The sequence below is a fragment of the Lacerta agilis genome, chromosome 16 (assembly GCF_009819535.1).
Source record: "Lacerta agilis isolate rLacAgi1 chromosome 16, rLacAgi1.pri, whole genome shotgun sequence".
Taxonomy (NCBI): domain Eukaryota; kingdom Metazoa; phylum Chordata; class Lepidosauria; order Squamata; family Lacertidae; genus Lacerta; species Lacerta agilis.
Genome location: NC_046327.1, coordinates 39,308,242 through 39,433,495, shown reverse-complemented (window position 1 = coordinate 39,433,495; position 125,254 = coordinate 39,308,242). Strand labels below are relative to the sequence as shown.

The 125,254-nt window shown below is 48.3% G+C and overlaps 3 protein-coding genes across 5 annotated transcripts; 1 reads left to right on the top strand and 2 right to left on the bottom strand.

The window, feature by feature from the left end:
* The first annotated feature begins 16,787 nt into the window (after positions 1 to 16,787).
* On the top strand, positions 16,788 to 101,294 carry SYN1 (synapsin I). 3 transcript variants are annotated; one of them, XM_033172960.1, is made up of 13 exons: positions 16,788 to 17,137; positions 39,965 to 40,022; positions 42,983 to 43,074; positions 50,891 to 51,047; positions 52,158 to 52,247; positions 91,745 to 91,807; positions 93,586 to 93,728; positions 94,109 to 94,183; positions 94,770 to 94,872; positions 96,506 to 96,655; positions 98,732 to 98,795; positions 99,124 to 99,796; positions 101,110 to 101,294. In XM_033172960.1, exons 1-13 carry the CDS (start codon positions 16,788 to 16,790, stop codon positions 101,243 to 101,245), a joined length of 2,154 nt encoding a protein of 717 aa, XP_033028851.1. In that variant the 3' UTR covers positions 101,246 to 101,294. The 3 variants fall into 3 exon arrangements, with proteins under 3 accessions (XP_033028851.1, XP_033028852.1, XP_033028853.1); XM_033172961.1 differs by having other exon boundaries at positions 101,148 to 101,277; XM_033172962.1 differs by lacking the exon at positions 16,788 to 17,137 and adding an exon at positions 35,505 to 35,560 and having other exon boundaries at positions 101,110 to 101,245.
* On the bottom strand, positions 54,456 to 64,852 carry TIMP1 (TIMP metallopeptidase inhibitor 1). Its single transcript, XM_033172963.1, has 6 exons — positions 64,788 to 64,852; positions 63,811 to 63,975; positions 59,640 to 59,737; positions 58,622 to 58,739; positions 56,019 to 56,140; positions 54,456 to 54,733 (listed from the first exon to the last, which is right to left on the bottom strand). The coding sequence occupies exons 2-6, from the start codon at positions 63,938 to 63,940 to the stop codon at positions 54,527 to 54,529; spliced, it is 675 nt and encodes a 224-aa protein (XP_033028854.1). The 5' UTR covers positions 63,941 to 63,975; positions 64,788 to 64,852; the 3' UTR covers positions 54,456 to 54,526.
* Positions 101,295 to 104,209: 2,915 nt separating the features above from the next.
* Positions 104,210 to 123,277, bottom strand: ARAF (A-Raf proto-oncogene, serine/threonine kinase). Its single transcript, XM_033173009.1, has 16 exons — positions 123,206 to 123,277; positions 118,557 to 118,789; positions 116,781 to 116,887; positions 114,637 to 114,739; positions 113,944 to 114,098; positions 113,732 to 113,836; positions 112,886 to 113,036; positions 111,494 to 111,521; positions 110,576 to 110,730; positions 109,496 to 109,698; positions 109,235 to 109,411; positions 108,627 to 108,673; positions 108,212 to 108,330; positions 107,900 to 108,031; positions 107,543 to 107,677; positions 104,210 to 106,497 (listed from the first exon to the last, which is right to left on the bottom strand). Exons 2-16 carry the CDS (start codon positions 118,779 to 118,781, stop codon positions 106,357 to 106,359), a joined length of 1,983 nt encoding a protein of 660 aa, XP_033028900.1. The 5' UTR covers positions 118,782 to 118,789; positions 123,206 to 123,277; the 3' UTR covers positions 104,210 to 106,356.
* Positions 123,278 to 125,254: the final 1,977 nt, after the last annotated feature.

Genomic DNA, 125,254 nt, shown 5'->3' with positions numbered 1-125,254 from the left:
ATGCTTTCTTCGCTGCTTTGTACATCATACGGTTGATCTCAAAACAACAATTTACGGCAGAAATATGGCTCACACTTTTTAAAGCCTATATCAGTTTTCATTTCTATATTGGTATTAATTGATCAGTCAAACAAACACATAAAAGGGACGGATGGCAGGAAAGGGTTTCAAAGGTCCACCCTTTGAATGCATCAAGAATGGGGAGTGGGCATGGGTGTAGCCAGGATTTTTGTTGGGGGGTGGCAGAACCTCAGTTAGCTATGTACTTCAATTGATTTTTATTGATGGGGGGGCAGCTGCCCCTCCCTGCCCCCCTTGGCTACGCCCATGGGAGTGGGTATGGCATTGAAGCCTGGGAGAAATGTTCGAGATGTGTGCCTCTGAGAATGCAGGGGGGGGGTCAGAGCAAGGAGGAGGCGCGAGGATTGTGTCAAATCAAAATTCAAAACCCCCGTAATCTGCTCTGAGATAAGGCATGTGCTGTGTGTGTGTGTCGTCCCCCCCCCACACACACAGGGGGTGATGAGGTGATGGGAATGTATGTAATGAGGTGGAGGCAGGGTTAAATTCTGGGTGGAAATCTGGGGTGCTACTGCACTGGGGGAACAGAGGTGGGTGTGATAGAAAGAGAAGAGTTCGGAGGAGAGAATAGAAGTTGGCTTACACTCTGTGGGAAGCTTGTGGGGTAACTATATTTTGGAAACTGGTTTTTTCTTTTTTTACTGTACTGCAGAATGTTCAAGCGGCTTCCCTTGCATTATCTGGTTGCATTCTTCCCAACAACCCTGTAAGGCAGGACACTGCACCCATACGGCAGCTGGAGGACAGAGGCCGAGAGGGAGCAGCTTACCTGAGGCCTAGTGAATTCATGGCAGCAGACAGGTTCCAAGCAGGGGCAGGGGGCTCCCTGTTTCTTAGCTCAGGGAAGTTTGTGGAAACCGCCCAGGAAAGGGTGGCAGGCTCTGGCAACGGAGAGGTTAACGGGAGGGGGCCCCACCCAGTGCTGGCGTGAGGGAAGCCACGAGCCAAGCCAGCCCGATGACTTGGGGCGCGTGTCAGGGCTGGCTGCCCCCACACCCTTGGAAGCAGTCGGGCTGCATTCCACCAGCCTTCTCCACCCCGGCTTGCCTGAGGGAGGGAAGATGGCAGGCCTGGGTTGGACCAGCAGCCTCCCCCAGTGCCTGGCACGCCCCATCCTGCCCCAGAGGCAGCTGTTTTGTTAGGAAGGAGTGGAGTCTAGTGGGTGAGGGCGAGGAGTCTGGAAGTCTGGACTTCTGAGTGGACTGGGAAGGAGGTGGGGAAGGGAACCAGCAAGTTTAAATCAGCAGGCTGCGGGGCAGGATTCCTGGACTTGCCCGGGTTTGCCCCAGAGGCACAGATCCAGAGATTTTCTTCTTCATCTAGCTTCGCTCCACCTGCATGGCAGTTTCCTTTTTGAGAACAAAATCTCCCTCCAGACATGCATGAGGAGGACTAGCGAAGAAGTTCTGTGTGTCTGAATGCACAACAAGGGGAGGCAGAGAAAAATAGCAGTGACATTCTACCTCCTGGCCAGCACTTAAATACACGTTGTTTCTGCTCCAAGCCTGGAGACTTGCCCTTTAAAAACAAGAAGCAAAAGTGCCCCTGCCTCCCAGCGCCTTTAGCAGCAGCAAGATCTCAAGACCTTAGTTGGGGGGGGGGGGAGGCTGCATCACACAATCTCTCTCCCCATTTGGCCCATGATGTGCGAAGGGGAGCGAGGCTGTGCCTGCCCCACTCTTGATGCCCCAGGGGCCACACAAGCATGTAACATTCGCATACAACATGTGTAGGCATATTCCAACATATTTAGGATTTCTCTCTTTCTCTTTTTGGTAGAGTGGATTTTCTGAATAAAATATGGTAATCTAGCAATCATCTGGGCCTATTTGTTTTTGGATTTTATGTGCATTTTGAAAACCACACCACTTACATAGTCAGGAACACTGGGAGCTTTCCATACTATGGGCTGAATCCCAGAGGTTTGTTGTCTGAGCCTGGGGTTCCCCTTTCATTTTGGTAGTAAAGGTAAAGGGACCCCTGGCCATTAGGTCCAGTCGAGGGCGACTCTGGGGTTGCGGCACTCACCTCGCATTACTGGCCGAGGGAGCTGGCATACAGCTTCCAGGTAATGTGGCCAGCATGACAAAGCCGCTTCTTGTGAACCAGAGCAGCACATGGAAACACCGTTTACCTTCCCGCCAGAGCGGTACCTATTGATCTACTTGCATTTTAACGTGCTTTCAAACTGCTAGGTGGGCAGGAGCAGGGACCGAGCAACGGGAGCTCACCCCGTCATTGCGGGGATTCAAACCGCTGACCTTCTGATCAGCAAGCCCTAGGCTCTGTGGTTTAACCCACAGTGCCACCTGCGTCCATTTTTGTAAGTGCAGTGAAATAATGGGCAGGTGAGCTATGGGAAGAACTCCAAAATAAGGGACACTCAGAGAGACCATAAGAAAATGACTTTTTAAATGTGTCAGAAAACTAACAGTACTTGTCTTAGGGGAAGAGACTACAACTCCCATTTTCCCAATTAACTTGAAAGGAATGCTGCATTGTCACAAGACACTGTACCTAGAAAGAAAGAACAACAGATAAGCCTAGCCTACAAAACTACGTTGAGTGCCTCCAGACTGTCAGTGCGTACCAGAACATTAGGTTTGCAAGATTAAAGTAGATGGCAGGGCTGTGTCATCCTGGTGCAACAAATCCACTTAAAACAAACATAGAAGTGTGGGACTAAGGAATTACTAATGAGAACATGTGTAAACATCCTGCAAACAGATCAGGATGAATGCAGGCTGAATGCTCACCGCCATATAACTGCCCAGGAAACAAATCAGAGCAAATGCTCAATGAATATTGGATAGAATTATGTAAGAACCACATAAGCTTTGTGTAGATAAATCAGGATGCATGAATATACAAGCCATATGTTAAAACTCTTAGGCACACCTTCACTATTGACCAGGGCTGCCAAATACCTGGAATTTCAAAGGTGGGGGGAATTTGCGAAAAAAAGCTCAACAATTTTGGGGGTGTCCAGATATACCAACCCTACTGTTGACACAATGGTGCCATTTTACTGGGGCTTTTTCTTCAAGCTTTTAAAACACCTTTTGCCATTTTTTTTTTTAAAAATGAAATATTCACAGAATAGTGTTTAGGTGAAAAGGCATTGTGGTACAAATTATGTATTGCCTTCTGAAAGCACACTTCCTTTTCTAGTCTTAACAGCCAGTGCTGTTTTGTTTGCCCTTTCTCCATCCATAGAGCTCTGTCAAGCCACAAGTGTGTTACCCTTTAAAAGGGTGTTACGGTGAAATAACGATCGAGCAAGCAAGCAAGTGAGCACACACACGGTGTGCTACCCCACCCAAAGTGTGGAAAGTCAGTTGCAATTCCACACTCAGCTTACAGCTGGAAAGTAGGAACAAAGTAACTCTGGGAGACACCAGTTCGGACGGATCCTGAGAGTGCTCTGGAATCACATGAGTGAAAAGGAAGAAGAAGGCATCGTTAATGGTTTTTTGAGTGGCACATTTTGGCATCATGATGGAGACTCAAGAACAGATGTTGAAAGGCAAAACTGGGCTGCCTTCTGCTTGTCCTCCCCTCTCTTTAAGTGAAACTGCCTCTTCCCTTCCTTCTGCCGATGTCTCCCTTTCCCGAGAGGAAATCCCCCTCTAACACACCTTCAACAATCCCTGCCCAGAGGCAGCTGCATTTTTGTGCTCCAGCTGGCGCTGCCTGGGCCTCTGAAGCATCTGGGAGGCCTGTGGTGCATCTGGGCCAGGAGTTCACACCAGGCTTGTTGCAACTAGCCGGGAGTGTGCTGCAGTGGTCTGCGTTCAGGCCTGCCTTACTCCTCCCTGGTGGCGCTACAGGTGGAAACACGAAAAACAGTGGGGAGCTGAGCTGCTCAAGGAAAGGGTTTAGCGCCACAACAGAAGTCACCGCACAGAAGGAATGCATTAGGATTGCTTTGGGTGTTCCTGCCTCTGCCACCATCTGGAATTATGTCCCTTTAAAGACCTTTAAAAATATATATATCCCACCACAGCACACATTAACAGGGTAGGAAAAGCTTCACTTTCTGAATTTCCGCTTGTCACACATTGCCCTTTAAGTCGTCAAAACAAAACAAAAAATAAAAAATTCCTTCCAGTAGCACCCAGTAGCATGCACACGAAAGCTCATACCAAGAACAAACTTAGTTGGTCTCTAAGGTGCTACTGGAAGGAATTTTTTATTTTGTTTTGACTATGGCAGACCAACACGGCTACCCCCCTGTAATTGCCCTTTAAGGGCTCACAAGCAAAGCCAGAAATCAACCTAGCAATCCTAAATCCTGCATCGCTCCAAAACTGCTTATGTCCCAGACTGTCTGGGGTACGGCATTTGTTTCTGAGAAATCTCATCCCACTTGGAAGGTAAGTTAGGGACGGAATTTTAAGATTGTGAATTCCCATACATGCCAGCTAAGAAGTAAGTCCTTCAAGTTCAATGGGACTTAACTCCCAATTAAGTGAATTTAGGGTATTTATTTATTTATGCCCTGAGTGCTCACTAGAAGGACAGATCCTGAAGTTGAGGCTCCAGTACTTTGGCCGCCTCATGAGAAGAGAAGACTCCCTGGAAAAGACCCTGATGTTGGGAAAGATGGAGGGCACAAGGAGAAGGGGATGACAGAGGATGAGATGCTTGGACAGTGTTCTCGAAGCTACTAACATGAGTTTGGCCAAATTGCGAGAGGCAGTGGAGGATAGGCGTGCCTGGCGTGCTCTGGTCCATGGGGTCACGAAGAGTCGGATACGACTGAACGACTGAACAACATTTATTTATGCAAAAGGGTTTTAGATCACTGGACCTCAACATATCCATGCTGTGCACAATTTTAGAATATATGTAATATACATAATGAAACAGCGTAATAAAGCAGCTTTCAGCAGCGGCAGAGCAAACCGATCAGGCGCCTGGGGCGGGGTGTGTGCCCTGTGCCCGGGGCAGTGCCAGCCACCCATGGGGGCGGTGCCAGCTGGGGCAGGACGCTCCGCGGGGCCTCTGAGGAGTCTGCCTGCCTCCTCCCACTCAGCCACCCTACAACTGGGGGGAGGCAGCGGGCAGACCATTTGGGCAGGAGAGACGTGTGGCTTGGGCGTGCTGCAGGCCCCGCGGTGAGTGCCGCCCGGCATTTTGTCACCCCCCCCTCAGTGGTGACACTCAGGGCGCCCACCCCTACCACACATCCCTTCCCCCGCCCCTGGCTTTCAGCAGTGGTTATGGACAAATTAACAACATTAAACCAAAGAAGCCTGAGTGAAGAAAAATGCCTTCAGCATCCGTCAAAAGCACAAATGGTAGGATCCTGGCATATATCAAGAGGGAAAGAGTTCCAAAGATCTGGTCCCACAACTCTGAAGGCCCAGTTCTTTGCAGAGGTCAGCTGGGTCTCTTCAGCAACCCGTGACAGAGGGGCCACGTTGGAGCTGGAGGGTTGGTCTGTTGGGTAACAGAGTGCCTTGCATGTGCATGGAATCAATGTTAACAAACTTTGAGTCACTCAGAAAGGACACAATGAACATTTCGGGGTAGGTTTTCTTCATTGCCTTCACAGACACATGGTAGGCAGAATAATGTGCTCTAACACATGTTCAATCAGGTTTGCAGTGACTTTTGCACCATCTGAGTTTTCATTGCACACAGTTCCATACCCTCCAACAGATAAAAATAGGGACATTTCTCACGCCCCCAATTGACCCTTCTCACCCCCCATTCCCCCCACCTGCAAAGCATTTCCTATCAGAAGAAGGGCAAGTGCCGCCACCACTACCCCAACGAGACACAGTACCCATGCCCTCCCCTGTCCTGAGAAAACAACTCCTTAATCCCAATTTTATTTTATTCTTTGGTAGATTTACAACACACACACACACACACACACACAAATTTTAGAAAGGGGCAAGACTGGATGTGGATGCACAAAGCATTTTTTTAATTAAAAAAGCAAGACTCCTTGCGCTCTGCTCTGCTTCGCCTTTCTCCCTGCCGAAGGTGGCCTTGCCCTCTGCCTACTCCTCGGAGCCGGCATGTCCGCCTCCTCACCCGCAGCCCAGCAGCGGCCATGAGCTACCCAAGTGAGGAAACTGGCAGCAGTGGCCATGGGATGCCCCCTCACAACTGCCACTGCCCCCACCATCGCTTGGGCCAAGCACCAACTCATCCTCCTCCCTGAGCTCGGTGCTGGTGGGTGAAATTGGGACATTCTCGGATCAAATCAGAAAGCAGGGTGGCTTTCATAATTCTGGGACTATCCCTGGAAAATCGGGGCACTTGGAGCATATGCAGTTCCTAGGGCCTATCGGAGGGGGGGCAATTTGAATAAAATATTGGGGGGTCAAGTAAGCCCTCCCCTGCACAATTCACCACATGATGCAATGCATGGATACCATGCCCCCTCAAATATTTTACTAGGGCGCCAAAGAGCCTTTGACCCCTAGAGGATGGTTCCTATAGGGTCTATGATAAGCTGCACAGTAACACAGGATCTCAACAGGATCGCCAGTTCTCTCCACAGTTAGAAAATCTCTCAGAGCATACAAGGATCCATCAGATTCTATTAGGTCACATCAACACCATATGTTTAAAGGGCATGGCAGTCCGCCACCCAAGAATCCTGGGAACCTTAGTTTGGTTAAAGTTGCTGGGAATTGTAGCTCTGCGAAGGGCAAGCTACAGTTCCCAGGAATCTTTGCAGAAAATCTGTTTGTTTTAATTGTGCTTTAAATGTAAGGTGTGGAGGTGACTTTAGTCTTCAGGGTGGGATTGCAGCCTTGCTGTACACATGCACACACACAAGTCCTTCTCTTTTCAGCCCACCTTGAAATGAAAATGCATCTTGGTTTGGGTGCGCACATTTTCAGTGCATGGCTTCCTTTCCTCTAAAACGATGGCATTCCTTCTCTGGAGAGATCTATTGGGATCTCTCTCTTCCTGTGCTTAGACAGGCACTTAAAGCACATTTATTGAATCAGGCTGTGCTGATGCTTAGCAGGTTCCCCCCCCACCCCACCAATGTTTAACCTGGTTGCCTGTCGCTGTGTCTTTGTACATTATAAACCTTTTGCACTGTATACGTCTATGTTTTCATTGCAGCTTGAATGATTTGATGTTTATACTTTTTGGGGGGTTTTGTAAACCATTCTGAATAGAATTATTTTGTAGAGCAGCACAGGATCTCTATCTTTATTTCTCTCGCTGTCTATGAAAAACTCCCACCCGCAACTGCCATCAACTTGTCATGTAACAAATGCTTGGAAACTATTCTGAAAGTACAACTAGATCCACTGTGACCTGAAATGGTCTACTATACTGTATACTATTTGGCTTCAATCCTATACCCACCTACCAGGGAGGAAGAGCCACTGAACTGAATTGGCTTGCTTCTGAGTAGACATATATGGGATTATGCTTCTCTCTGGCGGGGAGAAGAATATGAGTGATTTATTGAAGCAGCCAGTGCAGAACAGGACTAAGGCAGATTCAATTAATATTAATTTATTTACATGTATTGCATACCTCTCTGGGTTTCCAGAGCTGCTAACACAATCAGTTTAAAGCAACAAATCACCACATTAAAACATGCCCCCTGCGATGAAGTGCCTTTAGCAACATTTGATGTGGGAGGGTGTCTTTGGTGTGGGTCTAGCGATGTTGCAAGCATGCACAAGTGTCCCTATTTTCATCAGTGAGAACCTGGAGGCTGTGCAACTGTATGCAGGCAGACTATATCTTTCTTTGGATGATTTGGATGATTAGATTTGGGAAGGTGTTGCAGTTTGGGTGGGGAGGGAGCAGGAAGCCAGCATAGGAAGCCTGGAAAGAGGGCTTAGTTAGTGTTGAGGGTGGGTGCCAGTAAATGAAATATGACAGATAGAGATGGGCAGGTCAGGCCTCTTTTTCCTTCCCCACTCACCACGTCAGCGAATCTTTAACCCCAGCACAGCAGACTGAAAGTCAACCAGATAATTTCCCATGCTCTGGGCTGGAAATGTTGACACGTGCTTCATTTCTGTCTATCTCCAAGGCATTCTGGCACCTCCCCCAACCAGGGAAGAAGGAATGAGTGAAGATCTACATTAGGAACAAGGGGGGAAGAAATATCATCATTGGGAAGAAGGGGGTGAGAAGACTAGCAGCACCTCCTATTTCTCAAGAGGCCCCTATACAGGTGGCATGGGGGGCAGGCTGCCAAGGAGGAAGAAGCAGATCTGGCCTCCAAGGGGTGTACCACAGCTGTTCTTGCCACTGTGGCAGCAGCAGGTGGTGCAGTCCATGGAGACCAGCTCTGCTGCCTCTGTGGATCCTGCCACCTGAGGCAGTCACTGCACCTTGCCTCACTGGCAGAACGGCCCTACCTCTGGGGCAGCTGGGAAAAGATAATAGTAATGATAATAATTTATTACATATACCCCGCCCATCTGGCCGGGGTGGGGAACCTGTGGTGTTGGAATCCAGCTCCCATCAGGCCCAGTCAGCATGGCCAGTGGTCAGGCCTGATGGGAGTTAGATTAGTCTGGCGACATCTTCATGGTTACAGGCTTCCCACCCCTGGGTTAAGGGAAATAGTCAATGGGATATCTTGCCCCTTTCTGAGTGGAATGAAATCAAGACGGCAGCGACACCTAGTGGCACATCCTAGCGAAATTGGGCCCCAGCTGATGCTCAGGCTAATAGGGGGAAATCTACCCTCCTACCTCCTAGCTTTGTCCTAGACATCCCCATAGCGACTGGAGTGGTCAAGAGCTTTCCTTTAGCTGCTGTTCTGTCTCTGTACCCCCCATCACTCCCCCCCCCCGCTCTCAGCACTGGGAAAGGCCAGGATTGGCCTAGATGAGAGAATGGGATTTCTAGGGTTCTTTCAGTGCGGTTGTCATGGTGATGCAAGAGCAGAAAATCCTCTAACCTCTCTCCATCTCTCCCTCGCCCCTGCACTACTGCAGCAGCAGAAGTCCTCACAGTTTCTGAGGCTGCCTTGTTTAGTCATAACCCCCCATGAGAAAATGTGAGGGGGGAAGTCAAGGGGCCACAAAAACAAGCAAGCAGACAAGCACACAGGCAGGCCATTCTGCATTGGTGCAAATTGTTGCAGAAATATAGGTAAAGGTAAAGGGGCCCCTGACCATCAGGTCCAGTCGTGTCCGACTCTGGGGTTGCGGCGCTCATCTCACTCTATAGGCCGAGGGAGCCGGCGTTTGTCCGCAGACAGCTTCCGGGTCATGTGGCCAGCATGACAAAGCCGCTTCTGGCGAACCAGAGCAGCGCACGGAAACGCCGTTTACCTTCCCGCTGGAGCGGTCCCTATTCATCTACTTGCACTTTGACGTGCTTTCAAACTGCTAGGTGGGCAGGAGCTGGAACCGAGCAATGGGAGCTCATCCTGTCATGGGGATTTGAACCGCTGACCTTCTGATCGGCCAGCCCTAGTCTCTGTGGTTTAACCCACAGCACCACCTATATACTATATATGCAGAAATATGTTGTTGTTGTTCAGTCGTTCAGTCGTGTCCGACTCTTCGTGACCCCATGGACCAGAGCACGCCAGGCACGCCTATCCTTCACTGCCTCCCGCAGTTTGGCCAAACTCATGTTAGTAGCTTCGAGAATACTGTCCAACCATCTCATCCTTTGTCGTCCCCTTCTCCTTGTGCCCTCCATCTTTCCCAACATCAGGGTCTTTTCCAGGGAGTCTTCTCTTCTCATGAGGTGGCCAAAGTACTGGAGCCTCAACTTCAGGATCTGTCCTTCTAGTGAGCACTCAGGGCCAATTTCCTTGAGAATGGATAGGTTTGATCTTCTTGCAGTCCATGGGACTCTCAAGAGTCTCCTCCAGCACCATAATTCAAAAGCATCAATTCTTCGGCGATCAGCCTTCTTTATGGTCCAGCTCTCACTTCCGTACATTACTACTGGGAAAACCATAGCTTTAACTATACGGACCTTTGTTGGCAAGGTGATGTCTTTGCTTTTTAAGATGCTGTCTAGGTTTGTCATTGCTTTTCTCCCAAGAAGCAGGTATCTTCTAATTTCGTGACTGCTTGCAGAAATATACTAAGACTCAAATATGCAGGGACACATACCGAAATGCACCTTTCATGCAGGTAAATATGACAACCCCAGCTTTATTTATTTGTTGAATTTAGGACCTTGTAGAATGCCCAAGGCAGCAAAACCACAAAATATACAAAAACATGCACATTAAATCATTAAAACAGAAACCATCATACCAAGTCATGCATGTTTGCAATTTCTCATGTAGCCTGAAACAGGCCTGCCAAATGAAATGCTGACATGTCCTTGCAGACTTAGTACACATGAGCAATGTATATGTCATATTCAGTACTTTATCAGGGATTTCCACAAACATCTATATGCAGATACATGTACATTTGCTTTTCCACATGCAGAAGTAGGAATTGGATGGTACACACACTTCCAATAGGTCTTTTCCTGCCCCCTCCTCTTCAAAGCAGTACAATTATGTTCAGCGAGACTGGAGCAGCATGACAAGGTGTAATTTAGAATGCAGCCAGGCCCTGCAGATATGCAACCAGGCGAGTGTGTTATTAACACCTAAAGAACCCCTGGCAGGTCTGGAACTGAGACGTGCAATTACAGCACTTAGCAAAGAAAGAGGAGACAATGCCAGAACAAGAGACTATTTCCACCAGGCCTGTGGGAGATGCAGTTCAATTTACCATCAACATTTACTTTCTTTTAGAATCAAAACCACAGCAAGTTCAGACCCTTTTTGTCTTGGCACCATGCTTTAAGAAAAAGGAAGAAGGAAAGACACACAAAATTCTGTGCTGAGAAATTCATTGCAAAGAACACCATGGGGAAAGTTTATCCTCAGCAGGCACACATGCGCCAAGTGGGCAGCCAAAAGGGGAGCACAAATCAGTGACTATTCAGAATCTGGTGTGAACAGTATGAATTGTCCCAGATACATCCTGAAAAACAAGCTGGTGGTATGCCTACACCCTGAGGGCTGAGAGGGTGGAGACCCTCTGTAATAGTTCTAGCTAAAAAGAGAAAATAAGATGTAATCCTCCCTCCCTCCAAATTATTTGGGTAGAGAATGTTTGACACCTAGGGCTTTGATTTATATTTGATGTATTTGAGCTTAATCCACTTTCAGCAAATGTTGAAAAGGAGATGTGAGTCATCATGGCTAGATGCACAGGCATGTGTTCATCTTTGCTACATATTACCATCACCAGTGTCACATTAACCGGCCTTCTTTGGTGGGAGAGGGATATGTTAAATTTATATGTGAATCCTGGCCATTTCCCTGTACTTCAGATCCAATAATAATTTGAAGTGGGGGCTAAAGCAGTCAATGCCCCCAATCCTCTATTCTCTTTCTGTAAAGATTTACAGATCTCAAAGTTGCACAGGTGAACCTGGGATCTGGATGCTGAGAGGAAACAACTGGCTAGGATACTAATCTGCTATCTTGGCAACTCAATATTTAGACCCCCTCTGAACATGCAAAGAGCACCAGCCTCACCTTGGTTCATTACATTAGTCATGAGGCTTATTTGGAGAAAAAGCATAGTATCTATTGAGTCAAAGAGCAGCGGATCATCATAGATGCGGGGGAATTCAGAGTGTCTTTGCACCTGCTGTTTTGAGAAGGAGCTAGGAAGTTGTTGGCATCTGTCTGTCTTAAGAGACAATGAAGAGTGCCTCCAGAGGTGAAGTCAAACTACTGTGTTAGCAGCACTGAAGTGACCTCCCCGGGGCACAAGCCTTGGCTGCCCATATGACAAGACTCACTTCTCAGCCTTGTTGATGTGGCTCAAAGGAAAGCACCACTCAACTGCGGGAGTTTCCAAAAGGAGGCATGCAAGGTGCCACCCAACCTTCTTAGGGACTCTGCTCTGGATTTGTGTAGGGGTTACTCCTTGGAGTTTCCTTCTCTTGAAGATATCCCACAAAGCAGCAGGGGTTTAGGGCCAGAGTTTTCCTCCTTCTAGATGGGCTACCTTCCCAGGTCGAGGAGCCCCATCTGCCCCTCACTTCCCTCCACAGCATATGCAGAGCATAACTGTTAAGATTCAATCAGCACCATGGACAAAGGCACAGCATCTTCAGCACTATGGACAGCACATCCATCATGATAAATATTGTCTGGTCAAACCTTATGCCGCTGTCCTGCCTCCAGTGCTGAGTGGTGGCTGGTGCCCATTGGAACTGGTAAAGTGGAAGGCTGGGAGGCCAACAGCGGGTGGAGCCGGCTGAGTCAACTAGTTCTAGTTTCTCCCCCAACCTCCTCCTACAAGGGCAGCTGAGACTAAGGAGGAGGAAGCCGGCAGGAAGTGTCAACCCTTAGACTGGTTAGTGAGTAGGAAGGTTGGGAATGGCTGAGGGCAGGCTGAGGTTAGTGGAGCAGTGCTCTAGTTGCTCTCTGCCCGCCCGCATTTATGGCATTATGGGTTCCAGGGACGTTATGGGCTTGTTTAAGCCCTTTCATTCACCCCCCCTCCCCATTTCTGGCACTCAGGAGAGGAGGGGCAGCTTTAGTATCAAGTTATCTCCAGTGGGAATTTTGTCTAATGATACAGCCAAGCCACAGGGGAAGGTTTATAAAGCATTCACTTTTTCAGCATTCTATACTTACAAAGACTGAAACTTCTAGTCATTATAACATCAAGATGCTTTTTCCTGAAATTTGATCTACCTGGAAAGGGGTAAAATCTGGACACATTTCAGAAGCTGTTGATAAACAATGGCTGTGTTGCAGTTTCAAATATTGTTTTCTGGTGTAGCTGTCCCGTGCTTCCTACCATTTTTGGGCACCCCCAAACTATGGTGCCATACCAGACCTTTAAAGTACTATGATACCACTTCAAAAAGTCATGGCTCCCTCCTCCCAGTTATGAGAGCTGTCATTTGTTAAGGGTGCTGAAAATTATTCAGAGGCACCTATTCCTTTTTATTTATTTATTTTTCATAAGAATTTATTAGTTTTTAACAATAATAACAAATACAAAATACAAAATAAACAAACCACTGACAGTTAGGTCCAGTCGCAGATGACTCTGGGGTTGCAGCGCTCATCTTGCTTTACTGGCCGAGGGAGCCGGCGTACAGCTTCTGGGTCATGTGGTCAGCATGACTAAGCCACATCTGGCGAACCAGAGCAGCGCACAGAAATGCCGTTTACCTTCCCACCAGAGCAGTACCTATTTATCTACTTGCACTTGACGTGCTTTTGAACTGCTAGGTGGGCAGGAGCAGGGACCAAGCAACGGGAGCTCACCCCGTCACGGGGATTCGAACCACCGACCTTCTGATCAGCAAGCCCTAGGCTCTGTGGTTTAACCCACAGCTCTCCTAACAACTCTCAGCACCCTTAACAAACTATAGAATGCTTTGGAGGAAGCCTTGACTTTTAAAAGTGATATCATAGTGCTTTAAACATATGGTGTGAATGTGGCCTAAATCTTAATTTTCTCCTTTTAGTAGATTGGAGTTGCCAGGTTCAAGGGTATTGCATAGGTTCTCTTTGTGTTGGCTTGGTGAACATCTGTGTGTATTCTTAATATTATAAAGTCTCAAAGGTTTTATTTGCAATAGGTTATCTACATAAAGGCACATTTATTTATATTCTTGCTATGTTCAAGTTGTTCAGCACATGGTCACTGCCAGATTAAAGCTTCCCAGATGGAGCCGGATTCCCAAAAGAAAAATGGCCAGAGTGAGCAGGCAGCAGCTGCAGAAGACAGAAGATGTGGGAAGGGAAGCTGTTGCAGATGGGTGTGTGTTTGTGAAATGCTGCTTTGTGTGTGTTTTCCTGTGAATTGCTGCTGCAGGTATTCATATGTGAAGTGGTTTTGACAATGTTTGTGTCACCATTTTTTACTTTTTTCATTGAGGCTCTTAAGCTGCAACCCTAATCCTGTTTATCTGGGAGTGTACCCCTTAAATTCAATAGGATTTACTTCTGAGTAAATAGCATTATCCTGTAAAGCACTATACACACACACACACACACACACACAGGCAAAGCTTAATGCCCTGGCTGCTACTTTAACAGGCCAGTTCTTGACATGTTTACTTAGAAGTAACCCCATCTATATTCAGTGGGGCTTACTCTCAGGTGAAGTACATGGCAGGATGCATTTTATTTGTTATCTGCTCAGGATCATTCAGCTTCCTCAAGAAAATTCTCAGGCTACAGCTGTGTGCTTGTGTATTTTCATATGAAGTGATGCTGCATGTATTTTCCTGCATGTTAGGCGCTTCTGCTTGTGTGTTTTATTTACTTTTTTTTAATTTTTAAAATGTATACCCCAGCTCATTTTAAAATAAAAAATAACTAATAAAATCTATAACAATTTCCCCACTCCTATCAAAATTCTCAGCAACAAATCTCAAAATAGACCCCCAAAACTAAAATATTAGAGGTAAACCAGCAGAAGCAGGGGGGAACTCAGTTAGTCAAAAACCTTTTAAAACATTTTTACTAACAATACAGTGATGGGGCCTGAGGCTTCTCATTCCCCTACAGAAAAAATTCTGGCCATGTTTACTATCAGCCATGCTTTATGGCTGTGTTATGCATTCATTTTCCTTACACATTTGCTCTTTTAAAAAATATTTAAATATATGCAGTTTTAACCCTGCAGACTTAACCTCTTAAGTTTGTGTTGGGAAGCCATGGAGAGAAACCATCTGAATGCCTCATGACCATCTTCTTGCCTGAAGAGTGTGTCGGCATCTGCTTTTGCAGCAGCATGGGGCCATGCTGGAAAGCCCCTGCCAATCACAGTTCCCTCTTGTTCTGTGAGCCTGAGATAAACTAGATACCTGTACAGTCTTCAAGGTTAAGAGCACCATTATTTCTTTTTCTTTTTCCTTTTTCCTAATGTTGGTCTGTAAAGCCCTGATAGTGCCATGTAAGCAACATACAAACAAATAAGCAAGCCATGTCCAGGGCCACGAACCTTTTTTCCTTCTACCCCTGTGGACCAGGCAGAGGGCCTTCTCGGTGGTGGCACCCTCCCATCAGATGTCAAGAAAATAAACAACTACCTGACTTTTAGAAAACACCTGAAGGCAAACAGTTTAGGGAAGTTTTTAATGTTTGATGTTTTATCGTGTTTTTAATATTTTATTGGGATCTGCCCAGATGGACAGGGTATACATTATTATTATTATTATTATTATTATTATTATTATTATTATTATTGGTTTGGGTTTTTCTTTTTGCTTGGTGGTGTGCACCTTTCCCTTCTCTACTTATTTTCATATCTCTGTAGCTAAATTGTTGTTTATTTATTTATTTTACAGATTGATAAACTGCTTAAGAACATAAGATGAGTCTTCTGGATCAGGCCAATGGCCCAGTCATTCCATGGCATCCTGTTCTCACAGGGAAGCCTGCAAGCTGGGCATGGGGGCAGCAGCAGCACTTGGCTCACTGATGCTCCCCAGGAATTGGTATTTGGTGACAGAATGCCAGAAGCTCTTGGAGTGGCATTTGATAAGCTAAAATAAGATTAAATGCAAACAATTAAACTAACTCTAGAAACAACCAATGCCATTTCTACAGTTCTACAATTAAAAGACCACATAATGGCCAAGCAGGTAGGAAACAGACCTCCCATTTCTCTTCTTTCTCAGAGTCCTGGGTGGTGGTTGGCTGTCTGTCTCCGGCCCATTCATTGAAGGATCAAAATATGGGCAAGAGGGAAGTTCCTGCCTCTCCTTGTGACTGTATCCCCGTTCCCTGCTGCCCTCAAGGGAGGCTTTCCACTTATTCCGATATCCATTGATACATCCTACAGTGCAGTGGAACCAGTGGGAATATAAATCAGCTTTGGGATTTCTTTGCCACCAGCTTCGTGACATCATCGAGACACTGGCACCATGACGTCAACCTCAGCATTAAGGGCAGTGGCACCACAGCATCAATTCCACCGGAGCGCACAGCATCATCAGCATCCTTCTGCCTCTGTCCCTGCATCTCCGCTGTTGGGTACCGGGCCGTACCATTCACACTCGCCAGGGAGGGGGGCTGAGGAGAGAGCAGCCGAGCTCCTCCCCTTCTCCCGTTGGCTAATGGTTCACCCCGGGATTCGCTTCGCAGAGACAAGGTGCCTACCACTGCAGCCGCAGAGGGGGGAAGGGAAGCATTTGGGCGAGTCCACGCGCAGGAGAGCTGCTTAACTGGGCAGGGCTGGTTGCTGAGGCTCACAGAAGGACTTGGGAGGAGCCGCGCTGGGCTGGCTTTTCCTTTCTCTCGAGCGATCTCCCGCTCCCAAAGCGCAGGGGAACAAGGGCACCCATCTTTTCCTGTAGATCCTCTCCCCAGGAGGCAGGAGCGCCGAGAAAGCGCTTTGGAGGACCCTTTCCCGGCTAGAGATAGGGAGATTTCCTCCTGTAAATCCCTTCAGAAGCAAAAGATCCCAGAGGGCTGAAAGAAAAGAAAAAGAGCAGTCTCATCTTCCCTACAGGAGATAGGTCTGCTGCCTCTCCCCGTTAGACGACCCCCCTAGAGAAGTCCCTGGCAGGCTGGCCGTTCTCTGGATCCTCCTTTAGGTGGGCAACCCCTGAGATCTCCGCGCAGCAGTCATCTGGGGGTGGGGGTGGTGGGGATCCCACCTGGAAGGCTTAGCAAACCCCACCCCACCCAGAGACGCATCGCTCGAGGGGGTTCCCTCCTTAGGAGTCCCCCTGCCCCCGGCGCCAACATGAATTACCTACGCAGGCGTCTCTCAGACAGCAACTTCATGGCCAACCTGCCCAACGGCTACATGACGGACCTGCAGCGCCCGCAGCCCCCTCCGCCGCCCCCCAGCGCCACCTCACCGTCGCCAGGCAGCGTCTCGCCCGCCGAAAGGCCGCCGTCGGCCCCCAGCCCGGGCGCGGGCAGCAGCGGCGGGGCCGGGGGCTTCTTCTCCTCCCTCTCCAACGCCGTGAAGCAGACGACCGCGGCGGCGGCGGCCACCTTCAGCGAGCAGGTCGTGGGGGGCGCCGGCTCCGGAGGGTCGTCGGGGCGCAGCAAAGTGCTGCTGGTGGTGGATGAGCCAGGGACAGACTGGTAAGGAGCTGGCAAGGGGAGATGGGGAAGAAGCCATCCCTCCCGCCCCGCTTTTCCCTCCATCTCTCCATCCATCCATCCTCCCTTCCTTCCTCCTTCCGCCTGAAGGAGACAAAGGATTATCTATCCCACCCCCTCCCCATCACCGCTCCCAGTTCTCCAGAGGGGGCCAACGGGATGGTGATAAAAACCATCTCTATCATTTCTCCCCTCCCCAAGCCTTGGCCACTTTGAGTGTCGTGGCACCAAGTTGTGGCAAATGTTTCCTCAGAGGCAGGCTTCCCCCCACCCAACTGTTTCCACACTGAGTGGCACCTTTGTGTCAAGCACACCGTGGTGCCAGGCAAGCTGGCAAAATGGTAGATGCTCTTTAGCCCAGCCCTGGCTAACCTGGTGCCCTCCAGGTGTTTCAGGCTGCAGCTTCCATTGGCCCCAGCCAGCACTGCCCAAACATCTGGAGGGCACCAGGTTGCAAAGTTTCTTTAACCCTGCCGTTCCCCCCCCCCGTCCTTTTGTCACAGCGCACAACAAGGCAGGCAGCCCCTTATCATGCACGCACTGCAGTGCATGTCTTCATTCCTGGCAGTGTTCTCACTTTTGCATGCTCCCACCTTCATTTAGAGTTCACCCATCCATCCCTCTTCCACCTCTTCATCCGACCTGTCATTCCACCCCAAAATCCACCCCCCTCTCAGCTATTGCATCACCCCCTCACTTTCTCTTCTTATTTTCCCTTTGCACTTTTCTGTTGCCGCATGCCCCATCTGTGTCTGTGCTGAGTATCTGTTGCCCGTCTGGCAGGGCGGCAAGAGGTAACAAAGAAAGGGTTAGAGGGAGGAAGGTGTGAGACAGCAGGTGGACGTTGATGGCCTCCAGGTGATATACCCTTTGGTCTGCACCAGAGGTGAACTCAGCTCAGGGTCATTGTAGACCATGTTTTCATTAAGAGGAGGAAAGGGGAGAGATTTCCAGGTGAAACAGGTTGGTGTGTGTTAAAGCTGTGGGAAAGAAATGGTGCTTAGTTCTTCTAACACAAACGGCTTACCAAAAGAAAAGAAAAGAAAGGGGGGGGCAACCAGCATTTGTCTTGCAGCCCCAACCTGTATCAGGCTGAGAAGTCAAAATGCCAGCTGGGTGGTGGTGAGTGCCAATTTGGCTGCCCTCCCAGCCTGCATCTTGGGTTGGCTGGCCTTGCTAAGGTATGGAGGAGTTCTGAATAATTGAACAGGAATTTCAGGGAGTTATCTGGGCAAAATGGAAGATGCTTCTCTCTGTGTCTGCCTTTCCCCCTCCCCAGGCTCATGGAAGATGAAGGGGAAGGGGAACTGTCTGGCTTCATCCTTAAGCTTTTTGGTGAAACAATGATCACAACCAAAGCCAGTATTGTTCTTAAGGCTGCACTGCATGGTCTAATTTTGTTCCACGTCTCCAGAGAATGTGACTCTCTGGTTTGACACACCAGTCTGACCCATTCCCTCCAGACTCACCTTCCTGCCCCCACCATGCCTTAACCCAGATTCCCTTCCCTTCAGAGGCTACAGCACAGGCGTCAGTTCTCTCCTGGCTCTTCCAGAGCCTACACTTGCCTTCTGCCTTCTTTTCCCTCAACCTTCCGGCTTCCTTGGCTGGGTGACCTTCTCTAGCCCCAGCTGTTGGGCCACTCTGGCCTTTAAGTGGCGTGGCTGTCCAGTTTTCCAGAAGCCAACATGAAGAGAAGGCTCCATTTATCCATGGTTTCTATACAGGGACTCTGAGACCCACCAGTCAGGGAGCACAAGCCTATGAAGGCATCAGTCCCTTGAGCATTGCTTCCAGTGCTAAAATCCCAGGGTGGACGTCAGTTGGGGCAGGCCTTCTCTCGCCTTCCCCTGATTTCTCTGTCAGAGCAACCTTATGGGGTGAGAAATGGACTCTGTGAACTCTCCCAAGGGAATCATGATTTTGAGAGGTTTTGATAACCAAGAAGGGCTAGTTGAACAAGACTGATGGGTAAGAGGATGGAGAACACAATGCTTCCATTATGAATGGGATCAGTCCTTGTGCATGGAATTGGATCAGATGAAATGAGCACATGCGCACATAATTTAAAATAAATAGGGACTTTTAACTAGAAAATACAGCACTACTGCTGAGCTTTGGAATTGAATGCCCCAGAATATGCTAATGGTCAACTGTATAACTGGATTAGAAAATGAGCTAGACAAATTGATGGCAGGCAGGAATATTAGGAGAGCACCAGTTTGCACAATTGTGTTTTGTTTTTGTTTTAATGTGGGGAAATCAACGTAAGTGGGCTGAGTCAGGACCTGCAAGCTCAGTCCATCTCAGAGAATTCAGGAGGATTGCCAATGCGCCATAATCCCCTGGAGGGAGGAAAGGAAAAAGCCAATTCATTGTGACTTCGCCATTAGTTAAACAATAGTTTTGTGAATCAGCCCCGAGGTGATCTAATTAACCTGTAGAATGGGTGTAAACTGAAGGAGTGCAAGCTGTTTTATATACCTCCTTTATAACACCTGATACTGTCCACTGTCCATAACAGGATGCTGGCTAAAATAGATGATTGGTTGTCATGACATAGTAAGCCTTAGGATACAGCAGTAACTATGTAATACTAAAGCAGGGGTGCCCAAACTTTTTTCAAAGAGGGCCAGATTTGATGAAGTGAACATGCGTGAGGGCCGACCAAAGTTGTTGAGCTGCCACGGGGGCCGGATTAATTCAACTGGCGGGTCGGATTGGGCCCCCAAAACAGACTTTGGACATGCCTGTACTCAAGCAATTACACACACACAAGTTCCTGTTTTGCAGGGGCTTGGACTAGATGGCCTTTGAGTCAGGGTCTTTTCCAACCCTACACTTCTATGATTCTATGAATTCTACAAGTTTCTCATGCAGCATATTTATGTCCCAGTGGCACACAGGAAGCTGCATTTCCCAAGATCATTCAAGGTTTCCCTTTCATGCCTTTGAGTTATACATTGGGCGTTATTCATAAACAGAGGAACATCTCTTGGAAAAGAAAAATACATTGGACGCTCAGGTTGTGAACGCGATCCGTGCGGGAGGCGCGTTCGCAACCCACAGCATTCGCAACCTGCACCGCTGTGTCTGTGCATGCGTGTGATGCAATTCGGCGCTTCTGCGCATGTGCGAGTGCTGAAACCTGTTCCGGTACTTCTGGGTTCGGCGCGGAATGCAACCCGCAGCGAGCGCAACCCAAGGTATGCCTGTATATATTTCTGGCAGCTGTGGGGCCACTCTGGTCTGCAACCTCAATGGTTTTCAGTCCTCCATTATCCATGCAGTTGCCAGACAGAGCAGATACTGGCCTTGCTGCCTCTTTGTAATTTTTATGGACTGCTCATGTTTCAAGAGCTCTGCCTGTAATTAATAGGCAGAGTTATGGGCAGAGTTTGCTCCTGTTCTGTGTGTGTTTGTGTGAAGGCAGAATTGGATGTGCAGATTAACTCAAAACAGTCCTTCACTTTCAAACACTTGAGGGCAAAGGGGGCAACAAAGAGTGGCAGCCTTACCAAAAGAAAGAAAGAAAGAAAGAAATGAATAAGGAAAGCTGTGTTGTTGTTGTTGTTGTTGTTGTTAGCGCCTCCCGTTGCCAAAAGGCTCCTAAGCACCTTAAAAAAACTAACATAAAGTATGAAAAACTAGTTACACAGAAAATTAAAATGTAAAGAACCATAATTTAAAGCAGTGCCTGTTTTGGTTAAAAACAAAACAAAATCATAATGTGCTGGTACTCATATTTTGATAAACATGCAGTGGGTTCCAACACACAATGGTTGTCGTGAACAGCAAAAGGAAAAAAGAAAAGAAAAGACAAAAAAAGAGGCGACTGAAATTCAGATCAGTGAGTACTATCATACATAAAAATAATTGATTAAAATACAAAACAAAACAATCCTGTTAAAACATTAAGCTATAGATTCGTAAATCCATAAATTAAAATAAATTAAAATTAAAGCATACCCGTTAAAAAAATACAGCAATTGAAACAGGAGACTTGGGTTGAGACATCAAAGGAATGCCTGTGTAAACCGGTGTGTCTTCAAAGGCCGGCAGAATGCCAATACAGATGGCGGTTAGCTCTAATAACTATTGGCCAATGGAGACCTACCTGGTTCCAGCTTGATCAATCTCTGCCACGTTTTAGTCACCTCACCATCATGGCTATGGCACAGCCCTATTTCCTTCTGTGTCGGACGAGGGCACTGTGGCTTGGGCACACACACATTCCTAGGTGGTTCACTAGGCAAGCTCCCAATCTCAGGCCATGTGGTTTCTCTGTTCAAGCTCTACATCCCAGGCACAGGCAAAGGAAGTCTTGCTAGAAAAAACATTGGTGACCTTAGGGAAGTTGTGGTGCATCCCTGCAGAGCTGATTGCAGGGGGCTCCTTAATTCACATGTCTTTTTAGTGGATTGGGCTTTACCAGTATGTCTTTCTCTGGTGGGGCACCATGACACAGAGTATGTTGATAAGATTGTTCTGGGTGCAATTCTGAAGTAACCAGGCTTACTGTTAGTGTACATTTGGTCTATATGCAGGTGCTTCCTTGACTCTTTGAATTTATACCTGCAGGCCCTTGTGGAATGACATTAAAACCATGGTTTATGTGAACCCTGCCCAGTGGCTTAATCATTTTCTGAAGCTATCCTTTTGTTGTTGGTTCATAACCTTGGCTTGTTTTAACTATGGCTTGGCATTATCTGTGAACCCAGCACCAACCCACCCTAGGCCCTCACCAGACTACAAAGGCATGAAGCAGAAGCAGTGGGAAAAGAAAAGAAATGTTGGAGATACAAGCCATGGTTTGTTTGATCATCTGTGTGGGACAACTTGTGGTTAAGGCAAGGCTGAAATAAACCCAGTGAAACCATTGACAAGATTCTATGCAAACACAATGTACAAACCACTTTAAAATCTTGGCTTCAGTGGGAGTGTTTTTAAGCATATTTTTAACCATTTGACTTCCAAGAAGAAGGATTTAGTATCCTGCTTGTTGTTTAGTCGTTTAGTTGTGTCTGACTCTTCGTGACTCCATGGACCAGAGTCTTCCACTGCCTCCCGCAGTTTGGTTAGACTTATGTTGGTAGCTTCGAGAATCCTGCTACAAGTCCCTTAAACAAAAATGTCGATTTATATATAACCAGACTGGATGGATCATCCTTTTATTAATAGCCTCTAGTAGCCATTTAATTTCCTGCCTGGCTCTATCTCACTTATGACCGGCTTTCACTCACCTGTGATATATCAGGTTTGGGTATCTGTGTTTTGTGATTGCCTATGCGTGGCAGGATATGCTGCTATACTCAGCTACCCCCTTTCCTCTCATGGTATAGTCCCTCCCACTTGCTCTTTCACTCCACCCCTGCTCCTTCTGTTCCCAATTGGCACAGGCCCCCCAAAGCCATCACTCCAGCATTGCATGGTCCATGTGCCAGTTGCCATCCGGAGGTTTTTGGCATGGAGATGCCAGCCCTTGTGCACAACTGTCAACCTTTCCCTTTTTTGCAGAAAATTCCCTTATTATAGCAGTGGGGAACAGCAGGGAGGGTTGACAGCTAAGCCCTTGTGTGGTTGCAGTTGCTGTTGTTAGTATGTGTGAAGGTGCATGAGATTTGAGGAACCTCACTTAGACAGAGGTCAGGATACTCAATAGGGAAGAATGTTAAGTTTATTATGTGAATTAGCAAGATGTGATTTCTGCAGCCTGAATGTGTCAAATCCCAGGCTGCCAATGTTGAGGATTGTCACAGTAGGGCAATTGGCCATCTGTTGTGAATTTGCAACTCTCTCTCTCTCTCTCATCTATTTCTATATCTATCTATCTATCTATCTATCTATCTATCTATCTATCTATCATCATCATCTATCCTGCAAGCAAATAGCATAGAAATTCCAAACTTCTGAGTAGTTAATCAGTTACCTCCTTTATACAAATGTAACCTACTGAATTCAGTGCTGCAAGATGGAGTGGACAATGGCATTTGGCTCAACAAAAGGATGAGACAGGTCCATGGGGTTGGGTGGGAATCCACAGCAACTAGCCATGGTCAGGAAATGGATACCCCATGTACAGAGGCAGTATACCTGTATAATATCAGGTAACAGTGATCAAGAACAGGAGAAGGCTTTAACTCCTGCCTATGAGGCTCTCAGATACAGATTGCTGGCTGTTATTGGAAAACAAAATGCTGGCCAAAATATTCTAATATTCCTAATGACATACATATCACATTTCCCCCCATTTGACATGATTGAATTTGGTAGACAATTGCACAAATACTTCTTAAGGTAAGAAGCCCTCAATAAAAGGAAAGATAAAAAGCACAGAGTAGCATTCTCTCTTGTTGGAATGACTGGTTCCTGTAGAGGCTCTCTGGGTCTCTGAGGCCGGCTGGTTAACAGGGTGACTCAGAAACACCCCAATGGCACCACCAGGGTTATTATAATAGCACAGCAAGTTAAGTGCATAGGCTTACATTCAGCTCCCAGCTGGATTGAGGCTGGCTAATGTGGTAGATGTGCATGCTGGGAAAATGAGCTACAAATATATTTCCCTTCTAGGGACATCTTATGCAAGCTAGGAAGGGGGCTGAGGAATGACTGTATCTGGCTGAAGCAGGGGCAATGGGGGTGCTAGGTGGTCTGCCCTACTTGCTCCACTTGACTTGCTCTGCATCACACCCCCAACTGTAATGCATGCTTTGGGCATCCTGCATTGTCCTAGAGATTGCAGCTTCAGGATGTGTGCACCATAGGGAGCATGGATTGGTGATGTACACAGGCGGCTCTGGATCCCTGCTGGGGATGATGTGTCAGGATGCAAAGGCTGTTGTTTCACGGCAGGGCAAGATAGAGGGTGTCAGTGCCTTGAAGGCTGCGGCAGACACACAGCAGCCCTAAGCAGCTGCAGCCAAAGCCCTGCTCCCCAGCTGTCTCCCACTGGGTGTGCAGCACCATGCTGAACAGAAGATCAAAAGGCTGCCTTGTATATGCTGCCATCTCTTGCACCCTTCCCTGAGCTCATTGTCCTAAGCCACAGCCTCTGAGCATTGCTTGAATCACCCGGGTCCATGTGCTCTGGGCATCACTTTCAATGGAATGGCCTGCTGGTTTGCAAGGATACTTGCCACCCAACTTGACTTTTACTGAACCACTGCATAGTTCTCCTTTCTGGCTGCTTACTTTAATTGTTAGCCAAGGAGGCAGCCATGCTAGTCTCTTGCAGCAGCAAAACCAACAAACACTTTGCGTCAGCTTAATGCAGAGATGGGGAACCTTTGCCTACCCCCACCCCCCACATGCTGTTGACCTCTCATCAGCCCCATTCAACATGGTCAGTGCTCAGGGATGAAGGGAACTGTAGACCAGAGACATATGGAGAGAACAAGGTTCCCTAATCCTTGCGCTGAATGTTACCGGTAACTTATTCGTTCTAGCATAACCTAGCCTTTGCCAACATGCTGGCAGGGCAGAGGGGAGATGTAGGTACCAGTTTGGCAAAAGTGGGTGCAAAGGGTCACTGTGTTTGCTTGCCAAACCTTTCAGCTTGAATTTTATTGTCACAAAATGCCCTTTTTTGCATTTCTTTCCCCTTTAACCCCAGCCATTATGTTTCCTCCCCACCCACTTTTATACTCACATGGATATATTTGTGCCTACTGAGGATTACACTTCATCCATCTATGGACTCAGCTTGTGCCATGGTAGAGTTGTTAGTCTTTCAGAAGCCACAAGGCGTTTCCACGCTTCTACTGCAATTGAAGGCATGCATGAGCACGTGTGCTCTGATTCCACAGTGTTGTGAATGAGTGGCTGGGAGGAGGGATGGGGTACAAATCCATTTTTATTGTAAGATGTTCCTAATTGATTTTGAAAATTATATTAAGAGTCTTTTATCTTGTCTCTAGTGCACATGCAGTGGCATGTGCATGCAAGAACACTAAGTCACCATACACCACACAGCCTGCTGCTCCATCCACTGCACCTGCTGAAGTCTATTTTGAACTGCCAATGACCTACTACAGAACAAACATGTTTCTTTCTTTCTTTTTCTACTGTATTTGTAAAACCAAAAGAACAAACACCATCTTGGCTTTTAAGTCGGTGCAGAGCAAATGGATACAGCAGGCAGCAGGCAGAGAAAAGCCTTTGGCAGTGTGGAATGACGGGTGCAGGGAGGTAATGATGCATGTTATGAAAAAACGGGATGTGAGGGGAGAAGATTGCAAGCCTGTCCTTGCTTTCTTTTGTGAACTGGCGGAGAGTATACTGGCACCATTTCTGCAGGGGCAAAAAGGCAACAGGGAGCATTGTTTCACCAAGGATGTGCAGGTAGCTGAAAGAAGACCCTGAGATTCTTCCCTCACAGCCATCTTGGCCACCTGCTGTCTTCTGCCAGGGCAGCTTCACAGGCAGTGCAGCAGTTTGGGTACCAAACTCCCTTGAGAGCAGGATGCCAGACACCAGATTCCCCAGCACACCCAGGCAGTTGTTGGGCAGGCAGCAGGGTATTCTGCTCACAAGTGACACTCTGCTCATGCCAAGAGGGGCAGTGGAAGAAACTCTGCAGGTGTTCAGAAGCACTCACCACTCCCATATGCTAAAATAGTTATAGGCAAAATGTGACAACTCTACTGCTGAGCACTGAAGCAGGGAAGTGGGGGCTGTCAGAGTAGAAGATGTTTCTGGAGGTATTTGTCTGTAATTATTACTGTATTCCAAGGAACCTCTGATAAACACGGAAGATATTCTACAGTTCCAAGAAAGACTGCTTGAAATCCGCAGAGCTAACAACCTGCAGTCTAAGGGCCTATTCCTGTAACAACCATTTGGTTGTGCCACAATTGTGTGCGAAAGTTTATTATTCCTAGTGTGAGGTCACATTCCTGCCTTACAAGCATTGCACAGGTCTTTCCCCGCTAGCTGTTCACATCAGCATGGCTTCTTTAGGGTCAGATTTGTTGCTGCCGCTTGTGTACACTCCAGGGCACCAATGTGTTTACACAAAGGTGTTCACACCTTGGCTATCAACAAATCAGGATCAGCTAAGGACCTCAATTAGCATGAAGCTGGTTTGAGAAACAACACATCAAACAGCAATATTTCATAACCGTTTGGGATACAGATGCAGTTTGTTGTGTGAACAGGAATTAAATCCCCAGAACTGGAAATGTAACGAGGGCACAGTAAACAGGAGTGTGAACACAACCATGGCCTGTAAAAACCACTGGCTGACACGGGCAGAGTTTGCTTTCCAAGCACTCATTGGGAAGTGCTTGCCTGGGAAATGAATCTTCCCAGCACGTGGTTAAGAAGACAAGTCCTGCATATGTTGGCGGATGCACATGGGGCTGGTTTTCCATAGGCAGGAAGTCCACACTGCTTTTCAGGCAGTGGTGGTGTGCTGAAGTGGTAGTGAGAACAGGCCTTGGCTCTGAAGACTACAATTCCCAGGATGCTCCAGGAGAGGAAGCAGCAATGTGGGGTGGGGAGAGAAAATGTAAGGTTAAAAAGGCTGTGGAAAGAAAATAATAATTGGGACTAGAGTCTCCTGTGCTCTGCTCTGTCTGGAAGACATAAAAGGCTTCTGTAATCCAACTCTGTGGTTAAGGCTGCTTGCAAACCATATATTTAATGTAGATGGGCCCCCACTGCAAATAATAATGGGAACTGTAGTTTACCATCACAGATCTACAAACACCCTTAACAAACTATGGTTCCCAGGACTCTTGGAGGGAAGCCATGGGCCTTAAATGCATGACACGTAGGCAGCCTATGCCTGCCAAGGTTAGAGTGGCCATTTTTATTTTAAAAATAATGATACTTGGGTAGGGAAGGGGGTAAGCCTCATGCACAACAGCAGAAGCAGCAAAGATATAATAATAATAATAATAATAATAATAATAATAATAATAATAATAATAATAATAGAAAGACTCCTATGTCTGGTGCTGGTAAATAAAGTGGATTCAGTTGGTCTATCTAGCTTGGTACTGTCAACACTGACTGGCAGCAACAAAGGACATGGGGGTGCTGGGGATTGAGGCTGGGACCTTGGACATGCAAAGCAGCTGCTCCAGTGTTGCAGCCATTGTTGCGTTCCTGCATAGAATTTGTTGCAGGGTGAATGAGCTGTGCAAAGAGATGGAGGTTAAAGTAACCCCACAGCTGCCCAGAGCTCTCTTGCTCTGTCACCCACTCATCTTACCTTGGCCTTAACAGAGCCTGTGGAGGGTTATTATTATAGGATGCTGAGGGACCATGCTCATGCACCCCCATGTCTTTCGTGTAGCCAGAGGCGGCTCTACTATTAGGCAGAGTGAGGCTGACAACTCTGGCAGCAGATGGGGAGGGAAACAGGCAAAATGTTGACGCCAGAGCTGCACATGCCCTGAAGAGCAAGCTTGCTTCCGCTCTGGTGCAGAGGAGGGTGCTGTCCCCTCGCCAGTGCTGAAGTAAAATTCAGCTGCCCTTCCAGTTTAAATGCGGGTGGACTGAAGGATCTTGTCTTCAGCCTCTGGCAGCAAAATGTCTTGGGCTGCTCTGCATGCAACCATTTGTGAAATGGTCTGTTGGGGCTGAGCACAACAATGTGGATCAATCTTCTAAGCCCACATAATATGAGCCTTTACTCTGACTCTGTCTGTCTTAATCTGCCCCCCCTTCTTCTTCAAAAAGTCCCATCTTCCCTGACCTTTGGCCATGCTGACTAAGGCTGATGGGATCTGGAGTCCAGCAACATATCAGAGGGCCACAGGTTCCCCTCTCCCTGCTCTAGGCCAAATGGATGTGATGCAAGAGATCCATGATTGGATCTCCTGATGTTTTTCTGTTGTTGTTTTTACTTTACTGCAGCCACAGGAGGGATCTAATTTTGATGGTGTCTTAGACTGTTACATCCTGTACCATTTCCCTCACCAAACTCATGCACACCTGAAGCTGTGCTAATTCCACCAAAGTATAGCAGGGGTGGGAGCATCTAGGGCAGAGAAACACCACTGTGGGGATGCAGGGGTTAAACAGCTCCACTCATAGTGCTGCTGCACTGATCAAAATGGGAGCTTCTCTGTGGCTATTTTAAAATACAAGTGAAAAACAATGCACTGAGCACCTGTGTCACTTTCCCTGCTTCTCTTTATCCACCTTGCTCCTCTCCTTTCTTAGGAAACCAATTAAATATTTTTAGTTGGCTAATCACCTGCCTTTTAAGCAATTGAACAATTAATTAGTTCAATTGTAATAATTTCAGTGGTGAAAACTGCTATTTAAGGGTCTTTCTGAGATATTGAGGGAAGTGCAAGAATGAATGAAACTCCGTTTTACTGTTTCCTTTTGGAAGGCAATATTTGCTTTTTGCCATGCCTGATTACAGAAGCATCCCAGAATCAAAGGTAAAGGTAAAGGGACCCCTGCCCATTAGGTCCAGTCGTGGACGACTCTGGGGTTGTGGCGCTCATCTCGCTTTACTGGCCGAGGGAGCCAGCATACAGCTTCTGGGTCATGTCGCCAGCATGACTAAGCCGCTTCTGGAGAACCAGAGCAGCACATGGAAATGCTGTTTACCTTCCTGCCGGAGCAGTACCTATTTATCTACTTGCACTTTGATGTGCTTTCGAACTGCTAGGTGGACAGGAGCAGGGACCGAGCAAAGGGAGCTCACCCCGTTGCAGGGATTGAAACCGCCGACCTTCTGATCAGCAAGCCCCAGGCCCAAAACTGCCTCTTAAAAGAAATATGTGCCTTCAGCTCTCAGTCCTAACTAAATTTGAGCCCCCACCACCCCGGGGAGGGGGTGGCAACCTGTGTCACTTCATATATATTGCTGGGCTGTAGCCTCCATCGTCCCTGACCATTGGGCATGCTGGCTGGGACTGGTGGGACTTGGAGTCCAACAGCATCTGGAGGAGACCACGTCCCCCATTTTTGCTTTATTTGATATGTCTGCTGATTAAATTTGCCTTCTCTTTCCGAAAGATGGCTGTGGTAGCACAGTTCTTGTAATCCTCCCTTGGGGCAGGCTTTGTGACTCACCAGTAAAAACCAGAGCTCAGCTCACTCTCTGCTGTTATTTCAAAGGCACACTCCCTTCCCACCCTGGTCATTTTACCTGGCCTGATAATAGCTAAAGCATTGCTTCACTTTGTTTATTGCTTGCCAGTTGCACCTGTTGAATTTCTGTCTTGCAGAAACAGAGGTCCTATCTACACATGCTACAGAATGAGATGATGGAGGTGATGGAGCAAATTTATGAATGGTCTCTTAACGCTCTGCATATACAGTGATTGCCAACCTTTAGGTCTATGGGTGTAGATGTGTATTTGAGTGAGTGCCTTGGGTGCCACCCCCTCTCTAGTCACTGCTCCCTACCCAGTGAGCCCTCTGCAGAGAGACAGAAAGTACATGCATCCTCACATCACTTTTCCAAGGGATCTCTGTAAAACTTGGATCCAGTAGAATTAATCTGCTTGAAAAGCCCATAGAGTTGAAAGAGGAAGTGGGAAAGAGCACCACTCTCCCAAGTTCCTCCTTCTAGGGAGAAAAAGGTAACCAACCTCACCCCACATGACCAAGGGGACAGTGAATTGGGAGGGCTCAGAGGTTCTTAAGCAGGCATCCCCAAACTCGGCCCTCCAGATGTTTTGGGACTACAATTCCCATCATCCCTGACCATTGGTCCTGTTAGCTAGGGATGATGGGAGTTGTAGTCCCAAAATGTCTGGAGGGCCAAGTGTGGGATGTCTTTTCTAAGGGGTACTATCTTGGCAATGCCTAAAGTAGCACCTCTGCCTTTTCCTGGAAGGGATAATCTGTATTTAAAAGGTGTGACAGGAAGAAATTCAACAGGCAAAACCTTTTCTAGTAGAGGAAAAGCTCTTCTTGTGGCAACATACCTGTTGCATTTCTGTCTATCACAGAGTTGTTATAGGCAAATAAGCCCCGCCCCCGTAACCAATTTTGCAGGATAGTGAGATTCTTGCAGTGTAATATGGGTGGATATGTGTGCTTTTTCTCAAAAAGTGAAGAGGGCATTTTCACGTTAGAGTCAGGCATTGAATAATAATGCATGTGGCAGCCAAACACTGACACGACACTCAATTTCTATTAAGTAAAGTGTCACATCTTCTAGCATGGAATATGTTCATTCTAATTCAAAAAATAGACAATTTCGCTGATAGGTGATATTTGATGTGGAGGGAAATGTACTCTGCACATGCTCAGAAGTACTTTATTATTGTTCCCTATGTTTCAGGTCTGAGCTGGGGCATTTAAACAGGTGCCAGTTTTGAGTCCAGGGTAAAGCTCTGATCAGCAGCGCTGCTCTATGCTAGGGTTGCCAGATGCCGGGGAGGACAGAGCTCCTGCATCTTTAACACCTCCTGAAATTTCCTCTTCTGCACAATTATTAGAAATTTTGGAAGGCCCTGCCCTCCCTACTGTATCTGCAGGAGAGACTCTGCTAGTCTCCCTTCTCTGAAGACAGTAAAATGCAGCTAAATGTGGTTGTAGATATGAACTGAAGAGAATGTTACTTGTGAGGCACGTTGACAGAAGAGGAGGCAGCATGTGGCAATCCAGGAGGTGTTGATGTGCTGTCTTCTCCCTGAGGGTGGTGCCTAATGCTTCCATAATGTGTTAGAAGGTATAAAACTCCCCGCAGTGAAGACTCTTTAGAGCAGGAGATTGGGTTGCAATTTGATAATGGTGTTTCGGTTAGAGGGTGGGGTTGCCAACTGACCTGGCCTGCTTCTCTGCCTTTAAAAGCAGATTGATCTGGAGGAAATGGTAGGTCTTGCAATTCATAACATGGAGCTAAACATCACTGCTGGCTAATGCCTCACATTAAGCTGCTGTTTGATGGTGTAATTACCATGGCAGTTTGAAAAACTGGCAACTCCAGTTGAGACAGCATATTGAAAAAACGTTATAGTGACTGTCTTGACGTCTTTGCTGCAGGGAGAAAACGTAATGAAGATGGACAAGGGTAGGCTACAACATCTTGTTTCATTGCATGGGATTGTTGCTTGCAGTTGTCACACAGATGAAGCATCATAGAACATTGTTATATTTAGAGGTGTGGCTTGGACAATTCAGAGAGGTGGTGCTCTGTATTTCAGGAGAGTTCCTCTTCAAAGGCAACCCATTCAATTAAGCAGAACTACATAGTAAAAACTTTTTCTGGACTGTACCACATTACACTGCAGCTGGGGTGTGTGTGTGTGTGTGTGTGTGTGTGTGTGTATTTTGAATGCACCCCTGTTCAAAAGAAACCAGGCTCTCTGCAGGGGTTAAACTGAACAGTTATAAGAGGGTGGTTTTCTATGCACAGGGAGGTTCACCCAGGGAGAGATCATTCAGATATTTGACCCCATCTGTATCTTGAAGTGCTGCAGTCCTGGAAATACACCACTTGATTCTGCAGCATGTAAAAGCATTGGTTGTGTTGGACAGGTGTGAAGTGTTGTGTGGTTGGCAGCAATGTTGCACAGAGGTTGTGCTTTGCCAAAGTGTTCCACCTGGAGTCGCCAGGTGTTTTGGGGCTCAGTGGGAAATGAAAGGGTGGTCCTGAGAGTTCAGCAGGTTGATCCCCACAGGTTGTACCTGGAGCTTCAGGTGTGGAAACTGATGGGCATAGAGCCAAGCAGAAAATGCCATGTCCCCTTGATTCTGGCCTCTCTCTCTCTGCTGCTTCCCTCCTTCCCTTGGAGATCCTGAGAAGAAGGTTTGAATCCTGCAGGTTCAGATCCAACCCTAAGACCCAGCAGACAGTCACTTAGCACTTGGCTTCTTCCCCACAAAATACTGTGAAATGTGCTAAGGGGTGCTGGGAATTGTAGCTCTGTGAGGGGTAAACTACACTTCCCTGCTTTGGGGGAAGCCATGTGCTCTGACTGTATGGTGTCAATGTGACACTAGCAAAAGGAAGCTACCTCAGATATGTAACGGATGCTTCACCTCAAGAGGACACCCGTCTATCTATATGTCTAAATGCTCCCTTAGGGAGTGTCATTATAGGAGATGCTGATGCACCGCCTCCTTCCTGGATGGGATGAATTTCTGGCCAGGATGTGGGGAATTAGTGGAGCACCGAGATGTGCTCCTCCGTTGTGTGGGCAGCAGGCACACCAAGGTGCAGCAGAGCCGAGAGGAAATCTGGTTTGCAGCAATGCAGAGACAAGGTCCAGTCTACGGGAAAGCAGATCAGTGCTAGCACGGTGGATTTGAGTACCCGTACAAGACTGCAGGGACAGTGTGGTGCATTGCAGAGGGCAATGGTTTTAGCAAGCACAAGTCAAAAGCAAAAGGCAGCTGTATTATCAGGTTTGGTGCAGTAAAACTCTATCAAGGTAGATGCTGGGGGAGTTGCTTTGCAGTCTTATTCTTCCTCTGTTTTTGCTGCAGAATTGCAAGATGCGCATCCAATGACTGTTTCATGATAAGCAGTGCTGCTTGCTAGCAGTGTAGAATGCAGTGCCCTGCAGTAAGAAATATATTTTCTTATCAGAGAACTAGGAGTTGTTAGCCAAAACGAACTTTACAGGCGCAACCAGAAATTCCTGCTTTGTGAACATTTGTTGGAACAGGTGGATAACAAGCCAGGGAGGGGAGGAACAAAGCAGAAGGCTGGAGAAGGTGTGGTGAGCATTTTCACTGTTTTCCTATTCTCATTTGCAGTATTGTGATCATCTTAAACAACCATCTTAAGGTGATACAAAGAGAAATATTTATTTATTTATAAACCACCCTTCATCCATAGATCACAACATAAAAATGCAATATAAAACCACAAATTACATAATAAAAACAAGAACAACCCCCCCCCCAATCAATAAACCCCTTCCCCACACCCTCACAAACACATTTAGAAAGGGTATAAGATATTAATCAGGCAAAGGCCTGGTTGAAGAGGATTGTTTTCATCTGGCTCCTAAAGGTACATAATGAAGACGTCAGCTGAACCTCCTTGGGGAGATCATTCCACAAATGGGGGCCACCGCAGAAAAGGCCCCTTCTCATGTTGCTCCTCTCGTGGAGGAGGCGCAGGAAGAAGGCCTCGGAGGATGATCTCAGCGTCTGGGTCAGTTCATATGGGGAGAGGCGGTCCTTGAGGTATTGCAGTCCTGAGCTGTTTAGGGCTTTATAGGTCAAAACCAGCACTTTGAATTGGACCCAGAAACTACTTGGCAGCTAGTGCGGTCAGGCTAGCATTGGTGATGTATATATATACTCTAACCATCTTCCCCCAGTGGGCAACCTGGCCACCAAATTCTGCACCATCTGAAGTTTCTGAACCATCTTCAAAAGGTTTTTAAAGATAATTAAAAGTAGTTAATTTTAAAGTGCCTTTACATCTTCTTCTTAAAGAAGTCCACTTTGTTCCTTTCAGTGATAGGTGCATGTGTGGTTACACTCTGCACATGTTCAGAAACACTCAGCCTGAGAAACCATTTTTTTCTAAACTGAAGTAGGCATTCATTGGAAGACTAGGGCTACAACATGGATGTTGTCTGCACATGGCCCTTGGGACTGTGCCCAGGCCGCACCTCATACTGGTCCTGCTTTCCCTCCTTATTTAATGGTTTTGCCTGCCTGGAATAGATCCTTGGAAGTCTCTGATCATGCATTTTGCTTCCCCTGTGGGAGGACAGAAAGATGTGTGGGTAGAAACCAGACTACTGTACAAAGGTAAAATTCACATGACTTTCTCTTCCAACTTTTGCCTCTAGCCCCACCCCCACTGGAATGTGGCTTCCAGAAGAAAATGTGGCCCTTGGGATGAAAAGTCCCCCCACCTCTGGGCAACTAGTAAGCATGTTCCAGTGTAGTTTTCCCTGCACATTTAGCAGGCAAATGTTGCTGTGTTGCCAGGCCTCAAAACAGGCTCCATTCACACAACTTGAGTTAGAGGCAGTGTGCAATGGAATGGCTGTAACCCAAGCAGCATAGAATCATGGAATTGTAGAATTGGAAGGTACCTCCTGCAATGAAGGAATCTTTTGGCCCATTTTTGCTTGACCACATGACCTTGAGATTAATAATTTAATGCTCTACCAATTTAATGCTCTACCTACACATTTTGGGGGCTTTTGAGGGTTTGAGTTGGGTAATACAGAATAGGAGCCTGTAAGAACATGCTGCAGTCATACAGCAGAAGCTGTCCATGTTGCAATGCAGATGATATGCATGTTTGCAAGGTGACTGCTGCGCAGAAGATATAGCGCTGTGTAACAAAGCAGTCTGCTATGTTCTGTAAGTAAATAGCATTCTATCCAGGAGGGTGTGCATGCTGTAGCAGAAGAATAGGGTCCTGCCTCCTGGAGGGTAAACCCAAAATTTCAAGGCAGGGCTTTGCATAAATCGAAGGCGTCAGAAACGCAGTGCAGGCTACCATAGGATTTTGCAGTTTTCTTGAGGAGTGTGGAAACAGGTGTTTTGGAATGGTGCAGGATTTTGCAGCCTACCTGAGAAATGCTTTTTCAGAAAGTTGTTGCCATCTGCCCTCCTGAGAGGCCCATTAACTTTCTAAAAATTGCAGCAAAAACAGCTCACGTTCCCTTGCCAGCTGTTTTCGCTGCAGTTTTTAGCAAGAGACTCTCCGTCGAGCAGATTTCAGTAGCTTTCGGGGGGAGTGATTTATAGGTCGGCTGAAAAATCGTGAAGGGGCACGAGGTCGCGTATTGTACAGGAAAGTGCATCTACGGAAGAAACACGCATCCGTAGCACCGCAGGATGCAGTCTCCCGAAGGTTCACACGTTCTCTCTCCCTAAGCGCAGTTGTCTATAGCTGCGGAGAGACCGGAGAAGGGAATGCGGATTTATTTAGCAGAGACCGCTGCAATCTTCGACACGCAGCTGTTGCAATGCGTACGTGTGTGTGTATGCTTCAGTATGGATGACTTTGGGGTGGTGGTGGTGGTTGTTTTGCAATGCGGAAAAGTCTCAGTTTTCGGATGCAACCATCTTTGGCCGGGGGAGAGAAAGGGATTTTGGTGCAGAGTTCGATGCTAAGAAGGGACCATTGTTGCGCGCTGCCGCAGCGGACCCTCGCTTTCCTTTCCACCGATTGCTGACCTTTAGCTTTGAAGTTCTGCAGCCGCTCGGGCTCCAGGATAGCTCTCGAGGGAGATGGTCTCACACCGCGGGGGGAGGGAGGGAATAGGCAGGATGTTCTGATCCGCAGAAAGGAAGCGCTCAGGCACTCGTCAGCTCCTCTCGCGGTGCGCACGGCTGAAGCATCCTCGTCGTCTCTCTCTCCTCCCTCTCTCATCCGACTGAGTCAGGAGGTTGCGGGGGCGCCTCAGTGATGCTCCAGCTACAGAATGGAGCGGGGGGGGGGAACTGTCCGGGATCGGAGACTGGAGAAGGGCACGCCGTAGCATCGCAGCCCGGTCGAGAGGGGTAGCCTAATCTCTCTTCCCCCCCTCCAAATAGCCGCTTCATGGGATTTAAACATAATCTTTGCGCCTAGGGGATCCCGGAAGGGGAGCGAGGAATAGTTCACTTCGCTGCCCCTCGGCTCAGAGAAGCCTAGGGAACAATTGTTGGCTGTGAAAGCACTACGGGAGTTGTAGCTCTTTGAGGGGAATAGGGTGGGGTGGTCTCCCCACTCTCGTCGCTTCTAACACTACAGTCGCCGGGACTCTTTGGCGGAAGCCCAGGCTGTTTAGAAATTGCCTGGCGCTGCTTTAAACATGCAGTGCGGAAGCAGAACCATATCTAGGCTCCCTTGCGCCCTTGGCAAGGAGATGTGGGGCGCACAGGCCTCTAGCCACTCCGAGACAGAGTGGAGAGGGTTTTTTATGCCCCCCGGCCTGTGCCCTTGGTGGGGGCCAGTATAGCCAACCCCTAGGTCTGCCCCTGTGCGGGAAGTTAGGAGTCAGAGGAGAAAGGTGCAAAGGGTGATGTGGGTGCAGGAGTCGTCTCCTCTCCTTGTGAAGAGAAAAGGGCCTAAAGGCTGGGGGGGGAGGGCAGGGGCACTTGAGAAACCACCTTGCTCAGGTAGGTTATTTTTCTCCAGCAATGCCCTGTGATCAGGAAGGGGGGTGTCTCCTAGGTTGTCCCTAGCTCTAATTGCAGAGTAGGGTGTTACTGAGCCAGAAAAAAGAGGCATTTATCGGGGCAGAATTCAGCCAGAAAGAGGGAGGTCAAATAGGACTGACTGGAACATGCCTCCCCCTGCCAAAAAAAGAGAGAAAAAGGTGATGGGTGGGAGCCCAATCAATGTGTGCCCTAGAAAGCAGCCCAGAATCATGTGCCGGGTGTCTGAGTCTAGTTGTAAAGGGAGGCAGTTTGAGAACCTCTGGTCTCATGATTTGAGAGGAAGAAGGGTCTTGTTCATGAGACGAGACTCCTGGATTCTCAGCCCAATTCTGTTAGGAATGATGCCTGGGCAATTTGATGGGCTACCGGTTCCCAAACTGGAAAGGCGAAGCTTGCTTTGGTGAACTGAGGGAGTCAGGGACTCCTGGGTTCCCCTCTAACTGTGCTGGAAATATGGGGTTTAGGGCAGCCTTTGCCAACATGGTGCCCTCCAGCCATTTGGGGCTAAACCCCCCATCTGCCATAGCCATGGGCACGCTGACTGATGAGCAGCTGCAAGTGGGCAAAGGTTGGTCTGTGGGGAGACCATTCATTCTGACACTGCTGGGCACCGGAGCTGTACATACGTTGCTGGATATCCCTGGGGATGGCAAACACCAGCAGCATTGTCAGGGAATGCTTTCAGGTGCGCTCATGCTTGGACGATGTGCAAGCCCCTCTGCTGGGCCCTGGCTTCCCCCTTCTAAGCTGTATGTCTGCAGCCGGGCTCCCTCTCTCGCGGCTGCTGCTGCTTCCTGCTGCTGCGTCTTTCAGTTTGTGCCGTCCTGTCCCTGCTGGGCATTTGGTTGCTGAGAGGAGAGTGAGCTGTAAACGGAGGAAAAAGCTTCTTATTTTTAGCTGCTGTGTGTCTAGACTCCCTCAGAGCTGGAAGCAAAATCCCAAAGGTCTTGCCTGCCCTTTTCCCACGGACCTGAATGTTTGTGTGTGGGCACGAGGGGGCGCCATGTTACAAGAACTGGATTTGCTGAAAGGGGATTAGAATGGGCTGCAAAATGGACCCCAAAGCCCTGGCCCTGACCAGCTGTGATTGTGCCTTTGCAGCCACTGATGGCCTTCCAGGAGAGACAAAAGGAAATATTGCTTCACAGAACATGTAACTAGCCTATGGAATTCACTGCCACTAGGTGTGGTGGATTTCACTACCACAAGCCTCTAGGTTAGGTGGCTGTAAAATAAGATTTAACAGAGTCCTGGTTTTAAAATATGCACACTGCAAAGTCCTGTAGTACCTTAAAGACCAACCCACTATGGCACCAGTTTTTGCGGACTAAAGGACACCGCCAGTGGATTTAGTCACCCCAGCTGATAAGAACATAGGAGAGAGTCCAGCACCCTGTTCTCACAGTGGCCAGCCAGGTGCCTGTGGGAAGCCTGCAAGCAGGACTGGAGTTCTCTCCTGACACTCAGTTCTCAGCAGCCAGGGGCGCAGGAAGCCGCTTCGCCACTCGGGGCGGCAAACCTGGGGGCGGAGTCACTTTGTAGCGCGCATGCACATCGTCGCTACATTTGATGCATGCATAGTGACGCTGTGCATGCACACTACCGAGCGGAGGTGAGCCAGGGAGGGGCGTCAGCAGCCCAAGAGAAGCCCATCCCTCCCCTCTGTTCCTTCCCACTCGGGCTGCGGGTGGAGGGGAGGGGCGGGATTCTCTTGGGCTGCTGACTCCCCTCCCTGGCTCACCTCCGCCTGCAGCCCAAGCAGCAAAGTGTGCACCAATGGCTAACCTGCTTGTTGCGCACTTTGCTATTTCCGGCTCGGGCAGAGGTGAGGAGCGGGTCCACCCCTCGCCTTCGCCCGAGCCGGAAATAACAAAGCACGTGTCAAGCAGGTTTGCAAGCCCCGCGGCTGAGCGTGGCTTTTTCCCAGCGTCTGCGGGGCTCGGCTTGGGTGTCGCGCGGGGGGGGGGGCACCCAGAGTGTCACCCCCTCCAGCCTGGAACCCGGGACACCCCTCCCCCTTTGCCCCCCTTCCTACGCCACTGTCAGCAGCTGGTATATAGCGGTAGACTGTCTCTGCACGGGTAGAAAATTGCCTTTGTGGCTCTTCATGATTCCAAATTAAAGACATTTGTGATGGCTAACTCTGGAAACAGTTGCAATGGAAGGTGCATCAGTGGCTATTTACCTTGATAGTTGCATGGACCTTCCATGTACACAGGCAGTCTACCCTTGAGAATGAACCTCCGTTTCATGCATTGTTTGTGAAAATCCAGTGGCATCTCTGACTGCTTTTGGAAACAGAAGGGTTGTGTGGCTCCCATGCAGTTCTGAGAGGCTTCTGTGGATGCCCTGGTGGATTCATGAGCCCCATGTTAATGAGTGGAAGGCGGACCACCATTTTAAAATTACTATTATTATCATTCGATTTATTATCCACCAGCAGGCCCCAGGTCACAGCAACAGAAAACACAGTATTAAAACCAGCTTGAAACAAATTATAACCATGACTAGAGTTGGTGCTAACAATATATGTACCTAGAGTGTCAATTTTTGATTTTCCGCCACAGGCAGCAAAATGCCAAGAGTTGTGGGGAGATTGGAGCCTGCCATAATTTGAACAACCACACTTTACACAGCAGTTCAATAAATAAATAAACAACAGCAATATGGGAAGTGGGAGGAGGGGAGAGTGTCATTTCCCCAGGAACAAAATACTGAGCTTTGATGATGTGACTTCCCCATGCCAGAAGTGCTCCTTGGAGGGAATATGTCTGGTTCCTGGGCGACAAATGACTAAGTACTGCACCCTCTTTACATTCTGGAAGGCCTTGATGCTTTTTGGAAGAGATGGAGGCCGTGTTCCATAGGTTTCTTTGGGTAGGAACCGATCTAGAAGATAGATGGATTCTGTTTTAAATGTCAGTAATACAATAAAGCAGCGCAGAGCAGGCAGGAATGATTGTGCTCAGAAAAGATGTTGACCAAGGCTGGAATATTCTTTAGCAGCAGATTCCATGTTCCATCCTTGCTCAAATTCAGTTTCCAGGGGCAGGATTGTACTAAGTCATCCTTTCAGCACAAGGATTACCACTGGGGCAGCAGGATTTCCCCTCCCTTTACAGCCTTGAGCCCACTCCAAATCTGCTCTAGAGGGTTGGAGGGAACCCCTAGACTAGATTTAGGATGTGTGTGAAGGGGGGGGACTTCCATTGTGCTGCAGAAATCCTTTTGCTGACAGAACTACTTCACATTGCATATCACCCCAGGACTTCTGTTCCCTCCAGTTCAAGGCAGGGAGAAACCTGTGGTTCTGCAGAGGCTTTTGGTCTCCAGCCTCCGCCATCCCAGACCATTGGGCATGCTGACTGATGGGTGTTGGGAATCTAGCAGCATCTGGAGGACCACAGATGCCCCACCTCCGCTCTAGTTCAACTGAGGAAGCGGGTCTTGTGCTTTGAATTGGATTGATACTTTTTGGCTTCATAGGCCTAGCTCAGATCCAGCCCTGTTGTACTGTGGCTGTGGTGTGATCAGGCAAATGAGTTGCTTGTGTTTGTGCTGCTGGATCCAGTTGGGGTCATTATAAGCTTAGAGATGAGAATTGCAGAATCGTAGAGTTGGAAGGGACCACGAGGATTGTCTAGTCCAACCAGTGGGACTTGAACCCATGACCCCAAGATTAAGTCTCCTGCTTTACCAACTGAGCTAAATGTGGTGTTTGGTTTACTGCCAGAGACATTAACAATGCCTTTCTTCTTCTAGGGCAAAATATTTCAAGGGGAAGAAGCTTCATGGGGAGATGGACATCAAAGTTGAGCAGGTAAGCCAGTGTCCAGTGTGGGGGACTCAAGAACCAAGAGCCTTATGGGCTCAGGCTGGAACCTAGTGAGGACTGTGGGCACTCTCCACAGGCTCTGACAAGAATAGGGATGTCAGCACCATGTTGGCACCTGGGACTGGCAGGCGAAGTGGAGCGGTTGACTTGGCTTCGATTGCTATCAGTGGCCTGGGCTTGGCTCCATCTTGAGCTGCAAAGCACATTGTCTAGACCCAGAAGCAGAACCCACCTTTGGGTACCTATGGCAGCCCTCGACCTGCAGCCAGGTCCACTGCTGGCTCCTGCTTTACCAGCTCCACCCCAGCTGGTGCTTCAGTCAGTGATGGGTGGCTCGGTGCGGGAGCTGCCATTTCAAATCTCCACAATGTCCTCAAGGTAGCATCTCTTTGTGGCATTGTGGGAAATATAAATGTCTGCCTCTTGGTGCTGCAGCTGATCCAGAGCACTCCTTGGGGCCAACTTGAATGATATATGGATGGGCCAGCTAAGCCCCACCCTGCATAATTGTTCATGCAATGTGCACATAGATCATTTGAATGGCAATGCACATCAAATTTGGGCCTCCTCCAGCCCCCTATGGGGCCAACTGGTCTAAGAGCAGAATTCCTCAAACCTGTGCTCCTGTTTGTCACCCCAGACTGACCATGACACTAGTTGCCTGCACGCACATAGCCAAAGTTTGTCACTGAGGAAGCTCACATTTTAAACCCTGAAGACGCAATGTGTGTCTGCAGTTGGCAATAAGTGAGCACGCTGCACGTTTATGAAAGAAGCCTCGGCCTCAGCCTGACCCTCTCTGTGCACCCTGGGGGAGGTAAAAGTTGCCATTCATTGTTCACTCACTTCCCCCCGGGGCAAGGTCATGAGGTGGCTTTTGTGGTTGAGCCACTGGCGCAAACCGCTGCCTGACTCAGAAAGGGGATTCTGGGTAACTTTGGAAATAATGGACGGAACAACCGCAGTGAGAGCAGGAAGTGAAACTCAAGGCTAATGGCTTAGGTCAGCAGTTTCCAAGAAGTCTTACTTTCTGAGAATCCTTTTAATGTTACTTTGTCTTCCCTTTTTTATTTCAAAGGGGAAACAAACAAGCAGACTTACACATACAAAAACACACAACATGTAACTGAAAGCAGACGTATGTAAACCCATATAAGAAAATTGTTCAGCTCAAACAATTGTGCATTATATTCTGAATCTCTTCTGAAGATTGATAGATGCATTGGCATTTAATTGTTGGTTTGTTGTTGGAGGAACCTCTGTGCATTATGAAGGACTCTGTTATGTTTTGGGTGCAGACTGAGTTCATGCAGGGTGGCTGCTTCGGTCTTGGTTTGCCCATGTGAACTGAGAATGAGCCTTCCAATGGGGTAGGCAGAATGCAGGCTGGTTGGAGCTGGTTTCTTCTTTTACTTGAACCCCAGAGTCTACTGGCCTTGTGCAAAATACACATGCAGCATTTATTCATTAATTTTATTTATTATTAAATTTGCACACCACCCTATACCTGCACATTTCAGGGCAGTTACGATATAAAATCACAATATAAAAACAAAAAATACTTAATAAAAACAAAAAACAAATCAAGAAAATCTTTAATAAAAAATATTTTTTTAAAAAACAAAAACAAAAAAACCCAATTAACCTCCCCCTCCCCAACACATTTTAAAAAGGCTCAAGGCCTGGTTAAAAATGGGCTTCTTTTAACTGCTGTGATGTGAAATTTTGCTTTTTTCCCTTGGACCAGGCATGATTTTTTAAAAGCTAATACCCAAGACCGTCTTTAGCAGATGTGGCGCAGGGGTGCAAATATCCGCCCAGCGTGCCCAAATTACCACGGGTGGTGGGGGGGGGGTCGAAGCTGCGCACTGCCAGCCATTGGGGGGCGCAACTCTCCCCTATGCCGCTGCAGGAGAGCAATCCCCACAGAGGCTTGGAAGGGAAGCTGCGCACCCGCCAGCCATATGGGCGTGCAGGGAAAAGGGAGGCCGCCGGCAAAGCTGCGCAGCTCCCCCACTCGCTGGGGCGCCCCTGAGAGGCCGGCACCCTGGCATGACACCCCACTAAGCCTTATGGGAAAGACGGCTCTGCTAACACCGGTCCAATGCCCTTGAGTGAAGGGTGTGGTAGCTTTTTGCTTCTATATATTCTGTTGTAGCTGCATTGGATGAGTGTACACAGAAAGGCAGCCTAAAAACATTTATAAATAAATAAAATTCCTGATTGTCTTACTGAAGAGATTCTTGAAAGGATCAGGCCCGTCTTAGAGGGATCGCCCGCCCTGGCGCAGCGATCCCTCGGCGCCCCCAGCCTGCCGCCTCTCCGCCCATCTCCCTCCCGCGCTGGCCGCCCCTCGGGATGGGGGGTGGGCGAGCGGGGGATGAGGGGCGTGGCGTTGGAGCAGGCGCTCGCGCGCCGGCGGGCAGAGGATGAGGCGCGGGCGGACGGGCGCGGGCGGATGGGCGCTCGCGCACCGGCAGGCGGGCGGGCTGAAGCTGGCCGCCCTCGCCTCCCAGAGCCCCAGCTGGAGTGCTGGAAGGTCGCGCAAAGCCCCGCGCCGCTTCAGCGCTCCAGCTGGGGCTCCGGGAGGCGAGGGCGGGTGGCTTACAGCCCGCCCGCCGGCGCGCGAGTGCCCTCCTGCCCGTGGGGGCGGGGGCAGGTTGGGGAGGGGGAGCCCGGTATGCTGGCGGGCTCGCGGGGGCGCCCCTGGGGCGCCGCGCCACCGGCCTCTATGGATGAGACGGCTCTGGAAAGGATCATGGGGTTTCCTGGGACTTAAGTCAACACACGAAACCATTCCAGTTGCGACCCTGCGAACTGTCCTGCCTATGTTTTTCAGGCTTTCTGTGTATCCCGGGTCCCTCCCCAGAGTCAGGAGGGGGGCTGCTGACTGTACTGTGTGTGCTGCTTGGTCCATGACTAGGTCTTGTGGGTGTCTCCTGCAGGCAGAGTTCTCCGACCTCAACTTGGTGGCTCATGCCAATGGCAACTTCTCCGTTGACATGGAGGTTTTACGCAACGGCGTTAAGGTAGTCCGGTAAGTGGCAGTGCTTGTCCATCGGTGGCTCATTCAGCTTCTTCTGACTCAGGTGTGCATGTGTTTTCTCTGCTCATGTTTCAAGGCACTTCCACACAGTGGGTATTTTAGAGTGGGATCCAATCCCACATAGCAAATAAAGGTCATCTAATCTCCATGTAAACAAAGCAGGATGAATGCTTAAAAATCAGGTCATCTGGAAGCACCCTTGGAAGCGCTTTCCTTTCTAAGATGAGGCAAAGTTTTTCAGCCTTTATGCAGAGAGAGAATCATAGAATTGTAGAGTTGGGAGGGACCGTGAGGGTCATCTAGACCAACCCCCAGCAGGGCAGGAATCTTTGCCCAACATGGGACTCGAACCCATGACCCTGAGATTAAGAGTCTCATGATCAACCAACTGAGTCATTTTATAAATGTTGTTGGACTCCCAACTCCCATCGGCCTCAGCCAGCATGACCAATGGTCAGAGATGGTGGGAGTCACAGTCCAGCAGTCAGTGCAGGGCCACAAATTCCCCACCTCCTGAGTTAGAACATTGGTCCAACTAACCCAGTGCTACCTACCCTGTCTTTGGAAGGTATTTCCAATCAGCTGCTGCCTGAAATCTTTTTGTTTTTTTTAATTTATTAAAATAAACTTTATTGGGTTTAAAGAATTACACAATTTATACAAATTATCATTTGACAAAAGAGAGAAAAGAAAAGGAAATAAAGAAGAAAAAACATGAAATATCTTTGACATACAAAACTTAAATATAGACAAAAAATATAAAAAATATAGACAAAAAAGGAATACTACATTTTTTCACCCCCCATTCCCCAGTGTTGACTTCCAGCGTAATCTGTTATTGCGGTTTCTATAACTACATTTATTTATTTATTTTGTATACCTAAAACTATTGTTTCTCCTTTTTTCTATTCGTCTTGAGCCCTCTCATATGTTGGATAAGAGATTGGCCCTTTCCACAGAGTTCCCTATATAATCTTTAAAGGCTTTCCAATCTTCTTCTATTTTTTGTTCTGTTATTCCCCTAGCTTCTCCTACCTTCCTTGCCATATTTTGATATGATAACTTGCCAATCTTCCATATTTGGTACCGATGTCCTCTTCCAATTTTTTGCAATTAGGAGCCTTACCGCCGTAGTTGCATACATTAGCACACATCTGTCTTTTTCCTTGATTTCATCGCCTAGCATTCATAACAGAAAGATCTCGGGGTCTTTTTTAAAAGAGTACTTAGTTATCTTTTTCAATTCATTATGATGCCTTCCTGGAACAGATGACCAAGCATTCAAAAGGAAGTGAGATAGTAGTAATGGGGGATTTCAACTATCCTGATATTTGTTGGATGTCAAACTCAGCCAAGAGCACAAGGTCGAACAGATTCCTCACTGGCCTTGCAGACAATTTCATTGTCCAGAAAGTGGGAGAAGCAACAAGAGGATCAGCCATTTTAGATCTGGTCTTAACCAATAGTGATGACTTGGTAAGTGGGGTAGAAGTGGCAGGATCATAAGGTGGGAGTGATCATGCGCTTCTGGAGTTTATTATATAGCGGAAAGAAGCAACCAAGCATACTAAGACTCAAATTCTAGACTTTAAGAAAGCCGATTTCAGAAAACTTAGGGAAACGCTGGGTGTGATCCCATGGTCAGTAATACTAAAAGGGAAGGGAGTTCATGATGGATGGGAGTTTGTTAAATGGGAGATATTAAAAGCACAACTTCAAGCAGTACCAATGAGACGAAAACATGGAAGGTGCCTAAAGAAGCCAGGGTGGCTATCTAAAGAACTTTTAACTGATTTAAGATTTAAAAGGGATATGTACAAAAAATGGAAAAAGGGGGAAAGCACCAGAGAGGAATTCAAACAAATAGCCAGCACGTGTAGAGACAAAGTCAGAAAAGCTAAAGCACAGAATGAATTCCGGCTTGCTAGAGGTTAAAAGCGATAAAAAGGGCTTTCATGGGTATGTCCGTAGCAAAAGGAAGAACAATGAAACAGTGGGGTCACCTAGAGGAGAAGATGGTGAAATGCGAACAGGGGACAGAGAAAGGGCAGAACTCCTCAATGCCTTCTTTGCCTCAGTCTTCTCCAAAAAAGAAAACAATGCCCAACCTGAAGAATATGGGGCAGATGATTCAGCAGGGGGAAAACAGCCCAGAATAAGTAAGGAGGTAGTACAAGAATACTTGGCTAGTTTAGATGTATTCAAGTCTCCAGGACCAGATGAACTACATCCAAGAGTATTAAAAGAACTGGCAGAGGTGATTTCAGAACCACTGGCAGTAATCTTTGAGAATTCCTGGAGAACAGGCGAAGTCCCAGCAGACTGGAGGAGGGCAAATGTTGTCCCTATTTTCAAAAAGGGGGAAAGAGAAGACCCAAACAATTACCGCCCAGTCAGCCTGACATCAATACCAGGAAAGATTCTAGAGCAGATCATTAAGCAAACGGTCTGTGAGCACCTAGAAAGGAACACTGTGATCACTAAAAGTCAGCATGGGTTTCTGAAAAATAAGTCATGTCAGACCAATCTGATCTCATTTTTTGACAGAATTACAAGCCTGGTAGATGAAGGGAACGCTGTGGGTGTAGCCTATCTTGATTTCAGCAAGGCCTTTGACAAGGTGCTCCATGATATTCTTGTAAAGAAGCTGGTAAAATGCGGGCTAGACAATGCTACCATTCAGTGGATTTGTAACTGGCTGACTGACCGAGCCCAAAGGGTACTCATTAACGGCTCCTCTTCATCCTGGAGAGAAGTGACTAGTGGGGTGCCACAGGGTTCTGTCTTGGGCCCAGTCTTATTCAACATCTTTATCAATGACTTGGATGATGGGCTTGAGGGCATCCTGATCAAGTTTGCAGATGACACCAAACTGGGAGGGGTGGCTAATACCCCAGAGGACAGGATCACACTTCAAAATGACCTTAACAGATTAGAGAACTGGGCCAAAGTAAACAAGATGAATTTTAACAGGGAGAAATCTAAAGTATTACACCTGGGCAAAAAAAAAAAATGAAAGGCACAAATACAGGATGGGTGACACCTGGCTTGAGAGCAGTACATGTGAAAAGGATCTAGGAGTCTTGGTAGGCCATAAACTTGATGCAGCAGCTAAAAAAGCCAATGCTATTCTGCGCTGCATCAATAGGAGTATAGCATCTAGATCAAGGGAAGTAATAGTACCACTGTATTCCGCTCTGGTCAGACCTCACCTGGAATACTGTGTCCAGTTCTGGGCACCACAGTTCAAGAAGGATACTGACAAGCTGGAACAGAGGAGGGCAACCAAAATGGTCAAAGGCCTGGAAACGATGCCTTATGAGGAATGGCTTAGGGAGCTGGGTATGTTTAGCCTGGAGAAGAGAAGGTTGAGGGGTGATATGATAGCCATGTTCAAATATATAAAAGGATGTCATATGGAGGAGGGAGAAAGGTTGTTTTCTGCTGCTCCAGAGAAGCAGACATGGGGCAATGGATTCAAACTACAAGAAAGAAGATTCCACCTAAACATTAGGAAGAACTTCCTGACAGTGAGAGCTGTTCGGCAGTGGAATTTGCTGCCAAGGAGTGTGGTGGAGTCTCCTTCTTTGGAGGTCTTTAAGCGGAGGCTTGACAGCCATCTGTCAGGAATGCTTTGATGGTGTTTCCTGCTTGGCAGGGGGTTGGACTGGATGGCCCTTGGGGGTCTCTTCCAACTCTATGATTCTATGATTCTATGAATAGTCCTTTTTATATCCAAAATGTGAAGAAGCTCCAGAATCAACAATCCATTTGTTCGATTTATTTTCACAACTCTGAACAATTAAACTCTTTTCTTGCCAAAGTAAGGTGCATTCAAATTTTCCCTTCTTTTCCTTTTCTTGTTTAAAAGGAAGGTGTTTCTGTGCCTTTGGATCCTTACAGTTCCTTGCAATGTGGCCCTCTTTGTTACAATTAAAGCACACAACCTTCTTGGGTGTGTCTTTGGCCTTTGTAAACTGTCTAGATGCACAATTAGTGTCCTTACTCCTCACATTTCTGACTGGAGACTCTGCTCTTACTTTGCATTCCTGTCTCAAATATGCAGTCAGATCTTTAAAAGTTAAACCTTCTTTATGATCCATTATGGAAGCAAATGCATCAAATTTGGATCCTAATGATGCTAGGAAGAAAGAAGTTTTCATATCTTCACTGAGTGGACTTTCAGTGAGTTGAACCTTTTGTACTATAGCAGTAAACTCATTTATATGCTTTGAGAATTCTGCTTTATGGTTCATCCTCAGTTTAAAAAGCTAACGCAACAGCACCCCATGAGAATATTTCATGGTATCTCCATACATGCTCTCTAAAACCTTTAAAATTTGAGACGCATCATCTCTGAAGTCAACCTGTGATAACTGATCATCTTTATGTCTATCAAAAATAATAGTCTTGGCTTTGCTATTTTGTAGCTTCCATAATCTAATTTTTGCTAAGTCCTCTTCACTCGAGCCACTAGGCTTAGGACTTTCAATAGCATCCAAAATCTCTCTTGATTCTAGGAGTACTATCAAATGTTGCTTCTAGTGAACAAAATTATGTTCATTCAGCTTAGGCATTCTTGGCCCTGCATCTTTGTCAAAAGCCACACTAGCCATCTTAAAAATCAAAAAAATCAAAAATATTCAAAATTTCAAAATTAAAATCTCAAAAATCTCAAAAGTAAAAACAGCTCTTTACTGCCTTAGGTACTGTGAACTCCGAGGGAAGGGGGTGTGCTTAATCCCCTCACACAATGGAACAACAGACCATGTGCTTACCAGGAAATAGACAAAGAAAAATACTCTTCAGTTTAGGATCTCAATCCTTTGCAATCCTTCAAAAATACTCAAAAATACGCAATGCTGGGGCCAATAACCCTTTGTGGGAATGTTGAGGGTAACAGGAAAGGATATATTGATTAATATTATCCTTCCTAACTCGCGCTAGCAAGTCTCTTCATACAGCAGAGTGAGTAATAATAATAATAATAATAATAATAATAATAATAATTTATTATGGTCAGAGACCAGCTTGTAAAACACATAATGGGACTGCACTCCCAAAAGCAAAGCAGACATTTAAAACAATATACAGCAATGGCTTACATGTTTAAAAACCCGTAAACACATAAAATCTTTGGGGAAAACTACCATAGAAAATTGACCCAGAGTCACCCATGGGTCCAAGTATGGGGATTTTCTTGACTGACTTATTTGTATTGGGGGATGGTTTGCACCTACAGATCTGTAGACAGAATCTGGCGATCATCCAGGTCATCTTATGATCTTTACCTAAAAGGAGAAGATCGAATTTGCCTCTTCACAAGTGGTCAATAGTATCTCTACGTGCCTCATTATAGAAAGGACATCTAAAAAATAGATGTTCGGGGCTTCCTGTATCCCCCAATGGGCAGGCACAAAGTCTCTGGGCATATGGGACTTTTTTTGAAGGCTCCTTCCAGGACCAGGGAGGGCAGAGCCAAGCTTCTGGCAAGTGTAAAGACCCTTCTTGCATTTTTGGATACAAGAAAATAGAGATATGCTGCTGGTGCAGCAACATATCTCTCAGTTTCTAGAATTTTGTAGTCGGGGCACCTTAGGCAGTCCTGTTGTCTCTCAGTGTGTATACCATAATTCTTTGCCTGATCGTAGCTTTTGCTTGACCCAAGCCCAGGGTTAGAAGGGCTTGGGGGGGCAAAGCCCAGTTTCTGAAAAATGTTCAGGACTGCTGTCTGTCAGCCTGACTGGAACTGGTCACAAAGGATCAGTGGAGCTATACCACGGGGGAGCAGTTTCAGTGTCAGCCATTTATATATTGACGTTAGGCTGATATGAGCCTCAACACTCATCATCCCCGTTTCTAGTCTGACCCATGCGTTTGAGGCACATCTGGGGACTTGTCGAAGGGCTCTAAGAAGTTTGGATTGAACTATCTCGAGGGGGAAGAAAGCAGAGGATGGTGGGTCCAGAAAGGATCCGTAAAGGAGCTGTGCCAACGTTTCGGCCTTATATAATTTTAATGCTGCGGGGACGAAAAAGCCTCCTTGAGTTCTGAAAAATTTAAGGATACAATTTGCAGTCCCCCCCCCCGGAGCTCCCGAGGGAGTTTATGTGAAGTTTGTTGGATCCTGAAGCCTGGACCACCATGCCTAAATACTTAGAATTCGAGACTTGTTCCAGTTTATGGCCTTGGAGTTCCCAGCTTCTAAGCTTTGGTTTTCCCCCCAAAGCGAGGATCTTGGTCTTTTGGTAGTTAATTTTAAGACATTCCGTTTCACAGTAGGCTGCAAGCTTTCTTAATGCTCTTTTGAGCCCAATAGGGGTTCTAGATAGAATTACCGCATCATCAGTATATAGCAAAACCGTAATATGCCGATTTGCTGTCTTTGGGGGGTGGAATTCTAGGTTATTGAGAGCTGTTACTATGTTATTAAAATAGAAATTAAATAGAAGCGGGGCCAAAAGGCACCCTTGCCTGACTCCCTTAAAGGTGTTAGTGGGGTCTGTTAGGTGTCCTAGGCGGCTACACCTAAGAGCCGTATTTGCGGGAACTTCCTGGATTAAAAACAGGAGCCTTCTGCCTATGGTGGTACCCTGAAGTCTATCCCAGAGTCTAGTTACGGGGACTGTGTCAAAGGCTGCTTTTAGATCTACGAAGGCGGCATAGAGTGAGGCCTGCCCTCCTGATTTATATTTTTCTATGAGTTGTTGTAGTGTTAGGCAGTGTTCTATCATGGACCTTCCGGGTCTAAAGCCTGCTTGTTCTATTGCCAGAATGTCTTCATTTTCTAACCATTCTGTAAACTTTTTCAGTAGGTGCTTTGTGTAAAGTTTACTAATCACACTTAGTAAGCTAATCAGCCTATAGTTCGATGGGCCCCCTCTATTGCCCTTTGGAACTATTATGGCTGTTCCCCATTCCCTTGGGATGTGGCCAGTCTCGTCTATGTACAGCAGAGTGCATTCCCCCTTTACACAACAGGAAGCTAGTTGCAGACCTGTTAGAATCTCTTAAGTTCTATTACTTCTGGTAAGACCCCTTTTATCCCTCCTAAAAGAATAAAGACACAACAGTCTTATTAAACAAAAGGAAGTTTGCTCACAATCAGGCAGAGCACAGTGTGATCCCTGAAGGCAGGCTTCAGGCTTGAGGTTACAAATAAGTACAAATAGGTTTACCCCATATGGCTGAGAGCAGCAGTGCAGTCCAGGTGAAGCAGGAAGCAGGCAGGGCGAAAAAGAAGGGAGGGAGGTGGCTACGTGACTTGGCCTTTTACCAGGTCTGGAAAGGTCACGCCCACCTACTGGTCACATGCAAAGGAAGGCTGCTCCAGCCAGGTGTAACAGGAAGTTTGACTGGCTGAACCAACATTCCCTGCATGTCCACTCTAGCAGAACAAGTAATGTTGTACTTGACTGCTCCAGTGGATTACATCCCATAGAAAGGAGACAGGAGGGCTGTAGGATAAAAGAGAATCTGAGCGACTCGTTGTGCTAGACAACACCAATGTATGGACTCAGCAGATACATTGTGGTTGATTTAGCCCTGGAAAGGAATCTGTGGCTCCTTCAGTGGTCAAAGGACAGCAAGTACATGGTCCAAGAGAACACCTGGTCTCATCTTTAAGATGCAGCAGATTGGAGATTACAGACCTGGGAGCTGAGATTCTGGGATCCTGGTCTCTAGGAAGCAGGCCTTATGAGCAAGGATGGGGGAGAGTGGTTTTCCTGGCCACCATTGTTCTTCATTATCATGCTTCTTCTTCTTCTTCTTCTTCTTCTTCTTCTTCTTCTTCTTCTTCTTCTAGGAGCCTGAAGCCCGACTTTGTGCTGGTCCGTCAGCACGCCTTCAGCATGGCCCGTGGAGGAGACCATCGCGGCATCGTGATAGGACTGCAGTACGCAGGAGTGCCCAGCGTCAACTCCCTGCACTCTGTGTACAACTTTTGTGACAAGCCCTGGGTGGTGAGTGGTGGGGGCCGATGTTTGGGGGAAGGACCAGACCTACATGACTGTAGGCTTTGGACTAGGTGGCAAAAACGAGTGCAGTGTTTATTGGCATACCCACAAGTGGAAGGACATGGGGTGTGTACACACAATATCTTTAAAGCATACTCTTCCCCTTACAGAATTGTGAGCACTGTTGTTTACCCCTTAGAGAATTATAATTATCCAATGAATGAATGAAGGACCCCAGAATTCCTGGAGGGACCGAATGTGTTTTGAATGTGCTTTACAGGTATCATGTGTACACAGGGCTCATTTGCTCATTCTCTTCCCATGGAACCATCACTAAATTAAAAATAAATTGACATAAAGCTGAGACACTAAAACTTGAATGGCCAGTGAAAACCAGTTAAAATCCTTGGATTAAACTGGAGAAGTGTTAACTAAATTGTGGGCAACAGACAGTCATATTGCTTGGCAGGATGCAAGCAGAGAGGCTGTTCTAGAACATAGATGACACCATTCTTGGAGGATAAGGCTTCTGGGGCTACTAGGCACGAGGGTTATATTGCCTCCAGTATTGGAGGAACTAGGCCTCTAAATCCCAGTGGGTGGAGAACCTGTGAGGAGAGTGCTGTGCTTGCAGGATTCCCATGTGCTTCTGGTTGGTTGCTGTGGGAACTGGAGGTTGGACTAGAGGCACCTAATCACCAGATCCAGTCAAGGATAGAGCAGCCACTGTGGGAGCAGGATGGTAGAGTACCTGTTGGCCTGACCCAGCAGGCTTCTTCTTATGTTCTTGCTTCATAAATGGAAGGGAAACAGAGAAGAAGGTCATAAGAAGGAAGGCTAAGGTAGGGACCACCACTTTGATTTTGGCCTGCAGCTGATGGGCAGCTGGTGCAGCTATGCCCAAAGGGGACTTGTGGTGGTGGCTGGGCAACAGCATCCTGCATCAAGTGGAGTTTCGAATGTCTGCCTGTGAAGGCAGCAGCAGCTCCCAGAGGGGAAATGGGGTTCAGGGAAGCAGTAGAGGCAAATGGGAGAGTTAGAACGGAAGCCAGCTAAGAACAGATTTAGAAGGTCTCTTTCTTGTTCTGTCTCTTACCTGTGGTGTCCTCCTGACAGTTTGCCCAGATGGTTCGCCTCTTCCGCAAACTTGGACCAGAAGAATTCCCACTCATTGACCAGACCTTCTACCCCAATCACAAGGAGATGGTAAGTTGGGCTGGAGTGTGGTGGGAGGGCTAGAGATACCATATTTCTTCTTCCCTTTTTGTGCTAGATCAGTGATCAGAGAGGCTTGAATAACAGATTTGTAGAGTTGGAAGGGATCCTGAGGGTTATCTAGTCCACCCCCTTGCAATGCAGTAATCTCAACTAAAGCATCCATGACAGATGGCCAACCTCTGGTTTAAAATCTCCAGGGAAGGACAGTCCACAACCCCCAGAGGGAGACCATTCCACTGCCAAACAGCTCTTACTGTTCTTCCTAATGTTTTCTTGGAATCTCATTTCTTGTAACTTGAAGCCATTGATTTGAGTCCTACCTTCCAGAGCAGAAGAAAACAAGCTTGCTCCCTCTTCCATGTGACAGCCCTTAATATATTTGAAGATGGCTATCATATCTCCTCTCAGTCTCCTCTTTTCCAGGCTAAATGTACCCAGCTCCTTCAAGCATTCCTCATAAGACTTAGTTTCCAGACCCTGGTTCATCCTGGTTGCCCTCCTCTGCACACGTTTCAGCTTGTCAACATCCTTCTTAAATTGTGCCAGAATTGGACACTGGACTCCAGGTGTTTGTCTGACCATGGCAGAATAGAGTGGTACTATTACTTCCCTTGATCTGGACACTAGACGTCTGTTGATGCAGCCTAGAATAGCATTAGCCTTTTTTGCTGCTGCATCACCCTGTTCCCCTAGATCCTTTTTCACATGTACTGCTAGTAAGCCAGGTGTCCCCTATCTTATATTTATGCATCTGGTTCTTCCTGCCTAAGTGAAGGACCTTACATTTGTCCCTATTGACATTCATTTTGATGGTTTTGGCCCATTGCCATTATCAAATGGGGCTGTCATGGGCTTAAATGTTGGCTGGCTCTCATTGTGCACTGGATTTAAATGACATGGGGTGAGATCCCACAGCTTTCAGATTCGAAATATGTCACATGCTTCCTTATATGGTATTCCCATGGACACACCTTGCTGGCCAAGAGACTGCGGCTGGGACTATGAATAAGGGCTTGGATTGGGGTTTCCCAACCCATGGTTTGTGTTTGCTGTTACTGGAACTAGGGTCATGACTGCTGGCCACAATGGCTTTGTGCTACTCTCACAGTCAGAGGTAGCGCACCTCTGAACACCAAAAGCTTATCTTTTTTCTTGCTTTGCTTTGCTTCAGTCTTTCTTCTTTCCTTAGCATCTGCTATCATCATCGAGCAGCCCTCCTCTTTGCCAATCGCCCTTTCCTCCTGTTTCCTCCTTGCCTTTAAAACAATGTTGTACAGAGCTGCAGACAGACAGGGAGTTTCTATTTTAAACTCTTCTTACAACGCCTAGTATAATTGTTAGGCACAGTGGTGGTGGTGGTGGTGGTCCATTGCTCCATTCCTTCCTCTTCAAGCTGAGCCACTGTCTGCAGGGAACAGTCCCCCACTGCCCGTGCTTGAGACCCTGCGGAGCGGCCTTATTGCCTTGGTTTCCTCCTCCCCCCCCCAAGGTTCTCTTGAGTGCACTGCATGGTTGGAGATGGAGGAGGGACAAGGGCAAGCCCCTTAGCTACCTCTCCAGCATTAGGAGCTGCATTTGAACAGCTTGGAAGCCACATGGGGCTAATGATTAATATTGAAAGCAGATGCTTTGGCGGGGGGCAGCATTTCAGGTTCATGGGGAAGGGCCAGGAGTCAGAGGGCAGTTCCAGACTGTCTCTATCTTCTAGTGGGATTCAAATACACGATGGCCCGTTCAGGTTCTGCAGTTAGGGTTGACGGGGAGGTCTTGCGTGACAAACCTACTCCCGCCAAATACTGGGCTTTTTGCAAGAAGGAAAGGTGACAGGGAAATGCACTGAAAAGTGGTATAACATTTGATTTGGTGCAACGTCACCTAACCTGCCCCCAAACAACTCCTTCAATAGCTAGGGTCAGCTCACCTCCCTGCAAACAAATGAGGATGGATGCTCATCTGGAAGGGCCTGCAGAAAATGCCAAGGTGGGAAGGGCTCTATGGCTCATTTTGAAGAAGATTCTCTCCCTGGCCACTGAAGAACAACATCTACAACTTCTCTTGGCTCTATGCCTTTTGCAGAAAACGTTTTGGCTCTTCTGGTTTTTCTTCCAGAAAAAGAAATAGAGGCTTGCTCTTAACGGAAGCTTCAGATTTTCCAGGCAAAGAATGAACAAGGAAGAACAGGCAGGGGCAGAGATGGTGGTTTGGAACTGACGTTTATTTTAAAAAGAGACAATCCAGAGATAGGAAGGGAAGGGTCCACAAAGATATCACTGCCTCAGGAGAACTTTGCGAAGGGAGCCAGGCCCTTGGGTGCTCAGCGACTGCCAAGTGCAGAGGCCGGTGCTTTCACCCCGGGGCAGGCAAGCCAAGCGTTTGGCCTGGAAGCCTTCCCATATCCTGGACATGATCCCATCTGTCCACAGGCACTGGTTGTCAGAGGTGATGGAGCACGGCATGGAATTGCAGGGCACAACCTTTTTGTGAAGGAAGAGTGACACACAGAAACATGAGTGGACAGGTCCCCCTCACACATCGTAGCAACATCCCATCCCCCACCTCTGTTGACCAGTGGAAGCTGGTCCATGGGGATAAGACCAGCCCAAGACATTTTGGCACCTGAGGGGAGCCAGAAAATGGTACCCCCTCCCCACCAGGGAAGAAGTGTGTGTGGGGGGGATCTACATCAGGAACAAGTGAGGTGGGATAAGATCCATATCTGGATCTGCTGCCTCTGTGAATCGTCTTGCCTGAGGCAGTGACCTCACCTTGCCTCACGGGTGGGCCGGTCCTGCAGGAGGGCAAATGGGGCACTGCTCCACCAACCTCATTCTGCCCTCAGCCAGCCCCCACCTGCCTGGCTTCTTACTTGCATTTTGGAAAAATGAAGATCTGGATCCTGCCTCCATCCATTCTTCTTTGATTGATAATGAACTATAAAATTTAACATCCTATTGGGGGTATCTGTGCCTGTCATAATCATTGGCGCCACCTACATAGCTGTCAACTTTTTCCTTTTTTAAAGGGCAATTCCCTTATTCCGAATAGGATTCCTCACAAGAAAAGGGTTGGTCTCCCTGCCTTTTGCGCTACCAGTTCCATTGCACCCCAGCCATCACTGCTGGTGATGTGCTAGCTCTGCCTTGCCCTAATCGTGAGGACCAGCCACCAGTGACCTGAGGACTCACTCTGGCCCCACAGTCCCCAACAATTCACAATCATTTTCTTCCACTGAAGGAGACCATATGGGGGAGAGTTGTGCCAATGACTCCCTTGCTCTCCACACTGGAGAAAAGGGGGCGAAGGAGCCCTCGGACTTGTGCACCTGAGGCATGTCAGAGAGGCTGAATGGGTGGAGTCAGTGCTGCTGACCCCTCAATCCTTGCTGAGTTTAAAATACGGTTCCTGTTAAAAAATAAATTCGGGTCCAAATAGGGTTGCCATATTTCAAAAAATAAAAACCAAGACACCCCAGGACAAAGCGCCACCTTTTGGAACCCCCCCCCCAGACATCAATTCTTCCTCTGAAATCCTGGTAATCCCAGACGTATGGCAGCCCATACGTATAACAGATAAGGAAGCACGTTTTCATTAGACCCTTTGCAGCTAATGTCAAATGACATTGGCTTTTGAGCTAGACAGAGCTCTTCAGAGGGTGCATGCTTTCTCCTGGAGGGCCCTGCCCCATCTGCAAGCATATGGCCTCCTCTTAGCAACTACATCTGTCTCTGAAAGGGTCTGCTGGGGGGGGCAGGTACTCACTGTGCAGTTGCAGCCCTTGCTGTAGTCTGAACTCAGGCCTCGCTTCTGTGCAAAGGACAGCTGAGACCACGGCTCGATGAAGGAGCAGGCCGTGATCATGGCACGGTCACCTTCCAGCATGCCTGTTGGGAGGTGAAAAAACAGGTAAGAGAGAAAAGTTAAGTGTAAATATGGAGGAGGAGGAGAATATAGAGGACTTGTTCACAAGGCTTTGTCACCCCCAGACCTTGCTTTCATAACTAAAATTGTAACCTGATGAGAGGTTTGAAGGTTTATCAATAACGCCACGCATCTTTGCAACCATAAGCAGGGTTGTGCATAACTTGCCCTTTGGTAATAACAAATCTTTTCCTGGACAAATGCAGATTCCATGCTCCCCCAAAATTGAATTGTGTGACCTGAGCACGAAATTCATATGAGGCCATTTTGCAAGTCGTTTTTCTTTTTCTTTTCATCATTTGTTCACTTTTGCATGATTTATTCTGACTTTGGTAGTCATGGCTCAGGTTAGGAAGCCGTGTGAGGTACGGAACCCCCTGTCCCTGAGCATCTCATTCAGCATTCCCTCTGCTTTTTGAGATTTCTGCTGTCATAACAGATCTTTAAAAACACAAGGGCTAGAAACCTGCTGCCTCTGCTTCTTCTTAATTAAATGAAACCTGATATTCTCAGTCGGTAGAATTTCATGCCCCAAACGACATTATGTGTTTTCTTGTGTTTCTTTGGAATCATGACCCATAGCTAAAGTATCCCTGGGAAGAAAAGAGATTTCACTAGTTTCCTAGGCAATCTACTCTGTTATTAAGCTGCCCTTTCAAAAAGACATGCTGTGTTTATTTGTTTTGGAGGGGTTTTTTTGGCCATTAGAGCAGAAAACATATTGTTCACATTCTTTTGTTACAAGCAGCTTTGAGGCCAGCCTAGACAAGGCGCTCACTGTGAGATAAAACTATTCCTGGGCAGTGTCATCTTTGACTGTAGGGGTGCTCACATTCTTGAATACTCATCCATTTAAAAGAACAACTCAATTGGCTGTTGGTGGGGGGAGGCATTCTGGCCTGCCCTAAAACTATCCATGAGATGCTGGCATCCTTTGTGTAGCAACTATTCCACCTGCCTCCATGGGAGAGCATTCAGTTGACCAGTCCCACTCCTGTATCCTGAAGAGGTGCTGTCCACATAGGAGTGCTCACTATGCATTAAGCCAGGCATGTCCAAAGTCCGTTTTGGGGGCCTAATCCGGCCCACTGGTTGATTTAATCCGGTCCCCGCGGCAATATATGTCCTGGGGTAAAATCCTAAAAAAAGGTGCAACAACGTTGGTCGGCCCTCACGCATGTTCACTTCATCAAATCTCGCCCTCTTTGGAAAAAGTTTGGGCACCTCTGCATTAAGCTGTTGGTCTAGATCAGGCCTGAGCTCTCCGACAAAAGCTGGGGTTAAAATGTTGAAAATGTACAGTATAAGGGCTACTCTGGATGCCCTTTTCGTTGGGTATTCATGATGTTTTGTGCTCATGATGGTATCGGGGAGGTTACACAGGATTTCAATACGATTTGCTTTGTTTCTTACTGGTGATTCTCCGTCGCTTCCTCCTGAAATCTTGTAACTTCATAGCCTTCCATTGAAAAACCTCCCCCAACCCTTTTTTGTGTGCTCATGATGTCCAGAACACAGTGCTCCCAAGGAGGTCTTGCGTAATGCTGACTTGTTCTTCCTCTCTTCTGAGAGGGAAGCTTTGTGAGTGACACAGTCCTGGGTGTCATGAAGGCCCTGGGCTGGTTGTGGCTGGTCCAGAAAGAGGAGCAGATTCAGAGCGGGTGTCAAAGCAACAGCACAGCAAAACCATCGCTGAACCCTTACACTGGTTGGCACTTTCTAAGAACATAAGTGGAGCCCTGCAGGATCAGGCCAATGACCCATCTAGTCTAGCATCCTGTTCTCACAGTGGCCAACCAGATGCCCGGGGAGCAGCAGCTGAGCAGAAGAGCATTCTCCCCTCCTGCACTTTCCTGCATTCCAGGGGTCTGACCATAGCCATCATGGTTAGTAGCCACTAATGATTTTATTCTCCATGAGTTTGTATAATTCTCCTTTAAAGCCACCCAACTTGGTGGCCAGCACAGCCTCCTCACCCCATGAAGTTCCTGTATTTTCCTATTCTCTCATTCGTGTTGCTTCAAAACATTTAGTCACCTGAGAGAGAAAATTCATTGGTGCCTGCTCCAGTAAAACAGCATGAAAGCGACAATTTGCTACTTCTTAGTGGGAACTTCAAACCTGCTGCCAAAGGCTTTCGTTCCTGTGACGGGGCTGGCCCTGATCCTGGAAGGGCCCTAGAACTGTCTATCCTTTCTTGTGCAGTTTGGCAGGAGGATGCCTCTGAGCGTGTGCAAAGGGCATTTCCCTTGCTCTCTGGTACCATAGCCACTCCCCACATATCTAGGCCTCAGTGACATGGCGCTCCTCTTGACAAATCCACACCACCCTCAAATGGCTGTGAGCAGAGGGCACATAGGCCTGCCTGCCTTCTTTCACTCAGGGTTATTTGTGAGTTTCAATTTGCCCCAAGTGCTTCCTGGCAAAAAGATGGCACACCATACCTGCAATGACATATTCTTCTCCTTTGAGAGGGCCCTTGTGTTCATAGCCGCAGAGGCTTTCCATGGCAGGCGTGTGGAGAAAACGGACATCTTGCATCTCCTCAGGGCCCTTGTACACCTGTGGAGAGGGGGGGGGAAGGTAGTTCAGTGACCAGGAAGGGGCCAAGAGAGGGACAGGTGCAGGGACAGGGCTCTTCCCGGCTCTTACAGAAGTAGGGAAGAGGTTGTAGCTCAGGGGGGAGCACATGTCTTGCATTCATGCTTGTTCAAGCCCCATAAATTTAACTGATGATGGTGATGATGATAATCATCATCATCATAATGCTGAGAAGGCTCAATCTTTTGCCACCGCCCCCTCCAGAAGGGTCTGCTCATGTGAGCATCTGCCAAGGGAGTGCCTGTCAGTGTGTTGCGGAGGCCTTGGGGGTGTAGAAAACCTTCAGAGGCAGGGAACCTGAGGGCTGCATTCCCTTCCAGGCAACCTCCTGAGGGCTGCATGGCACTAGTGGTGGGGCCAGAGGCAAAAGCATCCTTAGCAATGTACATTTTGCCTTTGTGCTGCAGGCTGGTTTCCCGCCAGACAAGCAAGAGGCATCCTCAGATCTCAAGGGCACCTTGCAGCCCCCCCCCCCCCGGTCTAGAAGTGAGAATGAAAACAAAGGAAAGGAAAGGAAAGGGGGAGAAACCAGCTGTTCTGAGAATGTGTAGTGGGTGGCAGCGCAGAGCCTGGATAGCCCTATCTCTCTGCAAAAACTTGCAAGGAAGGGAGGCAAAGTGCTCACTTTCCATGGGAAGTTTTCAGGCTCAGCAAATGCAGCATCTTCCGGGAAGAGGGAAGGAGCTACTGAGGATGAGGAACGCTTGGCTGCTGCGTTGCATTGCTGCATGGATCCAAGCAGGCTCACTGGCTGTGGAATGGGATCTCCACCAGCTTGTCCTGCCCACCAGCAAAATGGTGGCTTTAGGGGGTCCCATTGGTGAGTCTCTGGGTTACATTATAGTAGCAGGAGAAGCTCACCTTGGTGGTTTTGATCTCGTGTTGCATCCACCACACTGGTTCCCCTACGGAGATGTTCACCTGCTGCTTGCTGACTCCCACAAATTTACCCCGGATCACTGCAGAGGGAAAAATGGTATTGCGTCACAACTTTTCTTCCACTCTTCCCAGCTCTCCTGGCTTTTGACCTTGACTTTGATATCCCTCTCTCTCATTACGTTACACCCTAAGGAGGGATGGTGCAGGATGCTTGGGAATCTTGTCACCTCGGCTTCGGTTTCTTCTGCAATTTGTCTGCTCTGCAGCCTCAGAGTTACACCCAGACTTGCTGTTCTCACAAGGCCTGCAGCAGGGAACCTCTGGCCCTCCAGATGTTGCTGCACTACAACTCCCATCTCCCCGAAGTCTTAGCTCTGCTGGCTGAGGTGGATGGGCTTCGGAGCCTGACTCCAAAGGCTCCCCATCCTCGCACTTGATTTCCCTATAAAACTACACTCTCTTTCTCTTGTAAGGGTCAGAATTCTGAAGTACAACTTCTAACAGGGATGCCTCCCCTTGGAGTTAAGTCAGTGATACCCTCCATATGGACTACCTCCCATCATTTCACCTCTGACTCTGCTGGCCATCTGATATGAAAAGCCCCCTGAATACAGAAAGTGGAGAGCGGGCTGTGACCGCCTGGTTTTTTTTATGCAGACATTTAGATTCTGCTATTTCAGTGCAAAATGTGCCACTCTGAGCAGCGTACAACAATAAACTGCATTACAAACAACAATACAAAGGCTCAATGAAGAAGGAGGCAAATTCAGCCATTGAAACCAAATTATAAAAACAAAACAAAAGCTTGCTGGAACAAGGAAGTCTTCAGTAGTTTGGCGGGGGTGAGGTGGGGAGCCTGGTGATGCTTTTCAGAGTTCCTAAAAAGCCACTGGACAGATTTTCCTGCAACTATGTTCATGTACTGGAGTTGTTGAAACACCACTTGCATTTTAACACTCGGCTGAAGATTATTCTTCTGTCATTCACATTTTGGTCATAGATCCGCTAGGAAATGCAAAGTGAGATGTAATCCTCTTTGTAGGCTCTCCCATAATCTCCCTCCAAGAAGGCTTTTGGAGGAAACTGAGCAGCAGGAGGGAGGGGTGTGTGTGTGTGCGCGCGCGCACGCGTGTTGATTGGACTGCAAGTGGAAATCCCACTCTGAGCTTCTCCCCCTAGTCCAGCCAGGGAAGCTGCTTTCTCTGTGCTGTGTTGTGAGTCTGCAACCAAAGAGGACTCAAATTACTACAGCTTTGTGATGGGCTTGGCCTTTAGGCATAGCTAGTGCTCTCCTCTGATTAGGTCCTTGGAGGGACTGTAGCTCGGGGCAGGGCATCTGCTCTGCATGCAGAAGGTTCCAGGTTTAATCCCCAGCATCTCCAGGTAGGGCTGGGAATGCCCCGTCTCTGGAACCCCATAGAGCTGCTGCCAGTCAGTGTGTAGGCAATGGTGAGCTAGATAGTGCAGTAGTCTGACTTGGTATAAGACAGCTTCCTGTGTTTATATGCAGGAGGTCCCAAGGTCAGTCTCTGGCACCTACAGTTTAAAAGGATCAGGGAGCAGGTGATGGGGAAAAACCCTCCCTTTATGACCAAGACCCTGGAGAGTTGCTGCCAATCAGAATAGACAATACTAGGCAAGGTTGACAAATAGTCTGACCCAGTGCTTTCTTCTAGAAAAATAGGTGCTGGTATTCACCATGCCACACTTTTTAACAACAACAAAAGGGGCCAGTACTGTGTCCCCTTGAGTACACCCTGGAAAAAGCACTGGTCTGACTTGATTTAAGGCAGGTACCTATGATTGCAATTTTTGTTACTAGTGGCATAATAATATATTGATAACAGCTGAGATCAGGGTTTATAACATGTAAACCAAATGAGTTCAGTTGTATTCAGTCACACCGGTGAGATTTGTCTGCAATTCCCCTCCTGCTCCCCACCTCAGTGCTTTATGATTCCTGAGCCTCTTTCAATCCCAACCACTTTCTTTTAGTCAAAGAAAGAACAGAAATCTTAAAAATTCAAAGGGTGAATCACCCAAGGAGCCCCTTCAGAGGAAGCCCTGTGTAAGGACTTCTGCTTGGACAAAAGAGCTCCCCCACTTCTCCTTGAAATTGGCTTGGGGCAGGGAGGCTGGGGGGAGGACCTGCAGAAAAGCAGATGGAAGGGACCGGGGGGGGGGGGGAATCATTCCATCTGGCTGAAGTGCTTGTGCAGATGGAACAGTTGTAACAGTGGGGCATTGCATCCCACCCCAAATTTAGAATGTAGAATAAAATAAAACGGCCCAGAATCATTTTATGTTAAAAATCTTTTTTAAAAAGAGACAAGAAAAGAAAGAGGCACATTTTTTAAATCAGACTCAAGCCTACCAGTTAAACATGCCCATTTGCCTAATTTATTTCAGTGACAGGGTAAACGTTTCCTAGTGACAGGTGGGGGGGGCGAAATTAATTGCCTGATTCTATACTGAATGTAGCTGAGGTACATCTAAGGGAATACGCATAGATTGTATACTATAATGCCAGCAGGGGGCAGTGCAGGGCATATTTACTTATTATCAAGTGCGTACTATTGCAGGACTTAAAAATGCTTCTGAAGCACTTTTAAGGGGGTGTTAGCAAGCGTAAGTACTGAAACAGTTCCAGGAGTGTTTAGAGGGGATAAAACCTCAGCATACCATGATATATGACCAAGTTTCCATTTGCACTGTCAACCTTCGGTTTGTGTAGTGTTTGGGTTCCTGCGCTTCTAACAACTGCCTGGTTTGCAGAAATTTCGCATGTGAAGCTTTTTCTGGGATGGAGATGAACTGTTGGGGGAAGGTTCACTTGCCAAACTTATCCAGGTTAGGTAGTTGAAGATGAGGAAGACCCAAGAGCCCTGCTAGAACCATCATCCTCAACATCCTCATCACCATCTTGGGGCACTTCCAGATAACCTGTTTATTGACTCTGTGTCCTGATTGGTTTGCACGGAGTTTAGATGACATTGGCTATTTAATGAGCAATTATTCAGAGGGTTCCGTGAGGATGTTAGATGACATTGCACCAAAGTGAGGTGGTTCTGCTCTTTCCAGTGCATTTCCTCCTCACTTTCCTTACTACGAACTTTCAACTACAACTGTTGCCGGTCTCCCACCTGAAAATAATGAGAGTCTGGAAGCCCCCCTCAATCCGATTGCCATAGGCATGCTGAGATGATGGGCGGTTCTTCTGGGTCTAAGCACTCACCACTGGGAAGTAATCCAGAGTGAAAGCATTTCTAGTGACTTCAAAACACACTCCTAAAGTCTGACTACTCAAGTGGCATTAGTATGCCATCAAACCCTTTAAATGACTGGTTAGGAACACACAGGCTGTTGGTACAGGAAGGGGGGAATGTGTAGATTTGCCAACTTAGTTACTAGCCTGTTTATGCACCTATATAGTTTGTGGCCTGCCTACAGCCTAATGTAGCCTGAGACATGTTAGAGAACAATTGTATTCCCTTTTATAAAAATACCTTTCTTTAGGTCCACCAGGCAAGTGGCTATTTGCAACCCTGGGGCATGGTGGTGAATTTCAGTTTATGGGAGTGATGGATGGAATCAAAGAATTATAGAGCTGGAAGGGACTCCAACCCACAGCAATGCAGGAAACTCAACTAAATCATACATGGCAGATGACCATTCCACCTCTGCTTAAAAACCTCCCAGGAAGGAGAGTCCACCACCTCTTGTGGGAATCTGTTCCACTGTCAAACATCTAGGACAGGGGCAGAGGACCACATTCCCCCATGGACAACCTTCTAGGGGGCTGCATGACCTAGTGGTAGGAGGGACTAGAGGTAAAAGTGGGCGGGGCTTGCCTTTTTACAGCAGGTTGCATTCCAGCCACATCTACACATGCACACACTTCTAGCCAGGCAAGCAAGAGGCATTGCAACTGTTTAAGGACAACCAAAAACATGTGGGGAGTATGTGGAGCAGGACAAATGAGGGAATTGTCCTGAGTGCTGGCAAGGGCCACACTCGGCGCCTGAGCATGAGGCTCCCCACCACAATGCAGGGACAGGAGTCCGTAGGGGAAGCTGTGCCCCAAAGGGCGGAGGAAGTCAGACAGTGCCGGAGAAAGGCAGTGCGTGGACTTCAGCAGCGTCCAGAGACTCACCAACATCAGCATAGCAGTATGCAGATTGGGGGTGCCGGGGGGCACAGGAGCAGGCTGCAGTTGGATCCCACAGCAGAACCAGAAGGAGGAAGCTGGCCATCAGGAACCCACACACTTTAGAGGAGTCCATTTTTAACCCAAGGAGAGAAGCGACTCAGTCGTGACCTGGAAGACACAAACACACACAGAGAGAGTTGTTTCAGGAGAGGGACCTTCAGGAAAAGGGGTGGGAACATCATCCACAGAGTAGCACCTGCAAGGGAGTTCTCTAACCCTGGCTGAACAAAGCTCTTTGTCTCCCAGTTTTGTGGGTTGGGCAGGATTGAGAATAAGGGACGGGTGGCATAGTGGCAGGCGGGAAGGACCACAGGGGCAGCTCCCTCCACCCTCGGTGTGTGCCACCCAAGCTGTGCGGTGGATTCCTGTCCCTATGGGGACACCCCACCCAGGCTGAGACAGTGGGTTGAAAGGGGGAAGCCTTAGCAGGTATGGGGGAATCCTAGGAAGGAAAGTCAAGCGCCTGAGATTTCTGTGCCAGCGTAGAAAACTGCTGGGAGGAACAAGGACAGGCAGAAGAGGGAGCCTTTGTTGACATTTCGCTGGGTGAACAGGGCTGGGAATCTGCAGGCGGGATTACGGCTTCCTCTACAGCAGGCACGTCCAACAGGTAGATCGTGATCTACCGGTAGATCACTGGACGGCTGTGGTAGATCACTGTTAGAGCACTGGCTCCCCCCAAAGAAGCTCAACAACTTTGGCTCCCCTAAAAAAAGCTCAACATTATTTCCCTACACCCCAAAGAAGCGGGGCTTTCCGCCCCCCTAAAAAAAATCCTACAACTTTGACATGAACTGCTAAAAAAGGGCCTCCCTCCTTCCTAAAAAAGCTCACAATTTTGACTCTCTTGGGAGTCCCCCCCCCCCGGTCTACAGGGTCTGAGGGCTGAGAGATCTTTCTGACTGAGGCCATTTGCTCACCTTGTTCCCTGCCGCTGCCAGTTCAGCCTGCAGCTCCTGGGCTTTCTGGCTGGTATTTAAAGCTCGCCCCACTTTCCCCTCGCCTCTCCTCCCCCTGCTTTTCCTGTCTTGGCTGCCAAGTGGGCGTGGAAGGCGGCGGCAGCAGCAGCCTGCGGTTTTGAGCTAGCCATGCCAGGGTGGAGTGCCTCTTGCCTCAAGAATCTTTCTTAAGGGAGGGACGGGGAGGGGGCAGCTGCAGCCCCCACCCCCCTAAAAGGTTTAGCGGGAGTTTGGGATTACTCGGTTAGTTGAAAGAAAGCGATGGTGGTTGTTTTGACGGCTGGCTTCGAAGACACACATCCTTCTGGAGCTCCCAGAGTGTTATTCTTGTACTCTGGGCGAGACTCTTTCCTTCTCGGTTTGGTCACTGAAATTTCCTCCTTTGCTCTTCCAGTTTAACTACCTTCGTGTCACAGAAACTGGCATACTGAATAAGTGAGATAGAATCATAGAATTGTAGAGTTGAAAGGGACCCTGAGGATCATCTAGTCCATCCCCTTGAATATGCTACTGTCCCATGCAAGGATCAGCACCCTGCTCTAACCAACTGAGCTATCCATGCAGCTGGTATTTCTTACTGAACGAATCAGTCTGTGATTTTTAAGTCTGGGCAAGCTTCTGAGTTTCACAGAACTTCTCTTTTGGTAAAATAAGCATTCTGATGACAGGAGATTGCAGGAAGCAATCTGTAAGCGAGCAAGACAGCTTTCTGCACCTCTTGGAGACTCTGAAAACTCCGTTTGCTGCCTCCTCCTCTTCCTCTTAATTGACTGCCTTTCACATATATGTCTCAAGGTGATGTACATAGTATAGCAAAAACAGCAGAGAAAATAACTGCAGATGAACTGAAATACAAGAAAAGGAGACAACCATGGCAGAATCCTGTTCACCCAGTTGGGAAAGCTAGTCAGAACAGGAATGGGGTAGTTTGGAAAATAACTTGGCTACAAGATGAGCTTTTGCACTGAAACAAGCCAGGAGCTCCAGATGCAAGTTTGGCAACATGCCAACGGGCTTTTCAGTGGTGGTTCCTTTCCTTGCTTGTGGAATGCTTTCCCCAGGGAGGCTCGCCTGCTGCCACCTTTATTGTTAGTTGCCAGGCCCTTCAGGATTTCAAGTCCTTGTGGCCTCCTTTAGTGGGGCAGGCTCTCTTTTAATTGTTTAGTTGTGGGGTTCTTTGAGGTTTACGTTGGGGTTTTTTGTAAGTAGTTTTAGAGTTTATATTGTGTTTGTAAGTTGCTTTAGGTCACTTGTGGGAAGAGTGACTACTAAATATTATTATTATTAGTAATAATAAGTCTTCCGGAAATTGCAGAAGAGTGTTGAAAATAGTTTTGTGAAAACACAAAAACTTCCGCCTCCTTTCTTTGAGCTCCTAGCTTTCTTCAGGGCCAAAGGTCACATTGACAGCTAAGTTCATTTCCAAACCAGCCCATGACGTCTCCTCACCTCTGCTACTCCTCTTCTGCTGTCTCTCAGGATGAGCCCCAAGACTATCCCTTATCAAGCTGGAATGTGTGTGCAACTTCTGTGCCATTCACAGAACCTCACAAGCATGTCTTTTCAAGTTAGCTAAGGTCACAGCTACACCTACCTTTGAATCCCTCTTATACCACTTTAGCAATCGTGGCTTCCCTCAAAGAATGCTGGGAACTGTAGTTTGTTAAGGGTGCTGGAAATTGTAGCCTCGTGGGGGGTCTCATAACAACTCTCAGCGCCCTTAACAAACTACAGTTCCCAGCATTCTTTGAGGGAAGCCATGACACATGTGTGTGTGTGTGTGTGTGTGTGTGTTCATTGCAGGTGTATTCTGCGACACGTAATTGACTCAATATTAGTGCATTAATGGCTTTATGACTGCACATCATTCTGCTCTATTATTTGTTCTATGATGTTCTCCAATGTTACTGTGTTATTGCTATCTGGAGGGGCCCTCTTAGTGCAGCAAAAGGGGGACAAAAAATAAACCGGCATTTTTATGGTATAAAAAGTGACAGGATTTTAGCAGAAAGTGACATGGCATGCACCAAACAGCAATGAAGCGGTGTGATCACCTGAAACTTTTGCAGGTGTAAATGATAATGGAAATGTGATTGTGTGTAACCTCCCCAATAATGTTTTGAGATGTGAAATTAAAAGGACATCTGGAGGGGCCTGCAGTTTGCATTGTTTTGTAAGCCACCTTGGGAATCCTGTTGGAACCTGAAAGTGCAGGAAATGATATGGAAAAGCGGTGCTTGCATAGCTATCCCTGACCTTGGTTTGGCCTCAGTGATGGCACAAGACTAAGCCCCTCTACAGCAGGCTTCCTCAACCTCGGCCCTTCAGATGTTTTGAGACTACAATTCCCATCATCCCTGACCACTGGTCCTGCTAGTTAAGGATCATGGGAGTTGTAGGCCAAAAACATCTAGAGGGCTGAGTTTGAGGAAGCCTGCTCTACAGCACATGTTGCTGCTACTGACTTTCTTGTCCCCCCACTGCTGGTGCTCAGCTCAAGGTCACAAGGTGGCTCATACAATTGTACACTGGTGTATGACTCAGGAAAGGGGATCCTAGGTCTTTTCTTCACTACTGCTCAGGAAGTAAAGGTAAAGGGACCCCTGACCATTAGGTCCAGTCGTGACCGACTCTGGGGTTGTGACGCTCATCTCACGTTACTGGCCGAGGGAGCCGGCGTACAGCTTCCGGGTTATGTGGCCAGCATGACAAAGCCAGAGCAGCACACGGAAATGCCGTTTACCTTCCCACCGGAGTGGTACCTATTTATCTACTTGCACTTTGACATGCTTTCGAACTGCTAGGTGGGCAGGAGCTGGGACCGAGCAATGGGAGCTCACCCCATCACAGGGATTCAAACCGCCGACCTTCTGATCAGCAAGCCCTAGGCTCTGTGGTTTAAACCACAGCGCCACCCGCGTCCCCTTGCTCAGGAAGTACAACTCAGCAAATAAATAATCCTGAATGTTACTCCATCAGAGTGTGGGGATTTTGGGGTCACGTTTCCTATCTTGTCTCCGAAGTTGAGTGCAAACCTTCACCTGCTTTCCAAGACTGGGACCAGAAGATCTGGTTGCAGGAAATGGGCAGGCCTGGGCAAATGAACTTGGCAAGAGTTCTCCTTGAATATGCAGACATTTCTGCTGCAAACACGGAGGCTCAGTATGGATACTGCCCAATCTTCTAACCAGTTAGGAAAGTGAGATCACCCTGAGGGCATTGGTACTACTCCTGCTTCCAACTCTCCCTCCAATTTTCAGAGCTACCCATGGGTAGCATTGCTGGGGGTTTTTTCTAACTGTGGTTTGTTCCAAACTACAACAAGAAGGTTAAGCGTGGTTCTCAAGCTGCAGTGCAAACCTAGCAATAACCACTGTTTGCACCAAAAATAAATAAAGAGTGTGGAATTAATTTGCAAGAGTGAAGGGTGCATGAGAAGTGTGAAGGTCCCCAATGTTCTAATTTCATGGTTTTAAGAGATTGGGCAGCAGACACTGAGATCTTGCTCCAAGGGCCTTCTGGCGGTTCCCTCACTGACAGAAGTGAGGTTACAAGGGTTACAAGAACAACCTCTTCATCCATGGACTATGCAGAGGACACAGCCTAAGGTGCACTCCATCCTGCCTTGAGTTTGTGGTGCTTCCAATTGGATGAAGTGGGTAATGGCACAGAATGTTCTGCTCAAGGAACAAAGCAAACAGACTGTTTGCAGTCCAGCTTGTGTGAAGGGAGGAAGATCTGTCCTCTTGGCTGGGATTCAAACTCACCAGCCGGTTCTTTGGATTGTAGGTATCTACTAGTCACAAATTTTCCAGCATGTCTGTGGGATCTAATGGGCCAAAGCAGATTGGGTTTGGAAAAAGAGCCACCCGAGTTCTATTTCTATCCTGTGTGTCTCCTTGGTTTGAGGGAAGAAAGGTCAGGAGGAAGGCTGTGGTCAAAGGAACGGCTGAATGAAAAGGGAAAGTGAGATTTTCCATTCATCACCAGCAGGAAATTAGGCAGTGTTTTTGTTTATGTTTGATTTGCAGTGTTTAAGGATGAGTAAAAGTTATTGGGAAAGTGAGATAGGCAGGGGAGGCCCCTAGTGATGGAGAGCCCCGTGCATCACCAGCTCCCTCCTGCTTCCTCACTCCCCATCCCTCCAGGGCTTCTGTCTCCTGCCTGGTCTGCCTCCATTTCTCTCTTGCAAAACCCCCTCAGGGCATCAGGAGTCAGGGAGGAGCTGTGACATAAGGGGAACAGAATGGGAACCAAAAGGTGAAGGTCAGGAAGGAGGAGGAGGAGAATGGGCCCACACAGTCACTGCTGAATGGGTGGGGCAGAAGCTGAGTGACGTGTGTCGTGCCTCAGCCCATACGACATATTTTCGCAATTCTCATCCTCTCACCCTGCTCTGGTCTTACATCATAGTTATCATTAATAATGAGGAGATACTTTGCATCTATACAACATTTTAAGTGGATTGACAACACCTACACCCACAAACTTGGTAGGCTTAACAGCTATTTTTTTAAGGAAGATTAGTATCATCTCTATATTGCAGGTGCAGGAAATGGAGGCCAGGAGAGGAGCCTTAAGGCTGGTAGCTACCATGGTCGTGGTGAGTTCATGTCTGCCGTGAGATTTGGGAGCAGTTAAGGACCTCCCCTGCGGATGAAGACAGGCTCTGGCAGTTTGGGCAGACAGGACCAGTCAAGAAGGTGGTTTCTGCCCAGGCTGTGGAGGGAAGTGAGGGGCAGGTGGGGCTCATCCATCTAAGAAGGAAGCCCATCTAGGAGAAGAAAAACTCTGACCTTAGACCTCTGCTGCCTTGTGAGATATCTTTGGGGTAAGAAAATGCTAAGAAGTAAACCTTACACAAATCTGGAGTCCCTGAGATGGTGGGATTGTGCTTTGTACGCCTCCTTTCAGCAACTCCTGCAGCCAAAGCAAGTGCCAAACGTCTTGCTTTAGCCCAATGAGAGGGGGGGGGGTCGGTCTTGTTGTCTAGCCAGCCCAGAACCTCCAGACACATTTCTTCTCAGGCTTGCACCCTAGGAAGGTCACACCAGTGCTGCGAATAAAGTGGTTTGACTTCACCCCCAAAGACGCACTCCATTCTCTCTCTCGAGAAAGACGGATACCAACAATATATTAATATTAATTAGTATTTATTTATACATACATACATACATACATACATACCCGACCCATGTGGCTGGATTTCTCCAGCCACTCTGGGCGGCTTCCAACAGAATATTAAAATACAATATATATTGTATAACTATGCAAGTATATACATGTGACATATACATTGTACACAAATGTTCTCTGTAGCATGCTCATTGGCCTATTCTTCCAGAGTGTTTTCAAAAATGTCAGTTTGCAGCCAGACGCCTGTCAGTTTGAGGGGCTTTGCCAGTGATTGCCATGACAACCAACAGAGGCCCTGCAGGGAAGGGGTTGAGTTCCCTCCCCTCGTCCCCCCCCCCGTGTCCCTCCCTGCCTGTGGGGTCGCTGCTGCTGCTGCCACCAGGGAGGAGGAGGTTTCTCTGTGGTGGCCCCAGGCCCACGGAGATGCTGCTCCCTCCAACATTACATGTTTTTAAGTGTGTTTTGAAAAACATCATTCATTGGAACTACCTTTTCTTGAACAAAGTCTCTCAGGGCCACAGACTGAGCTGTTTTGAAAACAGTGCTGCTTCCACGCTGCTGCTTTGTTTTATTTTTAGGTAAATAGACTTAGATATTCACAAACTGTATGGTGTTTCATTATGTGTGTGTGTTTTTAAAATAATAATAATAATAATTCATTATTCTCTTGAGTTGCCTTGTGAGGGATATGGATGCTAATGCTAATAATTCTAATTCATAGGCCACCTGGTTCTGGGAGGCACCTGCTGTTCTAGGCTACTTGGTAGTGCAGAAGTCTAGTGGTTCCAACCTCTGCTTTCCACATTCAGCCCCAACAGGCTCACTAGTTCCTGCCCTCTGCTGACCTTGGGGTGCCATCCCTTGAAATCTCAGCTGGAGCAACAGCTGGCTCACAAGTGGCCATCAAGGCTTTTGGATGCCTGTTGAGTGAGATGTCTGCACTCCTCCTTTAGCTACGTCCCATCATGTTATGCTCTGTCTCCATCCATATAATGTGCGGTGTAGTGGTTAGAGTGTTGGACTAGGACCTGGGTTCAAATCCCACTCAGTCATGAAATGGGCTAGGTGACCTTGGGTGAGTTACCAGCCTGCCTCACAGGGTTGTTGTGAAGATAAAACGGGGAGCGGGGAAACCATGTGTACCATCTGAACTCCTTTGTGGAAAGGAGATAGAATCATCATCATCATCATTCATGGCAGTAAAAGAACATAACAGCAGGTGAAGAGCCCTGCTGGGTCAGACTAGTTCCCTACTTCTCACCAGATGTACTGGGGAAGCCCCAAGGCAGGACATGAATGCAAAATCCCTCCTCTCCCTGCTGTTTCTTCTCCAATGACGTACTGCCTTTGATCTAGGAGGCAGCCTGCTGTAGCCATCATGACTAGTAGCCTTTTGTAAGAGCAAGTCTCCTTCCTCCATGAGTTGTCGGATCTCCCTGTAAAGCCATCTAAGCTTGTGGCCATCACCGCTTCCTCTGGGCACCAAATCCCACAAGCTGGTTAATGCCTTATTTGGAGGGGTGATTACATTCATGCCTCCCAAATCTGTTGTCAGATCAGTTTCTAGTATTATGGGAGAGAGACCATTCTATCTCTGCCTGCTTCCTTCACATATCATGTTTATCATATCTCCCCACCTCATTGCACACACACCCATAAACTAAAAAGCCCCAAACCCTTTCACATGCAGAAAATTCTCTTCCAACCCTGTGGATTATTCTGTTTGCCATTTGCTGTACCTTTCACTTCTCTTTGCTATCCTTTCTGAAGCAGGACAGGCGAACAGAATTAAAAATGGAGCTGCTCCTTAGATCTCTGTAAGGGCATTATAACACGTTACACATGTTATGAATGTACATTTCAGGAAATGCAATGCCTCTGCGTTCCCCTGCATGGATGCTTTTGCTGACGCAGTGCTGCAACCCACACCCACGGATGGTGCAGGCAGTGACCTTGTGTCATTGCAGCAGTCAGTGCTGCTTCTCTGGACTGTGGCCAAGAGAGAACTGTGCAGTTATCCCTCTATGTCCAGTGGGACCTGTGATTCTTTAGCATCAACCCCATTGCACACCAACATGCTTTTGAAAACTGTGTGTGTGTGCGCACGCGCAAAAGCAGCATGTGATGTGCACGAATGCTCATGCATCTGTTGTTCAAGGGGGTAGGCAGAAGTGGCGTGTCTCACTGAGCATGCCCAGACTCTTGACCAAAGCTGTTTTCTATATATATTTTTAAAAAAATTAAATTTCTTTATTAGTTTTAAAAAGAAAAAACAGTCAACAAACGAAAAACCAAAAGATAATACAAATTACAAAAAGTAAATGTGGGGTACCATTAGGAACATGAGAAGAGCCCAGCTGGATCAGGCCAATGGCCCACCTGCTCCAGGATTCTGGTCCTCACAGTGGCTGGCCAGATGCCCGTGGGAAGCCTGCAGGCAGGATCTAAGCACTTGCTGGATTTGATGCAACATCATCTAAGCTCCCTGCAAACAAATCACAAGGGATGGTCATTAAATAGGCAACACCTTCCATTCTCCCTGCAAAACAAATTAGTATGTATGCGCAGTAAACAAGTGGCCTGGAAGTGTTGTTAAAATACATTAGTGTGGGGTGGTTGTTGTTTTTCTGCAATTTAAGCCCTGATTTGAGCCATGCTGTGAATTCCTCCTGCTCCCAAAATATCCAGATTTCTTCCCCCCTCCCTGTCCTGCTTTTTTAGCATTGGGTCGGCAATTGCTTGAATACTTGACCTAGATTTTCTGGAAAACCTGAGTAGAATGAACTGCATTGATTCCTGGAGAAAATAGCTAATATGGACTAGTGGGATTGGAGGCGCTCACCGGGCAGGGGGCTCAGGTCTGGAGAATGCTGTCTTAGGACCAGTGATGGTGAGCAGCCCTTGCCAGTCTAGGATGAATGGATTGCCTCCTGGGGTCATTTATTTATTTAGGCATGAGCAGCTGCTCATTATTATATGACAAAAGTGAAATAATTATAGTTTTACTTCCAGTGTGATGTAGTGGTTAGTTTGTTGGACTAGGATACTGGTGGTAGGTGAGTTTTGGATTTGATACCCCGCCTTATCGCTACCCGAAGGAGTCTCAAAGCGGCTAACAATCTCCTTTCCCTTCCTCCCCCCCCCCAACAAACACTCTGTGAGGTGAGTGGGGCTGAGAGACTTCAGAAAAGTGTGACTAGCCCAAGGTCACCCAGCAGCTGCATGTGGAGGAGCAGAGACGCGAACCCGGTTCCCCAGATTACGAGTCTACCGCTCTTAACCACTACACCACACTGGCTCTGGTGCAAGAAAACACTGGTGCAAGAAAACAATAGCAGCAGTAGGCAAATTAAACTACTACTGTACTGCTCTAGTAGTAGTAGTTTACCATACTTAAAAATATATATTTTAGTGTAACAATTACTGCTATTGCTACTAATCCTACTTAATAGCTGTTGTACAGAGTTGCACCTCATCACTGGATGAGCCATCGCTGTGTGGTGCATTTTTGTGTGGGTGTTCTGCTGCTCCACCCTAGAGCTGGCTGCAGGTTTTGTTCTGGGCAAAAGAAGAATTGGCCCTTAGCCATTGGACTGTGTCGTTTCCGATGCAGCTCTAGGACTTTGAGCAGGAAGCTGCCTGCCCCTGGTTCTTCCAGAAACAATGGGTTCGTGCTCTAAGATGTAAACCTTGCTTTGTCCTTCATGATCTTGTTAATTAAGGCGTATAAACCTTTTCTAAGGAGTTGTGAAAGCCAAAGCTTGGCCTGCTATCCAGTTGCAACAGTGCATCACGAAACTCATATAAATGACTCTGAGTACCCGGGGAATACCATTTTGGATTGCGTCAAGTTTGGTGTTGTGTTGACGTAAAAGTGTAATTTGTTTCTGCAAGTGTCATTTGACATCTAGGGCCTGGTGTCCCATCCCCCATTCATATTTATTGGTTTTTAACAACAGAAATGCTTTCTTAATGTAAGATCACACTATAAAGTTTCAGTTTCTTGTTGATGTACACGTGTTTCTAAATCATAATAAAGAAAAACAAATATATATTCTTAATCATTTGACTCATTAATATTCTAATTACTTCTGACTTCCCTCCCCTTCTTACTTGGGTCCTTTAGAGTTCTTGGAATGCATATCATAATAAATCTAGTTTATTGGTAACCAATTTTTCACTGTTTTGATGTTTCTCATTACAAGAGTTAATCTAAACCAGTGAAAAAATTAATTCTCCACAGTTGTCCACTGAAGTATAGTTTAAATATATTCCAGTCTTTACTAAATTTTTGTTTCACTTGATCCCTTCTCTGTCCTGTCACTTTATCCATCTCAGTGTATTCCATCAGTCTAATCAGTCACCTTTTTGGATGGCATCATCTCACTTTTCCAATTCTGTGCAATCTAAACTCTCACTGCCATGGTAGCGTACATAAATAATTTCTTTAAATTTCTTGGAATCTCCCTCCCAATAATCCCTAAAAGAAATGCTTCAGTTTTGGGGGGAAATGAAATTTTGAATATCTTTTTCAACTCGTTATAGACGGAATCCCAAAATCCCCTCATTCTTTTACAGGTCCACCAGACATGGTACATCCCACCGCCTCCTTATATTTCCCGCATTGGTCTGAATTATTTTTGTACATTATCGCTAATTTCCTCGGTGTTATATGCCAGCGATAGAAGACATTCATGTAGTTTTCCTTAATAGAATAACATGCTGTGAACTTAAGATGTTCCCTCCACAATTTTTGCCATTCTGAGAGTTGTTTGTTATGACATAAATCTCTTGCCCACTTTACCATGGCTGATTTTAACTCCTCGTCCTTTACTGACCATTCTAATAAGATTTTATACATTTTGGACAATGTTTTCTCATCGTTATATATCAAATTTCTTTCAAACCTTGAAAGTTCTTTGTTAAAGCCCTTTTTTGTCTTGTTTTTAATGGTACTGTAACCAATTGTTGACTCTACTTTTTATTTCTTCAATTTTTTGAGTTTTAGTTGGTTGCCTTCTTCACAAAGAATGTCTTTATATGTAACCCAATCATTCTTTTTATCTCCTTCCAAGTTGGTATATAGTTCTTTATATAGATTAATGTTCTTTGCCGAAATCCAAATTCCTAAATATTTTATTCTCTTACTAATTGTCAGTCCTGTAAGGTGTTGTAGTTCTCTTCTAACCTCTTCTCTCATATTTTTGACTAACATTTTTGTTTTTTCTTTATTAAATTTAAAGCCTGCAACTAGCCAAATTCCGTAATCTTTTCTACCACTATTGGCACACTTTCTTTTGGGTTTTTCATAGTTATAGTCAGGTCGTTGGCAAAGGCTTTTACTTTGAAAGTCTTATTTCCGACAACTATACCCCTTATGTTCTTTTCTTTTCTAATGTTCGTATTCCAACACCAGTATGAATAACAGTGAGGATAAGGGACACCCCTGTCTTGTACCTCTCTTAATATTACAGTTTTCTGTTAGGTTATTATTTATAACTAATTTAGCTCCTTGTTGCGAGTATATTGCATTTATACCTTTATAGAAATTTTCTCCCACTCCTATCATCTCTAATGTTCCCCCCCCCCATAAACTTCCAGGAGACATTGTCAAATGCCTTCTCTGCATCTATAAACAGCAACACTGCCTGTTTTTCATTTCTGACTTCCAGATACTTTAGAGTATCTATTACATACCGTATATTATTTATCATATGACGTCCTGGGAGAAATCCTGCTTGGTCCTCGTGAATATAGTCTTTGAGTATGCATTCCAATCTATTTGCTAGAATATCTGCAAACATTTTATAGTCATTATTAAGAAGAGATTTAGGTTGGTAGTTCTTTACTGATGTTGGATCTGTTCCCTTAGGAATCAGGGTTATGTAGGCCTCCTCCCATGATTCTGGTAGTTTGCCTGTATTTAGAATGTTATTCTCTACTGCTTGGGTGTTTGGGGGTGCACGTAGCCTTCAGGTCACCCCCTCTCAAAGCCTGTTGATGCTTGAGTCTCTCACTGGAGCTCAGACCCACTCCATGATCCTTCCTGTGGCAAATCGGAAGTCCCGCTGATTGAGATTCAGGGCCTGTTTTTGAGATGCTTTGTTTTGGGAAAGTTTATGCATTGCAATGGTTCACAAACAGCCAGTCTAATGGGAAAAGGGGGTGTAGGCAAGCTGCATGTGAAGGATCTGACTTGCTTGCACCCCAGGCCACCTGGGAAGCCCCAAACCTCTCAGATTCTGCAGCTGCTAATTTGACCAGGAGTGGGAGAAATGTTTTCCTAACCCCCATATATATATACATCTAGGTAAAGGTAAAAGGCAAAGGATCCCCGGACGCTTAAGTCTAGCCAAAAGGTGACTATGGGGTTGTGGTGCTCATCTCATTTTTCAGGCCAAGGAAGCCGGCGTTTGTCCACAGACAGCTTTCCAGGTCATGTGGCCAGCAGGACTAAACAGCTTCTGGCGCACCGTGATGAGTGTCAGAGCACACAGAAATGCTGTTTATCTTCCTGCCATGGCAGTACCTATTTATCTACTTGCACTGGTATGTTTTCAAACTGCTAGGTTGGCAGGAGCTGGGGCAGAGCAATGGGAGCTCACCCTGTTGTGCATATTTAAAGTGCTGACTCTCCGATCGGCAAACCCAAGAGGCTCAGTGGTTTGGATCACAGCGCCACCTGCGTCCCATCTACAGGGGTGCCAACAGGATCTTCAGTGTAATAATTTTTATAAGTCTTCAGTTACAATAATCCAATAAAAGCTGCATTGTCAATACCAAATTATAATACATTGTCAATTGTTAAAATATCAAATGATATTATTTTGTTGGCCCCCCTGCATGCTAGAATTGATTATTTAATAATTTACTTTGCAAAAAAGCTGCAAAACTGAGCTGATCCTCAAAAAAACGGGGCTTTTCCCTTTGCAAAAAAACTGCACAAATCTGAGCTGATCCTTAAAAAAAACAGGGCTTTTAGAGGAGGAAAACCAGAAAAATGTTTTTTTCCTTGTTTCCTCCTCTAAAAACAAGGTGCGCCTTATGGTCCAGTGCGCCCTATGGAGCAAAAAATACGGTAATTTACAGTCCTACAGGCAAAGCCTTCAAACTCTCTCTTTGTTCTTCTTGTGTGTGGCTATTTTTCTGTCCATACTGTTTCTTCCTATCCTTGTACTGTATTTTGTCTATCTTTTGTCACTTGTTGCTGTTCTCCATCATACCTTGGGCAGAGCTAGTATTCCGCTGTTGTTTCATAAGTTCTCCATTGCACCGTTCCAAGCCTCATTGTTTTGCAACTCAAGCATCAACTGCAAAAATATACTGTTTTCTCTCAGCCTGGGGAGGAGAGGAGAGCCAGCTATCAAATTTCAAGTAACTCAGTAATCAACCTTCTTTGGCAAGCTCGCAGCCCCCTCTTATCTCTCCATTCAGCTGATAAGTAGTTACAGATCCAATTAAATTCAATTCCAAAACATTTTATCATTAACAGTTCAGTCCGAGGATGATGAAAAGCAGGGGAAAGTCCGCTCTGAGTTTCCCTCATAAACCTTTGAAAAATAAAGCTTCTCTCCCTTTCCCCCCTTTTTTTCTTTACACACACAGTTCCATTTGATTTTATATTTCATATCTGCAATCAATTTTTCACCATTGTCACCTGCACCTCCATAATTTCAACTTCCAACTTAGCAAAGTAAATGTACATCCATAATTTAAACAAGTATTTCAGAGGAGGGTTGCCGAATCATAAATATAAAAAATTAAACTTAGTATAAAGAAGCCAAAGGCTTCCCTCCTCCCCACCATTTTTTACACTGAATGAAATCATTTTTCCAAGTTCAAAACTTAACAACTTGCAGCTGTTTTGATTGTGCAGTTTTTGATATCATCTTTTCCAGCACGTGCCTGTACATTAGTCCAAATTAAAGTCTAATGAATAGAAGAACCTCTGCTTCTTAATGGCGACGTAGGAGGGTTACCAACAGCCGAAGTGCTTTTGCACTCAGCGCCTCCCTGCCTCTTGCATTCCATGTCAGAGCGAGAGCCAGGTACCGAGGCGATCTGCAAGTGAAGCCCGTTCCCCTCATCCCTGGGGGGAATTTTCAAGGATAATTACCTTCAATCATCTTTGTTTTTTCTTCGCCAATGATCTCCCGCTGTCATAGGAGGTGCCTCCATTAAGGCAGACAGGAACCAGAAGCCCTGGTATAGTGATGAGCACAGCTGCCTTCCAACAGGATCTTCTGGATCCAGTACACTGTAGACTGAGCCTTCTGACTCACTTGTGAAAGAGGACTCAGATTTGCATAAAATGTATACTGATTTTTTTCTGCCTGCTGCACAGCTGTTAAAGGCACAACAATCCTGTTTCCCTCCAGCGATAACCCTAAACCAAAGTCTAGGCTGAAATCCTGTGTTCACTTACCTGGGAGTAAGCCCCATTAAGACAAAGAGACTTATGCCATTGTATACCATTGTATTTTCAGTTAATAGGTGCCTGGTGTTTAGCTCCTGCACAGCAAGAGATGTGCTTAAGCTTCTTTGCAAAGTTTTCACACTTTTTATTTGCACTTTTTTCTGCAGGGTGGATTCTTGAAGCCCTCTAGCACACTTATTGTCTAGTAGTATTTGCATAAAATAACTTCTAGAGAATTCCTGAACTCAAATGAACTTGCCACAGGAAAGATGCATCATGGTTGTTCGTAAAAATATTATTCATTCATTCATTCATTCATTCATTCATTCTCTGCCCATCTGGCTGGGTTTCCCCAGCCATTCTGTAGAAGGTTAAGCTGTGTGGATTCCAAGGATTAGAAAATGAGACCAAAGCAGTAAAAGTGCACCTAGGGGGAGGGGAATACAGCAGCTCTTTAGGACCCAGGGCTTCCTATTGCCTGGTGTTGAAACAACTCACTTATCACTCGTTGGCTAAAAACATAAAAACACTGGTAGGCGGGAGCAGCCAGGCTGTCTTATCTCACAGAAAGTTGCCTGCACATTTTGCTTCATAACACTTAGAAAGTTGCCTGCACATTTTGCTTCATAACTTTCATTCTTGGTGGGCTGGAGACTCCCACTCCCCCATGAAAGCTCAGCGTAGGGACCCTCATTCTCTGTGAGCCTGGCATACCAATGCCTCCTGTACTGCCCTCTCAAGTGGACCTGCACATCAGTCACATCCTGAGCATCAGTAAAAAACACCTTCAGAGGGTTAGCTTGTACAGTGGTTACAGATGCTTCAGGTTACAGACTCCGCTAACCCAGAAATAGTACCTCGGGTTAAGAACTTTGCTTCAGGGTGAGAACAGAAATCGCGTGGTGGCGGCACAGCGGCAGTGGGAGGCCCCATTAGCTAAAGTGGTACCTCAGGTGAAGAACAGTTTCAGGTTAAGAATGGACCTCCAGAACGAATTAAGTTCTTAACCCGAGGTACCACTGTACATTTGATAGGATTAAGTGGGAAAACTTTTCTGGGATTGTATCACCTCAGGAAAATGGTGGATGGGGGTTGAATATTGGAAAGTTCTCCCACTCCAATCAACTTCCCAATCTTTCTCTGTTTGCTTGTAGAAAAATAGCATGTCAGCAAGAAAGCATTGCTCATTTCCCTGGTGTAGTACTTTTCTTCATGGAGGAAGCTTCCTTCCTCCCCATAGGGAAGTTTCAAACATTCAGGCCTCTGCCCACCTTCAGCTTGATGTGATCCAGTCCCAGCATATGATTGATTCTACTGACAGCAGAGACTCGATTCCGCTGGCAGTATAAACTAGCCCTCTGTGTCTTTTGCTAGACGGGCAACCTGCATCTTGAGGGGGGGGGTTGCCTTCTGGGGAGGTGCATCGATGCAAAACCATGTGTAGTCAAGCTGCCATTGGAACTGCCCCAGTGCAAGCAATCTGACCTTCTGGAGCTGGTGTGCTGAATGGGTCTTAGCTCTCCCTACCAAGCAAAGCAGAGAACTTTTAAGCTCTCCACCTTGTTTACTGGGAGGATCTTGCGGGGCTTTGGTGAGATCTCACAGGAACTCAGATGGCTTTGTGAGATCTTGCAAGAGCCTCCCAGAGCCTAGTAAGCTCAGGGTCCATAAGGAGACACCAAGGGATTCCTTCAGCCCTGATGTGCCTAGGATGCACGAGAGGATGCATGGTGTTGGGGGAGCCCAGCCTGGCTGAATCCTGTGGCTCCTCTATTCTCTTGCCTCTGGAAGCACCCCTGGGATCAGAACCTCCCCCAAGTGCAACCTGAGCCTGGTCTGGAAAAGCGGGTCTCCTGGCTGCAGCAGCGACCCCGAGAGAGTAGGAGGAGGAAGCAGCGACTGGAGCTGCACCCGTCCAACCATGAGGCTGCCTCTTCCACACTGCCCCAAATCCGGCGCTGAGCTATACTATTCAGAATCTGCGTTGAAATGTCTGCTCTGCTATCCTGGATGGTGGGGGGAGAGCTCAGCAAATGCAATGTGAAGGCTTTGCTCTTAAGCCCTATCCTTTGAATGACTACATAATTGCAGTGGCTCATAGAGTCAGGCCATTAACCATTGCCTGCACATTTCCAAACATTTCTCAATAACTAATGAAGGCTAAAAACTTGATTTGAAAATAAATGTCAGGACACAATAAGTTTCTCAAACTTGCTGGTCCGTGGAATAGACTTAGCTCTTATTTTGACTGTTCGGGGTGTATGTTGGCTTAAGTCTCCAATCCAGCATGTGCGTAAGCAAGGCATTTCCACTGAACTCACCAGGGTGTACTTCTGAGTAAGTGTGTCATATAGTAAGTTCAATCAGTACACGATGGTGCTGGGAACCAAGGTTAGAGTGTTCTCTTCCAGCTCTGTGAATGAAAAGCAGATAGAGCAGACTGTTAGTTAATCTGGGACATCAGTGCCACCTCTGATGAAAGGGGCTGTCAGGCACAGAAAGGGTCTTTCCCATCACCTGCTTCCTAATATTTATAATATTTATAAGCAGGATCATACCACTTCTAACAGTCATGATTTCCACCAAAGAATCCTGAGAAATTTAGTTTGTTAAGGGTGCTGAGAGTTGTTATGAGACCCCGTTGTTGTTGTTGTTGTTGTTGTTGTTGTTGTTGTTGTTGTTGTTTTATACCCAGCCTTTTTCCCCTGGCAGGGACTCCAGGTGGCTGACAGATAAAATAACAGCTAAGTCATAGAAAAAATATGGTAATACTTTACACACACACACACACACACACACACACACACACACTGGCACCCGTCTGTCTCGAAAGACAATGGGAGTGAAATCAAACCAGAGTGTTAGCAAAACCACAGTGATCTCCCCCGGGGTCCAAGCCCTGGCAGTGTGCCTGGAGGTTCTGGGCTGCTCAGAGGATAATACTCCCCTCTTGGCCTCCACAGGAAAGCAGAGCAAGACGTCGGGCACCAGCCTGGCTGCAGGGGTTGCCAGAAGGAGGAGTGCAAGGTGCCTTACAAGCATCTTAGGGATTCCACTCCGGATTTCTGTAGGGTTTACTCCTTAGCCTTTTCTTCTCCCGAAGATATCCCACAAGGCAGCAGAGGTTTTGGATCAGAGTTGTCCTTCTCCTTCTCAGGTGGATGAGCCTCATCAGCCCCTCATTTCCCTCTACAGCACATGCAGAAACCGCCTTCTTGGACATTGGACCCACCCTTGGTCTCGTCCGTCCAATCTGTTAGAGCCTGTCTTTGCATGCAGGGGAAGTCTCTAAGTCACCGAGGGTTTGAGACCCATCGGCTACCCTCCCTGGTTTAGCCAGCCAGTTGAGCCACAGGTAAGAGCTGGGTGCAGGGTGGGGATCAAAGGTGGACTAATTACCCCAGAAGGAGCACAGCATGTCTCCCATCAGAGGTACTACCCATATATAATGTATTAAAAACACAGAATAAAAACAGCATGGCACCATCCCTTTCATTAAAAACCTCAGTTCCCCCAAACCTGTTGGAACAATACCAGGCGCGTGTTGAGCACACTGCTTTATGGAAGTGAGTTGTGGGCAACTTACAACCACCAGGAGCGACGCCTCAATGCCTTCCACATGCGCTGCGTCAGGAAGATTTTGGGCATCACATGGAAGGGTAGAGTTTGAAACAAAGATCTGCTCTCTGAAGTCCACATTCCCAGCGTGTTTGCACTCCTGTCTCAGCAATGTCTACACTGGCTTGGTCATGTTCACAGAATGGAAGGTGGCAGGATCCCAAAGGATATGCTTTTTGGGGAGCTGGCTTCAGGCACCAGGCCTTTTGGCAGACTAACCCTGTGTTATAAAGATGTCTGCAAATGTGACACAAAGGCTGGCAACATTAACCCTGCCATATGGGAATTCTTTGCAGAGGACCACAGTGTCTGGAAACAGTCTGGTTGTGCATCCACAGCAGTGACCAGAGAATGAATGACCGCTGGGAGGAGTGCTGAGAGATGAAATGCCATGGTGCATCTGTAACAGCATGATAGGGGACTCCTAACACTTCTTACCACACTTAATAGACTACAGTTCCCAGAATTCTTTGGGGAAAGCCACGACTGTTTAAAGTGGTGTAATACTACTTTAAGCGTAGTTTGAGGATGGGGCCTCGGGGGGCCAGGGATTGAATCCAGTACCTTTTGCACACAGCGCATGCCATTCTAATGCTGAGCCTTCCCCCTTGTGAGTAGGGACAGGGTTAAAAAGCAGGATAGAAATCCCAAATACATAGCAAAAGCAGTTGGTCACAGGGTGGGACTGGAGTTTCAGAGCTCCTCCAGATTTCTATTCTTGCCTTCCGCGTGGGCTGGACCTGGCTGGGTCCAAACCCAGGAATCCTAGGTCCTAATCTTGGCTACCGGTGGGCAGTGAGGTTAGAGGGAAGAAAGCAGAGGTGGCTGTTTGCAGCCCTGTGGAGTGTCAAATAAACCCCTACCATTTTGGTGGAGGGATGGGGGAGCAGCTGTCCTTGGGGAAACAGAGTGAAACAGTCTGTGAGTGTGTTTATTGTATGGGGGTGATCCACTTTCCCTTTCCCTGAATGCTCCATTATTCCTGGAAACTGTTGCCCAGGATTGGTGGGGGAGTGAAGAGCCAGAGCTCTGGCTAAGTGGGAAAACCAGGCTGGGCTGAGAGCCAGGCCTTAGTTGGAACCACATGTCTCTCTCACCCTCAGAGAGGGGGGGGGGGAGAGCCAGAGAGCCTGCCTTTGCTCCTGTGTGTGTGTGCGTATTGGGGTGGGAAGGTCAGAGTTGCAACAGAGAGGCTGAGACAAGGGAAGTACGGGGGCTGGGATTAGGAGATGGGGTGATCCACCAGAGGATGGCGTCACTTTGGGAATGGGGCCAGGGATGCCAAGTATGGGATAATGGCACAGAGGGGAAGATAATCAGTGGGGCCTTGTGTGTATGTGTGTGTGTTTCTGCTTGTGTGGGCTCCTCTCTGGTCTGCTTGCTTGGGTCAGGGAGATGGGATGTTGTGACACAGCAACCCAAGTTTTGCCAAAGCAGATTCATTCCCTCACCACCTTTTCTCTGGAATCCTGGCTGCCCCGGCTGTGAACCTTCTTTCTGCTGGAAGGCTGCCCATCTCCCCCCCCCTCCCCGCCCCAAATTCCTTCCCCGGCCGATACTGCACTTGAGCGCAGAGGCCAACAGACACCACCAACAGACTGGCACCGAGCATCACCACCCTGAAAGGAGCAGGCATGATGGAAGGAGGCGTGGCAGAGAGCGTGGCAGGAGCCAGGAGCCTCTCACAAGACTTGGCACCACACCATTTTAAGCAGATTTATTGCACTTTAGCAGTCATGGCTCCCCCCTGCCCTCACCAAAGAATCCTGGGAAGTGTAGTTTACCCCCTCACTCAGCTACAATTCCCAGCACCCTTAGCAAACTACTGTTCCCATGAGTCTTTGTGGGAAAGCCACGTGCACTAAATGTGGGGTGTGGGTGGCTCTCCAAACATGCCTCTGAGCTCCTGCCCCTTTGGCTCCCATCACCATTGGCCTTTTATCTGCAGCTCTCCTGCCTTTCCTCTGTGGGATGATATGTCAGTCAATTCAACAGTCCAAGAGGTTTTCGCTGCTTCTGCTGCTGCTGCTGCTTCTGCTGCTGCTGGTTGTAGAGGCTTTGATGAGTCTCTCAGTTTATATAGTTTATATCTTTTGTTTTGTAACCTAAATGTGTACATGAATGAATGTCAGTAAATGAGTTTATTTTGGTTATTAATCAGATTCATGTGTATCTTTATTTTAAAATAAAGGGATAAAGGAATTGACAATCAAGAAAGGACGAAGGACTCAAATGAGTCAGCAATCCGTTTGCCGCTGTGCAGGTTTAAATAAGGAACGTTTAACTCTGCAACCATATGATATAAACGTTCCAACAGTTTCCAGGCAGGGGCCATGCTTTAAAGATCCGCCTCCAAGTGCTTTTCCTTTCCTCTAGAGCTTCCCCACAAAAACCTTCTCATTCAAGCTCAATTGGACCAAACAGCAATCAGCTTAAAACCCAAATTGGTGCCTGCTCCAATTACGCAATAGGACTGCAGAAGGGAGAGCCATGGGCACCATTGCTCTGAATGGGAATGAGCCGAGTGAGTGGGGGGGGGGGCCAGCATGGAAGAAGGGAAGCTTTGGCAGAAGGGGCTGCTGGTAGGCACTGCTGGCTGAGATCACATCTTCTCTCTCTCATCTCACTTCCCATGGTGCTTCCAGCCACTAGAGTTGCCTCAAGCAATTACCACAAGAAATGGATTATATATGTAATGGGACTGCATTGGTGTCTTGTAGGGCTTCCTGCCCAGCATGGGAGTTTTCAAGCGCTTGGGGAATTCAGCTCTGTTGCAGCAGAGAGCTTGTGAAACTCAAGCTCAGGCGAAGCTTTGCGTTAAATGCGTAGTTTGGCTGTGCTTGTTTTTTGTTTGTTGGTTTGGTTGGTTTGGTTTTTTGTGAATAGCATCCCCAAGGCGCTTCCAGGCAACCTGCTTCTTGAATTGCTTCCTGATTTGTTTGCAGGGAATTTGGAGGGCTGTTGTGGCAAGCAAGGGTTATCCCACACTTCCCAGTGCATTTTCCATTAGTTTTCCTTATGGCAAAAGAACAGAAAAAGTAAGGTCTGATCTTTTGGGGAAGCTGGTTTGTTGTGCAGGGATTCCAAGCTAGCTTTAATTGTGCAACCTTCAGTTCGTGGGGAAAGAGTTGAATCCTACCTGAACATAGTGATGGTCTGAGGAGCACCTCCAATATCTGTGTGATGGGTCAAGACCGGGACTGTAGAGAGAAGGGAAGTTTTTTATTGACCTTTTACCCCTGTGATTAGGGAATATAGGGTTCTGCCTGGTACCAAGTCAGACAACCAGTCCTTCCTGCTCAGCGCTCTCTAATCCAACTGGCAATGGCTTTTCAGGGTTTGAGGCAGCAGTCTTTCCCCAGCGCTACCTGGAGATGCCAGGAACTGAACCTGGAACCTTCCACATGCAGAACAGATGCTCCGCCACTGAGCTATACAGCCCTTTGCTGTCCAGGGGTCCTGGATACCCCACTCCCCAAGCAGCTATTTGCATCAAAAGAGAAGTTGCCATTTCCTCCTGACGCAAATAGCAGCCCCCGTGGGTTGGCGAGGGTGGTTTTCACCAACAGTGTGACTCCAGTGTTGCATATGATTCCTTTGACACTTGTATTTTTGTTTTGTTTCACTGTTCTCTTGGAAATAAATCTGCAATTGCATTGTCATTTATCTAGCCATTAAGGTGGTGCTGGCACTTTCAGGCACCAGGGCTGCAGAGCTCAAGGGGGCTTTCAATTCTTTTACTCTCAAGCCAGGGGTGTTGCCAAACAAGGAAACTACCACCAATGTATCACTGCCCCTGGTGGTCAGAACAGGGAACAGTCGCAATTGCAGCCTGTATTGCTTCACTGTCAGCTGTTCTGGATCACATCTGACTCCACCACAGGTCCCGCTGTTTTATAGTCTGAGCACTTTGCCAAAGACCTTGATTGCTTTCCAAAACTGCTAATTAACTACCTATTGTTGGATCAGTTTTCTGGACCCACTGATGACAGGGATCATTAGTATTATGTTAACATGTGGGTTTCAAAATTGCTGCCCTCAAAAGAATGTCAGGTCTTGATGGGAAATTCCTTGTTTTTCTGAGCAGCCTGTGAATAATCCCTCTCCGTTTTTAAGAACTGGCAACTTATCTCCACTTGGAATGTGTCCTACTTTAACCCCCAGGATAGGACTCACTTACTTTCCTTTTGCTGAAAAAAGGGAAAAAATCAAATTGATGTGCTTGATAGAAAGACAACCTTTGAATCAGAAAGTAAATGAAGGGGTTCTGAACAGACAGGACATGAAACTTGCTCATAAGAGAGACCATCTGTGAATTTGAATGAGGAATATCCTCCAAATGTGTGGGCGCCCAGCTATTATTTTGGATTCAGTATTAGGATTTGACATTGATCAGCAACCCGGTTTATCACCAATGCCAGGCAGTGGTGGTCAGTATTTACCAGTATGTAACAGCTGACGTGGGGCCCGTCCACACTCTGCTTTTCCTGTGTTTTCTAGGCACAGGGTCAGAGCAGGTTCCCCCTTGCCCCACTTCTTCCCCAGGAAAAGCCCACTCTTTACTGGTAAATTGGAGCAAACGTCAATCTGGAGAAAACCCAAATTGCCATTTGTCCCAATTGAGTGCTAAGAACAGTTTTCCCCAGGGGAAGCAGCAGGACCAGAAGAAGGGTGAATGAGCCCTTACAGTTGCTTTCAGTGCATTTTGTACAAACTCATCCATCCTTTATTCAGACCTTCATTCATGCATCCAAACAGGAAAACATTCTCTTGAATTGCTTGTTGTTTGTTGTTGTTTAGTCATTTAGTCGTGTCCGACTCTTCATGACCCCATGGACCAGAGCACGCCAGGCACTCCTGTCTTCCACTGCCTCCCACAGTTTGGTCAGACTCATATTGGTAGCTTCGAGAACACTGTCCAACCATCTCGTCCTCTGTTGGCCCCTTCTCCTTGTGTCCTCCATCTTTCCCAACATCAGGGTCTTTTCCAGGGAGTCTTCTCTTCTCATGAGGTGGCCAAAGTATTAGAGCCTCAGCTTCAGGATTTGTCCTTCCAGTGAGCACTCAGGGCTGATTTCTTTGAGAATGGATAGGTTTGATCTTCTTGCAGTCCATGGGACTCTCAAGAGTCTCCTCCAGCACCATAATTCAAAAGCATCAATTCTTCGGTGATCTGTCTTCTTTATGGTCCAGCTCTCACTTCCATACATCACTACTGGGAAAACCATAGCTTTAACTCTACGGACCTTTGTCGGCAAGGTGATGTCTCTGCTTTTTAAGATACTGTCTAGGTTTGTCATCACTTTTCTCCCAAGAAGCAGGTGTCTTTTAATTTTGTGACTGCTGTCACCATCTGTAGTCATCATGGAGCCCAGCAAACTAAAATCTCTCACTGCCTCCATTTCTTCCCCTTCTATTTGCCAGGAGGTGATGATCTTAATTTTTTTGATGTTGAGCTTCAGACCATAGCCCCAACTATGGGGTTGCGGTGCTAATCTTGCTTTCAGGCCGAGGACAGGAGACCAAGGGTACTTTTTATTATGCATTTGTGATTATTTGTGCTCTTGGTGGAGTTCTGGGAAGGGGGCGGAATATGGGGTCCCACTTTCAGTACTGTTTGTGCTAGCATAGGTTTCAGGGCAGAGATATTACTTCCAAGTCCCATAATTTCCTGTGAAACCCTGTAACTTTTTATTCTGCAATGTTCTGCTTTATCTTTTGTCCTGCTTTTTTGTGTCTGCGTGCACTATAGCACTAGTAGCACCCTCCAGAGAGCAATAAAGCAATCATGTTTGCAAAGCATCACAGAACAATTGATAAAGCAGAAGGATGTGTGGACAGTCCAGTGTAAATCCACTGCTAATCCACCATTGTTGCCAGATTGCAGAAGGCACTGCCTGCCTGCCCCAAAACCCACCCCGGTCTGGAGGGTCCTTAAGAATAGTGCAGAAGAAAAATAAAGGGGTCTGTTGGGGGCTTAGACCAAAAGGTCTATTGGGCAACCAACACATTGCCCCTCTTTGCCCTTTGGCATCTAAGCATTACGTCAGACCCTCCTGAATCACAGGCCAGCTCCTTCCTGTTTTGTGCCCTCCAGGTTCTTACTGCTTACAATCTACTTTTGTAGATTGCACAAGCTGTTGTCAGCCCGCACTGGGGGGTTGTCCTAGAAGGCACAATGTCATTTGGTTTTTGTCACCCTCCTAGACCTTCCCCTTGCTTTAAAATGCTTTGGGTGTCAATGTGATGATTGTGAAGGATGGTTGCACTGCCTTAAAAAAAGGAAAAAAAGAAAACTTCAGAGTTTTTTCATTACTATTACTCATGATGAGTGATGGGGCTGACTTTGTACAAAGAAAGGATGACACGGTTGCTTGGCACTTCCCACTTCCTGAAATGGCAAGAGGTTTTACGGTACAGCCTTTTTCAGCATCCATTTCCTTGCACGGAAGAATTGTGGCATTTTCATAATATCTATGTATTTACAAATGCGCAAGTTGTCTTTATGTGCATCTGTGTTTGAGTGGGGAGGGTGCCAAGAAGCAAGCAGGCATCCAGACAGACCATTGTAACAGCCAAATTATCAGTTCCTCAAAAGCAACAGCTTCCTTTTTCCAGCCACCTGCAAACCTCAATTTTTCTCTCTCTGTCACAAATAGAACCCCTTCCGTCTCTGCTTGGGGCCTCTCCAGACATCTTTGTTATTGCACCTTTTGGGCCAGTCACACGCCATCGCATGTTTCCATGCCATTTCCAATGCTGTTTGTGTCTGCAAATGTTTTGGGGAGGTCACATGGCTTCAGTCCAAATGCCAGGGACTGGGCAGAGGAGGAATGGTGAAGACCCTTCCAGAGAAGAGGAAGACAGTTCAGAATTACAACAGGGGGCTGAGGGAGAAGCAGATAAGAGGGAAAGCTGGGAAATAATGGGAGAGGAGGAGGAGGAGGAAGAGGAAGCACCAGGGGGCTGACAGCTGGTGGACTCAGTGTTTTTAGAAAGCATTCCAGAGCCCCCCTCCCAGAACCCAGGGCAACCAAAATGGTCAAAGGCCTGGAATCGATGCCTTATGAGGAACGGCTTGGGGAGCTGGGTATGTTTAGCCTGGAGAAGAGAAGGTTAAGGGGTGATATGATAGCCATGTTCAAATTGGAATTTGCTACCAAGGAGTGTGGTGGAGTCTCCTTCTTTGGAGGTCTTTAAGCAGAGGCTTGACAGCCATCTGTCGGGAATGCTTTGATGGTGTTTCCTGCTTGGCAGGGGGTTGGTCTGGATGGCCCTTGGGGTCTCTTCCAACTCTATGATTCTATGATTCTAACCCAGCAAACCTTGAAAGTAGTAGAGCAAATAGCTCAAAGACAGAGGGCACTTAGTGACACCCGTAGAGGAGGTGATGAAGATGACAAATGAGGAAGTGGAGAGTCACTTGGGACAATGCCACTATCCAAGAGGCTGCATTCTAAAGCCTCTCTCTGTAAATACTGAATAAAAAGCGGACAGTGAGAACATTCCTTGTCTTTGTATGTTCCTGGGCCATGGGAGTTGCTGGCAGCCGCCTGACACCAAACCAGTGCACATCCCATAACTTCTCAAGAAATTGCCATATCTTCTTATACCACAATGTTCTGGTTTATTCCCCCACAGACGTTTGTTGCACTGCATCTCCTCTGGACAGCAATAATATGGTAGCCTTGCGGGAGCATTGCAGAACCCTCACTAAAGTAGAATAAATCCAGCACTAATGCACTATGACTGTTTCAAGGGCATGGTGCAGAAGACACTCAAAATGAAGCACCTGTCTGGAGAGGCCCTTAGGCAGGTGAAGTAGCTACCAGCCCCTAAAACACCTTCAGTTATCAGGCTATGCAGAAACTACAGAGAGAAGATTGTCTCTGTGCTTGGCAAGACAAAAGTCCTTCTCCCGTAATTAATACAGAAGCACACAAAGCAAAATAATCCATCCTCTTTTGGAGCAAAGGATGAGTATCTGGTGGTGAGATCTCAGTCTCCATGGATCTTTGCAATGCTGTCTCCTAGATTTTGGAAGGCATTAGGCAAGGCATCCTCAGTGGGCCCTCTTTGCTTGCAAAAGATGGGACACGTTACATTGCAATGTTCTTATAAAGTGCCTGCCCTTATTTGGGTACAAAACAGGGTCAGGTCTTGCCCAACCTAGGCACCTTTTGGAGCCAGGCTTGCATATTCAGGGCCTGATAAGATAGGGAGACTCCCCCCCCCACACACACCCCACTTCAAATGCATGGAGTGCTGTAAACACCTACGCCAGAGCCAGTACAAGAAAGACGTCAAGAAGTACAGATAACTCCCTTGTTCTTGTATGCATTCCTTAGGATCTCTAAGATCTTTTTCTTGGCCATCTTCCTTCCTTTGCAATGGAGATCAGCTCTTACTCTCACCTCCAGCCTCTCTCTCCACTGACTCCTTTCATCTCTGTCAGCATCTTTCCTGAACCACAAGGTGCCCAGACTGGAACACACCACTCTGAGTGAGGTCTTAAAGTTGTGCTGTGATTATTAAAGCAGCTCCACGCCATATGTAGGAATAGCTTTGGCGGTGGGGGTGTCCCAAAGCAAGCATGTCAAGCTAGGGGGGGGGAAGGACCCATGGACCTCCAGAGAAGTTGGTAGGCTATAGCTCCCATTGTCCCTGCCATTGGCCATGCTGGCTTGGACTGATAGGGGTTGTTGTCCCACAAAACTTGGGGGGCCACAGGTTCCCTGCTGTGCCTAAAACAGCAATGCAGTGGGGGGGGGACCTCTTTAGGCAGCCACTTCTGAAGCACACCATCAAGATTTCTCTCTGCTCTCTGCTGGACTGCCATTCCATACTTTGCTAATAAAAGCCACCAAGATCTGCACCAGCTGCAATAAAACACGTCTCTTCCGTATCGGTCTCCCATTGGAGAATGGCTTGACTTTTCCTGCAATGGTACACTCTTCCACTGTCTCTTGAGACAGACAGACAGACAGACAGAGGCTGTAAATCTGGTGTGGGGAACCTCTAGTCCTCCGGATATTGCTGAACTGCAACTCCCATCAGCCCAACAAGCAGGAATTATGGGAGCTGTAGTTCAGCAACCTTTGGAGGTCCAAAGGTCCCCCTCTTCTGCTGTAAATCTTCCTTGGGCAGACTGTTACCTAAAGTTTTTGTCCCTAACTTGGAGCTGATTTTTGCATGTGTGTTCATCACTAGACAACCACCACATCAAGTGATAACTCATATGGGTAAAAAAAGCCAACCTGGGATAAGTTTTGTATCACCTGTCTCTGCTTGGCAAGGGGTTGGACTGGATGGCCCTTGTGGTCTCTTCCAACTCTATGATTCTATTTTCCAGTGGAGTTAGCTCACACATTCAGGCTCCAAATCCTATACCCACGTACCTGGGAGTAAGACCTACTGAACTCAGTGGGACTGAACTTCTGAACAGATTATGCTGTCAGTTTGCCAGTTGCCAATGTTCAGAAATCAAACAACATGCATGGATACATAGACTGGACCTTACATTTGTGCATTTGGTTCTGCTGTTTTTTTCTGAGGCATCCTTACTAAATTGCATTTTGTTGTAATCTTTGAATGACTTTTTCACCACCTTCTCTGTAACATTTGCAGTCCCTTGTTTTGTGTCAGCCTTTGAATTCACATTTATCATTGAGCAGTACTAACCCCTGCAGACTGCTGTCCTGTGGCTAAATGTGCTGATCACCACCCCTTTTCTGACTTCTCTTTCCAGCTCACAACCTCCAAGTACCCAGTGGTGGTGAAGATGGGACATGCTCATTCTGGAATGGGCAAGGTAAGTGGTGGAAGAGGTAGCGAGAATGCAGCCCAGCCCAGCTCAGTGAAGTGCCCTTTGGTGGGACGCCTCTAGTGGGCTGATTTATCAGCTGCCCCATTCTGAAAGGAGAGTTGTGTTTTGTTTCGTTTTCCAAGACATTGTGTGTATTGCACACTTAGGGTGACTTGCACTTAGGAAGTTATCAGGACAGTCACATGTGAATCCACTTTCAGTTTGTGCCTGCATTAGTTTAGGGTGCAGTCACACTGCAAGATTTCCAGTCAGTGCACAACCTGTAACTTCCTGCTGAAACGCCACAACTTTTTATACCACAAATGTTCTGGTCTATTTTTGTCCCGCTTTCATTGTGCACACAGCAATAATGTGTTAGTGTTGTGGAAGCATTTCAGAACGCATGAAAAAAAATCCACCACAACTGTGCTATTACTGTGTCAAGAACATGTTACAGAATACACCTCAGCTGAACTCCTGTCTGATGGGCCACCTTGATGAAGTAGCTTCTCTCCCCTCTTGAATTTCGATGCTCTGGGCAACTCTTGGTACTGCCTACTAGACTGGGCCAGCCTTGCTTGGAATGCAAAGGCCACCATCACTCAGACAAGAGAGCTGTTTGCCTCTGGGCTCTCTTTCCCAGGTCAGTAGGAGAAGGGAGTGCAGCTGGGCAGTGGGGGTGGAATCCACTCTCTTTCCCTGAACCCCTCCCAATATGAGCCTGTCCTCTTACCAACATTTTGTAGTTGCTGTCTCTTTCAACATCATTGCCCTGCAACTCACAGAGAACTCTGCTTTTTAAAGGCTGGAAGCAGAGGGTGCTCCTAGATGACCTGCTTATTCGTCCTGATTTGCTTGCACATTGCTTGCACATTGGACAACATGTATTAGAATTACTAGTACTATCCAAGGAATGGTGGAAGTGACCAAAGAAACCTTAACCAATTTAATGAGCCATTTGCAGTTTCACTGTAACGCTTGTATGCACTTGGGCATGTGGGCTTCATCTTTTAATCAGCATTTGTTTTCAGGGAGGTTTTCCTTCATTCTGATTTGTTATGCTACACTTTCCGGTGTGTTTCTCGGCCGCTTGCCTTATTGCAGAAAGTCTGATCTTTTGGGGAAGCAAGTTTGTTGCGCTCAGTCAGCTACATTTCTGCAACCCAAATTTGCTGGCATGCAGTTGAATCCCACTTGGAAATAGCAACAGTCTGGAAGTGCCCGGATGAACAGTTTAGAAAGAGTTGGATCTCGTTTGAGACAGGCTTTGTTTCGCATGGGGTCCACCTGCACACCCATTGTCACTCTTTTGTCCATGGCCACTTCTGGTCAAGCAGTTTAAAAAATGACACATAGCCCAGCAAATATTGCTGCCTTGCAGGGGTTGGACTAGATGACCCTTGGGATCCCTTCCAACTCTACCATTCTATGAAATCCTGTTGACCTGAGGGCGAAAGTGGGATGAGCACGAAGACACATCAGGCCTAGCGATCCCCATTTCAAACCACCTTCAATTTAAAATAATAAAACAAAATTTGCCTCTGGCACTTGGGGGAATGGGCCACGCCCACCTTTTGATTCCCTCTAATTCTTTGGATGAACGAAGCTTGTGGAAAAGTGACCGCAAGTGGCTGTTGTGTGTGTACAAGTCGAGGACAGGTTTTTAAAGGGGCAGAAGCCCAGGAGTTGCTCACTGTTTGGGGAGTGGGGTGGGAGGCCCAGCAGGGCTTTGCTTGCGTGGGGCGCAATGAGGCATGGGGAAGCTTCTGTGTGTTTGCTTACAGGTCAAGGTGGAGAACCAGTATGACTTCCAAGACATTGCCAGTGTGGTGGCCCTCACCAAAACCTACGCCACTTCAGAGCCCTTTATTGATGCCAAATATGACGTCCGCATCCAGAAGATTGGCAACAACTACAAGGCCTACATGTGAGCTTGGGGCTGGGGCTGCTGCTGCTGCTGCTTGCCTTTCTCTGCACCCTCTGAGATGCAGCCTCTCTACGGAAGCTTCCTGGGCAGCCCCGTGATTCCTCCCCTGCCATTTGAACTCATCTCTCTCCCGCCGCCCCCCGCCATCTCAATGCCAGAGTATTGAGAGAGTGCGGTGCACCCCATCAACCCCAAGATGCCAACAGTGGCATGTCACGAGTCAGTGGAGATGCTGTTGGGCAGCCTTCCTTATTTCTGTGGGTGGAGGAACAAAACCATTTCTCCCTGCAATCATTGCCTTGTCCCTTTGCCTCCCTGCTACTATCAGGTCTTTCTCCGCAACCTTCCTGACACTAACGGTGCCTTCTCTCCCATGGCAGGAGAACCTCAGTCTCGGGGAACTGGAAAACCAACACAGGCTCTGCCATGTTGGAGCAAATAGCCATGTCGGACAGGTAAGTGGCAAAGCATCAGAGATGGGGCTCTGGTTTGGGTGAAAATGACTGGGGACTATTTTTGCCCGAAGATGGAAACTTACTGGAAGAATGAGAAACCAAGACAGTAAACTTTTTAATACAGAGTGGAAATAATTTATTGAATACTTGCAACATTATTGTAAACAGATTAAATCATGAGCAGGATTGATGTAAAAACGTGCAGTGGTATAAAATATATATTGATTATATGGGATAAATGATAATTTGGTTCAATTTGGAAATGCAGCCTAAGCATTATAACCATGAGGAACCGCAGAAAGAGGCGGAGGGAAGTCAAAACATGCTATATATAATAATTTGTACTTTTGTGTTTATTTGTTTTTTGCAAAATGAAAATCATAAATAAAATTATATTAAAAAAAGAAAATGACTGGGAACTGAAGGGGAGTGGATTACATCCAGGGGCCTGGCAAAGAGAAGGGCTTCCTGTCTAAAAACTGCCAGAGCTAAAGATAATGAGACGGAGGCTCTCACTTGCTCCCCATCATGTACCCAGAGTCACCACTGCTCTCTTCCCCTTCCCTGACCCCGGATTCACCAACAGGTACAAGCTATGGGTGGACACTTGTTCAGAAATCTTTGGTGGTTTGGACATCTGTGCTGTGGAGGCTCTGCATGGGAAGGATGGACGGGACCACATCATCGAGGTGAGGTGCTGGGCACATGGTTCTCGCCGCCACTTGCCCTAAATATGAATCAGCTTACTAATTGCTTTTTAAAGGAAGCCTGTTGATTAACTGAAGACTTTTGAGTGAGCAATCTACCTTTTAGTCTGTTATTTGTAACCAATGCAAATGAACTTCAGACCTTTAGTGTGCATGCCTTATCAGAGATCCAGGATGGCATTGTGAGTAGGCTGCCACAGAGCGTAGAATTGTTGAATTGGGAGGGACCATGAGGGTCATCTAGTCCAACCCCCTGCAATGCCAGATTCGTTTGGCCAACATGGGGCTCAAACCCATGACCCTGAGGTTAAGAGTCTCGTGCTCTCCTGGCTGAAAGGCCTTGCTCCAAATCCCTGCTCAGCTGTGGCATCAGGCCTATTCCCGTTTTTAACATACCTCATAAGGTTGTTGTGAGTTAAAGGAGGGTGGCCTGAGCTCCATAGATGTTGCCTGGGATAAAAATGTAACCCCTAAAACGCATGTATTGGAGATATTAACTACTCACAGTTTGAAACTACCAAACCTTTTTTGTTCTTCATTTGCTATTGCATAAACACACAAGAACCAACATAGCTCCCCATAGACTAAGATGTCCTCAATTTGCTGCCTGCCCCCCAAAATTTTGTTTTATGTTAAAAAATGCATTCATTGAATAAAATGGGACCACACAAATGAAAGCTTGAGCTGTTTAATCTGCTGATTAAATCTATTGAAGGTAGCAGGTCTTGTTTTTTTTACCTCATGTGGTTAAACCTGTGCTTCATGAGCTGTCCTGCTTTGGAGAGCTCTGCTGCACATTGAGAAAATCCGTTCAGCTGCCCAGTCCATTGGATGCCCTTGCAACTGCATCCATCCTTGAGGAATGACAAGACACGGTGTGTCCCTCACTCTGCCCCACACTGCCTTTCCCACGTGCCTTCAGGTCTGCGGGGGGGGGGGGGGGTTGGGGGGAGAGACGCACTTGTGCCCTCTAAAGGCGACAAAGTGCTAAAAGTCAGCCACGCCAAAGTGGATTCCAGCCAGCGACTTCTTGGCTTCCTGGATCAGGCTGCATTTTTGAGTCACCACCCGTTGCCTCATGCGGTTCTGTTAATACTGCTGCTTAGCACTTTTATACATATTTTCTCAGTAATCCTTTCCTCAAATATCCTGTAATGTGGCTTATCATCACGATCTCCAGACTTGGAGGGAGGGTTAGTGTGTGTGTGGCGAGGCCCCCTCAGACGCGTGATTTGAACTGGGAACTTTTTGTTTTCAGCACAGCCTCTTTGCTACTGTGCCATGCTGAGCCTGGCTGTATTTGACATCCCTTGATTTCTTTGATTGTCTCCATCTACATGTTTGGCTATGAGCCTTAGGAAACCCCATTGTCTGCATGCTGGGTGTATCTTACAGAACTCATTTAAAACAGGGGTGGGGAGCCTGTACTATTGGACTCCAGATCCCATCAGCTCTAACCCAACATGGCCCATGGTGAGGGATGATGGGAGCTGCAGTCCAGCAATGCCTGGAGGGATGCAGGTTCCCCATCCCTGACCTTTTGCAAAAGACCCTCCTGCTTCCCCACTCAACCTGATTTGGGAAAGGAGATCACCACCTGCTCTTCTTATCCCAGGTTGTGGGATCCTCCATGCCATTAATTGGAGACCACCAGGATGAAGACAAGCACCTGATAGTGGAGCTGGTGCTGACACGCATGGCACAGGCCATCCCTCGCACACCTGTGCCCTCACCTGTGCGCTCGGCCTCAGGACAACATGCCCAGGTATTGTACCTCCTTTCTCTTCCCCTTTACGCTCCCCAAGATGAGACTTTCACTACACAATCCCCAGGCATCTCGTACCAGAAGTAACTTTCATGAACTTCTGCAGAGTTTGCTTTTAGGTGAAGTGGGGATAGGATTGCAGCTTTCACCTCATCACCACAACTGTGTGTGTCCGTATATGCCTCGGTATGCTGAAAAATATCCTCGGTGCATCAGGAAAGCAACACTTTCAAAAGACATGGGGTTGGTTTGTTGGTTTGTTTTAAAAATCAAGGTATGTGGAAACACTAAACAAGAGGAGGGGAATAGAGCGCACTGTTGCACACTAGTTGGAAATATGCCCACCTCTGTGTGCAGACAACATAGAAGTCACTGCTGCTTTAAATAACATTATTGCACACAGGAGTGCACAACTGCAAACTGCTGTGTTCAAAAGTGCCCTGTGAAGAAACAAAAGTCCTGTGCTTTTCAAAGGTTAGGTGTGTACGCCACATTTGTCACCCTATTGAGTGATGGGGCCTCAAGTAGCTAAGAAGCACTGCTTGGCTGTAGGATGGGGGCCGCTGGCATGGAGAACACCAGGTGCTGATGGACTCCAGCTCTTCTCAGCCCCAGCCTTCATGCCTAATGGTTAGGGGACGGGGCAGTTGTGGTCTTCAGAAATGGAGAGCATCTGGTTCCTCCATTCCTGCTGTAAACCCTTCCCTGGCTGAGCCATGTGGCCCCTCCGGCTCAGCAGAGTGCCTTAAGTTCTGCAATTAGAAGAAGTGGAGAAAACCAGTCTTCCTCTCTGACTCTCCTCCACACTTTGTGACCAACAGGTAGATGGTTGCTCCAACTCAGTCTTCCCCAACTTGGTGCTCTCCAGATGTTGCCCAGCCTCAGCCAGCATGGCCAGGGTTCAAGGGCACTGGGAGGTGTAGTTCCAACAATGTTGGGCAAGCAAAGGGCAGTGTGGTGGCACCATTCTGGGGAAAGGCTGTTCTGACTCCATAGAAGAGCAGCTTCTTCGTATTTTACAAAAACAAGAGAGAGGGGGAAGATGTCTCCCTTGGCTCTTTCCCTGATTCTGCTCCACTTGCTGATGGGGGCCTACCCAGGAGATCCAATGGAGCAGAAGTCCCATGTGACCCACCTGCCCATGTCTCTTCTCTTGGTGTGCTTGGTCAGGTGGGCATCCCCATGCTAGGGAAGGATTCACAGCCAGGAACAAGACTAAGACTACAATACCCATCAGCATGGCCAATGGTCGGCAATGATGGGAGCTGTCATCTTCACAACATTGGGAGGCCATCAGGCTCCTCCAGCCCTGCTTGAGAAGCTTGCCCCTGTTGGGCAGGTGTGTGGGATGTGAAACACGAGAGCAGTCAAATACAACATCGCTAGAGTGGACGTGAAGGTGGTCTCAGTCCTCCAGCCGGAATTTCCTGTTCTCCTGTGCTGAGACAAAACGTCCTCTGTGTAACTGGCATCTCCTGGGCAGGTTAACACAAAAGCACAGGGGCCAGACTCCATCTTCCTCTTTTGGATCAGCTTCTCAACAGAGCAGCATCTAGTTAGGGCAAAGATGCTCTCTTGGAAGAGAGGACAAAGGGGCTTTTTCCCATATGGAGATAGTCTCCACATGTATACTATTTTCTAAGCTAAAAGTCTGCCTTCTGGGATCTTATTGTGAACAGGATGATGTATGTAAGTAAACTCTTTTTCTGCTTTTATAGAAGACTGTGTAGTGTCTTATTTTGAGAGGGATTAAAAGGGGAAAATACAAGGACATTTATTACAGAGGCTCTAGCAAACCTGAGCAAGCTATCCGCTGTGTGTGCTTAAAAGGAGAATGTAAGACACTGCTAAGGTACGGGACTTGTTAACTCAAGTTGGAATAGGCTATAATAAACAATATATCCTCTCCTGCATCCCTAAACATTCCCACAAGGTGATGGTTGGCGAAATACATATGGAGAATGGCACCAGCTGGGCCAGAAGGTATGGGAAATGTCCAACCTCTGAGAGAAGAGGACGGGAGTGTGGTTCTGACCATTCCCCGCCATTAATCTTTCACTTTGGTTCTGTCCTCAGGCTCAGCCAGCTCCAGCTGGGCAGCGACAAGGCCCTCCAGCCCAGCAGAGACCCCCGCCACAGGGTAAGGACCCAACATCAAGAAGGCCAGGGAACTGGGGCTCACGCGAGGGTGCAGAAGGACTCAATACGTGTGCCCCTTTGTGAAGAACAGTCGGGAGCTGGGGGGAGAGGCTTAGAATCCTAGAAACGTAGAGCTGAAGGGGACCCCATGGGCCATCTCATCCAACCCCCTGCAAGAACCCACCACCTCCCCAGGGAGTCTGTTTCACTTGGGAAGTTGTGGGCTCTCCTTACCAGAAGCCTTCTGTGTGTGTGTAATCACTGGGTTGGGATTTCTGAGGAGCCATTTCAGTCGTGACGGGTTTCTTCTCTCTCCTCTCTCTTGCCAGGAGGCCCGCAGCACCCACCTCCGGGCTCCCAGCGTCCTCCTTCTCAGCAGCGCCCTCCCCCACAAGGCCAGCAGCTCTCGGGCCTCTCCCCTCAGCCAGGTGGCCCCCAAATGGGCCAGCGCCTGCCCAGCCCCACCACCCACCAGCCTCCTCCGCAGGCACAGCAGCGCCCAGCGGGGCAACGCCAGCCCGGCCCAGGAGCCCAGCAGCCTCGTCAGCAGGGTCCGCCGTCCGCGCCACAGTCCCCCCAGCCCCAGAGGGGTCCAAGCCCCAGTGGAGGCGGGCAGCAGCCGTGGCAACAAGGGTCCCCTCAGCAGCAGCAGCAGCAGCAGCAGCGGCCTGGGGGAGCAGGCCCACCCAAGGCAGCCTCCGGGGGGCCCCCAGGGTCACAGCAGCCACCGCCACAACAGCGCCCCCCAGCGGCTGGAGGTCAACCACGGCAACATCCACGGCAGGGCAGCCAGGGGGGCCCACCTCAGCAGCGCCCTCCGGGGGCAGGAGCACAGCAGCAGCGCCCAGCACCTCCCACAACCCAACAGCCAAGGCCTAGCACTCAGGGGCAGGGCCCCGGGGGCCCCGGGCAACAAGGCGGACGCCCTCCATCAAGCCAAGGCAAACCACAAGTGGCCCAGAAACCCAGCCAGGACCTGCCTCCTCCCCAGCCCCAGCTGAAGTAAGTGTTGGACTCCAGGGCTCCTTGAGGAGGGGGGGGGGGGAACAGAACTGAGTTACTAGGTTCCCCTGCTCATGTAGTCACCCTACTAAAGAGCAACACTGCTTTCAAATACTGATTTGTTCAAAATGTGACATTTCAGAATTAACATTGTCCATGTTGAATTTCAGATTTTGCTTCTGAAAATCAACTTTAGAAAGCCAAGCCTGGTGCAGTTTTAAGCTGTGGTGTTTGCATTAGGTTAAGTTAAAACCAGGGTAGGTGGGTGCTTTTCATGAACACTTGAGCCTCCAGCCCCCCACCCAAACTAAGGTGAAAGTGTTTGCCTGTTCAGAGTGAGGGATGTACTGCCCTCCATATTGGCTTTGTAATGACAATAGCTAAATTTGATTGGTTGTGTGGTGTCATCCATGGGTGTAGCCGGGGGGGGGCAGGGGGCAGCTGTCCCCCTCCCCTAAATCAAGCAAATAAATAAAAATACTTAACTGACCAATTGTGTCACAGATAATTTAGTTCTGCCCCCCCCCCAATAAATCCTGGGTATGCCCATGGTGTCATCACATAATCAGACTGGTTACTTGACCCCAGAGATGGCAAAAGATAAAAAAGGGTGAAGAGGCTGCTGGGACCAGGGCAGCAGACAGACCCAGAGAACTGAGCATTTGGGGTTTCAGGGAACACCCCACCCCTCCACCCCCCTCCAGCCAAAAATGTTTCCTTGCATATCTAGTGCATCCCTTAACAAAGCCAGCAGGCCTGGGGCTTCCTCTCACCTTTCTAAAGGCAACAGGTTCTACCTGAAATTGGAAAACCACACACCTTGAACTGGAGAAACCTGGCGTCCGAATTAGAGGGACGCGCCTGAGAATTCACCTCCCCAGATGCTTTTCCTCTAGAAGGATCGCTCCGTTTTGCAGAGCCTGGGTCCATTCCCTGCTCTCTGCTTCCCCCTGCTGGACATGCCGTTCTTGGCAGTTGCAGTGTAGAGGAGGGGGGCGAGAGGGTTGGTGGGTTGGTGGGGCGCAGAGAACGGCATTTCCCACCCACACGTGCCTCCTTCACCGCTCGGTGCTTGTTTCCTTCACTCTCCCAGGAAGGAGGGGGGATGCTTCCCAAACGCAACCCCCCCTCTTTCTTTCTTTCTTTCTTTCTTTCTCTCTCCCTGCCCCTCACCCCCACCCTGCATTACTTGAAGACGCAAGTTTCTCTTGCCTGGCCTGATATTAATAGTGTGTTTCTCATCTCTCCGCCTCTCCTCCCCCTTTCCCCCTCCCCTCTTTCCTGCCCCCCACCCCTCCCTCGCTGCCCCTTAGCAAATCCCAGTCTCTGACCAATACCTTCCCCCTTGCAGAGGCGCCGGTGCCGCGGGGGAGCCTTAGTCAGGACGAAGTGCGAGCCGAGAGCATCCGCAGCCTCCGACAGAGCTTCGCCAGCCTCTTCTCCGACTGAGAGACTCCCCCCTCCACGCTGGGACCCCTGACACCCCCGCAACCCAGGACTCCCCCCACGCACCTCCTGCTGCGACTCTTCTCCCCTTCCTTCCCGCACCCCCTTCCTCTGCTCCCGCAGCCCCTCCGACACTCCCCCGCAGGAGCCACAAGGGACGCACAACCCCCTGCTATTTGTTCACCTTGGGCCAATGAGAATCCCGGGGGGGGGTTATGGGGGGAGCCAGCCGAGGGAACCCTTGGCAAGAGAGGTGTGCCTCGGTTCCCTTGCGCCCTTGGCAAGGGGTGTGGCGCAGGGAGCTCCTTGCCACTCCGAACTAGCGCAATTTTTGCGCCCGCCTGCGCCCATGGCAGGGCCAAACTGGCTGACCCCTAGGTAAGTCTCTGCCTGGAAATCCACTGAACGGTCACCATACCTGCCAGAATGGATCGGGGCCAAACGAATGGCAGGGTTTTGTGTGTCCAGTGATGCTTCTGACTGTGGAGTCGTTTTTGAAAATAATTCTATACATCTCACAAGTCTAACGTCTGCAAAGCTGGATTCTGAAATATTTTCCCACCCCACCCTAAATCAATTTCAAGAGCTCCACTTTCCTGCAGAGGGAGCTTCCTTTTAAAAAATTGCCAATGAATCCCCCCACCCAAACCCAATTTGTCTCAGCTCCCTGTTTCGTAAAACCAATTCTCCGTATGCTTTGCTGCTTACTCCCCATGAAGAGGAGCCCACCCCCACAATTAATGCTTCCCAGCACACAAACTGGCAAAGCCTGCATTCCCTGGAGTCCTCCTTGAACCCAAGGCTGGAGATTTCTCAAGTCCACGTCTCTTCTAACATGAATATGCAAACTCTGCCCGGCTCTCTTCTCCTGGCCCCGATGCTGGTAGGGGGCAGGGGCACCCCCAGGGCGGGGTCCATGGGAGAGGAGAGGGGTCTCCGGGGATCTCTGTACATAGCACGAGGGAGGGGACCCCTCCTGGGCCATGTCTGTGTTTGTGGCCACAAAGGTGTTTGTGTTGCTGTTTGTGAATAAGCCAACCTAGCGCCAATTCGCTCCCCTCCACCCCACCCAGTGTCCCTCTTGGTCGCTTCCCCAGCTGCCAACAACCACCACCTCGCTACAGGCCCCGCCCTTAGCGATTGGCAGCCTCCCCCCACCTTCCTTCCCTTGGGAACAGTATACTTGGCAAGCCTTAAACCCGGTTTACTTACCTACCTACCCCTCTCTACCCCTTATTGCAGTGTTCCCATGACTGTTGTGTTTTGAGGTCCGCTTGTTGCCAGGAAGCTTCCAGGCAGTGGGCAGGACCAGCCGTGCTCTCCCTTTTGGTCTGAGCTCGATGCTGGCCTGTGCTCTGATCCACTGCCTCTGTGGATCGAAGGGAGAGCGAGCGTGGAATCACAGCATTGTAGAGCTGGACAGGCGCCAAGGGTCCTCCAGTCCAATTCCCTGCAATGCAGGAATCCCAGCCAATCATCCCTGACAGATGGCCTTCCAACGTCTCCTCCCCAAGGAAGGAGAGCCCGCCACTTCTCATGGCAGTGCATCCCACTGTCGTCCAGCACCTACTGTCCTCCAGATGTTTAGTAGGTTTCTCCTTTCTTCTATCTCGAACCCAGATTTGTTGACCCCACTGGCCGTAGTCCCTCATCCCCACTCATGGATCCGACCTTCTCAGAGAACAGCCATACTACTGCCATCTGGGGTCAGTGGCTGAAAGACAAGCACCCATTGGACATTGGAGGGGCGTTTTTTATTCAATGTTCAAAACCCAGAGCTTGTTTCCTCCCACTCCCTATTTGTACATAAACTCAAGAGAGAAACTCCCCACTATATTTTTGTGATTCCCTTTTCCTCTACCCCCTGCCCCCCTTTGGAAAAAAAACACCAGAAAACACTGGGGCGGGGAGAGGGAATGCCACTCAACGCGTGATGGTCTGGTAGCTGCAAAGTCGCGTGACGTAGGCGTGTTGTGACATGACGCTTTGAGCTGTGTTTGCAACCTATTGCCAGGTTTGGGGAGGGAGAAGACTATAGGGGTGTCCAGCCAGCCCCCGCATAATGCATCCCTTTTCTCTCCCTCAACCTCTTCTCCCCAGGAATCGCTCCCAGGAATCTGGGGAGGGCAATTTAAAGTGCTAACTTGGTATATCTTTGTTATTTATTCTTGTCTGGAAAGTGCACCCCTTTCCCACACTCTTCCCATGGGGAGAGAGGCCTTTCCTATTGCTGTGATTCTGTCTCTGTGTGGATCAAAGTTTCAATGGATCAGTGGTGTAAAAGACAAAAATAAATATATTATATAAATATTTAAAAAAAAAACACACCCTCAAACCTGCTGAAAAAATGCACACATTTTGTGGCTGGAAAGAAACCAATAGAAAGATATATATATATATATTATGCAGAGAAAGAGAGTTATATATGTACCAAGATATTAAACTGGAGAAATGATGAGAAGAAAATTGTGTATTATTGGAGGTGTGGGACAAAGGGGCAAAAAGTACCTCTGGAGTAAGAGATTCTGCCCTGTTTCCAGGGATGGCCCAAGGTGTTTTCAGTGACTGAAGTAGAAACTGCAAATGGCACGCACCACCCCTATAATACCCCCCCCCTGCCTACCTGCAGGGATGCCTGTCCACAGCTGTGTTCACCCGCCATGAGCCACAGCTTTTGGCTTGCCATGGTTTACTGGGAGCAAGCCCTGTGCTGCTGCCCCCTGGCCAGTTGCTCCCCCTCTGCTCCTTTCCTGGTGAGCAAAGCAGGACGCCTCCAAAATGGGGGTTGCAGCCTGTTTCTCTCCAACAAGCCACAGTCGCGACTCAATCTAAAGCTACGTTTTTTGTGTGTGAATGGAGCCTGTGTATCTGTTCTGATAGTTAAAAAATGATTTTTTGAAAAATTAACAGATTGGATGTGGGTTTTAAAAAATCAGTTACTGTGTCTCTGAAAAAACATAACCAGGCTTAAAATGAAATCTTGAGTTTAATACAAACATGTTAAAACCTTCACTTACAATCTTTTAAATCTGAATCATAAGCATTCATTAAACGCATTAAGTTAAACGTCTATCTATTAAAGAGAAGATCGGGGGCAGAGAGAGATGTTCACAATTTGAGATATGCGCATATTCTAGAGCTCAGGTAGCTGGGGGTTATAAAGCAAAAGTACCGTTTCACCCACACGAGAAATAGGGCGGCTTTTCCTATTGATTTTAGTCCCTGGCTCCGGGAAGAGGCCCCACAATAAAACCCAGGGCTTATTGTGCCATTTATCATTCTTAACCTTCAAAGTCTCCTAACCCCAACAGCCCAGATGCTATCTACCCATCTGACTTCTCCTCTGCAACTGGTTTGCTGGCCCAGAGGGGAAAGGGACTGCCCCAAAGCTGAGAAAGGGGAGCCTCCCAAGTCAGACCACTGGTCCAGCTATCTCCGTATTTCCCCCACTGACCGGCAGCAGCTCTCCAGGGTTTCAGGCAGCCCTATTTGGAAATGCTGGGGTTGAACCTGTGACCTAGATATGCAAAGCAGATGCTCTGCCCCTGAGTCAGGGCCCCTTCCCCGAAATGCTGAGACTTTGCCTAAAAGCAACCACCAAGTGCTTCTTCCCCCGCCCTCCATACAGCACCAGGTCACATCAACCCTCTTCCCTGCTTGAGGGGTCCCTCCGTTCCTTTGGGGCATCAGTATCTACCTACAGTGTTTCGGCTCCCCAACCTTTAAGCTGACCTCACAGCCACCTGCCGAGGAAAGACGGACAGCCTGGGAGGAAAAGGCTTCATGTCGAATGTGGGCACACAGAGGCAAACCACCATGGGCACAGCAATGGCATTCAATTCCCCCACTGCTTGGGGGTTGCTTTACAAAAGCAGTTGGGCACCCTTTGGCACCGGGGGGGGGGCAACCAGTGGCCCTTTGGAATTTGTGACCGGGGGCCACACTGGCTGGGACTGACTGGGAGCCCAACAGCACCTGGGAAGACCAAGATAGCCCCCCCCCCTACTTTAGAATCATAGAGTTAGAAGGCGGGACTCAAACCCTCAACCTTGAGATTCAGTCTCATGCTGCACCAACTGAGCTATCCCAAAATCTGCCCCCTCTCCCTACATAGTTTCCTCTGATGACTTTCAGTACCCAGGCAATTCGTTTGCAAGTCAAAGGCAGAGAGAGATGTTCTCAGGGGCTCCTCTGCAGATACGGCACTCCTGGCTGCCAAAGCTGCAGTGGACCAGAGCTCTAGCCCTGCGCATACCTGGGAAACACAAGGCAGTGTCCACGTGACCCCTGCATTTATGGAGCTCATGTGCAGCTTTATGGGTAGATTGCCATGCACAACAACCATCGCAACCCCATGTCCTTTGCTGCATGTACATGCTGGAGATGGGGTGTGCGCACAGGTGAGACAAATGGAAAGCAGAGGGATGATGTGAGGAAGAGTGTGTCCACCTGAACTGTCAGAAGGGCTGCCATCCCACCTTCCTCCGAGTTCCAGGAGTCCTTGAGGTCTAGATACATGCCCCCTTTTGTGTAAAGGAAACTGACTCTCCACAAGCCAGTAGAGCAGCAAGCCTCCCGTGATGCAGCTCAGATAGGTAGGTTGTGGTTTGGCAGGCCTGGAGGAGGACAGAGGGAAGAGGACACCATCCAGACAGGGCTTAGCCTTTTTTATTACACCCATCTCCAGCTCCTCTTTCACAGTCCTTCTTTCACATACCCCTCAATACTTTTCTCTCCGACTGAAGTTCCCGAGCAAACAAACAAATGACACCTACAACATCCTGGAAACAGGATAAGCCCCACAAAAGAATACACCTGGGGACAATGAAGCCAAAGTCATTGCAGAGCAGGGATGTTTCAATGTGTTGTCCGCTTTGGCGACCCCCGAGTAGGACTGCAGGCTTTGGAGCGAGAGTGAAATCCAGGTGGACATGCCCCAGCCTCAGCCCCAGAGTCTCTCTGCACACAGACCTGGGCGATACACCTGGATGCCAGGGATGCGGCTGCCCTCCTGGGACTGACCGGCTCCTCTGTCCCCCCAGGGAGGGCCGCGAGTTGCAGACCCTGGCCTCGAGGGGGACGTGGTCTTTGGTAGCAGTTCCAGTCACGCCACGTTAGCTGTGGAGCCGCAAGGCAGCTGGGAAACCGAAGGGAGTCAGGTCTTCGTTGTGACCCACCCGATGGAGTGTGGGCTCAGAGGCACTGCGTTCAATCTTGGGCAGAGAACGCTGGAGCGACTCAATGGAGGCCAAGATCTGGAAGAATGGGAAATGGAGATCAGACCAGAACTGTGCCGCTCCCCACTAGATACTACCTTAGCAAGCCCAGTTTCTGGACTGTGGAGGTTTAGGCCTAAATCAGCAGTGTGGGTAACCGCAGAGTGTGTCGGAGTCCATGCAGGTACTCGGCTTTGGCATTTTGTTTTGTTGCAAGCACGTCTCTGACCCTTATTGCTGCAACAGTGGTCTTCAAAGCAATGGAGTGTAAGCTGCATCCCTCTGAATGTTTCGGGACTGGCTCCCATCAGCCCCGTGAACCCGGCTGGTGGTCAGGGATGATGGGGTTGTAGTTCAGCACCTGCACAACCAGAGACTTACCAGCCCTGCTTTAAAATTGCAGGCAACCTCAGATGACATCAACATGGCCACCTCGGGATTTGCTGCGTGTGTTTGTGCTTCAGTGCTTCCCACTTTTCATAACTAGCCAAAGCAGAATGACATTTGCAAACGAAAAGAAGTACATGCAGGTCTTAATTTGCCCAATTTGTACAGGAAACATGCCTGTGTTTTGTTGGATTCTTATTAAATGCAAACAAACAGAGGCTGTCCAAACTAAAAGCTAATCAAAGAAAGGAAGGAAGGAAGGAAGGAAGGAAGGAAGGAAGGAAGGAAGGAAGGAAGGAAGGAAGGGGTATGTGTGTCAGGAACACATGACAGGAGAAGGGAAGGGTGCATCTGAGTACATGCAAAGTTCCTTGCCATTTTCCTGGAGGACCCTTACCAGTACCTGTATTTTCTGACTTGTGGGCAGGGATTTCAGCTTACAAGATGTGGGGTTCTAAAGTGGTTTGAACCTTAGGACTCTCTTTAAAATCACTATGTGCCCTTAGTTGTTAAACAGATGTGCTGAGCGCACACAGCAATTCTATGGGAGCCATAAAACATGGTGACGTTGGCTGAAGAATTAGTTCCTCAGCTTTAATACTTTTAAGTTTCTAGAGGTTCTCAGAAGGTGGGATACAAATGTGACGATCTGTCAGTCAGCGCACACGTACATGCCTATACCTGCCTACAGACTCACCTGAGGAAAGAGGGGTCTCTCTTCACGCTTGAATTTAAGGCAGTCACCCATCAGCCTGCGCATGGCTTTGGGGCAATTGCTGGGCACCTTGCTTAGGTCAGGGGACAGGTACCCCCGGCCAACCATGAATATAATCTGGAAGGAAGGGAAATAAAGGCACCCATTACAAAAAGAAAGGACCCTCTTGGGATACAAGGCCCTGCTTCCCCCCACCTCTTTAAGCCCAGTCAGAACCACCACCAGCTCTGGATAAACCTCTTCCCTTTGGGCGCGTTTGGTTGGCCATCCTGAATAATGAGACAGACAAACCCGGGGGGGGGGATTTTGGGAGGTTTTCATGGCCAGCCCCCTCCTTACCTGGTCCCGGTTGTTGATGTGGCTGTAGGGGAGGGTCCCGGAGAGCAGCTCATAGAGAACAACTCCATAGGAGTAGACATCTGACTGGAAGCTGTAGGGGTTGGGGTCTTGCATTCGGATGACCTCAGGGGCCTGCGGGGGGCACACAGAGAGGGCAGGCATTAAAGTCTGCTGGGACGGGGTGGGGGTGGGGCTACTGCTGCTCCACCACAACCCCTTTTCTCCCCTGGCTTCACAACTTCCACCTGCCCAAGTTCCAGCCAGAAGCAGCCCCCGCCCTTGGCAAAAGCCTCGCCCAGCAGCACTGCTCACCATCCAAAGTATGGAGCCACTGGGCTGCTCCACCTGCTGTGAGCTGCTCCAGCGCGTCTTCACGGTGGCAAGGCCAAAGTCGCCGATCTTCACGGTCAAGCCTTCGTGCAGGAAGATGTCTGAGGGCAGTCGGGTGAAGGAGCGTTGCGTGGGACTCTGCCTGGCGGGACCTGCAGCTCCATTCGCCCCCAAAGCAGGGAGGGCTGAGCTACAGAACTATCCTACCCCCAAGCTCCATGCTGACAATCTCCCTTTTGACTAACAGGGCACCTGCCATTTTGGAAACACCCTCTCAGCCGTGCAGGTCAAACCAGCACAACCCCCCGCTCCCCTTCTCACTGCAACACCCGTCAGGGTGCCCTCGTGGTGCAGCCAAACTCCCTGCCACAAAAGGCGAGGTGGAAGGGAAGGATACTGTTGGATTTGAGGTCCCGGTGGATTATGTTCTTAGCATGCAGGTAACTGGGAGAACGAGAGAGAGAGAGAGATGGAGTGAGATAGTTTATCAGCATCCTTGGCTTGCAAGCTCATTCGCAAGGGCACCACACCTGCCTCTCATGTGCACAGCATGCTCAGAGGGAGGGAGAACTGGAGCCATTGAGGGCTGTTCCCAAACAATGTATATTTTTCATTTCCTGTATCTGGCCGCCCTAGTTCAGAATTCCTAATACCTCTCATTTGCCCAGGGGGAGGATGCAGAGCAGTGAGTGAGCGAGTAGAGAAATCAACCTACGGTACAAAGGTAAAGTTGGCACCCCTTGCTCTGCCAGCTTTTGCCTCTGGCTCCACCCACTGCTGGCATTGCCCCAGAGGTTGCCCAGAAGGGCTCGTGAAAGTTCCCTGGCTGCACAAATACCGCATCAGGACAAGGGTGCCTTGAATAATGAGCCATCCTGAATAATGAGAACCATAAAGGGCATGAAGGCAACAGCCCTCTCTGCTGTTTGTCCCCCCGGCAACCGGTACTCAGTAAGACACACTGCCACTGACTTGGGAGGTTCCCCCAAGGGCCTGCACACTCACGCCATGCCCTGGGCCGTCTGCCGGGCCACGTCAATCCGCTGCACCATCTCCAGGGGGGTTTCTTGTACATGCAGGTGCTGGTACAGGCTGCTGCCTTCGCACCACTGGGTGATGATGGCAAAGCTGGGGCGGGTCATGAAGCCCATGAAGAGCAGGATGTTCACGTGGCGCGTCTTCCTGCAAGGAGAGGCCGGCGTCAGAGGCCTCCTGGCCAGCATCACATCTCAGGCTGCCTTCCGCTGCCCACGGGTCCCTGCTTACCTGAGCACCTGCATCTCGTTCTTGAAGGCCTGCACCTGCTCGCTGGTGGGGTTGGTGACCTTCAGGATTTTGACCGCCACGTCCCCGTACCAGCGGCCCCGGAAGACAGTGCCAAATGATCCAGCGCCTATGCGCTTCAGCATAGTCACCTCGGTATGGCAGACTTCCCAGTAATAGCTGGAGTCCCGGTAGCCCAGGGATTTCTGCAGGGAGCCAAGGGCAGTGCCAGGGACAGGGAGAAAGAGGGTCAAGCACTTCCACAAGGAGCCCCTTGACACACCAAAACCTCTCTGCCCCCACAGCTTAGCCACACTTTCCCTCACAGCAGTGGCTCTCAAACGGTTTCCCCTCAGGCACACTTTCAGAATAAACATTTGCTCCCCCCCCCACACTGAATTATTTTTTTATTGATTAGAAATACACAGAGAAACAAAAAGCAACTCCTTGCACTGCCTGATTTATAACACAGAATACAACTACTTGGGGCATCCAGAAAGTATAAAGCAACGCAGTTACAGAAGAAGGCGAATCCTTCCAAAAATATAGTTATAAACAAGCCTCTCCTTAAGTATGTATACAACTTCAATGAGAGGTGTGAGCTTGCTTTTGCCAGGTAGTCTCATTTATATTAGGTCTAATTTAAAACAAACTAACCCTCATCTCCTCATCAACCCAAGGAAGCCCTTTCCTTTCCTTTCCTTTTCTCATCTCTCATATTTGTCAGGGTTGAAAATCCCTGTTCACAACAAGACGTTATGGAGAACGGCCAATGCTCTTGAAGAGAGGCGTGGGTGCTGTTTCTGATCATAAAGCCCCCCAAAATATATTTTGATACTACTATATACTACACTGAAATGTTTAAATGCATCTTTGAATCTTCCCTCCACCCTCAGCACCCTCTCCTGCCACACCAGCGTGGCGCACCAAACCCTCCGAGAGCCATTGATCTGGGGTCACCTTCTGTCATGGTAACTAAGTTCATTCTCTTGCCCCACAATAAGAACATTTGGTAGCCATCTGAAGTGCCCACAGCACACCAGCTAGCCCCCCGTCAAAGTGCCGCCCCCCCCCCAAACTCACAGGTTTCTTCTTGTCTTCGACAGGGGCCTTGCGCTCCCTGGGGGACTCGCCGGGGGACTTGGGGTGGGGGGAGCGTCGGCCAGGCGAAACAGCAGCCATGCTGGAAACTGGGGCAGCCGGCGGGGTGCAAGGAGGCAGCTCAAGCGCACCGAGGCCTGTGGCGAGAAGGAGGGTGGGCTTACTGCAGGGTGCTCCCTCACAAGCAGACATTTCCTTACGAAGTGCTTGGGGGCTTCCAAGTGCAGAGTTCTGATAAAGGTGGGTAGAATAAAATGCAGTGTGTGGAAAGAGGGAGGGCAGATTGGAGGGTCACCAAGGAAACGGACCGACTGGAGCTTCAGGACCAACAAAAGAAAGAGGCCTCTTCTTCTTCACGGGCTGCATAGGCAACCTATACAGAATCTGCTGCTCCCGGCCGTGGTGGCGGCCAAGGGCCTCGCCTTTCCCAACCGGGGGGGGGGGGGGACTCACCTTCCCTATGTGGCAGGACTACAATTCCCATCAGCTGGTGGGAGCCCAGCAACATCTGAGGGAGCCCAGGTTCTCCCACCCATGGATCTGTGGGGTGGGAACTGAGCATGGCACCCGTGCTGAGGGAACAGTGCTAGGCTCAACCTCTCTGGAACCTAAGAAGTCAGGCCAGTCAGTGCATCTTGGCCAGGCCTGCCTCCTCTGACTGGCAGCATCTCCGGCAGGAAGGGGGACTTTCCTGTCACCCACCAAGGATCCTCCAGCAGTGAGCTATGTGCCCTGTGCTAGTCCTGGTTGGTACCTTCCCCCATGGGCTTACGTCCCCCAACACGCTGCCCTGCGAGATCTCTGTCCCTGCTCTTCCAGGAGCCAGTTCCCCCTCCTCCCCCCCCCCAGGCTGCCAATGCCCACTCCCACCAACCTTCCCCATTCCCAGCAGACACTCACCCTCCGTGTTGTGGTTCCTGCTTAAGAGCTGGAAAAGAAAAGGCAGAGGGTGAACAGCTCTGCAGGCAGGCATCTCTGGAGAAGAAAGATTTTGGGCAGAGAGAGGGGTCTGCCAGCCCCTTCCCTTTCTCCGGGGGGATTTGGGGGCAGCTCTCATGGAGGTGTGGGCATATGAGAACTGTTTCAGAGTGCTCACATGACTGAATGCTTTTCCATGCAACTCCTTCTGCCGCCCCATCCATTCACAGATAAAACCAGCACCTCAGAGAGGTGTTCTATCCTGGCTCCCCCCAGCACACTAGTTTTCTATGTGCAGGGATTCATTCGTTTGTTTGTTTCTATGTTTGTTTGCATGGAGGAGCATTCCATCAGACCTGGTGTCAGAAATGGTACAAAGAATCATAGAATTGTAGAGTTGGAATGGAACCCAAGGGTCATCTAGTCCAACCCGCTGCAATGCAGATTTACCACCTCTGTAAGAACTAGCCCACCATCAACGACCGACCCTTCAATATTATTTCTAGCTGGGACAGAATCTTCCCCTAGGTGACATTTGCTCCTGACCTGGGAGACACTCTATCTCTCTCACACAAAACCTCGGCTCACTTATGGCATTTCTGCTCTGTGTATTTAAAGACTGCTCTAAATCCAGTTTAAGGGCCCCACTTCTCAGAGAACCCTGGGAAGAGTAGTTCTGTCGTTTCGTGGGCTGGGGCTACACCTCTGAATGCCAGTTGCTAGTCCTAGCTATTATATATTAAATTCCTACACTGCCCTTCATCTGAGGGTCACAGGGTGGTTTGCAACATACAGCGGTGCCTCGCAAGACAAAATTAATCCATTCCGCCAGTGCTGTCGTATAGCTGAAATTTCGTCTTGCGAAGCACGGTCAGAGGAAGCGTGGTTTTACGGGGGGGGGGGTGCAAAACGTTTTCGTTTTGTGAGTCACAGCCATAGGAAAAATTGTCTTGCGAGTCACCCTTTCGTTAGCGAATGCCTTTCATCTAGCGAGGCATTTGTCTTGCGAGGTAACACTGTAAAAGCACTAAAACCCCTAAAATAGTAACAAACAAAAGCAACAGAATGGTAGAGTTGGAAGGGGCCATGAGGCTCATCTAGTCCAACCCTCTGCAACACAGGAATCTTTTGCTCAACGTGGGGCTCAAACCCACGACCCTGAGATTTAGAGTCTCACGCTGCACTGACTGAGCCATGCCAGAAGCAAACGTGGAGCATGTGTCCCCGCCCCCACAGTTCAAAAGGCCTACATCTAGAGCATGACAGGTCCCGCCCCCGCCCCCCAGGTAAAATATGTGCTCTACCAATGAGCCAAGACAGAAACTTCAGAGTGAAGTTCTCCTCCTCCCCCCCCCCCACAACAAACTGCCTCACCTCAAGCATGTCACTGTCCACGGGGCTGGTGGTACTGACCATGTGGACATTGGGGGTGGAGGTTGAGCGGTGCCGTTGGAGCTGCTGCCCACCCCCATGGAGGCTGAGGAAGCCGAAGGCATCTGGGCTGAAGGGGGGCGGCTTTCTTGGGCTGCAAGAGAGGAGGAGGAGGAGGAGGGGATGACATGGCATCCAAGCTGGGGGGGGGCACACTAACCCCCCAGCAGTTCAGGTGCACAGAGGATAATCAGGTCTAATGGCAGACTTATACTTAAAAAGAAGAGGTGATGTGACTTTGCCCTGAGTTTATCAAGCACAAGTCATTGCTTGATAGTTATGCCTTGGACATGGTGGCTACAACTGCTCTCCTCTCAGAGTGAGGATATGCTTTTCTACTCCCACCCCCCATACTTTAGGACTAGAAACTTATCTCCCCTGCTTTTTAAAACAAAAACCAAGCTTTCCTTGAAGAGCAAAGAAAACTGCATTATATAGAGCCAGACCACAGAGTCCATCTAGCCAACAAAGACTACCCAGGTTTTCTGAAGGCTCACTTTTCTAGTCCTACCTGGGGATGCCTGGAATTGAATCTAGAACCTTTGATATGCAGAACATGAACTGCAGCACAGGGAGGACACAACAAGCTGGGCGTGCGATAGCTTAATGCTTCCAGTTCAGATGTCTCCTGCACAATAATGCAACAGGGATGGTCTTGCATCATATGCTCTGGGAGTGGCAGACTTAGCCTGCTGCCCGACTGTGCTCCTCTGTGGGCCCATGCTGCTGCCGGCAGCTATTTCTAGATCACGATCCCTTGCACAGCTGGAGAGTGAGCAAGGCTCTTACCCGACAGCTTGAGGGGTCACTGGTTCATGACTCGGCTGCACTGGGGTAGTCGGGACACTGTCCTGCCAGAATGGAGGATGCTGACCTGGTTCATGGCTGTAAACACTACATGAAAGGGAGAAATGGGTTGTTGAGACTGATTACAAGGGGAACAGGGACCGAGGCAGGTGCTCCAACCAGGGGGAAGGGGCTGTGGGGAAAGGGATACTCACGGCTTATGCGTAGTGGCCAGGTCCAAGCAGACCGTAGGCACTCGGCTGCTGCAGTGTTCGTGGAACTTGTAGCCACAAGTCTGGCAGCGGAAGCCATGGAAGAGGAACTTAAGGCAGAAATCACAGAAGACCAAATTGAAGTAGGTCTTCCGCACCTGCCCAGAAGAAAGAAGGTACAGGTCAGAGGAAGAGGAGAAGTGCAAGGGGAGTTGGGGATGGAACGTTCCCAATATGCCTGTGCGTGCGTGTGCCTGTCAACAGGCTGCGTGGACACCCAGCAAGGCTGGGCAAAGGAGCCCAAGTCGACCACATGCAGAAAACACGTCCCTTTGGTGTAACAAGCCTGGCCTGCATTTCCAAGCCTTTGCTACAGGGGCACAGTTCTGCTGTGCGATTCCACTGCACAGGCAGGGCAGCCTCAGAGTCTGGTGCATTCCTGTAGGGCAGCGTTCCCCATTGCGGTGCCCACCAGGGTATTTTGGACTACAACTCCCCGTGTCCCTCACCGGTGAGCATGCTGGCTGGGGGGAGTAGCAGCCCAGAACATCTTTGAGGACACCAGGCTGGGGGAAGCAGCTACGTGATGCTCTGGAGTGGGGAAGGGGCTACTGGGTGTCAACAGGGCTTGGGGTATGTTTCTGTTTGCATGTGCTAGCAAGGAAACGTGCTGCTGGAGGGCCTCCCGTGACTCACAAAGTTGTGCATAGTGAGCGGCAGGTCCTCCAAGACTTCCACAGAGAGCTCAGCCCCCTCCAGGTTGACCAGGTCCGTCTCCCAATCTGTGATGGTCTTTCGCCTACAGAGAGAATCAATGCATATGCAGCTGTGACCCAAAGCCCACCACCTTCTGCAGCTCCTCCCTAGAGACAGCCACAATGCTGCTGTAGCTGATCAACTGCACGGGGGGGGGGGGGAACAAACCCCTCAAAATTTCTCCCCACACTGGTGAGTTAATGCTAATGCTAACCACCACACACACACACCAGGTTAATACAGGTATATAACCTAACACCTAACATAATGCAAAGCTGTAAGAAGCAAGAAATCAACCATTTTCCATAGTGGGGAAGATGGACACAAAGGTGATGGTCTCAGACCCACTCTTTCTTTGCAGAGACACCCCATCCCCTCATTCCCGAGGGAGTCCTTGCACCAGGACAGCAATCTCTCCACCTCTGCACTGCACTGGGCAATGAAGCTTCCAACACTGATGGGCAGAGCTGGGAAGGAACATTTAAAAATATTCCAACAGCTCAAGCAACAAAACCTTCAGCATGTTTACAGCCAGATTCTGTGTGGAAAGGGGAAGCTGTCAAATTGGCTGGGATTGAAACTTTCAGAGCCTAGGGCTTGCTGATCAGAAGGTCAGTGGTTCAAATCCCCACGACAGGGTGAGCTCCCGTTGCTTGGTCCCAGCAAGTAGATAAACAGGTATTGCTCTGGCGGGAAGGTAAACAGCGTTTCCGTGTGCTGCTCTGGTTTCGCCAGAAGCGGCTTTGTCATGCTGGCCACATGACCCGGAAACCATACGCCAGCTCCCTCGGTCAATAAAGTGAGATGCGTGCCGCAACCCCAGAGTCGTCTGCGACTGGACCTAATGGTCAGGGTTCCCTTTACCTTTAGCTAGAAGACACTGGTGTAGCTTTTGGGGGCAGGCTGAGGAAGGGGACCGTGGAGAAGGGTGCGTGAATAGGCATTCCTCTGGGCTTGAAAAGCTACAATCCATTTCAAATTGGACTCCAACCCATATGAGTCTGAATGGAGCCTGAAAATGGTGCTCACCTTCTGCCCCACCTGAGAGTCCTGCTTTGCCAGTCCACTCACTCCCTTCACAGGTGAAAAAGGCAACCCACAAACCTGTAACACTGCTAAGGGTGGGAATGAGTGTGACATGCTACCACTAGGAAGGCAGGCTGTCCCACCTGAGCTCTGCAAGCATCATTTGCAGGAACTCGCAGGAACCCTCGGGTCTAAAGCCTTTTCTTTTCCTGAAAGGAATGCAGAGGGTTGCTTGCTCATCTTTTAAGAGCAGATGGAGAGAGGAGACAGGGAATTGGGCAAGGGAGCTTTGGAGGACACAAGGGCCTTTGAGCTCTAACTGGGTGGGCATGGCCTATCCCAGCCCTGCCAACACTTCCTCTGTGGCTGCAGCCCCACCAGTGTGTCTGTGTGCAGAGACCTGGAAATCCTTTGCAAGTTCATGTGTAAACTCCAACTGTGTAAACCATTTTGATGGGGGGGGGGTGGAATCAAAAGGTACAGCACACCATTAAAAAAACAAAACAAACGCAAGTAATTGTGTACAGACCCCTGTCCAATTGGATGGGCTTCCTGCCATGTTTGCAAGAGATGCACCCGGCAGAGCTCCTAATGCTGCCTTCCTCAACCCTGTATGCTCCCACCAGCCACAGCCATTATAGCTGTGTTGATCATAGCTGGGGCTGATGGGACTTGTAGTCCAAAGCATCAGGGAGGGGAAGACTAGCCCCCCGGGTTCATCTAGTCCAGCCTCTTGTTTTCAAAAAGGGCCAGGGTGATGCTTCTGAGAATTCTACCACAAGGGCGTGAAGGCAACAGCTCAATCTAGACTGGCCTCCAGAGATGGACTGCTTTGGATGATGGAATGTAAAACTATCCAGATCTGGACATCCATAGTGCAGAATTTCTGAGTGTGGATAGGGCAGACCTTGGCTACAGTGTGCTACATTTCGTTTGCTCTTTCCTATACCCAGCCAGGTTGAGGACCCTCAGCTGCCTGCCTGCCTGCCTGCCTGCCTTCCCTTGCTTCCCCGGCCAACCTCAGCAGCCACCTCCTCTCCCTGACTGGAGCCACTCACCCATCGCTCTTTTTCCTGTAGACCACACAGCAGTCCTGGTTGAGCCCACGGACCTTCAGGGCCTTGTCTAGGGAGCTGTAGACAGTTGTACCCGGCCGGATAGTCACCTGAGAGGAAGGAGGGATGCAATCAGTGTGTGCAAGACAGGATATAGACAGTTGGGTGAACAGGGAGATGGTGCTGAACTGACCTTACAGACACTGTTCTTTGAACTCCACTCCGTCTCTGCCCTCCTACCAGTAGTCAGTCCATGCTGAATAAGGCCCAACATGGACCAGTATAGAATAGAACAGATTGCCAGGACTTAGTCCACTCTGGTTAGTATCGGGGCAAGAACCAGGATCCTTTGGTTCTGGGTGCCACTGGCCCCATGTGGCAGCTTTGAGCATCTTCCTGGGGCAAGAACTATCAGGCTCTGGACTGGCCACTGGGCTCTCCTGGAAAGAAGCCTGTCATTAGGCTTCTTGGGGTCTTGGCTGAGCAACACAAATTTTCTGGCTCTGATCCTTGCTTTGGCACCTGCCTGCTTGCTTTGAGTCTTACTACATGGCAACAGGTCAATTAGGAACCGTGATTACTGGTTTCAACAAATCCTCTGCCCCTGAAGCAACTCTAAATCCTCCTCTGCGGCTTTTTGATAGTCTTTGATCTTTGACAGATGTTTCATCTTTGGTTAAAATCCACTCATGGCCGCCTCTGAGGCTGTGTACACACTATACCTGTCCATCAAAAAGTTTTGGGCTCTTTAGTTTACCACCTCACAGAATTACAACTCTTAGCAACTTTCAACAAACTAAAGCACCCATAATTCTTGGGAGGGGAGGGTGCTTAAAAAATATAGCGTGCACACATATTCAATGAAGTCCTACTCCAAGGAACCCCACTGAAATTAGTGAACCTAGAGTAGTCATGTCCATTAACTTCAGTGGGTCTACTTTGAGTAAGATTAGTGTTGAATACCCTTCTATGATATGATAGTCCAGTTAGGAACTCTTCAGGATATCTGAACTCACTACATGGTCAGTCGCGGCCTCAGTTCTCCCACCCATAAAATGGGAATAAAAAAACTCAACTTTATTAAAGAACCCTAATTACATCTATTTTAAATAAATAAATAAAACCCCACTTTTCAATACAGAGGTTCCAAGGCAATAATGCTCAACCTTTCCAAACCCAGGATTATGCATTTAGTATGAATATTTATACCCTGCCTTTCTAGTTCAAAACTGAACTCCTCAAGCACATTAAAAACCAACCAAAACCAGAATGCAATAAAAATACAGCAAAAGCAGATGATTAAACAAAAACAAAAAACACAACAAACACAACAAACCAGCAAAATTTACCTGCAAACAATGAGACCTACTTTTATTTCTTTTCTTTTTACCATGCATGTCTTCCTTCCTCACTTTCACGCCTTTCTGGTCTTTTCCTGTTCTCTCTCTCTCTCTCTACCTCCATCTCTCTCCTTCTCTTAAAAAAATGTAAGCAAACATGAAAAGAATTGCGATTCTGTTGACCTAGACTGTGGCCCACTTTAGGTGAGTGCTTGACCCAGTTTTGGGTTGTGATCCAGCAATGGAAGACGGCTGCCCTAAAGCAAGAATGGGGACTGGGAAACCTGTGCTCCTCTTGCTGGACTCATCCTCACCCCTGACTGCTGGGGCTGCCGGGGGTCCAACAACACCTGCAGGACCACAGGTTTGCCTACCCGCTGCCTGGCAGGATGCTCCCTGACACACAGCCTCTCATGGCCAGAAAGTAAGTCTCGCTCACCACTGTGCGCTGTTGATTGGGGAGATCCACCTTGATGGTGCCCCGAGCCTCGGCCATGGCTCTGCCTCCGAGCCTTTTCCTGCGAGAGGCAAGCATCGTCGTCATGCTGTGGGAGAGAGGCAGGAGGTCTCCCCTCCCACCCCCACCTGAAGGGCCGGGGTCTGGAGAGGATGAGGAGAAGCCATTCGTGAGTGTGCCGCAGGAGGAGTTCTGGCTGCGCCTCATCCAGGGGCCTGCAAGGAGGAAGATACCAGAGGCAAACGAAAGGGGTGACCTCCAGGTCCCTGTCACAGTATGCATAAAAGAACAGACAGAAGTGCACACCCACGGAATTTTCATATGGAGCACAATCTGCTACCCAGCACATGAAGCTGGCACCCACAGGCTCCCAGATTTAGATTTCAAACGAACAGCAGTTTCCTAACCCCTCATGATTGACGCAATCTCCTCGAAAAGCCTATCGCTGGCAGCAGGTAACAAGCTCACTGTGATCACTTTATTATATGTTAACTTGTTTTGAAACAACACTTCCTTTAAGTGAAAGTGCCCCCCCCCCCGCTTCACCACTGTACTATTTTGGGGGTCGTCCCTCACATGGCTGTTGTTGTGGAGCTGTTGTCATGCAACACGTGTTCACACAGTGCTGAGCTAGCCAGGAAGACAACACTTCGTTTGCACCCTGACAAGTCACGTTAACAGAGGGCATTTTCTTATTGTGTTCCCAGCTTAAGAGAAGCACACTCTGTTTTGGTATAGAGGAAAGTATCTGCATTCTGAATTAAAGTGTAAGCAGCCTCAGGGTGGGGGGGGAGCACATTGAGTGTTAGCAAATATCCAGTCTTCTCACAGCAAATGTTTGTGGGGAACCCAGGTTTCACCAAAGAAATGTGTTGGACATAAATGTTTTTGTGCTTGAAAACACACATATAAATGTTGTTCCTATAATGCATTTTCTGCTCCTGTGCTGCATAGCACACTTTGCTGAACACGCCAGCGCCATTTACCATAGAGAGGTAGACTCATGCAAACCCCACAACAGCCCATTCTGTTTTGCTAAACAAGCATTGGAAGATTGCAACTCTGGGAATGGCAGGGGTCTGCGAAGGCTCAGCCTCCATTATCCTGAAATTTCACAATCCCCATCTGCTATGCATTTGGCTTCACCACAAAAGACTTCCTTCACCCCTTGCAGCACAAGTCAATCCTGTGAGTTTCTAAGCATCCTTAGCCCTGCCTTGGTTCTAAAGCCAAACAGCCATATTTGCTTCCAAGCGTCCATGCCACCCCAACCTCCCAGCTAAGCAAAACTTTCCCACAAACCCACTACCTCCACCCTCCCAAGGTAGGTGTCAGGGAAAACTGGAAGGGCCAAAATTCCCCACTCCTGTTCTAAAGAGAAGCTTCTGTCACATAAAATCACATAGCCATTTTTAAATTACATGATGCTCTTTTGCTCAGAGGCCTGGTGGGGGCCATAGAATTGTAGAGTTGGAAGGGACCATGAGGGTCATCTAGTCCAACCCCCTGCAATGCAGGAATCTCAGCTAAAGCAACCATGACTGATTCCCATCCCACCACTGCTTAAAAACCTCCAAGGAGAGTCCACCACCTCCCAAGGGAGTCCATTCCACTGTCAAACAGCCCTTACATCCAGAAATTTCTTCCTGATGTTTAGTCGGACTCTCCTTTCTTGCAACTTGAAGCCATTCAAGTTCTACGCTCCAGAGCAGGAGAAAACAAGCCTGTTCCATCCTCCTTGTGACAGCCCTTAAGATATTGGAAGATGGCTATTATATCTCCTCTCAGTCTCCTCTTCTCCAGGCTAAACATAACCAGCTCCTTCAACCGTTCCTCATCAGGCTTGGTTTCCAGACTCTTGATCATCCTGGTTGCCCTCCTCTGCACATGCTCCAGCTTGTCAACAACCTTCTTAAATTGTGGTGCCCAGAATTGGACCCAGTATTCCAGGTGTGGTCTGACCATGGCAGAATAAAGTGGTACTATTACTTCCCTTGATCTGGACACTAGACTTCTGTTGATGCAGCCTAGAATAGTTTTAGCCTTTTTTGCTGCTGCATCACCCTGTTGACTCATGTTCAGCTTGTGGTCCACCAAGTCCCCTAGATCCTTTTTCACATGTACTGCTAGTAAGCCAGGTGTCCCCCATCTTATATTTATGCATCTGGTTCTTCCTGCCTAAGTGAAGGACCTTACATTTGTACCTACTGAAACTCATTTTGTTAGCTTGCACCCAGTTCTCCCATCTGTTAAGGTCATTTTGAATCCCAATTCTGTCTTCTGCGGCATTAGCTACCCCTCCCAAGCTACCCTTCCTTTGCCCAAGTCATTCACAGCTTTTCATGCATACAGCCAATCACTGTGAAGGGCCTGAAGATGCTGAATACTACCAGCAAAGTGAAGAGAAAAACCGTAGGCAAGTGACAGCAAACAAGCTTTTCCTTCTTCTTTTTGTGCAATATGTTGGAGCAGGAATAGTATATTGGAGCAGCGAGAACTTGACATTTGAGCAGCTGTACCCTGGATAATTTCATCTGCTCAGTTGCAGTTGGGGGGGGCCGGGGGAGAGAATTAACATTGGGGCTTCCTGGAGTTGCCAGTATCAGCTTGTTTCAGGTCCACCCTCAGGGAGTCTTGGTGGCTTCAAGCTCCACTCTGCAGCTACACCGTCATTACAGCTCCAGAGGCGCCTACTTAAAGCTCAAGGAACAGCAGAATAAGGGGGTGTCCCCCAACCCTCCCCGCTTGGCTGTCAAACTGTTCTCTGATAGACCTCAGAGGCTAGTGTGGGAGGCTTGTTCACAAGGAGTGTGTTCTTTTGAAATAAATTAGCGCTTCCGTCACTCAGACGCCAATTAATCACAGGCATTAGGCGCATCATGCTGCTACTGTCCCAATATTGAAACAGAAAACACATGACACAGGATTGCAGCTGGGAACTGGGATTATGACAAAACTTGTGAAGTGAGGATGCAGCAGCTAAAATGAAGCTGGCTCCAGGATCCCTTGACCTTGAAATACAACTTCTTTCAGAGTAGGCTAAAGGACCCCTGCAGATCTTGAATTTATCTGAATGAATTTATTTATTACTGAACCTCAATTTATCATGAAATTCTGCCAAAGCTTGCAGGAATAAGACTGTCACTGCCTGACTAAAAGTGAAACCGGCAAGAGGCTGCTTACTTTTATAACTTGCTTTTGAAGTTTTATCGAAACCTTTGCAAGCCAATGCTCAAAAGCTGCATCTCATGAATGCACCTGCAGCATTGCTGACAAGCCCCCCCCCCAAAGCTGCAACACAACTGTTAGTGTGTCTAAGATGCAACTGCCTCTTTATACAGGGATTGCTGGTCTAGCACCAAAAATGCCACAGTTTTTGGAACAAGGGCAACTGCTATATTAGGATCTCTAATTTGGAGAGGAAATGCCAGTTGATCTTAGGGCAAGGACAGTGAAGAAAGAAACTATCTCTTGCAGGTAAGAAGAAGAGTTTGGATTTGAAGAGTTTGACAGGTCAGTCTTGATCCTGTAGTCCATGGGCAGCCAATATGTTGCCTCCCAGAGAGGTGGACTACAACTGCCAATTGTCCTGACCATTGGCTATGCTGGTCGGGGCTGATGGGAGTTGGAGTCTGACAATATCTGGAAAGCATCACATCCCCCCCCCCCCACTCTGCACACTTTCTGCATGAAATGCAGCTGCGTCCACAGTGGCTGCTTTTAAACAGGGAAGCGTTCCTTGCAGCCTGGGGGTGAAAGGGACCCCTCAGGCCAAGAAGCACAGGCCCTGGCCACCAGCACTCATCCCAGCTGAGGCAGAGGTCGACTTGGGCCTCAACCCAACCAGGGAAGAGTAGGAGACAGGGCTGGCCCACCCGTGAGGCAAGGTGAGGCACCCAGCTAAGGTGGCAGGATGCACAGGGGCAGCAGGCCCCGAGGAAGATCTCTGGTCTCGGCTTGTTCCCACTGTAGATCTCCACTCACCCCTTCTTCCCTGGCCGGGGTGGGGCGCGGGGCCGCTTGCCTTTTGTGGTTCGCCTCAGCCAGGTGCTGAACCGTCTTGGGCTGGCCCTCACAGGAGAGAGAGGCAGGTCGAGCCTCTCAAAGCCCCCGCCACAGGCGAGTTGCAGGCCAGTCGGGCGGCATTCCGGGGGGGTGGGGTGGGGAGGCAGGGCCACGTCACCCTGCGGCTCCAACCGCTAGGCCTCCATCGCCTCATCATATTTTCCTCAGCACAGCTGGAGGCGGAAGGCGGCTCCACCGCACCGAGGGGCCCCACCCACCCCACTCCTTCCTTGCCACACAGCCTGGCAGCCCTCACTCCCAGATTCACCTGCCCCACCTCCGCCATCCTAACGGGGAAAGGGCCCCCGCGCGCCTCTCTCGGATTCCCACGACCGCCTCGCGCCCCTCCCCGCTCCCTGGAACACGGGTGTGCGCGTGTCCTGCGAACCGAAGGGCCTCCGTTCGCAAAGCGCCCCCCATCCTAGTCACGAAGGTCCCAGGGCCCCGGAGAGGGGGGTCGTGACCCGGGTCCCGCCCCGGCCCCTCTCCCCGCCCGCCCGCCCGCCCGCCCGACCCCCAGGGAGCAGCGGGACGCGCGGAAACCCAGAGGAAGGGGAACTTCCTACCTGCCGCCGCGAAGCTGCCACCATCTTGTACGAGCGTTCGAAGTGGGCGGGGCCCGGGCGGTGACGTCGCAAGCAGAGGAGGGAACTCCCTGGGGGTGGGGCAGGGAAAGGCGCTTAACTCCTTCCTCGCCGGAACGGCGTGTTGTGGAATCACAGAATACAGTCAGCAGAGTTGGAAGGGACCCCAAGGGTCATCCAGTCCATCCGTAGCCTCTTCTCCCAAAGATGTCCCGCAAGGCAGCGGAGTTTTAGGAGATGGGCTCCCTTCCCTGGTATACGAGCCCCACCTAATACTACGCACCAAGACTCCTCCATTTGGCCTGCACGGCCAGGTTGGCCAAGCCCATGGGCGTAACCGAGGGGAGGCGGGGGGGGGGACTGAATCAGTAAAATTCAATACAAATCTTAGGTTGTGCCCCCCCCCAACAAAAGCCAGCCCCCAATGGGCGTAGCCAGGATTTTTTGTTGGGGGTCAGGACTTTGTTGGGGGGGGGGAGGACTTCTGTTGGGGGGGGCAGAACCGACGTGATTGGTCTGTAAGTTAAGTATTTCTATTGTTTTGCTTAATGGGGGGGTAATACGACTCCTGCAGCACGTTGGCGAAAAATTTATAACATTTATCAGTGTTATAAACAAGAGACAATTACTTGCCAGATGCCACAAAAACTTGCGAACTACCCAAACTAAGATGAACTTAGGAAATTCTTTCCAGTAGCACCTTAGAGACCAACTGAGTTTGTTCTTGGTATGAGCTTTCGTGTGCATGCACACTTCTTCAGATACCATGATGATGATAAATGATGATGATAAATACCTACCACGCTGCCAAATGGCAGAACCATGCATCTATATACAGTGGTACCTCGGGTTAAGAACTTAATTCGTTCTGGAGGTCCATTCTTAACCTGAAACTGTTCTTAACCTGAGGTACCACTTTAGCTAATGGGGCCCACTGCCGCTGTTCCACCAGAACACGATTTCTGTTCTCATCCTGAAGCAAAGTTCTTAACCCGAGGTACTATTTCTGGGTTAGCGGAGTCTGTAACCTGAAGCATCTGTAACCCGAGGTACCACTGTATACGCAACTGAAGCCAACACACTGCTAGTAAATGCAGCTAGTAGCAGAGCAAATTGCTTCAGCTCACCCACTGACCATGTTATGGACCAACGAAGAATGTAAAAAGATATCCTATCAACCTCTGTACAATGGCACTACCAGGCACAATACATAGACCAGGAAGAAAAAAATCACAATGAGTTGCAAGCTAGTCCAGTTCTGATGCTGAAATGACAGCAATGGCTGTTCAAGCCCAAAAGGAGAGTCCTGCTGGATCAGAGCAAAGGTCCATCCATCTACATTACGTTTCTGACAAAGAGAAACCTGTGGAAAAGATGCAAGCAGCTCATAAAAGGGATGCTCATTTCATTTTAGTTGTCCTCAGCCCCCAGTCAGAGGCAGACTTGGGGGCAGAGGTCATTTGGAGCAGAGAAGTACATATGGGAGAGTGCGCCCTTCCACTACCCACAGTTTTTCTATTGCAAATCTCTCCCTCCCACCTGCCTTCCCCCTTCCCCCTTCCAATATTTGCATTTATAACCTTGCAAGAAGAAGACAAGCTTGTAGAGGAGGGATTGCAATGGAACAACTCTGGTGCTTTTTCACTTCAAATCCCTCTCTTTGAAAGCAGGTTTGCATTCAGTAAGATAGAAATGGTCATCCCATCTTGTTATATGCATGTAATATGCGGCTCTGCTCTGACTTGATGTTCATGAACATTAGTAGGCAAACTCAGGCCCGGCGGCCGGATCCAGCCCAATCGCCTTCTCAATCCGGCCCATGGACGGTCCGGGAATCAGCGTGTTTTTACATGAGTAGAATGTGTGCTTTTATTTAAAATGCATCTCTGGGTTATTTGTGGGGCATAGGAATTTGTTCATCCCCCCCAAAAAAAAAATATAGTCCAGCCCCCCACAAGGTCTGAGGAACTGGACTGGCCCCCTGCTGAAAAAGTTTGCTGACTCCTGTTCATGAACATGGTATGAATTTAG

Excerpts from the sequence above, each read along its gene's own strand:
- TIMP1 (XM_033172963.1), bottom strand. The coding sequence starts at position 63,940 with ATGGACTCCTCTAAAGTGTGTGGGTTCCTGATGGCCAGCTTCCTCCTT. Across the intron at positions 59,738-63,810 it reads ATACTGCTATGCTGATGTTG|TGATCCGGGGTAAATTTGTG; the intron begins GTGAGTCTCTGG and ends TTCCCTCTGCAG. Across the intron at positions 54,734-56,018 it reads GCAAGGGCTGCAACTGCACA|GTTGTGCCCTGCAATTCCAT; the intron begins GTGAGTACCTGC and ends CTTCACAAAAAG.
- SYN1 (XM_033172960.1), top strand. The coding sequence starts at position 16,788 with ATGAATTACCTACGCAGGCGTCTCTCAGACAGCAACTTCATGGCCAAC. Across the intron at positions 43,075-50,890 it reads AACGGCGTTAAGGTAGTCCG|GAGCCTGAAGCCCGACTTTG; the intron begins GTAAGTGGCAGT and ends TTCTTCTTCTAG. Across the intron at positions 96,656-98,731 it reads CCTCAGGACAACATGCCCAG|GCTCAGCCAGCTCCAGCTGG; the intron begins GTATTGTACCTC and ends TTCTGTCCTCAG.
- ARAF (XM_033173009.1), bottom strand. The coding sequence starts at position 118,781 with ATGAGGCGCAGCCAGAACTCCTCCTGCGGCACACTCACGAATGGCTTC. Across the intron at positions 113,037-113,731 it reads GTGACCCCTCAAGCTGTCGG|CCCAAGAAAGCCGCCCCCCT; the intron begins GTAAGAGCCTTG and ends CCTCTCTTGCAG. Across the intron at positions 109,412-109,495 it reads AACGAGATGCAGGTGCTCAG|GAAGACGCGCCACGTGAACA; the intron begins GTAAGCAGGGAC and ends CTCTCCTTGCAG.